The sequence below is a fragment of the Centroberyx affinis genome, unplaced genomic scaffold, assembly GCF_046629955.1.
Source record: "Centroberyx affinis isolate AG114_WGS23_722 - 3 ecotype Tasmania unplaced genomic scaffold, CSIRO-AGI_Caff_v1 ptg000886l_1, whole genome shotgun sequence".
NCBI classification, from domain to species: Eukaryota; Metazoa; Chordata; class Actinopteri; order Beryciformes; family Berycidae; genus Centroberyx; species Centroberyx affinis.
Genome location: NW_027279475.1, coordinates 241,057 through 385,235, shown reverse-complemented (window position 1 = coordinate 385,235; position 144,179 = coordinate 241,057). Strand labels below are relative to the sequence as shown.

The following is a 144,179-nucleotide window of genomic DNA, read 5'->3' as shown; positions in this document are numbered from 1 at the left end:
CAGAGGAAGTGATGCATTTTACAGTACTGAAAGCAGCAACAGTGGAATAAACAGCAATTTGGAATAAACAGAAGAAGAACTGGGTAGTTAGCATGAGCAGCGACAGCCACCATGGCTGAATAGAAGAAAAGAGCGCCACCTACAGAAACTCAAACATCATCAACAGAAAATCCAAGGAAAAAGACGTCACAGTACTGGACACATATACAATTAAAGACATATTCAGTACACATATTGATATTCACCGGAACAGTTGGCAGTTAAGTGCCTTGCTGAGGGGCACCTTGGTGTTTTTCATTCACTTTAATTGGCTAGATTTTCCCAGACGGTCCAAGGATTTGAGCTGGCGTCCTTCCAGTCTCAAGCACACTTTCTTTAGTCTACCACCGACTGCCAGCACACAAGCTTCGAAGTTCATAAATCTCATAATTACACAAACTACAAATTCTGAGCGAGATCATAAGCATGTCTAGAGCGGTGGCACGGGACATGAGAGTCTGAAAATGAAGTGGGTCTCAGTGATGACAGCCTAACATGGCCGTGCAGCCTGTGAGGCATGCTCGGCGGAGCCTAAATGAACAACAAGGTTTGTTTACACCATGGCTTCTCGCTTTGTTATCATTCTTATTTTCCCTTTGGGGTTCATTCCTTAGATAATCCTCCCAGTTTTCAGGCAACGAGAAGAAAAGGAGGGTGGGGGGGTGGGGGAGGAGGAAGAAGTATTAGAGGGAGAAAAGGAAGACAGAGAATGAAAGAGATACAGCGTACACAGAATAATGACAGCATGGCTCAGATTTAGATGTCAGATGGGTTTGCCCCACAGGACAATCCAATAAGAGTGAGTGTAGACAGTCACACAGCAAAGTATTTTAAAGTAGTTTGTATATTTTGCTGGCAAAATACAATATACCTGACAGTATATGGGGAAGAAAAAGAGAAAGAGAAATGTATGTGACTAGAGGAGTGCTACTCTTACTTAAGTGCTTGCTCTTCTGCCTGTCATCACATTCAGGTTTGACAAGTCTGCCTGACTGTTTCACTCTCTGAGGCCAATGTGAGTTGGCTGCCAGCTGCAACCACAGTTGTAAAGCACTAGTATGACGACTTGATGTGACTTTGTTGGGCTTTCAAATCCTTAAAAAACAAACTTTTGTGCAAATTTGATATCGTTAGAGAGACTGTGCTTCCCTCCGTGATGGAATGATAATGTGGGATAATGAAAGCTATGGGCAAGATTAGATAGATAGCAAGATAGACTGCTCAGTAAGTTGTTTTAAGTTGTGTTGATGTCTTTTTTTATCTCATTTTTATTTGATGAGAATTATAAGTCATTGGTTATGGAGAATATATAGAAAAACAAATGTTGAAATTGGTATTTTTGTAAAGGAATAGGAACAAAGCAATAAAGCAATAAAGGTGGCAGCTCCCTATACTGATATAAATTATTTCTCCCAGCTTATCCCATGGTGCAATGCACACACAGCATTTGCTCTGCGTCTTCTCTGTCTGAAGTGCAAAGAGCACATTACGTAACATGGATACTTTTCACTCTGGGACAGGTATGAAAAAGGGAATGACATCAAATTAGAATTATACACCTCCTGCTCTCACACTCTCTCTCTGTCTCTCATTTGCTCTTTTTCTGTGTAGCTCTCTCTCGCTTCTCTCTCGATCTTTGAGACACACACAGCATGACATTATACATGCAGGTGGTGACTTATCTAAGGGATAACTGTATCTAATTGGCTAAAGAAACAGCTCTGGGAGACCCGCTGCTGGTATCCCGCCAAAGAAGCTCAAGGTCCTGTTACAAAAAAACAAGTGAAACCAACCGTCCTCCTTTCATGGCCTCCTTCCATCTCCCTGTTTCTCCATCATTAGTCTCTCCAGGACTCTATCTGTGTGTTTGTTCCTCCTTGACTGTTCAAACCCCAGCATCCACCCACACCCCTTGCCAAGGTCATAAGGTCCGTGGCAGGGAAAGGGAAAACAATAGCCATTTTGTTTCTCACTGTACATATTTCTCTACACTCCTAAATAGAACATGTCTCCAGATAACACAATGACTTCCTGGTTTAGTGGACACTCGTGCCCTTTGACCTCATGTAGCAAGTAAACATTGTGACAATTGGTGGCAGCTTTGTAAAAAAAAAAACGCACGGTGTCTCTGCACGGCCCTTATCAAACAATGGCACTGATATGCACAGCTTGGGATTGTACTGAATCGATGCTAAAAGGGGGATCTTGAGAGATTTAAACAAAGGAGCTAAAGTAGATTAGCATAGCCATGGTGTAGCATCACAATTGGAGTACCAAGTACAATAAAGTACAGGAATTTGTCATAATAACACCTACAAATTTCACCCTACATACCTCACACTGAGTGCAAAGGGGCAGTGCAAGACAAGCAGTGTGAGTGCTTGTCTTGCAAAAGAAAGAAAGTAGAGCAATGTAGCAAGTGACAAGTAATGCATTGGTCCAGTGAACCATGGGGTTATTATAATCAATAGAATGAGATGTATGACATGGATTATGAGAATTGGAGAGCATAAATTGCAGAAAATGAAATGTATCACAGTGTGCAAAGTCTGAAGAACATGGATGTGCAGCCGCTGATATCCTGTAAGTTGTCGGCTGAGCGGACAGGTTCCTGTAGACGTTAATCCTCATCATCATTCGTGTCAACAGGAATGATCATCGAGTGCCATAATCATCACATTCCACCAGCATGTTAGCATGACGTTGGGCCTGAATTGGTTATTGTGTTGTGTAATTACGCAAGCTTTCGAGGCCAGTAAACATGCCTTGTTTTTTGGTGAGGCAGATATGGGAGGGGCAGGGATGGGAAAGAATGCCCTGACTTGTTGTGCAATGCTTTGTGGGTATTTAGCTAGGAGGCATGATTAGGAATTGACATATTGGTGACAAAGAATTTATGATAGTCGTATAACGTGTTGAAATCATAATGCTTGTCACAGTGTGTCAAACATACCGTGTACAGTATATGACCACTCACATAGTGTAGGAGGAGTATTATGTTTTATGGTAACTCAATCCTGTGACACATGACAGCAGAATCTAATTTCCCCTCCTTCCTTCCTTCCTTCCTTCCTTCCTTCCTTCCTCTGTCTATGGATGACTGTTCATGCATGGGATGGGAGATGGGAGCGGAGGGGGCACGAAGTTACATAACAGACAGGGTGGAGTGGAGGTGAAAAAACAAAAACCTCACTGCACCGTGATTGGAGGGATATAATCAAAACATATGCAGATGAAGTCAAATTTGCACAGTCACATGAGGCTCGGGAAGACAGTCTCAGTCGTAGTTGTTGTGTTTCCAGGAAAAGGATAGATGTATAGGGAGGTAATGAAGGATAGTGTGATTTGCTGACATCTTGGATGAGGAGGGGTGGGGTTATTAGAGACGAAAAGAGAAAGGCAGATGGAGAGAATGGGGGAAGTGGGATGGTATGAAAGAGGTGAACGAAGGGAAACAGAGTCAGAGTTTTGTTTAGTTGTATTTAGTTTTTCTGTGATCTCTTTCTTTCTCCTGTCTTTTCTCTTCTTGGCCTTTCTCTCATCTTTCTATCTTATACATTCTATGTATAATGATTGCAGGGGTTTGACAAAGGCAAATGTGTGTGAGTGTGTGTGTGTGTGTGTGTGTGTGTGTGTGTGTGAGGGTGATGTGTTTGTTTGTGTGTATGTGTGTGTGTGTGTGTGTGTGTGTGTGTGCGTTTCTGTGTGTGTGAGTGGTGATGTGTACCCTCTCATTGGTGCAGTTCCCCGGAGGCACCTGACTCACTGTGCCAACACACCTGTACCAACCTCGCCTGTTGGGATTAAGGGAATCTCCATTCATCCTCTGAAGAGCCGTGAAAACACACCTGTTCAAAGCTCTAACACACACACACAAATGCATGCACATATGCACTAACGTATACAACAAAATTTGCGCAAATCTACAATACCAAGTCCACTAGATAGTATGGTTGATATATAAGTAAATGAGTAGCATCATGTCTTCTTGCAGATTTGATTGTAGTGTGTGTGTTAATTTTATTTGCGTGTTTCTGTGTGCATGTGCGTGTATTTTGAATGTGAGAGTATAGGAAAATGTAACGGTAATCTAACTGCCCTGAAGAAATGTCAAGATTTTCTAAAGCAAGTAGGTGATTGATGTAGGGTGATGATGCAATCGCAAAGAAGGCCTGCACTGTTTTCTTATGGTTGTGGGGTGTTATCGTCTGAGAGTGAAGATAATGCCCATGGAACACGTACGCACACACACACACACACACACACACACACACACACACACACACACACACACACACACACACTCGCAGATACACATAACAAGAGAGAAAGAGAGGTGGATGGGAGAGAAGCAGTATAAGATTTCACTACATATGCATGCTCATGTACGCGCGCACAGACAAACACACACACACACAGATAAACAAAGGAGTAGAGAGCGACAGATGCAAAAGAAGCAGTATAAGATATCATTACACATGGATACATACACAAACACACACACATACACACACACAGAGTAACCAGAGCCCTTCTGAGCTCTTTCAGTCGGTCGTGACACCGTCTGCCCCACCCTGATCTCCCCATTTGAATAGAGCAGGACAGTCCAGAGTGACTTACATAAGCTCTTTTGGTAACACTTTGCAGGATTTAGGGCAGGTCCAGGGAAGCAGAAATCATTGCCACAAAAGCCACATTTTTCACTCAGATAGAGGAAAATGTATCATTAAATGTATCATTCTGGCAAGCAAGCAAGAACTATTAGCTGCCTCTCAGCGTAGTTTGCAGACCCAGTCTTGATCAAACCTGCAGTTAGGGCTGGGCGATGATTCAATATTATCGTTTATCGTCTTTCAGTGGAAACATATCGTGATGATATGAAGATATTTTAATATGCTGCTGTCTAAATTGATGATGACAAGCAAATTTTACTTAAAAACTCTCATAAAATGAGGTATGGTAGGAATATTATTTGAATATTTTTGTTTTGTTTGACATCACACCTAACATTACCATTTGGTTCAATGAGATGAACATTAATTTGATTATTTAACGTGATTTTGCATACATGTACCATATTGTGATATATATATATTGATATTGAGAAAAATCCTTATGATTATCGTGATATTGATTTCAACCATATTGCCCAGCCCTACCTGCAGTTGTTGTTTTCATATATACTAAATTTAAGGCTCTATTTTTGTGATGGTGCATGGTTGATGGCGGAGCCATATTCTTTTTCTCTTACCTGCACCCATTTGGTATTTTGGTGACTTCTGCTCTTCGCCTAATATCATTGAACCATTTTCTACATTGGGCAACGGTTCTCCTAGCACCAGAGCAACACAGTAACCAAATGTGTTATCTCCTCCCAAGCTAATTTAACATCACCTGCCCTCGGCGGCTTATTTAAGTGGTATATTTGCTTGTGGTAATTCTGCACCTCCAGCACAAGGACATCAGTTATCTCTTGGGAGAAGGTTTTGTGGTGGAACTGCTCCAGTTGTCTTCCAGAGGTGATTTGATTGGTCATGACTAAAGCCAGATCTCGCCATGAATGCATCGGTGTCTCTCCGAGCCCGCAAAAATATAAGAGTACGGAAATATCGCCGGTAAATCCTGGACCTTCGTTTGGATGGTGAGCAATTCAAAGCTTATTGCAGGCTTTCAGGCTATATGACATGCAGTTCGCGTGCGGAGTTCCAAAAAGTTGAGATATTTGTATCTCAGTGCACCGCGACCGCATTGCCCTCGCGTTTGCGTGCGTCTGCCGCGCGCCCCCATTAAAGTGAATGGATTTGCCATCTGTGCCCATGGGCCCTTTGTCTCATAATCTGCCTATGCCAATGGCACGTGTCGCGCTATGAGTGACGTTAATGAAGTTATTGACAGTTTGAAAACATTTTGAGCGGCTAGAGTGGTCAGACTGAAACGCATCTGTAGAAATCCGATTTGAATCGCATTTCAAACCACATACAAATGTGGCTTAAATCTGATTTGGAAAAAGCGGTTTCCATGTGTTTTTTTGCTGTTCAGACTTGATAAAATCAATCTGACTCCAATCTGGATATGCCAAAAATCCGATTTGGGCTGGCAGACTGAACAAGGCCAAACACACACACACACACACACACACACACACACACACGCACACACACACACCGAGTTCTCAACTCCTAATGAGTGCTTGCATTGAGGGTACATTAATTACTGGAGTTCCCAAGAGATTGTGCCACCGTGTGAGGTCCAGAGACACACACACAGCACAGACCAGGGTCAAATAGTATATTTAGAAAATGTTGTTTGTTATAGCTTACTTAACAGATTGATGGGGGTTGTTACATTGGACAATACTCCAAAATTTAGACAATCACAGAAAAGTATTTGAAAATCAATTTAAGATACTTCTCTGTGATTCAGCTCTAATATGACACTGCCAGAATTGTTTTTATGTGGTAAACCACAACTATCTGGCACTCCATGCTGATTAAACCAAACATTTAAGTATTACTGGCAACAACTATTTGACTCCATGACTGAAATGCACACACACAAAGAGAGAGAGGCATAAAGTGTAGTAATATCATCCTCCTACAAGCAAGATAAACATTTCCTGGCATTTCTGCCCAGCTTCCAACATTACTGATACAACAGCAATGACCTTCACGGTTCTTGACTTTTACTTCCACTTTCCGAACACTAAAGCTACCTTCTGATTTGACACACATTTAGACCCACAATCTCTGTGGGTGCGGTGCAGTGTGGGATCAGCAGTAAAATGGGGGCAGTCACCTCATTCAGATAGAGCAGGAGGGAGTTGGGGGAGAGAGAGAACGAGCCTGAAAGGGGAGGATAACAGTTAAACCGAGGAAGGTCTAGTTGAAACTAGAGCTGGGCCCCCAGGTGCTATCTCCGTCTTTTGAGATTTGAAGCTGCTCTTTTCCATTCAAATCTTGAGTGCATTACGATTCAAAGCTTTTTGCAGGATGCTTACTTACTCCTAGTGGTTGCTAACGGTGCATAACAACGTCTTATTCACAAGCTACACTTCCCATGAAAGCAATTCCTTGACATTTTGAATTTAGGTGTTATTCATCACCAGGCACACCGTCAAGAAATATTTAGAATTGACACTTTGGTTAACTGAAAAATGGCCGGTATACTCTGTTTTCATAATGGAATCTGCCCTACTACACTCATTCAATTCAACCACACTGCATACTAATCTATACCATCTATACCATACAATCTCTGTACCATTACCAAACATGAAGCTCTGAATGCAGGGCCCTGTTCTTAAGGTTGATGATGTACCTTTGAGAACATGCTGACAGATTTACTAGCATTTACTGGGAGATACCGCATATGCTTGGCACACACCTGATCTGTGAATCATGCCTGCATGTTTTAGATCAAGGTGCTGGGTATCAGGTGTCTGGAGGGTGGTAAAAACAAGAGGGTATCTGCATGACTTTCCACTCTCTATAGCCTATCTATACATTGTGAAATCATCTTGGTGTCCATATGGGATGATGATGTGTGATGGAGGGATGTGAACTGCAGTGGATAAAGACCTGGGCAAAATAGCAGTTGCACCTAATTCTTAGTTTTCATTTTAAATTCAGGTGCCAGATGGGCTGAGTTCACTGTATCAGGACAATGCAGAAAGTGACACATAAATTGTATAAGTAGAAATGTAAAATAAACTGTCAAAAGTATTAGCAAACGCTATTTGACCCAGGAGGGAGGGACGCCGTGACTGCTGTGGATGCATAATAATAGGTTTATGACACTGATATTATTTGCCTTGACACTGTCATGCATGCATATTGATAAATGGAATTTTTGATTGCACTCTTTTGATCAATAATCAGTGGAGTCATTCACTTTGCAGATGAATTGCTGATGGGTGTTTTCATTCAGTTCACTGATCACAGTCTCAGACGCTTTGGCCCTTTTTTTCCAACATCGGCAGGAAATAAATCATCCACTACTGTCTCAGGTGTCACATCAAATGCAAGACCCACTTCGTCAAAATGCTTCGGTGTGTCAGAATGAATCAGAATTGGTTGAAGTTGCCATTGGCTGACTGATTGCAGGCAAAATGTTACTGTCCTCTTCAGGAAGTATTCTGCATTGGTGGTGAGTGAATAATGGACAGGAGGGCAGGGCTTTTCCAAACCATCTGGTTGGTCCAGTCCTTAAGTATGTGTTAATGACAGCCCATGTAAGACACATTACACAGTTCTCCAGAAACGTGTGGCATCCTGTTGCTTTAAGCATTCTTACAAAGTGCTCGAGCTGCCATGCATTCTGTGAAACGCACTCATGCTTTGATGCAAACTCACTCTTGCACACATATTGCACCGAAACAAATGCATGGTTACACAGAGAGCTGCACACGCAGTCACACATACTACTACAGGTATAAAAACATGTGTCATTCCCATATATATTGAGGATGACACTTTACGAGTGTAGTGTGTCTAGTAAATACGTGTGTGTCTAGTTTGGGACCACACATATCTCTGTTACTTTTAACCAAAATAAGAACAACATATTTTGGGTCAATATGTGTTGATATTAACATAGTATGAGGTTAGTGATACAAATGTGTGTTGTCACAAGTTATACACGTGAACGTGTTGAATATGACACAACGGTGATCCCATATAGTTTGAATTATGGATTTTAGCACATACATTCAATGCGCACATTTTCAAAGGTAAACATTAAGTAATGAAACCACAAATATACAGTCAGCAGTTCAGTATTTAGTTGGAGTAACTCCTTTATCAGCGTAACAAGGTTCAGTCTTTTTGAGATAGGAAGGAAGCATTGAGATTTCCTTCTAGTTCTTGCCTGTACTTTATTTGACACATAAATTAAACACATCATAAATGTTGAAGTCACTGCTCCGCACTCTTTAGATAAAGTATAGTATAGCGGTAACCTTTTCAGTTCAGACATACAGGCATGTTTCCTCAGTCTTCTCTTATCTGTACTGACTCACACACACATACAGTATATACATACAAGCTGTGTATGTCCTTTTGTGTTTGCGGCAGTGTACAAACTCTGAACTTACTAGTGTAAACCCTCAACTAAATCCTCAAAATCTCCCCCCATAGCCCTCTATATTATACTTCTTATCATGCTAGTGGACTGTGATCCTCGTCCATTCAGAAAATTACAAAAATATTCAATACTGTGAATTGTGTAGTCGAGTTATGCCTCAATCGAGTTATGCTTTCCTTGATTTGATTTGTTTTATTTGGGAAGAACGTTTATATGTTAAATATCCATATACATGCACATTTTGGGCCCAGACATTAAAGTGTGCTGTATAAGGGTAAATCAAGACCAAGTATGCAAGTATGGCTCATACTTTAAATCAAAACTGATGTTTAAGGAAGGATTTGTGTATAAGCGTTTCATATGGAACTTTATACAACAGTTAGTTCCGGTCGAGCAATTTGATTGGACAAGAGGCATTCCATGAGTGCTGATATACAGTATAACAGCACTGGGGCGCTGTACTGTATGTATCACTCCGCTTAACAGTATGTCAAACACTGCAGCTTTACCCTCACTATTCACTCACTAAGTTAGGCTGGGTGAGAAAGGAAGGGAAGGGGGAGGGAGGAATAGGAACTCATAAATCCCCAAAATGGAAAAGTGTGTGTGTGTGTGTGTGTGTGTGTGTGTGTGTGTGTGTGTGTGTTTGTGTGTGTGTGTGTGTGTGTGTGTGCATGATTTTGCACAGATGGGTAGACAGCAAGAGCAAGGAAGGAAGGAGCGAGGAGAAAGGCAAACAAATTGAAATTTGCACTCCGGATATTCAACTCATATCTCTCTCACTCTCTATATGGGCATGAATGTGTTCGTGGGTGGAGGGATGAAGGCAGAGAGAGAAATAAAAAGCAGGGAAAACTGAGGGGAGCGTGTGACTCCTGCAGAGAAACAGGTGGAATTCCTCAGATGTCTTGAGGAGAAGACCAGGGAGACATGTGGAGACTGGTTTCCTTCTCAACTCAACATGTCAGAATCTATTGCACATGAACACTGACATCCATTTACACTGGCCAAAGCATGCCACAGAAGTATATATTTACGTGTTTATGGGGAATGTGTGTTTGGAAGTACACCCGAAATATCTTGACTTTGATCATAATGGTCTAAGCATCCCTTAGAAGTCATTCGGACTTGTAAAGTTGCCTCCTCTTAAAGGCAAACACTGTCCTTAATCAATTCAAAGACAACGCTGGAACTGTAATGCGTACTACAATCTGCAGTAAAGCATAGTCAGTAAACCTGTCTTATGCTCCAATGCTCCATATTTCTTGTTGACCTGCAGTAAAGCTTGGTTCAAGTGATCACGCTTTCCCACATGACTGATCCATATGACCGCCCTCTTCACCCTCTTAACCCACCACTTTCTGTCCTTCTGTTTCCCCACAGGAAGACAATGAGATCCCCACCAGCGTCTTGGTCAAGGACTCCCTCAAGACCCCACAGCCCAGCCAGTTGGATGCAGAAGCCTCCCAGCCTACTGCTTCTGTTATGGGCTCTGTTGATGGCATCCGCTGCCCGGAAGAGGGTCTCCAGACTATCAGCCTGTCCTCAGACGAGGACGACGATGTTGCAGTGCACCGTGAGGAGGAAGAGATCCTGGAGGGCGAGGTCTTTGTGGGCTTGGGCGCCACTCGCTCCACTGAGAGATCCCGAGCGGAGAAGCTGAAGCGCTCTAGCCTGAAGAAGGTGGATAGCCTTAAGAAGGCCTTCTCGCGCCAGAGCATTGAGAAGAAGATGAACCAGATCAGCACCAAGATCGTGCCACCTGAGCGGCGTGAGAAAATCAAGAAGAGCCTCACCCCTAACCATCCCAAGAGTCCAACCGCCAAGTCCTCCTCCTTCAAGGTGTCTCCCATGACCTTCAATGTCAAGAAGGTCCGAGACGGGGAGGCCCCCGCGCCAGACGTTGCCTTGACTGGGGAAGCAGTCCATGTGGAGATTCCTCCACTGGGCAGCTTGGATGGAGAGCTCCCCTTGGCAGAGGTGCACTCCCAGGAAGGCCTAGTGGAGGAGGTACAGGAGCTGCTGAGTCCCTCCACTCCAGAGAGCATGAAGGCAGAGCTGGAAATCAACGGAGAAGCAGCAAGTATTGAGTGTGACCTGAATGGCGATCGTCCTGCTGGCCTGGCAGTCCCAGAGCACGATGAAGACGATGGGGAGGATGAAGAAGAGGAGGAAGAGGAAGAACACCACAAAAGCCCTATCGAGATGGCGGCAGATGCCCAGATTCCCTCAGCAGCGATTACTGTGGAGCAAGTGTCTTAATCTGATTTGATTTTGTTGAGCATAAATTCCCGTTTCCCTTTCCTTTTTTCTCCTCAGTTTTTCTGTTTATTAAACTCCCAGCAGCACAAATTGTCCTTCCTTTCCAAACAGTCTCTGTAAAGCTCCTCTTTTTGTCTTCACACACACACACACACACTCACACACACACATACACCAGCAAAGTACTCTGCAATCAAACTCAATCAAAGCTTTCTAAGGCATTCCATCCTTGGACCACTCCTGCATCAGTACTTATGATTGTCACCCCTGCAAATGACTGCTATCTAAATAACCTAGGTATACTGCAAGTAGTTTACCAATTAAACCCCACTAGAAGCCCAGATAGAAGTGCCTATGATCCAGTGCAGGTGCTCCCTAAACCCTCTAGTGGGGCTGTCCAAGGAAAGCAACATTGCACCATAATTCACACTGATCAGCTGGAGCGCACCACTTCAATAGCAGCACATCTCCGGGGCGCTGGGCCAACAATCTCCTCCCTCCTCTGTTTGTCTGTCTCTGGACCTCTCTGTCTCACTGACAAATAGCCTCTTTGTTCTTTGTGTTTTTGTGAAAAATGGTAAATCTTTGGCAAAGGTGGTACTGCCCACAGCTTGTGGAGGCAGTGCGTTGCCAGGTTGTGTGAGAGTTGGAATGGGGAGTTTCTTCAGTTTTCAGTAAAAAGGCCCTGGGCTATTTTTTGGAGTAGAGTGCCTAGACGTTGTTTACAGAATTCCTGTAGCCCTTTGCTGCATTAGCCCTGATCTTAGTTAGCAGGTGGATATATTTTAATACTCCAAGCTGCTCTATCTTGTGTCTTTTCCTTCATCTGCACTTCAAAGTGTATGTTTATTCCAAAATAGGTTCAAATTGGTTAAAAAAAAGTTGTCAATCACAGAAACGAAAGATAGTCAAAATTTGTTGACTAATTGCACCTATCTGACACTCTGAGACCAAGAATACTTTGCAAAGACTATTTGAAATAGGTCTGAGTTCATTCACATTGATGCAAATGAAGGACATTAACGGCACGACAGGATGGAAGCTGCTGTAGACAGAGAGAAAAATATGTTAGTGATGCAAAGGACCATACAGGTTTAAATACTGACATAACTTTCCTTTCTCCAGCCACTCTTTTACAGGGCAACCTTGTATGTTTATGTACAGGAATTACTTTATGTATTTTTATATGGGGAGCACACTACTCACTAGGTTTTTACAACATCATAAAATACTAACTTCATTGATAACTGCCTTGAGTATGTGTACTTTTATAAATGTTGTATCAATGTGAATTTATTTTTTGAGTTACTATATAATAGCTGGGTGTTTATTAGTTTTCCTTTTCTTTCAGGCATACATAACGTGCATGGTGAAATGTTTACTTGACTGCATGTGTTTAAGATGTAAACACTCAAACTCACCCACCACAAAAGCCTCCCCCATCATACACACACATGCACACTACTACATGCACCAACACCTTTAACTCACACAAGCTGGTGTGAGTAATTGCAGTCCTGAAGGGATGGATTCCTGTGCGTTTTGCCGATAAGAGTGATAGTAAAAGATGCCTGTAATTTCTTCCCTCCTCAGAATCTCGTAGCTATCACTGGGTGAGGAGTAGTGCTCGTCCTAGCCATGCACCAGACTCATGAGAGTTAACTCTTGCGACTGTTTTATAAGCTCTGATACCAACCAGATGGAAAGCGTGAAGTTTCAGCTTCAGGGAGGAACAAATACTTTATTTAGACTCCACTTCAGATTTGGAAGACGTGCCTGAAAGTTTTTATAAAGTGACCTCCGGCTTGTTTATGAGTCTTAATGCTCCACTAGCCTTAGATGCCATGTGAAATGTCATGACTCAAAATAAAATTATTTAGCAAGTGATACCAGGTGCCGAGGATCCACATACAAGAGAGAGGTGAGAGAAATGGAGAAAGGGAGAGGGCAGCATTCCTAGGTTTGACGGATGACTCTTGCGCAGCCCATTTTTCATGCTCTTGGCCTCCTTGTTGAGACGCTACAAGGAGAAGAGGAGGCTCTCTGGAGCCACAGGTGTTCTGGCCCTGTAGAGACTCCTGGGCATGAGGCTGCAGGGGAGGGAGGGGTGGGTGGTGTGGGTATTGGGAGGGAGGAAGTGTGGGAGGATGATAAAGTTGCTTTGGGGGGTGGGGCTTAAGATACTGTATGTGTAGCAAGGCAAGGGTTTAAAATATCTGAAAACACATTAGAAGATGGGAACTGAAGTTTTTTGGGGTTAGGGATGCGAAATAGCTGGCACTGCTGTATGGGTAACCTCCATGTTATTTTTGGCTAAACCCTATCATGTCCATTATTCTGATTCCAGATAAGCGTTGTGAAATTCCACTTTTGATCCTCCGCTGCTTAAATAACCTAATAATATTTTTATAATGTCAAAACTATGCAAGGGAAGTACTGATAGACATTATGGAAGTCCAGTAATTAAAGGAAGAATACAATGCATGTGATAAAGCGGAAATATTTTCGATTGTGCTTGACATTAGTGTCTGTAGGCCTTTCTAGCGATAAGCTACAGTGTTTTTGTTTTTTTTAAGACAAAAGTTAACCAGTCAATGGAATCTATAGGGAGAAAATAAACAAATAGTGCAAAGGAGGGTTATAAATGATTTATATTCTTTCTAAAATGACAAGGTTGTTATCTGTTGTATGGTATATGCTTAGTCATGCAGAGGGATTTTTTTTCTTACATGGATAAATCACAGTACTGAAAACATTATATGTACATTCTATGTACTATAGAGGTTAAATGTGACTGGTTTTGAGGTATTTTCTCTCTGTTATTCATGGAAATGTTTTACTTCGGTGAGATTTATTTTTGCTGATATGGAAAATTACACTTCTGGACATGGGTATATGTCTCAAAGTCTTATTTTATTGTTTTGAAATCAGACTGCTCAATCTGGATCATGTGTGGAAACTATTTTTTGCCAGAATGTTCAAATCCCCACATATCTTCAACATGGTCAGGTAGTAATGATCTTATGTGTAATACCATGTTTGTTCATATTGAGTTCTTACTTTGTATCCTATTTAGCACAGTAAATCACTTAAGCCAAAGAAGTTTTCTCCATAGCAGAAGACTCCTTGCCACTGTAGTGTTTACTTTAATGTATTCCAGACACTTGATTCTAGCATCTTGTAAACATGCTGGCCTTTCCTTTCAGAATTTAGCATTGTAATACACCAATAAAGATTTTATAACTGTTTCACATTGTATTTGTATTCTTCATTTGTAGACCTGCAGGTGACAGGAGACCAGTAAATGTCTTGGATTAACCCACAGCTTCACTACATGAATGTTATCAGGGGTCTAGTCACCCAGATAGGTGTAAGGCACCAGGGCAGATGAGAAAATACTACGCTGTATTTCTAGCTTTCCACAGAACATGTAGTTAATGTTCTGTATGTTTCATCCATATTGTGATCCCGATCACTCAAATTAATAATCTAACAGAATATAATGTTGAACATCTGCGATGGAAGGTGCTTGATAACCCCAATGACATACCAGCTCACCGTTTTCCTCTAACATAAGATAGGTTACTAAATATAGGGGATCTCCTAAAGAACATAAAGGGATACTTCTATCATAGCCTGTGCATTGGTGCTGTAAATACATTATTAAGTAGCCACAACATTGTAGGCTCACTTGACATTTCAATAGACTAATACAATGCCAGGCAAGCAATACTTTTAAGTAAATATAGAAATGACACTGACAAATAGTGTGAATAATAAGACAGAAAAAATGTCTTTATCATTTTGTAGCATTTATGGATCTAATTCTTGTATGCAATGCAAACCTCAGGCATGACCTTTGACCTTAAAAATACATAGAAAGAAGTTGTCTGCCTTTGCAGGATAGAATAGCTAGCTCTCTGGTAAAAGATGAACAATTCTACACAAATAAAGGTATTGGAGTAAATGGACTTAAGAGTAAACGTTCAATATGACGGTTTTGCATGTTGTACTTTGTAGAAGAAATCTGGTGACTTTATGCATGATCTGATCCAAATCTCCAAAATGGCTGCAGATAAAAACAAGTGTGGGATTAAAGCACAATGTTTCATAACATGAAAATCAAAATAATCAAGTAAAGTATGAGTGCCTCAAAACAGCAGTGTAGAGTAAAAAAAAGTAAAAGTGCATAATTCTATCCACCCCTGTAGACAAGCCGAGGAGGCCATAACTTTTGATGGTGTTTGTCTCCCTCCAGTGTCTACACTCAAACCTACACCCTCTAATTCTTTCCCTAGATTATCCCTTGTTGATAACATAATCATTAACAACCTAGCCGTGATCCTAAAATACAGGAGTTTCATTTAAGTAATTGATCATATTTGTTATCATTGATAACATTACTATATTTATGTCTATTGTTAAGTTCACTTTTGTTCCCGCCATGCACATGTACAGTCACGGTGGCCGAGAGGTTAAGGCGTTGGACTCGAAATCCAATGGGGTTTCCCCGCACAGGTTCGAATCCTGTTCGTGACGGTAAATTTTCAATCATCTTAGTTCCAACAAATTGACAACTTTGGGTAAACCATTGCATGTAACAGTACTATTCGTGGTTGCTACACATTGCAATATTATACGTAATGATATATTTTGCGGAATTGCCAGGTTTTGGGCTACAATCGATGTGGATAAGTTGTCTGTGGTCACAAGTAATTGAATTTGATATCAAAGTGACTAAAAGTAACATGTTGCGATTATTAGACGTTATTATATAAAATCCATGAGTAAATGTGACAAATTAGGTCAAATTTGAAACGGCTTCACCATGACATTCACATTGATTTCTCACATGTGCTATTTTGCTCTCGCGTGGCTTGCTGATGAAGAAGCCCATTTGGTACAAACCGAGTTGGTTACTATTTTCGTTACAGCATTTTGGTGTCTGTTGATCACCGGAAGATAAGTAATTGTGTATTTTTACAAGTACAGTAAGAAACCTGGAAACGTTGGTCATTATCAGCCGCCCCGTCTATATAACAGAGCACACAAAGAAATATCCACCCGTACTCCCCTTTCCCATGTGGAATAATGGAATCGACCGAGGTATATAAAAATGACCGGCGGCAGATACTGACGTAGTTTTGGGGGCATTGTTAAAGCAGGGGAAGCGTGTCAAAGCTTGTGTAGATTTTATATAGCGTAATGGGGCTTTAGCGTTGTTTAGGTATAACAATCAGGTTCACTTAACATAACATTTTTTTCTAGCAACTGCAGGGGCCACACTTAGCAATAGACACACTAGTCTTGTAAGCAGTTGGCCAGACTTCGCGCTAGCAAAGCTAACAGCTCCTTTTGCTCAAGAAGCACACAAAAGAAAGGCGATCGTTTGGTCTGATAGCATTAACTAAAGTACAGTTGTCTTGTCAATCGAAGGAGATACATCTCAAAGTAGCTGGTGATAAAGACGACAACTTCTCCTGTGTGCAGCCACACGGAGTCAGACAGTGGAACGGTCTTTGCTGAAAAAAACAAACATTTAACTGGCGACTCCGAATTTCAACCTAGTATCACAAATTTTCTGGCTAAATAGGTCAGTCGTTGATAATAACTACCACCGTAGGTAACGTTATGTGAAGAAGGAAGTAGCCATTATGGCGAGAACCGTGAAAAAGACACCAAGAGATGCATATCCTTCGGAAATGAAGCGAAGGTAGCTAGCTAACACTTAGTGAATAACTGCTTAGCAAAGCTAACTAACGTTAGTTTAGTTACCCTGCTAGTGTTAGCTTGTTTGCAGAGGGCAATTGCCTTTTAACTTTGTTCAAACATCATAAGTGTATGGTGTTTGACTGGATGTAGGTGGTTATTTAACTGAGCCATTGTGCTGTTTATGAACAATTACGAGATTGCTAACTTAACGTTACAGAGGTTGAACAAAGGCTTGGCTAGCTAGCAGTCTATTTAGCTACGCTATATACCTAAACATTAACAGTCACTGCTAGTAGCAGGTATACGTGACAGGAAGGGAGCTAGCGATAGCTATTTTGCTTTGACCCACTCTAACGATGGCAAACCCCACAACCGAGGCCTTGTTCTTGATAAAGGACGTGAAGCCTGGCTCGAAAAATTTGAATATCGTATTCATCGTTTTGGAAATAGGTAAGTTGTTGGAACATGAGGATGTGATGTGTGTCGTCTCATGCCGCTCGTTTCCGTTTTCTTAAAGGGGCCAGTGGTAACGTTACATATTTATTTGGCTACAGTTATACCTCCCGCTGGAATAGGCTTCGTTTTAATTTGTGCTCACAACATGACATACACATATGGATAGGTTGCCCTCAGTGGCTAGACTTGGGGTGTATGAAGTGAATTGTCTTTTAAGTCAAACTTAACCTTGTTTTGGTTCTGTCAGGGCGAGTGACCAAAACGAAGGATGGCCATGAGGTGCGATCCTGCAAGGTGGCAGACAAGAGCGGGAGCATTGCCATCTCTGTTTGGGACGAGCTTGGCAGTCTTATTCAGCCAGGGGACATTATCCGGCTGACCAGAGGGTAGGATTATTCTCACACTTGGGCACATGTAATTCACAGAACTTGCCCCATAATTAACATTTGATTTTTACAAGTGTCTACCAGATCTTTGCTTTCCCCAAGGTCCTTTTCAGTTATTGTGGAAGAATACAAATACAAGCATCTGACACGTAGTTGTGTATAAAATGGTTTCATGTTGCCAGTGTTGTGCCAAAGTCCTCTGAAACTGTTTCCCCTGGCGGTGTCTTCACTTCAGTTTCATACCAGAGAAGAGAATCCAATATTGTACATTTTTGCGGGTTGTTTTCCTCACGTTTGCTTTTCAAACAGTAAAACACTTCAGAAACATTTCACAGGATTACAAAGAATTAACGCAGCCTATGGAAGTAGAACTCTCATGAGTGGAGATCACGCTTATTTGCGATCTTATCTCAAACCACAAGCGTCTGTTGAGTACACAAGGAAATTGTCAGACTATGAGTTTATGTATTCAAGTACATGTCCCTCATAATTTCCTTTTGCAGTTGCAAAACAACACACAACCCCCAAGGGAAATACATTTTTTTGGGGGAATAAAAATTTTGACACAACACTGTTGACTGAACAAATGATTTTTTTGGTTTGAGAAATTTTACATGTGCCTCTGTTTTTTTTGTTGGCTTGATAGATATGCGTCCATTTGGAAGGGCTGCCTGACTCTGTACACTGGGAGGGGAGGAGACCTTCAGAAGATTGGAGAGTGAGTAGCCAGCCACAATCTATTTATACTTAAAGGAAGTCCTTGTCCCCACTGGAATTCTGCTTGTCATATCTACCCTACTCTCCATCAGAACTATGCACTCACTAGGCCAGGGCATCTTGGGAAAATTGTCAACAACATGCTGGTACTGATTTTTTGTTTAATACAAACCTTAATACACTACTTTTTTCTCAAATTAGAGTAAAATTTTAACATTCATGACACTTAAGGTTCTTTTCTAAATGGTCAGACCATAGTCATTTTATCCTCAATAAAAATGCCTTAAATGACCTAAGACCCAACTGTAAGAATATTTTTTAAAGCCTTTTCAGTACCATAAAATTCATACTAAAATTGTTTTAGATATCTATAGGTATTTCTGTTCATTTCAAGCCCAAACCCTTACCCTTGAACTACACCGGCTTGGTGTGGCTTCAAACTTGGGCAAGGGTGTACTTCTACCCTTTTTTCTGAAACTCGCCTCTGTGCTGAATAGAAAAATAAAAGGTACATTACTCCCACACCTATGCTTGTAAATGTTAAAGTGGCTGATGTGGTTTTCTGAGCCATAATGAACAGGAAGCTCTATGTACTCATGCTATATTATTCTAACAGTGATATTGAAAATTACCAAAATTGACACTATACAGGTAGTTTAATTTAAAAAAAACAAAAAAAAAACAACACTTCACATCGATGTTTCTTAAGCAACAGATGAGGTGTTGATGCACTTAACTTTCATATTATATTCAAATCCTTATTCCAAACATTGGGTTTTGGTTGTCAGAATGTTATTTTGAAAGATTTTAATTTTGTCTCCCAGGTTCTGCATGGTGTATTCAGAAGTGCCCAACTTCAGTGAACCAAACCCAGAGCTGCTAACCCAGACCAACCAGCAAAACAAGTCTGTGAGTAGTGATATGTGGACTGTCCGTAATGCTGTGTAATGCACCTATGGACCTTTTTAGTTTTGAAAACCTCACCTCAAGATCATACTTCAAACTACTACTGACATTCTCTTCCTAATATCTTACTAACAGGGTAAACCAGACCAGAATCAGCGGGGAAACTCTCCGCCCAATCAGAATTCAGGTACACCTGCACCACCAGGTATGTTTAAGTGTATTTTCCATTATGTCAATAGCTACCATGCTACCAATTGCTTTTAGGAAGCATAAATCCATGTTGGCCATATTCTAGGAAATTGTACTCATTGATGATGATAATAGAAAATCAACATAGATTGTTGGTCTACTAGTGTATCAACACTGCAAAAGTTTATATCTTGACAATTTAATCTTGAATTTGTTTTTTGTTTTTTTTTATATAAAACAATAGTTGGGCTTGTTTCAACACATCAGTTTGTTTAAGAAATTTTCAAGAAACAACTGACACTATGTCAAATGCAGATTACTTCACCTATGAACATGTTGGTAGTAGTAAAATTCTTCAAACATGGGGAATTGCGTTGAAATGAGTGAAATTCTCACCTACTGATATATTTTCACTTATATCAATAGGATATTAAAGCTACAGTCCGTGATTTGTGCTTCTGTGCACCCTCTCCAAATGTAAATAGAAAGGTTAACTTTTGCTAAAAAGTGTCTAGCAAGCATGCTGACACCTGGGGCAGTTCCAGGGAGGGGCTGGGGGAAATTGCGTTGCATAAACGACACCTTTTGGGTGATGGACCGACTTGATTTTGAGGGCTAGGGTCATCTGTTCTTCTCTATCACTTTGTGGAGCTGCCATGAGTTGAGTGTAGTTGCAGAACGAGTGCTCTGTTAATGAAAAGTTAATTTTAATAAAGATGTATTTGTAGTTTGATATGCTAATTTTTGAAAACCATTGGCAAATTGTTAATGTGACTTTCAGTTGCTTCAGCCAACATTATGTAGAGGCTTAACTACATTATCCGTCTTAATCAAACAACGGTCAATGCGATCGATAGTGCCCCTCCTGTCACAGGGATAAAAATGCAAACATAACAAGGAAGACAGATCTGGGGAAAGAGGAAGATCTGGAGAAACAGACAGGTCAAGATGATTCAGAGCAAGAGAGAAGTGTGGAGATAACAAGATCTGGAGAGACGGAGCAAGAAGGGAGGAATTCAGACACAGAGACCAGTCTGGAGAGCGAGGCAAAACTGAGACACATACAGACTAAAGAGGTAGAGTGAGGCACAGAGAGAGACAGAGGAGCCATGTATACCCACCAGCAGACCACCAGGTTTGTCAGTTTACACAGATGCCGATAGATAAGTGCATGTGGTCAGTTCCCCAATTTTGTAACCTATTATCAGATTATATCATTGAGTATAATGTATCATTGATTAACATACCTCAAATCAATTAAATTATATTAAGATGGAGGAAATTTTTTGTTTGATTCCTTCATGGTCAGTGATAAACAAAACCTGTAGTACAATCGCGGATTGTAGTTTTAAGGCATGGTACAAAATGAAGTTTGGTAAGATGGAGATTTTTTTCTTCTTTTCTTTCTTTTGTTTGCTGTGAGGGCTGATGTGTGTTTTACCCCCACAGGTAATGGTGCCATGCAACCATTTGCCAACAACAACCCACCACCTGGCGCACCCCGTGATCCTGCATTTGGGAGCGTCGGGCGACCCAACGGCCGGTCACCTGGCAACGGAGCACCTCCAGTTACTGTTGCTGGACCCCCAACAGCCACTAAACCCTCGGTTGCCATTAGCAACGGCAGGGACCCACGGCGTGCCAAAAGATGAAATTGGGGATGGGGGGGGGATCATGTGGGGAACCTACTTCCCCATTTTCCCCCTTCCCCTTTTTAACCCCTCTGCTCTTCCTCCTTTCGCAGCCTACATTGGCTTTCACAACAAGGAAATAAATTATAGGCTACTAGTATAATTTTTATACAGGCTAACCTAGTCAAATGTGTCATTTGTTGAGTATAGTGCAAGTAGTGCTCTGTTAGCAGCACAGTGTGTGATTGTGATCTACCACTTGATGCACTAGCAGGACTTATTGAACTGTCAAGCTTTGGTGCTTGACTTTTAGTCAGCTGTGTCACGCCCTTGCCCTCTAAGTCTCTCTGCAAATCGCCAGTTCTGTGCCAGTGTTACCTCCCCACACCACCCTAATTCCCTTCCCCATTTTGTTCTTTGAAACTATACACCCTACTTGAACACTTGATGCACTTTCTTCTCTTAATTTATAGCGGAAAATCTCGCTGTCATTTAATTCAGGAAATCACTTTCTGCTTTTCAGTGGAAAAAAGGCCTTAAGTTGGTGAAAATGAGTTCTTGGACTGAATGCACAAGCGAAACTCTTCAAAGGGTCTTCCCTCTCTTAACCAAATCGTATCAGAAGTGACTCTGTGAAAGGAAAGGTGATAGTTTTGAATTTTTAACGAGTAGAGTAGAATTGGATCCGATCGGTTTTCATGAGACTTTTTTTTTTTTTCTTTTCCATCAGTTGTACCTTCATGAAGGTGGGACCACTTAAATACTGGCAAAGGGGTTCACAAAATAAATTTTACAATAATTCTGCTGCCATATGGGCATTTCTGTAGTCTTTTTGATAGTCAATTTACACTTGGAAGCCATTGTTCAAGCATCCTATTCCACCAGAAGGTCATGAAACCTTGACAATTATCAACGCACTGGTCACGCACTGTTCCGGAGCCAAAGTTCATTTCCCTTTTTAAGCTATTGGAGGCACACAAAAACAATACTGTGTTAGTGTCAATAAAATCTGTGTGGTGATGTCAAGTTAGTTATGCAGCACTTAAAGTATCACAAAGTGCCTTACAGTGTAATGGGGTTTTAATGCAGATCAGTGAAGTGTAGGCAAGCTGGCAATCTTTAAGCCTTTCCTGGCAATAGGCACCACAATACTAATAGACCTTTCTAATATTTTGAAGCACAAGCCCCAAGACTTTCTTGCCATAAGTATTGACGGTACTGTAGTTCAACCTCTCAAAGAAAAAATCTCCATCAATTATGTGATATTTGATTACATAGCACCACCTAGTGCCGACTAATATGAACTACAGTTGCATTACTTTTGTAGGTACCTCAGTTAAGTACAAACAATATAGGATGGTCACGCACATCCTGGAACCATTGAAGGCAGGTGCTGGACCCGCAAGTAGTGCTATATCTAGCAAGGAACGTCTGCACACTGTAGCTCCCTTTTGTTGCTTAATTGGCATCACACTGAAGAAGTCTGAAGGAGAGCAGTGTGCTCGAAACATCGCTTTGTGGTGCCAATAAAGCAGCAAAAGGGAGCTGCAGTGTGCAGATTTTCCTTGCTAGATACAGTACCTCAGTTAAATTTGAGCAGTGTGTTATGGGTAGGTTTTGGCATGTTGCTTGAGTTGACGTGTGGTCATTAGGCTTGCTTTGTTAAACCAGATTGTTTTGGCAGGTCTTCACTCAAACACCGATACTCACTGTGCCTCAACAGAGAAGTGAAAGAACCTGTAGAAATGCATGTCTTTCAAATCCACCCAGCTATCTTTCTCATATTTTATCAGAAATCAACATAATGACGCATTTATACTTTCCCTGTGTTGAAAGAAGAATTTTGTTTGCGTCTGGTATCCCCATTTTGAAACGATGCATTGCAAACAACAAAAGCCCATATTGCTCCATATCCTTTGTTGCACCAAGCACCTAGACATTATGACTTTATAGTGGGTGTATTCATGGGTCTTCATGTTGCCCCATTTCAATTTTGACGCATTAGCCCCTGCTTCTGGTAACTGTGTCCAAGAGGGTAAGAAGTATGCAAATTAACTGAGATTAGTACCATGTTTATGGGTGTCAAAGGAGTAGATGTAATCTAGATATCAGCTCTATCTGCTCTTGGGAAATAAAAGGGTGCAATAATTTTCTCTGATTTTGAGATGGCGAGAGGTAAAGAGATTTGGCCCCGTTCAGGTCTTAAACATAAGTTGAAAAGTGCTGTGTCATATGGGTGTAACAGTAGGACAATGTAGAGAAACCATCTGTCATATTGTTTCCTATGTACAATTCACTGAGTGATGCACCACCACTGCTATATAAAATCTACAATTAAAATAATAGTTGGGCAAATTTCCATCTAAACCTCCAAGAAGCATAGTCCTGTTTAGAGATGCTGCTCTGTTGGTTACAATTAGTACAGCAGTATTCACAAGCACCTTGAAATTACCCCAATCATCACTCCTACAGTACATGAGATTTCAGTGGAAGCCCTGTATTTTATCATTTAATCGCTCAGTCCTACAGGACAAGTTTTCATCACTATGTTCATGCTAACTGCTCATATAACCCTGCTGACCTTTATGGTGAAGGCACTACTTGTGACACTGGAGGTTGGAACATAAGAGAAGTGTGGCAGGAAGTGTGATGCTTGATCCTCGTGTGTCAACAGATGTGCATGTCATGAGCCGGGAACTTCCTCAACAACACTGGTTTAACTAACAGTTTTTTCAATCAGAAATTCAGGACCATTCAGATCATACAGCTTATTGTCTTTCACTACATCAAGGCATGAGGCCTAGAGGCCCAGACATTTCAGCCTGTTGCCATCTTCAGCTGATGTGTATTGTGATATGAGGTATTCAACTTCAAAAATTGTTTAGTTTGTAAATTTTGTAGTTCAAAAATGAATGGAAGCATCAAATGATGGGAATTATTTATTTAGTTCTTATAAGGTATATAAACCAGAGCAGGTTAAAATGATTAAGACGGGGGGGGGGGGGGGATGTGAGGGATTTGCAAAGCTGGACAGCAGGGGCAAAGTGTAGACGACATTGTATATCTGTTGATTAGTTAGAACTCCAGCGCTGATTTTTTGTACCAATATACCAGTGGTTTCAGTTTCTTTTGCTGTTTGTGTGACAGCACTGCCACATCTTATGACACTGATGTTTCAAGTAATGTGGCTTTGGTAATTTATAAGGAAGCGTTGTGGTGTACAATTCTGTACTACAAAACAAAACAGTGGCATAGCCAAAATTGCAATTATACACACACTTAAAATTGTCTAAGAATAGAAATGTGGAGTTTCTCGACAGTTTAAAGATAAAAGTTTAAGATAGTTTAAGATAAAATATTAAAAATGGTCAAATATAAAAATATTATTAAAGATAGTTACCCGAGAGGTAAGAAAACAGTATCACCCTCTACAGAAATCCAAAGCATGGTATTGGAAATCTAAACTTGACCTTGATACAAGGATTCAGTGTATGACAGCTGCAAATGAAAAATATTACCAAAACAGGTTTAAAGATACAAAATTATTGTAAAATAATACATCCAAAACATGGAATTGGCGACCCCAAAAGGCTAAGACTCTTGATACAAAGATTGTAAAGATTGATTTTGAAGCTGTAATAAATTTGCTTAAAATGTGTGTGAAGTTTGGAATAAAATACCCTTCCTTTTCAAATTTTTCTAGTACTAATCTTCAACAGTCTATAGCCAATACATCTTTGCCAATAACATATAGGCATACCTATAGCAAGTCAGACCCATAATTAATGTTAACATCCCTAAAACATCCTGGATTCAGGTTTAAACTGCATACTAGGCAAACAGGAAAGTATGGTTAGGGTGAGGGGAGGGGTGTAGAGAAATATAATGTTCGTTCCTTGTGTCCTTGTGACATACTTAGTGCCTCCTGCGAGACAAGACACCAAAATGACTGGTGAGTTTTTTCATTCTCAGAGCTATGTTATGTTTATTTATTTATCTAATTTTAATTTATTCATACTAGACTGGTAATTTAACTATTCGTAGTCCTTAACATAATCAATCATACTTTATTGAAAAGTGTATTATACATTCTGATAATTGAGTAAACAGGACATTTGATGTGTTTAAAAAAGTAATATTTATTGTGATGAAATATGGTATGAAACATGTAAAGAAATGTAGTTAATCTTATGTTGTCAAATATTTTTTCTTTGAAAATAGTTAAAATGAAAGATATCGGTTAATTATAAAGCAAACACAAATATTTCCCATGAGCAATATGTTTGTCATGTATCTTGAGAAAACAAAAATTGACTTTACATATGATACATATGATAAAAGGAGTGCAAATGAAGCCACAGTCACAACTGGAAATAAAACAGTAGCTCCTAGTATTCTTGATGGGCCATGGAGTAGAGAAAGCTATCCAATGATACATATACTGTTGTATTACACATTCAGTGTGTGAAAAAAAGTGAACCCTCACCTTAAAAATGCCATACTCTGATTTCAAGCTACAGCAGTTCTATCATACTTGGCTGCTGTTCTGTTGAAACAAATAGCACGCTGTACACACTTGAAACAGACGAGTCATTCTCAGCTCACATTTGTGTTACTATTCAACATAGCATAGTTAATAACACATTGACACAATTTTGTTGTGTTGAAAAATACATTTGTGCTGTGCCAAAGTTGACATACAGATTTCCTTTTCAATGTATCAAATCTAACCACTGTTAATAAATACATTTTGCAATTAAACCTGAATAAGCGATGTGTGCTACGTGGAGATTTCCGTGAGATGTAATGATATAAACAATTAGCCACACATGCGGGCCAGCTGTGTTTTTGTTTTCACCTCTTTCCTAAAGCTTGTTGTCAAATTCGGCCCGAGTCGTAGCTTCTCCTTTTTTTTTAAAACTAGCTCGTCTCCTCGCTCGCAGTTTGAAAGCGGAGCTCTCCTCCTCCCCTCCCTGAAAAAAATTCTGATAATGGCGGAACCCATGAAGCGAGCAAGTAAACGATTTCAACTAGTAAACTTGCTACCTACCTCTTCACTTGTCATTGTGGGACATGAAACCTTCAGCGAGATGACGTTCCGGCGACATTTCTCCATAGGTACATTTATTTTAGCCATTAGCCTTTATGCACGGTTTGTCCTTAAGGGCTACAGTCGCCCAGTAGTTTTGCTGTGTGTGTTTACAAAATGTGTTGCGGTTGCTGTCACCCTCTAGTGGTCGAAAAAAATCGTTAAGTGTAGCTTTAATCAATGTAATATAAACAGATTTATAGTCTTTCCATCCATTTTCCTTTGTATGACTAAAATTTTCTTTCAACTTTCTTTTTCAGATCCAAACACCTCTGCTTTTATCTTTGATAACTTTGGGGATATTTATGATGAGCTCAACTTCACTTATAATGACTCAGAGTTCATCTATGACCCCACAACGCAGCCCTGTAACACCTTGTCCATCTCAGATGTAGTGACAGTTGCTGTCTCTATGTTTTATGTCCTCATCTTTCTGCTGGCGATCCCCGGAAACCTAGTAGTGGGGCTAGTGATCGGCTTTACCAGGCAGGCACTGTCGCCCTCTGACCTCTACCTTCTCCACCTGGCAGTGGCTGACATCTTGCTCGCAATTACCCTCCCTTTCTGGGCCACCTCTGTTACGCTGGGCTGGGTGTTCGGAGACAGCATGTGTAAAATAGTCAGCATCCTGCAAGAGCTTAGCTTCTACGCTAGCATTCTCTTTCTGACTTGCATCAGCGTGGACCGCTACCTGGTGATCGTGCGCGCAATGGAGGCACGCAAGGCTAACCGACGGCTAGTCAGCTGGGGAGTTTGTGGTGCTGTTTGGTTTGCTGGAGGACTTCTGTCTCTGCCAGGGCTGTTCAATTCTTCCCTCCCTTCTAGCAAACCTAATCAGAGTGTGTGTGTCGAGCAGTACGATCCCAGCAGCGCTGACGAGTGGCGACTGGCTACCAGAGTTCTTCGCCACACCCTTGGCTTTGTTATCCCCTTGGTCATCATGCTGACCTGTTATGGAGTGACCATCAAACGCCTTCTCCACACCCGTGGGGGGTTCCAGCGGCAACGAGCCATGAGAGTGATTGTGGCCGTGGTCATTGCCTTCCTGCTTTGTTGGACGCCATACCACCTGGCAGTGATGGCAGATACATTCTTCAGAGCGAAGATAGTGCTGTACAAGTGCCCGGCGAGAAATGCAGTGGATCAGGCCATGTTTGCCACCCAGAGTCTGGGCTTGCTCCACAGTTGTGTCAACCCGGTGCTGTATGCCTTCGTGGGGGAGAAGTTCAGGAGGAGTTTGGCGCAGGTGCTGAGGAAGGCGGGCATTCTCGAGAGAACATCAGTGACAAGAGCAAGCAGGTCGTCATTGTCATCGGAAATCACATCCACGTTCATGTGAGATCACCGAAGGGACATAAGTGTGTTTGTGTGTGTGTGTGTGCGTGTGTGTGTGTGTGCGCGTATGTGTGTATTTCAATCAGGAGATACTAGGATGAATGCTCGAATGAAAAACTTTATTCATGACATGAAAAGATGAGATGTAAACGACAAGACAAGATGTAAACTTTGTTGTGAGCTCTATGGAGGAACTCCTCCCATTCGTGAAGTTAGGAGTACATCCGGGATAAACGAAGGAATTAGGATGTCCCCCTGGGGAGTTCTTCTGGAGCCTGGACATTGGTGGTGATGGGGTGGTGGAGGGACGAAAATAAGCACAGCGATTGGAATGACAGCAGCATACGGCATAGATCTGAGAGAAGGGCAATAGCATAGAAGGTGACGTGTATATACTCCTGTCACTTAGACAATTGGCTCTTTGAAAAAGAGAGGGAAGTGACGGCTAACTCTGATTGGATCTCTGGAAAAAGAGGGAAAATGTTCACAGACTCTGATTGGGTAAAGGGAAAGCATGAATGAATGAATGATAAGTAGCCTTCCTGATTGAAATTGCGTAATACTTCACTCAGGTGTGTGATTGAGTTCATTATAATCTGTTTGCACCTGTTATTTTTGTAAAATATCATGTCCTGCCACTAACTCAGATACAATAATAATCAAACCTCTACTGTTTAAGTAATTTGTAATTCTTCATGAAACCTACCTTGTACTGTATACTCTTTAAGATTTGTAAATACTTATTTGTACATAGTTGAACAGGTTAGCCCAAATTGCTGATTATTTCACACAGAAAATAGGAAAAGCGAAAGACAGCATTGTTGTCACAGGAGTAAATGGCTGCACTCTTTTAAGTTTTAATCATTTGGACAAAAACACTGACCACCGTTTCTCGAAGCATTCATAGGACCTTGTGCTTCATCAAAAGCATTGTATATTTAGCCAAAGAAAAGGTTTAACTGGGAAGACTACCTCTTTTACACACACCCTTCTTTGGTTCATTATGCTATTAAATGTTTTGCTTATCAGGATAAGTTGACATTCTCATACTTTCTCAGGAACCAATCATCATGTTTGTATATGCAGTGGCTGCTTCTGCCTTTTGCTGTTAGTTGTTGTGCATTGCTGCACTAGTTGAATCATTGTGATGTTGGATGTGATATGCTCTAGGACAACTTGCATTTTCTTTAAAGAGGAATAATGCAATAGTCAAAACAAACATTAAAAAAACACACAAAGAACAGGACTCAAACCTTTGATTTCATGAAGATGCTCCTCATGAAGGTTTAGGAACAGTGAATCTGGAGAACAGGATCCTGGTCATTAAAAATTCTCTAAGATGTAAAAGTTTACACTTACAGACAACTCCTTTGACAACAGTGATGACTCCTCACTTTTCTAGTGCAGAAACTAAGTAGGTTTGTATAGCAAAGAAAATGCATTTGTTGTAATCCCCAAAATTGCCTTTAGTAAAATATGCAAGCTAACTAAATTTTATTTCAGACTTGAATATTGCTAAACGTAGTTGAATACATTTTTATGTTAATTTAAGCAGTACAATTCAGAAACAAAATAGTAACATAAGTTTGCCTGGATCTGACTGTCTGAAATGCTGATTTTTGTTTTCATTCAGTTTGGGGGTCTGGTTCAACTTTGGGTCTGCTTTCCTGATGTCAGCAAAATAAAATAATGTTATGTAAATGAAATTCATCAGTGATTGAATCCCTCAACCAATTCTCTGAACCAATTCAGATTCCAGTGTGGATCGTTCCTGTGCAATACTACTAGAAAAAGTTGACCGCTGCTTCACTCATAAGAGCCTTGGAGCGTTGGCATCTTAGTATAGGCCACAATCCAGCCCACATATTGTGAGTCAAATCAAAATGGTCAGTGGCTGTAAACTCATCAGAGGAAATCTTGGCCAGGTCCCTAAAGCACAAAACTAAAAACTATAGATATGGTGACAAGCAGGTTGAATGAAAACAAAAATGAGTAATACAGTGGTCTGGATCCAGGCAAAAGATAAGTTGGCTCTATTAACATAGTGCTTAAATGAAGAAGGTTGATGAGAAATTGAACTAGTGTATTTTTACTTTCATAAACACACTACCAGTCAAAAGTTTTGACACAATTGACTGAATGTACTATGTTTCGCGTGATCTTAAAGCCATTTTGATCTAAAGGCTTATGCTTAAACGCTTGGAATTTGTTTCTTAGACAAATATAAATAGTGAAGTTGATGCCTATGTATGAATTTCTCTCCAAAGCCTTTGCCTTTCCATCAAGGCAAAGGGCAGCTACTTTAAAAAATCTAAAATATAAGATTGGACTTGTTTAACACTTTTGTGGTCACTGCATAATTCCATTTGTGTTATTTAATAGTTTTGATGTCATTACTATTATTCTAAAATGTGGAAAACAGTAAAAAATTAAAAAAAACGTGGTGTGTTGAAACTTTTGACGACAGGATTATCAAAAACATTTTCTATGATTCACATTTCAGACCAATCTAAATATGCTCCTTTGAAATAGCATTTACTGCCATCTTGTGTTGTACTGCATGAACAACCTGTGTAGCTACATATACATTTTAAGTGCAGCCATTAACAAAGATCTATATAACTCCATGTAAGTTTTGAGAGGAGTGATGTTTTCAAATCTCATTAAAGTGCGACTATATTTTCATATAAATAGATGTCTGCTACTCTCTATCACTGACTGATATAACACAATAGTGATTCAACCCATACTGAGTTCAAGAAACCTTTTACATTTGCTGCTCTAAATATCCGGTGTAGGTCTTTCCCAGGAAAAATCCTCTGGTGCACAGGAAGTGATGTATTTTACATTTCCAGGCTTGGTCCGTGTTGATCTGAGCATGTCTGAAATGTCTGTGGTAGTAACCTTATAAACCAGCTGATGTCCTACAAGTTACTGTTCCTGTTGCAGCTGTTTTTCACTTCAGTTGCACATTGGAAGATTGCCTTTTTTACTTCCCTTTTCTCTACAATTCAAATGCTGTGGTGTTTTTGTGGTGTGGTGTGTTTACAATGCAAAAACACCACAGCAATGGGCAAGTGGGCCTTGCTATGTGTTTGTAAAATTAGCTAGTAACATTAACTTTTAAGTTGTAGTAGTGAGCTATTATGGGTGATTTTATCTTATTTTACGTTGTTATATTTTCATTTGCCAAGACACTCATAGCTGGCAAACATGACTAGTGCTAACCTAGTCTTCATTTGTTCTTGGTCTTCTTTTACACAGGCTTTTTCATTCCCAAGGACCAAAGCACCAAGGCACATAACATACAGTATAGTGCACATGCAAATCCTTCATATATTGTCTGTTAGTACTGTAAATACTTATAGCCTATTTATACAACTTTATAAATACATGCATGCAATATACAATAATTTTAAGGATCAAGGCCAAAAAGCGGACAGTGATGACACTGTGAAGGTATTGAGCCACCTCAATACATTTGGGACCCCAACGTCAGCCTCTACATTTGACCTACAAATTAAATATCTGTCCCAAAACCCCACCCCCTCCTCTATGCCAAGTGTTGCACCATCCCACATGTTCTACTGACCACAGGTTGGCTAAAAGTGACAAGGGGGCGGGAGCATAGCGGCGACTGGGCAGACAAATCACCATGCAGCTGTCATTGTAAGGCTTGCTGGGCCGTGTCTGTCATTTCCCCCTTAGGACTGACTGGCAGAGGTAGGGGGAGATCATGAGTGGGGAAGCTTAGCTCATGGGACAAGGAGGGGGGGGCACTGTGCAATCTGCGTGACGGGACCTGATGCATGTATTCAATCCATGCAAGAGCAAATTTCAAGGGCACTGGGAGTAACGAGGAAAGCCACTGAAGATTCACAGGTCTTGTTCTTTGGAGAAGTAATAGTACTGGAAAACGCGTACGAAAGGTTGAGAAGTCAGAGACCATCGGGAAAAGGAGGGGGAAAAGCAAAGGCTGTCACTTCCAAGAGACAAGTCCAGGGAGCTGTTAATGCAACATGATCCAGTGGGTCTTGCCCTAAAAATACCTCTGGGCAGGAGAGTGGGAGCCATCTCAATCTGCTTAATTACTTGGTAATAAACAATTTATTTTTCTTACTTGGTAAGAAGTTAGCACTGTAAGAATTGTTACCAAATTGTCAAATTTGGCTTAGCTCCTAAAAGAAAATTCTGGAATATTTTATATTCAAAAATGTAAGAACCATGTTAATTGTTATCTACAATATATAAAGTCTAGGTGGCAGATAGTTCTTTAATTTGCTCATAGATCACTCCAATGCCCTTACTGGATGTTAAAGACTGCTTGGGGCACAGAATATTGAGAGAGGGCTTAGTCACTGTTGTAGGTACATAGTTGCGGAAGCCATAAGAGAATCTACCTAATCAGTGCAACCATGAGAAAAGCCGAGGTGCAAATGACCCTTAAGAAAGGGGCAGACGAAGGGTTAGTACATGGGGCAGCACCCCCGAGCCCCATCATCCCCCCAAAACGGTCCAAGGTGAGCTCAGACCAGGTGGTCCCGGACCCTCGAGGGTCCGTTTATCCCACCCCAGCTCCGCCCGTGTTTGTACGCAAAATGAGGAACGCTGCCGTAGGAACTGGCTGTGACATCCGTCTCAAGGTGACCGTGGCTGGAGACCCCCAGCCCTCCCTGTACTGGTATCACAACGATGACCTCCTCAACATGGATAACCAGGAATATGGAGGGCTCTGGATTAGGGATTGTAAACCCAGTGATGCTGGCCTCTACACCTGCATCGCCAACAATCACCTGGGGGAGGCACGGAGCAGCGCTGTACTAGCTGTGTTGGATCTGGGTGAAGGTAATATCAATGAATAAATAGAGTTCACACTATTGTATGTTGTCTGCTATAGGCATCTTGATTATATATTTTTACACCAAGCCCCACCCCCTGAGAAACTTGCTATTTCTAGATAGATTTGCAGCATATAACTTCCACTTGGTGTCGACATATAGTGTAAAAACAGTCGACTAAGTTTTCAGAAAGCCAATTAAGCAAATAAACTTTCATTTATTTGAAGGGGTACAAAACTTCCTAGCCACACCATTATGACACATACTATGGCGTTGATATCGCAACATAATTCAATCATTGCAGAATGAATCATTACATGTAACTTGGAATAACATTTATTACCTTTGACAGTGTCAAGCAGTCTGTAACAATGAGGTTTTACCCACACATTTATCACAAGTTCTATGAAAATTACCGAGCATGCCACAAACAATAGTAGGCCATATGGCCAAGCCCCCTTACAAGCAAGAACGCTGTGTAACTAGTAAGAACATCTAACTGCTTGGCCGATTCATTGTTATATAAAATGATTATTCCAAATAAGACCTCAACCAGGACTTGAGCTGTTATCTAGAATACTTTGTGCATGTAAACACTCTCATTGCAAGATTTCACTTTCACCCAACCTAAATGAGTGATGGGATGGGGCTAAGGGCTTCTGTGACCATCTTGTTCATGACCACCCAGTGCAGTTGATTTCTAAAAGACTTGCATGCTGACTTACAAAACCATTACAAAACCAGACTTTATATGCTTTAGTGATCTCCAGTGCTGATCTAAATTCAGTTCACCTGAATGCTTTGACCATTTCAGCTGCTCTGAAAAATGACATTACCAGCACCTCAAACATGCACCTCATATATCAATTCAAGCACTTTGTCATTGTACTGCTGACATCAGTTCTCAGCATGACTGTGCAATGGAAACTCGCTCTTCAATTTAGTAATACCTTTCCTGCTGACAGAGTATCGGTGGAATGCATTTACATGCACAAAGATGTCAAGATTGATTACTATTGAATATAATTCAACCATCAAAAATTGGTTTAACAAATATAGGTTTGGCAAATGATTGCATTATTTAAAGCTGTAGAAGAAGGATGTCTACACAAAGACCCCTACTGCTTTTAAGCAAAACATGATGTGTTGTGCAAGCAGAGGATGAAAAAGTGTAGTAAAAGGGTGAAAACCTTCCCACAGAGCAGACAACCTGTTGACAAGGATTAATTTAAATGTGTGTGGTAAGGTAAGCAAGAAAAGGCATTGGATTATATGGCTATTATAAAGGAAGCCTGCAAGAGGCTGCAAAAGTGATAGACCATCAAAATGTGAGCCTGCTTTCCTGCTTTAGACGAGTCATGTTTATATCAGAATGTCTGCTGTCCTGATTTCCTCTTAGAAAAGGAATCATACTTTTCTCTTTTTATTTTACTTGTTCTTTTTTTTTTTTACTTTTTTCCACTACTTAAAATAATTCAGTATGGCTGATTTTGTTATGAATGTAGTCATCCATGACAGTGACGTAAATAAGAAACCTTTGATTGATGCATCTAAGTATGCCATCAGTTGCTTTCAGTGAATGCTTACTGATGGGTTAGCATCGATTATGGGTTTCATTAACAATTAGTGTGAGTGAAAAGGCTTTAATTGATTCTATCACAGAGATCCAAATCTAGATTTCAGTGGTTTTAGCCAGATTATCTCCTCTGAAAACTTGTTGCTTTCGGTTTTTAGAGTTCTCCCAGTGTACAGAGCAAGACCCCATAATGTAATGCAGGCTAGTTCTCTGCTCACTTGTGGTATAATAGCATATGCTTGTGCAGATCCCTATAGACATCAGAAAAAGAGCAGACAACACAATGAATAATCTTCTAGATTCAAAACCACTAGGCTCTGTTTCAAGTATTATCAATCTATCGGTTTTGAAGCTTTTGGAAGAACATTAGCATTGTTAACATTCACAGTTGATCAGAATTACACTAGCAGTGATGTTGACTTATGCTTCTTTGTCGCCAGTGGGCTCCATTTAAGTCACTGACACTGATTTTTTTGTCTTGTGGGGCAATCAAAATTATGTTGGATTTATAATAGATGATTCTGTTGTGATTTTATGGACATGGGTGAGTCAGCCAGCCATTTAATATCTGAAACAGTGTGGGCTCCTTAATATCAACCCCAACCCCTGTGTTTACTATACTACAACAATGGTTGAAGCATCTTGGTTTAAGAAATTTTGCTTTGACTCCATTTTTACCTCCGGTTTTATTCAACTTCTCTGCTTCTCTGCCCTGTGTTGCATTGCAGATTGAACTGCGTAGTCTACAGCTGTCCCATCACTCAATGCTAGTGCCTAAACCATCTCTCTCCCTCTGTGAATATGTCTCTCTCTCTCCCGTCCCCCTCGTCCACCAACTCTCCTTAGTTATTTATACAGTGGAATGTGCCAGGCCTTAGATTTTTGTGATGTTAATAGGCCACAGTCTCTCCTGTTACACAGGAAGACATCACTGCTAATTTTAGCCCGACCCTGTATGAGCCCCCCCCCCCCCCTCCCCTCCCTTCCCCCCTTCCCCCCTCCCCTCCCTTCCCCCCTTCCCCCCTTCCCTCCTTCCCTCCTTCCCTGAATGATCAGAGAAAGAGCCACATTTGAATCCACAACATCTCTTAAATGCCCGTGAGCATAAAGATGTCTGCCACTTGGTGTGATGTCATGCAGTTTTCCTGACCCGTTTTACAGCTACTCATTAAAGTATCCACTCTCCTTTTGATACTTGTTGCAAAAGGATTTCAAATTTCAAATGCGGTCGAGGTTACTTTTTTAAGTGAGTGAATGTAGCTTCAAATGTCCAATGTCCATTCATATTATTTTGATTTCATCCAAATGTTGACTTTATTGTTACATTGTCACTGAATGCAGCATTTTTCATGCTGACAAGTTACACTAGCTAGCAGATTCTGTTGCATGTGTTCATGCACTGCAACATTGCAGAATGGATCAGTCTTCAAGTACCCATTTAGGCCAAACCAGGCAGCAGACTTGCTCCTGGTCCACTGCAACTCAAACCACTTTCAAGAGACTATTTTTGTTTGGTGATTGTGATGATGATATCCACTCTCTCTGCCCAGTGAGATGTAGCTTATGTTGTGACGTTTCAGAAAGTAGTCGGAAAGTATTATGTTCTGCCAAGGGCACAACACTTGTCATGCAGTCATGAGGCTTATAGCAGCAGTTGAAAAAACATGTTTCCCAACATTGCTACCAAGCCTCCACCCTTGCTTAGTATACTAGATCGGAACTATATTTAGGTGTTGGTCTAGTCAATGTTAGTTTTGCGATGGCGTCATTCTGCATAATAATTAGCGATGTGCTTCAGTTTGTTTGACAAACGATGGAAGATTTAGTGTGAACAATGGACAGATAAAGAAAGATAAATTTGCCTCAAAGTAGATTCATTTCATTATAATTATTATTTGGATAATAATATATTTTATTATATTATAATATTATAGTTAACCTAATTTGTCTGACCTCACGGTCGGATATTTACTCTAACAATCCTTCTTTTTTTAATTTATTTTATTTTTTTTGTTCCTGCGACAACTGACCAATGAAAACTTGGTCGACTGAGACTCTTCTCATCAACTAACCTTTGGTCGACTATTTGGGGGCAGCCCTAAATAATACTAATATGTGCATAATAATACTAATACTACTACTACTTCTACTACTACTACTACTACTAATAATAATAATAATAATAATAATATCCTGGGTTTCAATGGAGGTTTAGTGTCACATGGTCTCAATGTTGTTTTAGAGGCTTTTCCACCCTGCTAAGAATACAATTCTGGGAGAAGCACAGAATACTTTTTGGTTGTAAAGTTGTTAGTATGAAAATTGTCAAACTAAACAATACTGAATATCAGCACAAAATGTCATATATCAGCAGCTCCAATCCAAAAATATTAGTATCAGCCTTCAAAAATCCATATTAGTTTAACCCTTTTGGACATTGTTTGTTTTGACAAATACATTTTTCAACTTTATAATTACAATGTTGACTACAAAGGACCACAATTATCTTTGTGGCTGTGGGCTTTAGAAAATGTGATTCCTTAAGTATTCCTGTACATTGGTCCATGCCTTTTCTACCAGGAATACATTTAGAAGCTATCCATTGGGGAATGTTTCCAAATAACAATGCAGAAAACATCTCACCTGTAGCTGTAGGAGTCTCAGCATGCTTGGAGCTGCTGCTGTTTTTGTTGATCCTTGCTATGTAACTTGATGGATCAAACAGTGTACAGGTAGGTTACTGACTGACATACAAACTGGCACACTGCTTGAATATAGAAGGAACAGTACAGCCAAATCAGACAAAAATAAGTAGCAACAAAAGCACACAACATGGACTGTATCCAATGATGCTAATACAATAAAATTAGACATACTGTAAAAACACCATGCAAACAGCTGTCTAGACTGAATGCACAAACTGCATATCCTCATTGTGATGAATGCCATATTGGTTAGATTACAGAGCTGATTGACAGTGATGTTATTATTTTGAAAGCTCTATTGCCTGTTTCAGTCTTGCGGAGTATCTGTACTCCTTTGAGAGATCTAATACTTGGAACTCTAGATGTTGCTGCTGAGCGTGACTGTGGCCCCTTTCCAATACATTTGGATATTTTCCTCGCCATGTCCTCTTCCTCTAGGACCATGGATCTGAGAGAACAGGTGGAGCTAGAATTACACTGTGGAAAGCCCCTACATCGCCATTTTGCTTGACAACTAAAACAACAAATTCATGTTTGTTAATGGACAGGAAATCTAAAGTTAGGGATAATTAATCAGTGTTGACATGTTGCCAGGGACCATTAGTAGGATAAAGCCTTTCTCACCCCCTTCTTTTAAATTTATTGAACCTGGTGAACTAATTCGGTTAGGGGTTTTGTCAGTCTATCAGTATTCAGGAGTATTCACACTTGGGGTACCTAGTGGGTATTACTTTGGCTGTGTAGGCTATACTGTGTATATATACTGTATGGCATAAATATATATATATAGCTGGACACGTGTTTCAAGTTAAGTAAAACTGCCAAGCTGCTGCGTCAGGGCTCACTTTTGCACATGAGCTGCGTCTTATCGGGAATAGCAGGGTCTTCTGGACAAGATCAAAGGACCTATTTTTATCTCCGCCAATGGAGTTAGGTTTTCACCCCATTCCATCTATTTGTCTGTTAGCAGGATATCTCAAAAAGTTATAAAGGAATTTGCACAAAACCTTGTGGAAAGGTTGGTCACGGGGTAAGGTAGAACCGACTAACTTTTCATAACAGTTGGCCAAAGGGGGGTGTGGCAATATCATGACAATTGTATAGTTGGCACTCAGTATAGTGCAATCTAGTTTCACTAGCAGGCAACACACCAAGTGTGACAAAGAGTTTTGCATCATTATAGGAAGTCCCACTCTGTAGTAAAGATAACATTAAATTAAATATAAACAATATATCTGAATATTTGCATTAAGTTGATCATACATTAAATCATTGACAGTAACAAAAAATTCATATTTCTACATATTATATTTATCCACAGATACACAGATAAGCCATATAGGGTGGAAAAGCACTTTGATTTTACAATCGTTTGTACCCTTTTACCTATGTGAGTTCCCTTTAACGTTCGAAGCTGTAATTAATGATTTTGCAAAACTTATCTTGCTGACAGGTCTGCACTCATACATGTTTTGTAATCTAACCCAGAGACCTAAGAATTTTGTATTATTTCCATTCATTCGCTATTCATATTCAAAAAGTCATGAGCTTTTATGGTGTTCGAAGAACTGCAAGTGTTAGTGCTGCACATACAGAGGTGTAGAGTTATGGGGAGACACAGAGAGATAGTTCTCCCTCACTGTTGGGAGGTTCACCCCATTAAATATTTCTACCAATTTATGATTCAAGTAAAACATGTGGAAATATGATGCAGTTGGTGAAAAAAATCCATCCATTTAAATGCTGTTTTATCATTATTTATACCTTGACCATAGAGAAAACAGTTAAATTATAGATATTGCTACTTTCACAATAGATCAGAATGTGCAGGTAAAGCCTGAGCAAAGATGGGGGTTATTAGATGTTAATTATTTTATCCCTCCTTAGAAATCTCTGAATGTTGTAGTGAAAGGAAACTATTTGTATGTGTTCATGTTCAGTATCAGGGCAATGCAGACAGGCCCTGTGCACAAGACACAGAATAGCAGAGTCATTCTAAGTTGGGCCTTGGATTGTATGGGGGATTTCTAGTTCACTGCTCACATTCCCCTGAACATAATATGGAAGGAGTAATAGTTCATAAGAAATAGAGGGAGACAGTCATGAGCAAAAGTGTTTGGCAAACTGAAGATTGTCCCAGGCCTTCATTTATCAAGCCTCTCAGAGATCAGTAGCCATCTTGTTCAGTATAATTTAAAGTGAAACCGATCCCACAGGTCAGCACTCTGAGACTGATGAATATGGCTCTTGCAATATTAACATCTCTTCTTATTTTGGGAAATTGGGTATTCATGTTTAGTTAGGAAGCCTACACCCGCTGATTTTTGTTTTTGTGTGTAGCACAGCACAGGCTGATGGACATTATATAGACAGTATATATATATATATATATATATACAAATTGAGTTGTTTGATTACATCCAGACTGTGATATATATATATATATATCACAGTCTGGATGTAATCAAACAACTCAATTTGTAAGATAACACAATAAATAAATATATAAATAATAAGGGTCAGGGTATCTCTTTTTTCACTCGTTTTAAGAAAAATAAAGTTTTTCAAGAAGATTTACAGCCTCACCGGCCTTTACGCTGCATTTTAAATTGTGTGCCGCTGTGTTGGATTTTGTGGGAAATCTGCCTGATTGCTTTACTGCACAAAACAGGAAGATGGCACTGTTCTTCCAGTGTAAACAGAGATATCCACTTTGCAAGATATCTTAAAGGAATAGTTCACCCAAAAATGAAAATTGAGTCATTATCTACTCACCCCCATGCCAGTAGAAACTCTGGTAAAGATTTTTAGGCAATACAAGTTTCCCTTGGGTTTCCAGGTGAAGTAAGTTGCAGATTTCTCCAAAACAACTGACGTTGCTCGGGACCGTTTCTGGCTTCAGGTCTTCAGGCTGCAAAAAGTGGAAAATAACCATAAAATGACTCCATACCTCTCATCCAGCATAATCCAAGTCTCTTGAAGCCAACTGATCACAAACTGACTTGAAAAGACCGAGATTTACACCATTATTTAGCTGAAACCGCCACTTGTTTTCAAAAAATGTCACATGCGCACGCACCCTGGAAACTCCATAGGTAACACTTCTGCGAATGACCAGAAACAAGACTTCCAGTTTTGCCAAATAAAAGCGCAAGAATTTTAAATAGGTAGAAATACTGTTTTAAACCAATTACTTTGTATTTAATTGTCAAATTCAATAAGTGAGCACCCATATTAATGTTTGACAGAACAGAGACTAAGTGGTAGTATTTTCTGCACAGTGTAATACATGCAGCATTATAGTTAAAATGGCACATTATGGTATTTTTAATTATTATTATGACATCAAACATTAATATGGGTGTTCAGGACAGGAAGTCTTGTTTCTGGTCATTCGCAGTAGTGTTACTTACAACACAGTGGTGAGTTCAGCTAAATAATGGTGTAAATGTCAGTCTTTTCAAGTCAGTTTGGGATTGGTTGGCTGGATGAGCAGTATGGAGCCATTTTATGGTTATTTTCCATAATTTTTTGAAGCCTGAAGACCTGGAGTCTGACTATTCCTTTAAAGTTGGAATCCAGGACTATACTGTAATCCAGTAATAACTACCTATTTTATCCATGTGGACCATGGAGTCAGGTTACACAATACCAATTGACAGTATTACTATGGTTGGAGACTAACCGTGTAGGACAAAAGTCTGCTAACTATCCAACTAACGTTAGCCAATACAGGTTACCTGTGCTGGGTAGTCGAGTGCCACTAGCTAGTTTGCATACTAGCCAACCCAAAGAGCTTACATTGAAAATAATTTTTGGCCAACCTGATTGATATGCTAACAGCACACTGTACGTGACTATCAAGTTGCAATATTTACACCATCATAAGTGATGTTATTGCCTTACAAAGGTTACAATCACCTGGTTCGGGAAGCCATTTTTATTAGGGTGGGAACTGTTTACTGGTGAACTGACAGCACACGAACAACACTGGCTGCTACACCTTCTTTGACACTATAACTGATAATATAATACTTCCGTGGTTGTTTGGTTGGAGTCCAAACATCATTTCAAATACTCACCACCAATATTCACCACCAGAGGGGGAGATCGGGGAAATCTGGGAAATCACAGATTTCAGCTTTAATTTTGAGAAAACTAGCATTATACCACTTGTGTGAAATAGAGGCTGCCAATTGTCTTGAATGAGACCATGGTCTCATTTGTTTACAGTAATTACACCAATCACAATCGCAATTAATTTGACAATGATATTGATGTTTGAAAATGGCGCACATTTAAATGACTTGAAGTTATCTTAGATTGGACACATTATTATCTGACAAAATAATTAAAATTTTATGCATTTACAATGTGAAAGTGGTATCACTATGTTTACTGCACCATCAGAAATTGTGGCTGTAACCTTCAAATATTCAATATGCATTATTATATGATCTCCTAATTGAAGTTGTAGGCATTCACAATGTGAAACTGATCACTATATTGACAACCTCAGATTGTAGCTATACCTTCAAATATTCCTCATGTATATTGCTGTAAAGTTAGGTTCTTTAGTACCTGAATTGAGCTTTGTTTTACAATGTAAATTTACTTCAGTGTGTGAGCAAACTCTCAGCATGCTCACAATCTATGGTGTCCTGAGTACAGCATGATGCTATTTTAATTGATGTTCTTTTTAAGCTTAGCTGGTTCAATGTATTGATTTATGTGGGCAAAGAAAGAGCAAGAGCTTGGACTAGGTGGTGAAATGAAATGTGTTTGCAGCCATGAGGTTTCCTTTCCCTCATGGGCAGGAATTCCTCACTTCTTGAATTATTCAAAATACAGCATGCTTTGTAATTTACAGAACAGTTAAACACAAACATACATTGAACACAAAATGTATGAAAAACTAGCAGCAGCAACTGATTTGTGATAATCAAAAAATAGTACAATAGCTATATTATCCCCTGTGAGTAATCAGTAAGTATAGCAATTAAATCCATTATATCCTTTGAAAATAGAAGATTGCTAAGTGTAACCAGGCTCTGCACCCAGTAACACATTTGCTGTCAGTGAATATTGTACCAGTGTTGCGGAGGAGTGAGGAGGTTCCTTTCGCTGTTGCAGTGATTCTCCCCCCTTCTGCCGACCACAAACAACAGCGGCTCATTACACCAGTTGAGGAATAAGACACAGACACTTGGGGAGGAAGGGAAAAATGAAAAATGTCAACCTATGCTGTAGAACACTGATCTCAAGAGGGCTGATTCACTCCCACTGGTTTCTCTGCCTATCGTTGTGCTCTGCCTGTGGCGTGGAACACAGCGGGGGAAGATGCTTACTCTGTTGCTGGCTATTGTGTGGACAAGGGGCTCCCCCAGAGTGGATGATATTATGCTTTCATCAGATTTGTACACCTGCCGATGGAGCATCTATGCTTTTCAGAATTGGATTCCCTCAGAAGAACCAGATTGCTGAGACTCTGACATGCAACTTGTTATATAATGGATGAAAGTGCCTTCATTTCTTTTTTAAGCTCTGCATTTCATTTGACGCTTTTACCTGCATGTTAAATAGATCACATTTGGAGCAACTTACACCATAGCAAGTTGATTCTTTTACATCCAAGTGAGGCATCACTTGCTGATGTCTCCATAGAAATTTCCTTGATTGATAGGTTATTAGTTATGGCTCGGCACCACCATTGTGGCTGGGGGAATACCCTGCTCCTCAATGCAACTCAAGACAAAAAATACCCAAGACAATGGTCGAGGATATACCGACAGTGGCCATGAAGAAATCCAGACCAAAGAAAAAAGCAGGTAAGAGCCATTTCATGTTATCTTTTTCATTTATAAATCTTTCTTTTGAATCTGTACTGATTTAACCATTAACTGTATAATGTGTACCATACAGTGTATGGTACACATGGTACACATGGTACAGTGTACTGTATTTAATTTGAAATGTTGGCAGAAGCGATATTAGAAGTCCCACCCCACAATTAGCCCAACAGATGTTTTGACAGCTGTCAGGTTCAGATGCCATGAAGATGATGAAAGATGAGGCTGCTCCGTACACCCATACTTGCAAAGGAAACTACATTTGACCACTGTGACTGTTTGAAGATGGAGTATATTTCCCTTGGCCATGTAAAACAAGAGTTAGAACTCTGATTAGAAAGTGAATCACCAAGCAAAGGCAGCAGGTGTACTTTGAACTTGCTTCAAAGAATTGCAGGAGACTTTGAGAGTTACACTAAAATGCTCACATGCTCCTCACACTGATGTTTCTCAGGCTGATTTTATTCATGTGAAGGCAGACATTTCTTGAGAGCTTCCCATCATGATCATGTGGTTTTTCAATATGAGATACGTATATCCTGAAAGAATTAATCCTATACCAACATGTAAACATTTTACAGACAGTAATTTAGTGAATTGGTTTAGCATCAGCCTGATTTTTCTATGATGTTGTGAGGTCTAGCAACTGAAAATTAGTCTGTCTCACAAAAAAAGGTTATTTTGAAAAGAATGTAAAATAATAATAAAAACAAAAAGCCTAAAAATTGCACAATATAATGCATAATCTAGAGGATGATCCAAAGATGACATTTATTCAGTTTCCTTTCCCCTGTTAAAGACTTCATGAGAAGACAAAGAGGGCAAGCCAAGAATTTTAAGTGGTAGTCAACAATGTCTGAATCTCATTTTGGAAAATGTAACTGGAGCGTGGTGGTTTCCTGCAGGGGTGGAGGGTAGGATGGGGGTGGGGTGAGGGGGCATGATCTACACTTTCCTGGAGGACAGAGTGGGTGTGACATATCCCATGCCATCGCTCACATGCTAACACTGTTGTCATTCCCCTGACATGCTAATCGAGCTGTGTGAATGTTTAGGTGTTTCTTTGAATTCCTAAAACACAGTGTGTTACAGAACATTCACAATAACTCGATAGCATTTTAACTCAGTACCACATGAAAAAACTTATTGTGTGATTGGAACCAAAGTTTGTTTCAAACTTTAATCAAACACTTTTGTTTCAACGTTTGATAAATTTGGCCCTTTAATAATCTCATCTCTACTTCTTTTTTTTTTCTCCTGCCGGAAAATTGAAGTCTCCACAAACCATTTGGATTGTCAACCCATCGTGTATCTGGATGTAAGAACAACAGTTTAATAAATAGATTTTTTTTTTTACTATTCTGATATTGAACATTGTATGTAAGTACATTTGTGTCTTTTTGAGCATGTGGATACTGCTTCAATAAAATATTGTAGATTCCAACTAAATCTTGTGGATGTTCTGCTGATATTTATGAATGTTTTGTGGAACACTCTCTTTGTCAAGATCTTATATACTATGTGCATAACAGACTCATGATGACATTTAGGACACAATCATGAATAATCCATCTGCATCTCTAACAGCTTTTTAAGACGTTTCTGTACCATTCTTGGAACATGATTACATATCACTGGTCCAAGCGAGTTTTATTTTGAAATCTGCTATCCAATCAGAAGGGCATAAATATTGCGTAAATGTGTAACAAAGCTGATATGAATTGACTTCATGCCTTCATAACTGTCAGGAATCATGTCATGAGCTTCTAACACATGCCATGTAAACCACTTAGAGAGTTCCCTTGTTTTGTTTATTTACTGAAAAAAAAAACGGGATTCACATTGAAGATCAGTTATGAAAAAAATGTAGTTCACGCACACATTTACCTCTCTACCATCTTCATTATCCTCAACATTATCCTCACCTTCCCTCATCATCTGAACTTTATGAGAGTAATTGCTAACCAATTGTGTTCTTTTACTGTAAGTGGACAACAGATCAGCCTCAGTTTTTGATTCAGTCTCAACTAGCAAGCTTTAAGTAATTCCTCCTACTGTGAGGCAAACACCTCATGAGAGCTGCTGGGATACCGATGACTCAAAAGTGCTTTCTATTCTGAGCTCTACCAATGACTAAATTTTCTCTCAGTTTGAGAAAAATAGTTGCATCCTTCAGATGGTACAGTTGGAACATTTTTTTAGTTATATCAGGGATAAAAAAGGCGACTCTCTTCTGAAAATATTTTTAAAACCCTTTATTTTGCTTCCATATATTCCATTATCTTCCATATATTACCTTGCTGATGTTAATGGGATAACATAAATGATAAAGGACTCAGTAATAATTCAGCTCAAGTGAATACATTGTAAATTTAGCAATGCCAGTAATCCAGAGCCAGATAGAAATATCAAAGGGTTAGTAATATAATGATATATTCAGCTGTCATGTGACAATGATAATAAAATAGTGATAATAAATGGTCAAATGCCAAATACTTTCTCAGTAGTCCATATGAAATGTACCACATTCAACATCACAAATTGTAGTGGGAATTTTACTATTGCCTTTCATCCAATCACAATACACCAGCAGCAACTCGATTGAAAAGGATGGGGTATTCTATTGGTTCCTATAGTAACAGTGTGTTCTCTCTGCTTCTTGTGCTGCCACTATGGAAACATCCTTTTCCACTAGTGCAGGAAGATCAAAAATGGTAATAATCTGTCACTTCATTACCTATTCTTCCTGTGGACACTTTTATTCCAATGCTAAGTGCTATTCCAACTCAGACCATTTTTCTTGCCCTTTTTGTTCCTCCAACAATTTTCTAGTTGAAATTTAATTTAGCAAAAATAACAAAACATGTTTATATCTTTTATGCTTAATATGTTTTGGTTTTTTTAATAACCTTTTTTCAGACTCTGAGAATACAGAGGATGAAGGTGGAGACCAGTATGAGACCAAAGAGGATAGTGGGGATCTTGAGGACCAGGCTGTGCATACAGGTATTCACTGTGTTTCTAGCCCACATTCTTCCTTAAAACATATTTTTGGATATTCTTTTAATTGTGCTTGATTGTTGAGATTTCCTTCAATGCTATAGTATTAAAAACATTTCAACTGTATATTAGCCTGTAATGGGAATTCTAAAAAAAAAACGTGAATGTGTGTTTCTATTTTCACTTAACTTTGGGTTTAATATGCCAGTCTATTTCCTGCTTTGAAATTTTTACTGATCCAAACTATCTCAACTCCCAAAGGGGTCCAAATTAGTGAGATTTTAGTGTCATTGCAGTTATTAAGTTATAAATTAAGCCTTGTCGTATACCGAAATGCAAACACCTAATTGTTTACCTGTTTGTGTCATATCTCCTCTTTTACATGAGATGCAGTGATGGACAAATGTGCAGATGATGACAATACAGCATATGGACATGAGGATCACTCTAAGACAATCAGGCAAGCACGCAACAGGCAAACAACATGTAGCAGAGTTTTAAAAACCTCAGTATGCTGATTGGATTATATTAAACCCATACTAAAATGCAAGACTGTAGATTGTGAAGTAATAACAATGACTAACTAATTCCAACAGACTCCGTGCTTCAAATCTTCTATTTCAGGAACCCGTCAGATGATTTTTCAAGAGAATCTCCCCCACAAGTCCTCCCACCCCCGTCCCCAAGACTCATCAAACGACCCTCCACCTCTCCGATGCCAAGTCGCTCTGGTTCAACCACACCACTCAGCTTGCGCAAGAAAGTTGTCGTTCCAACTGACTACCAAGACACAGTACCTGGGGAGTTTGAGGAAAAGGTTAAGCAGCCAAAATCCATTACCATGTCCCAAAGCAGCACCCAGGACTCCCGACCGCAGACTCCACTGAGTGAGTACTCCCGGAAAGAATTTACACACAGGCCATCCCCAAAGCTTACCAGGGCAAGCTCTAAGGTTTTTGAGAAGGTTCGCGGCTTAGAAGAGCGGAGGCGAAGCCTTGAAATTCCAGAAGGTTCCATCTCTGGAAGATCCTGGGCAGGGTTCAATCGTGCTGCATCTGTTGATTCAGATGACGGGGGAAGCCATTTGGGCATCTCTCGGGAAAGTTCAAGAGAAGATCTAAGGGAGGCTCTGAAAGAAGATGCTGCTGAACGGAGATCCATGTTCAGACAGAGGGCTGCTTCACTGGAGGAGAAGCCTCGCTATTCCCAGAAAGTTCAGGACATTGAGAACAAGTTCACTGAGGAGCTCCAACGCATTAAGAAACTTGTTGGAAAACCTCATCTGAAGAAGTCTTTCTCAACTGAACAGCTCACTCTGAAAGGCAAGCAGCGTCAGCCTTTCAGGAAAATTGAGCCCATTCCTCCACAAGTCCTCCAAAAGCTCCAAGAAAGGGAACGTACCCAATGGGCAAAGGAACAGGGAGAAATAGAACAACCTCAAGAGAGTTCTCCAACAACTGCACAGCAATTTGTAAGTCAGCAGCTAATGCAGCAACAACAGCAAACACGGCAGGAACAGCATAAATCCCAACCCTATCAGACTGCATGCACTGCTACAACAAATGTAATGGTCAGTAGATTAGGAGAGGTTGCAGGCACCCCAGAGTCAATGCAGTTGTCTGACTTGCCAGGACAACGATCAGTGAGAGAAATAAGCCGAGCCAGTCCAGTTACAGAAATCATTCAGAGATCATCATCACCAGCAACGACTCATCAACAAAGGGAAGAGTCACCAAGCAGAAACATTGTCGAGATGACATTACGCAAGGTTGAACGAAGGCCACCAAGTCCACTTGTTCAAAGGGTATCTCGAATGCAAGAATCCCCACACATTCAAGAATCTCCTGTGAAAACATCACAGAAGGACGAGGCTTCAGGGAGAAAGACACCAATAGAAGTAGTGTTACGGAAAATAGAAAACAGACCTGAAAGTCCACTGGTACAAAGAAAGCCTGCCATTGTACAAGAGCTTCCTACTCAACCTCCACCAAAACCCCCAAGGGTGATACCAGGCACTCTATTGGAGGAAACGATGGAAGTGGAGCTATCCAAGCCAGCCTCTAAGCTAAGCATCCCCACAATTATTGTCGAAGATGAACTGATGGAAGAGGATGTTCCCGTAAAGACAAGTGAGCCGCAACAGATTACAAGTGCCAAAGGGGGACAACCACAGAAGACCAAAGGAAAGAATCGGCGCACGCGGCCTTTGTCTCCAGAGTTAGGTTAGATTTGTTATGTTTCTCTCATTAACTGTAGTAGCACAAAGCTTCAGCCCGCTTGTTTTCGCATCTCTGATAAACCAATGACTTACGCCTTACTATTAAGGTTTTTTCTTGTAATTTCATCATGAAAAAAATTTACTTCAATCTTGTCTTTTGTGAAACTGTGCAGATTCTTCAGATGATTCTTATGTGTCTGCCGGGGAGGACCCTCTGGAGGCCCCTATGTTTGAATTTCCCCTCCAGGACACTGTAGCATCTACTGGTACAGAAGTACTACTGAAGTGTATCATTGCTGGCACCCCTCTTCCTGAAGGTACACATGTTGTACTTTGTGTTTCAATAATAAATACTTCTTTTAAGGTTATTTTGAATTCATACATTCAACCACAGAAGCTATTTGTCCATGTATATACATCTTAGTGTTTTTACAGTTATTGTTTGATGACTTAATTTGTCTTTCATGTTTCTCTGTTCAAGTTACCTGGAAGAAAGACAATGCTGAAATCACTGGCCGTGCAAACTATGTGGTTAAAGTGGAGGGTGAGCGTCATACTTTGCTTATCAAATCGGCCAAACTAAGTGATGGTGGAAAATACTGTGTGACCGCTGTCAATGAGGTGGGCAAAGTGTCTAGCAACGCCACCCTCATAATTAAAGCAGGTAAGTTTCATTAGTAGCTAAAAATGGTCTTTGTAGAAAGGTATCTTGATATATTCTGAATTCAAAACCTCATATTCAATTATTAGATCAGAATTGTATGAGTAAGGTATGGTCATTAATTGTTTGGGTTGTAAGAATGACTCTGTAGTGCAGGTTTACAATGTATGACCATAAAACCAACATGATGCAAATTAACATGATAGGGAATATGCTGTTATGAACAACATCATGGCTACGTATATGGTCAAGTGCCAAGTCATGTAGAGTGAAAGATCTCACTTCCTATTCAACTGAAGACAGTTAGGCTATTAATATCAGCTGAGTACTGTTATAATAGTCTGACAATATTGTTACAGGAAACCTATTATTTCCCAGGGATCGTTTTTAAAGTACATATCCACCCACAACCAAAATAAAAAAAAATTAACTTGTGGGTTTGATTTGAAAATCTCTTATTGTCCATCTTAAAAATACATTCTTGTGGTCTCTCCATATTGGCATTGTGTTCAGCTGATTTCTCTCCCTCTCCCTTTTCATTATCTCTCTCAGCAAAATGTGTGTGCCATATATTCCAGCTGAACAACCTCACTTATAGTTACCATAGCAACTCAGAGGCGAAATTGAACCTATAAATTGCCCACTGAGGCACACTGGCTCCACTCAATGTGAATCCACCATTGTTTGGATTTCACATTTGACGTCTCAGATTATAATTACAATAGATTTAAGGTGTGACTTTGTTTGTTTTAAATATGTAATCTCAATTCATTTAACTCCAGCTTCCTTGGACAGAGAATGAGGTTTACAGAGGCAGAATGAAGGGTGTAGGGATGAAGGACTTGCTTGTAAACAGGGTTGTATCAATATATAATTCGAGGAAGATTACTGATTACCTGCTTAAAACTGTGATCAAGGATGTAATACACAGGAATATTCAAAATCAGTGATGTAATGCCATTATTTTCAGTTACTTTTGACAACAAAATGTATAGAATTTTGTTACTACACATCTAGACAACAAGATATAAGACATAGAAAATGACCAGAAAATATATCTACCACATCTAATATTATGCAATAATGTTGGTTTGAAAGAGTCCGTGCAGGAGCCAAGGGGGAACCTGGGTGTGCCCATGGATATCAGCAGCCCTATCACATCTGACGAGGAATATCTCAGTCCGCTGGAGGAAGGCATGGATTTTGGAGGGCCAGAGCTGAGGAGGACTGACATACGATTCAAGGAGCCCCCTGCATTCCTGGTGAGACTGTGTGTAGAGCTGGAGATTTCAAATAGTTCTTCTTGTACCTAAGTTGACTCTACCTTAGGAAATTTGTATCTTTAGCATTGAAAACTTACTCAACTGCATTTTTGACTGGGTTACTGCAAAATATTGCATGATGATGTGTTATGTATGCTACTGATTCTCTCAGTATTAATTTTCCTGTATATAACCATTATCACTGCGTGGGTTCGCTCATCCCATCAACACATCTATCAAATTTACGAGTAAAATGCATCTCTCAGCTTCTAACTCGCATTACATTTCAAACAGGTAACTATGAGTGATCAAGCTGTCATTGAAGGACAGGAAGTCACCATGTCTGTCCGAATAAGTGGACAACCCAAACCCATGCTCTATTGGTAGGTTTTCCTCACGTCATCAAACCCCTCAAACTCATTGATGTGTGTTATTATATGCACCCAAACACTTGCATGGGACACAGAAAGGACTTTCACAGTGTCAGAAACCTTAGGTAAGATTGCTTGGCTGTGTAGTTTGTTTTGGAGCATGCTGCTTTGTTGCATCCGTCAAGGGAGGTGGTAGCACAACACTTAGAGAGCCCCGCTTGTGACTGGAAGGGATCTGGTCTGAATCTCTAGGCTGGTGAGGGAAATCTGAACAGGGAAAGTGAATAAGTAACACTTTCCTTCCCTCAACAATTACCATGGAGCTGCTCACTGCCCAACAGTGCAAAAGTCTGGTTGTACTGATCAGCTTCTAGGTGTGAATGTGTAACCATGGAAGTGTGTATCACAACAGTGCTGAAAAAGTGTGTTCTTGGTCATCCTTCCCTGCATAAGTAAAATAAAAAAAGGCTCTGAGCAGGATATTGGAGATTTTTCTTGATGTTTTGCATACATATCAAACATTCTACCCTTAACTTCACTCTTTTTTAGGCTGAGGGACAGAGTTACAGTAAAAACGGGCCCACGTCACATTGTGCGTGAGACGGAGGACGGCACTTTTGAAATGACCATCAAGTCGGCAGTGAGATCAGATTCTGGGATTTACACCTGTAAGGTCATTAATGAGTATGGGACAAAGCAGTGTGAAGGAAAGCTGGAGGTAAAAGGTACGTTTCCTCTCAGATGACCTGTGCTTGTTCACACATTCCAGATGGTACAAAATTATAAAGGACAAATCCACATTCAAATCAATTTCTTCAGTTGATAATGGATCTGATTTTAGATTGGGATCTAATTTTTGTTAGATTTTGTTAGGTTTGCTATTTGCTGCATGAGTCGAATTGACTCTCAAATTACTTTACCCTTGGTTAGTCAACAAATTCTTAACTTTGATATCATAACTTCAAGGAATAAAAACTCATTGTGACTAGTGACTAGTTCACAACATTGCAGTTTGGGTATCACTTAACAGGGATCCTCACAATTTGTCCTTGAATTATGCCCAGCACTACCAGTTGAGCCAGGCCTGGCTGTCATCCGCCCAGTCAAGGACATCACAGCCAAGGCTGGAGAGACCGTTTTGTTCGAGTGTCATGTCATTGGACCAAAGGACACTGATGTGGATTGGCTGGCGGATGGGAAACTGATCCAACCGGCATTGCTCAACTGTAAGATGCACTTTGATGGAAGGAAGTGCCGGCTGCTGCTCAACTCCGTACACGAGGATGACAGTGGGACGTACATGTGCAAGCTAAGCACAGCTAAAGGTATGTCAAGCTCATGCTGTGCCTCAGCTGGTTTGCGGTGAATCGTACACACAAAAATGTACAATGAATAACGTTGTCAGACCAAAACCACAATATGAGAAATTTTGAATTAACATGGAATTTATTCATTTAGTTGTCCGTCCATCTCTTCTTCTATCTATCAATTTTATTTTTTGTGTTTTAGAGGAACTAACCTCATGTGGCAAGCTCAAAGTCGTCCCCTCGGTTGAACCGCTCTTCACCCGCCAGCTGGATGTCCTGGAAGTGATTGAAGGGCGTAACGCTCGCTTTGACTGCAAAGTCAGTGGGACTCCACCTCCTCGGGTCACCTGGAGCCATTTTGGTAGGTTTATCTTTAATAGTTTTAGTAGAATCTCCGTTAGCTGTCTCAGGTCCAAAAGCACAAAGCAAAACACAAAACATACAGTGCAAATTTGAATAAGCACAGAAACAAAATTGAATAATAAATTATTTCATAAATATAAAATAAGCACACTATCCTAGAAATCTGGACCAAGTTTTCCCATAGTAGGGGTGCTCATGTAGGAACAATGGTTAGTTCCCCTAGAGCTTTACACGTACAGTTTTACTATTTACAATTATACTAGCTAATTCTGTATCATCTTTTAAATCACTTCTTAAAACCCATTTTTATAAACGTCATTTTATGTAATGATGTTTTATTGTTTTTGACCTCCTTTTTATGAATCTTGCCTTGCTTTTATATTTCTTACCTCTTTTGCTTTTGCTGTTGATTTTAACTGTTTTTTTTAATCCTTTGTAAAGCACTTTGTAACAGTTTTTTTGAAAAGTGCTATATATAAAGATTATCTTCTCTCTCTTTAGACCACCCGCTAATGGAAAGTGAGGATATTCGTATTCTTCAGGAGGGAGGCCGCCACTCTCTGATCATTTCTCACGTGACCAATGAGGATGAGGGTTTCTACACAGTCACAGCCCGTAACGGTCACGGCGAGGCAGAGAGCTCCGCTGAGCTCTATGTACAAGAACCACGGCCAGCCATCTCCTCACAAATGTAGGAACATACAGTATGATCCTTGGATGTTGTGCTGTATCTCATCTATGTTTCATGAGCCATTGAAAATGCATTGTATAAATCTCAGTGGACCAGACGTTTTCCTCAATTCCTATGAGGTTTATCACTTGGATATATCGTGTAAGGCTTTTGCAGGACATCAACAATTCAAGTAATCATGATTTGTCATTATAATAATTTTGCCGCAGCATCCAAAGTCTTTCAATGTAATGTTTAAGTACTTATTGCCATTTTTAATGCCTTCACTGACAGTGAATCACAATATTGCATTTCCCATGCTGCATTACATCTGAAAAGTTTTGTTTAAAATTAGATATGCACCATTTGACAAGTGACACCTACTGACACAGCACAAAATGAAGACATATTATGGTACTTTTTGAAGGATAGTATCTAACCTAATTGGTTGACAAAATGTTAGAACATTTACAGAATGGGTCCTTTATATTCTAGAGATATTGAATGATGAACTTCTAGTAATTCTTTTTTTTCCAAAATGCATATGTAACGTTTTGGAAATGAACTCTTCATCTCTTCCTCTCCTCCCTGTTGCTCATCACCTTGTCTTGACTTCCTCTGTCCTTCCCTCCCCCCATCTCTCCCCATCTACTACCTCCATTCCCTGTCTTCCCTTTCTTTTAGGGCTAAGTTGGAGAAGATGCCGTCCATCCCAGAAGAGCCAGAGGTCCCAGAGAACGAGGTGGAGCGTTTCACCATGCCTGACTTCATCAAACCCCTCTACGACCTGGATGTGATCGAGGGAAAGGAGGCTGTGCTCAAATGCAAGGTGGCTGGTTTGCCATACCCCACCATCGTCTGGTTCCACAACGGCAAGAGGATTGACAGCACTGAAGACCGGAAGATGACACAGTGTAAGTGGGTCTAAATGGATCATCACTTACAATATTCAGTCCTATTTAAAGTATTCAGGCCTTTACAAAGGAGTTGAGCCCTGGGCTCTTCTAAATGTACATTTATATACAAAGATAAATTAAAATGTTTGCTTTAATCAAGCAGAGAATGAACTAATTAACTATAACTATGATATGGAAAAAGGGAATAGGAGAGTTTTGTTTTTTTTCCAATTTGATGTTTTTGTCTTTGAATGTGAGATCCCCATTAGTAACAAATATTAATAAATGTGGTGCACCTTTGAAAAACTAGCAATAATCTGCCTCAGTTCTCAGCAAACAAGAATGCAATGAGTTCCAACCTAGAAGCAACCTGTGAAGCAAATTATAATTTAGAAAAAAAATGTTTATATACAGTGGCTATAGCATGGCACTAACACTGAGTAGTTAGAGGTAAAATGTATGCATCATGGTACTGTAAAATGCTTTGGTAAGTGTGTCCACCAAATGGCAAATTATATGAACATAGTTGTTGTCATGCTGAATGCAGTAAGCTAAGTTACAGAGAAAAGGGAAAAGACTTCACTGTACCTCACATCCTTTCACCTTGTTTTTCTGCAGTTCGGGATGTCCATAGCCTGGTGATCCGCTCTGTGTGCCATGCCCATGGTGGAGTCTACAAGAGTGTCATCTCTAACAAAGTAGGCAAGGCCACCTGCTATGCTCATCTCTATGTTACAGGTAAGTTTCATCACTTTTTACTGTGCATTTCAACAATATTAACCTAGAATATAATACATTAATAATAATGCATTATTAATAATACATTTTATGTAGATTTTTTATAAAGATATAGCTTTTTAAGAGCTCCTTTTTCCATTTGCACATGCAGTATGTTCATTGTTTAAATAATATAACTGCATTTTATCATTGATTGTTATATTCTACTTGCATGTGTATTAGAAGGCTGAAGCTACAAAGAAAGAGTAAAAACAACTTCATGGAAAAAGGGAAGGATGTCAAGATGAGCAAAAATCATTGTGATTTAATCACAGAAAAGGTGCTCAATGTTCTAAAAAAAAAAAAAGAAAGCACATTTTGTTTACATGGTCATTACAAATGTGAACCTAGCATGCTGTGCTAGCCCCACTCCATGACAGTGTTACAAGGGCTTAGGCATTGTGAAAGTTGCGTGTAGAAAGTTGCGGACCTCTAATTCCCCTGTTTTCATTTTCAGACGTCCTTCCTGACCCACCAGATGGGACTCCAGTGGTAGAAGCAATCACTGGTAAAACCATCACCTTAAGCTGGAGGAAACCAAGGAGGCTGGACCCTTCCATCGGTACACATGAATCACAATCAGTATCACTTTATTCACTTTATTAATTTGAAGGGATTTGTCTTGGTGACATTGATGCAACCACATTTCAAGAACTTACATAGTAACACAATGCAGTCAGTCCAAGATCTCTCATACAGTAAAAAAGAACAGTGCAAGACATACCAGACAGTAGCATTTCACCGTATAGTATACATTAATCATTCAATTAGAAATCATTAAATCAATATTGGTTCGACTGATATCAGTTTTTGAAGGCCAATACAGATGCTGATGTTTTTAGAAGGAAGTCACCAATTGCATTTAGACCATAATGTGATGCTAAAACTCTCCACTGCATTTAACTCTGGGATTCAATGGGCCTTTAAATTAAGACATAATTTACAAAAACATAATTGAACAATTGAATGACTACATAAAATGTGCAAAGAATGTAAAATTTCATTGCTTTAGAGTGTTTTTATCAGGGAGGAACCTCAATAATATCGGCAGTGAATGACATGACCAGCCAGTATCTGATATTTAATAAAAGGCCAATATCAGTCCCAACATAAAACCAATTGCATTATTTTCATTTGGCAACATTTAGTAAATGAGTTTCATTCCAAAATGTGAAATCCACCATTTGAAAAAGTGACACATGCTATGACAGAACTGAGGTGCAGCATTTTGGGTTTAAACCTTTTTATTTCAGAGCCTGGCTCCTTGATGTATGCCATCCAACAACAAGCCCTGGGCTCCATCCAGTGGACCATTATAGCCTCCAGTCTGAGGGAGACCACCTACACCATCACCACGCTCTCCAAAGGTGTCCGCTACGCTTTCAGGATCCTGACCATCACCTCCAAGGCCTTCAGCAAGCCCTCGGCTGCCACCGACCCAGTGCAGCTCCTGGACAGAGGTAGATGCACATTAATGCCGGTTTCTCATTTACACACATTTACATACACTCATACAGTATATTTTCCTTTCGATGTGTTGGGGTAAAGTACTGTGACTATGTGTCTGTGTGTCTGTGTGTCTGTGTGTGTGTGTGTGTGTGTGTCTGCATGCAACATAACATACAATCCCTATGTCCACTATGTGCATTCAGGCAGCATGGGAAACAGTTTGGTGCGAGATAAATGAATGATTTTGGTACATTTTGTCTGTCCTCAAGGTCCCTATCTTCAGGAGGCTCCAGTGATTGTTGATAAGCCAGACATTGTGTATGTGATGGAAAACCAGTCAGTTACCATCACTGTCACACTCAATCACGTTAACGCTGCCGTCATCTGGAAGAGGTACGTCTCATTTCTCATTTTTCCATTAACATCTCTAAAGCATGAACGTATTACAAGCCAAGCCGTTCTCCGTGGAAAGCATCTTGCATTAACTAATTTATATTGGCTGCCATATATATTGCAAAGCCCTTTGTAACTTCGCTTTGGAAAACTGCAATTAATAATTCTGTTTTTATTTTATTTTTTCCTCACTGACTGAATTGAAAGCAGCATATTGATCCTGTGCTGCCGTACTTCTCCACAGGAGGGGGATGGTCCTGTCCAGCAAGCCTGGCCTGTATGAGATGACAATGCCAGATGACGATCAGCACACGCTGAAGCTGCTGAAAGTGAAGAGTGCTGACGTTGGTGAGATGCTGTGTGTGGCCTCCAACAAGTATGGCAGTGACACCTGCACCTTCAATGTTGAGATGGCAGGTGAGTTAACTGACAAACTTTGTGCAGAAGCCACTACATGCAGATTGCACTGACAGTCAGCAATATTATCAGGCTGCATGGTTGTGTAATGATTAGAGAGACGTCCCTTCAATCTTCTAAGTATTGTAACTTTCTTTTGCCTCTCTCCACAGCCCCACCAACATTTGAAACTATCATGGAGGACTTGGACGTTGGTGTGGGGGAGACGCCTCGCTTTGCTGTGGTCGTGGAGGGCAAGCCCATCCCTGACATCCTCTGGTTCAAGGTTTTTATCTCAGCGCTAGAGTAATTTATTTTAAGGAAGGGTTAGGATATTTAGAAGCCTTTGTTTTCTCACAAACAAAAGACTCTAGCATGAAAGCTTTTTGAATGTTCTCTGAGGGGCTTAATTAGTGATCAACAAGATAGACTTCTAAAAGTCCTGAACTATGCTCTACCAGTTAAGCCACACATGATCACAATGATAACCATGGTTAGAGAGTAACCATAAGTAAGGATTACAGTAAGCTAAACTTTTTGAAAAATGGTAAATGTAATCCATGAGATTTACCGAAAAACATGATCACAGATTCTTTTGAAAAAGGTTCTAGGGCCCATTGCTGAAACTTCCCACTCTCTTTCAGAATGACACCCTGCTGTCGGAGAGCAGTCATTACACATTTGTGTACGATGATAACGAGTGTTCCCTGGTGGTCCTAAACACTCGTCCAGAAGACTCGGGGGTGTACACCTGCACTGCCAGGAACTTGGCAGGATCGGTGTCCTGTAAAGCCGAACTCACCGTTCACGCAGGTAAGGGATCCTGAAACTTAGTGAAATCAATTGAAACCTTTACTGCAGGCCTGACAAGCTAAACTGAAGAAGCTGAATTGATTGTGGAGTTATGGTTGGTATAGTGAAAATAACACATTGTACCAACTGCACATGTATAGAATTGCTGAAGCTTCACTGTGAAGCTTCACTGAAATGCTTTTTTCTGTTAAAGTAATAATCCATGACATTTTCATATAAATAAATGTCCATTTTGCTGCTCTCTATTGCTGATTGATATAACACAATAGTGATTTGGTAGGACTTGGTAGGTCTTTCCAAGGAAAATCCTCTGGCATACAGGAAGTGATGCGTTCTATGCTTCCGGCAGCAGCAACAGCTGTTTGTTTGGAAAAAATAGAAGAACTGGATAGTTAGCATGAGCCTTTGGCGCCACCTACAGAAACTCAAACCTCACCAACAGAAAATCAGAAAAAGTCACAGTACTGGAGACATTGTGTGATTACCAAGTGATCTGTGGGACGTGCTGTGCAAAAACACCACAGCAATGAGCGCTTAGCACCAAAGATGTCCCAAAAATAGAAAAAAGAAGAATCTCAGAGATTACCATTTTAAGATTGTTCTGTTCCACGATGATATCCAGTGAATAGCTGGAAATGGCACTACTCACAGTCACCGTGTACATCTGTTTGTGACATTATTCTAAAAGGGCTCCCACTCTCAGTATTATGCACCCTCCAGCATTGCACATTGCCTCCCTCCACACAGACACATGCATGCCATAGCTTTGTTCCCAACTTAAATCTTAAATCAAAAAGAAATTTTCACATCCACGCCCATACTTACAAAATATTCTGAAAAGCATTTTTAATGCACAGCAGCAGTCAGTGTCCATGAGTTTGTACTATGTCCATAATTCAGCACCTGATCTGCCTTTAAATTATTTGGAGTTGGCTGTACTTGTTCTTTGATCTAATTTGAATGTTGCCCATTAGCTAAAAGTAAACAGGATCCAATGGATGATGAGGAGACTATTCTAAGGAAGATGCGTAGACTGACAGAATACTATGACATCCACAAGGAAATTGGAAGGTAAGGCATATGCCAAACTCACATTTGACATAATCTAGCTATAATAGAACAATAAAATCTCATACTTCTAGTACTGATGTACTAGAGAAGAACTCTCTCTTGAAACTGTTTTCGACAAATTGCCAAAATTAGGTTGTATTTCTTCATGTGTTTTTTTTTATTATTTTGGACTTGAGTAATGATAGAGCTAACTTCATATATGTATATTTCTTTCCAGAGGTGCATTTTGCTATGTGAAGCGTGTGACCCAGAAGGTAGGCAAAATGGAGTATGCTGCAAAGTTCATCTCTGCCCGGGCCAAGAAGAAGGCCTCTGCTGTGAGAGAAATGAACCTGCTTTCCAAGCTGGATCATGAGAGAGTCCTTTATTTCCATGATGCCTTTGAGAAAAAGAACGCAGTCATCATCATCACAGAAATGTATCCTTGTTAGATTTCACACTCAGTTAATACACACTGTTTCTGACATAGATCATACAATGTGCCTTGACAAGTTTGAAAAACATGCTGATATGATACATACACATACAGTAAAAATTGGTAAGTGTTTGTTTTTAGCTGTAAGTCTTTCATTGCTCTGAAAAGCACTTTGTAGACAATTCTGTCTTGGTAAAAGCATTAAATAAATAAACTGACCTCACACACACACACACACACACACACACACACACACACACACACACACATAAATATAACAAATATACTGAGTATCTTCTTAATCAATGTGTAAAGATGCCATGAGGAGCTTCTTGAGAGATTTACCAAGAAATCCACAGTGATGGAGTCTGATGTGAGTCATCTTCTATGTGTTTTGTGAATCTCACCTCAATTTTTTTTCAGATTTAAATCTATTTAATTAATTTGATGATCGTATGTTGGTGATAATTAACAGTGATAGTGGTAAATTTATGTTTCCGTTCCTCCAGGTGCGTTCATGTATAAGACAACTGCTTGAGGGAGTGGACTACCTTCACCATCTAAACATCATACACCTGGATGTCAAGGTAGATCATTTCATTGTTTTGGCCAATTTCCATCTTTTAATATATCTCCCATTTTCTTCCCAATCCTCCCACCCTTTCAAAATCTTAGTTTATATCAGATGTAAAGATTTAATATCAATAATAAATAAAATAGTGGCCTGGAACCTAAGGTTGTTGTTTTTTTTATTTTACTTGGTAAGTCATCTCATGAGACATGAGATGACTCATGAGATGACCGAGTTAAGTAAGTCCTCTCATGACAGAGCATGATGAGGAATTATAGTATGGCATTCTTGTGTTTGTCCTCAGCCTGATAACATCCTAATGGCAGACCCCCATGGGGATCAGATTCGAATCTGTGACTTCGGCAACGCAGTAGAGATCACACCCGATGAGGCTCAGTACTGCAAATATGGCACACCGGAATTTGTTGCACCAGAAATTGTCAATCAGACTCCTGTGTCAAAAGCAACGGACATCTGGTAAAGTATCTGCTGTCTGTACAATAAAAATACAGCTGGAGAGGCAGAAAATTTCTACCATATCCCAAGCACAACCCCTTTCTTCTTCTAATATTCTTCTTTCCTTTCCTAGGCCAATTGGAGTCATTGCATATCTGTGGTAAGTTAAATTGATTCATTTTCATTATTAAATAAGCAGTAATGAGTTTGATTTGTGAATGACAATGTCAACGAATTAAATCATTTTGTTTGGATGTCAGTTATTTGTCAAATGTCCTTGATTATTAAATGAGCCTTAATAATTTAATAGGTATAATTTGATGAATGGTGGTGCAGAGGTCAGAGAAAGAGAGGCCATGAAACTGCATTTAAGTTTTACATGCCGTATGCCTCAGTTTGTGACATACATTTGCCTATTCATAATCACTGCTCCTGAGCTTATAATTAGTGGGAGTGTTAAATATGTGTTTCTGCTTTCAGTCTGACAGGAGTTTCTCCATTCGCTGGGGAGAATGACCGCAGCTCCGTAATGAACATCAGGAACTATAATGTGGCCTTCGAGGAGAGCATGTTTGCTGACCTTTGCCGAGAGGCTAAGGGTTTCATCATAAAACTGCTGGTAGCAGACAGACTGTGAGTGGAAATATTAATATAAACAAGGCTATTGAGATCATTGTTGACGAAATTGCCTTGTATATTTCATTCTATTTTCTTTACTAACAGCTCTGGAAAATGTATCACCATCAATACAATTAGTTGCCACCCTGCCATATTTTATTCCCTCAGTGAAATTTGTTTCTAATCAAACTAATCGAAACACAAATTTGCTCATATTAATGATATATTTTTTACATCAGGTGCTTTCTGTCCTTTCCTACTTGTTTATCTTCCATCCTTCTCTAATCTTCTACCCCTCTCCTTTTAAGTTAAATAACAGAAAACAATTGTTTATGCTACATAACAGAAACAAGTTTTTATGTATAAATACAACTGGGACAGAACTGAAACATCCCATGAAATATAATCTTCTTCTTTTAGGAGACCTGATACTCAGGAATGTCTCCGACACCCCTGGTTCAAGGTGAGACAAAGCCAGTGGCTGTGTTTAAAGCCATCATCAGCAAGAAACTCTTTCTACAATTATTTGCACATTGAGCAAGGTCCCATTGCTCTTTTAATCTTAGTGCCTTTATTTTTGTTTATTGTATAGACACTTAGCAAGGGGAAGGCTATAAGTACAGAGGCCCTGAAGAAGTTTGTATCTCGCAGAAAATGGCAGGTAAGGGGTTTTTAAATTCTTATTTTGTCTTTCTACATTGCTCAACCTCCAGAATGCCAATAGGTGCTTCAAAAACACTTATTTATCTCATCTCCTGTCATCTTTACATTTTCATATGATTTCAACTGTGGTGCTCATCAATGTTACTGTGTCATGTTTACCCTTTTTTTAGCGATCTCTAATCAGCTACAAATCAAAAATGGTCATGAGGTCCATACCCGAGTTGCTGAACGATTCTTCCAGCCATATCTCCATCGCAGTTCCCAGACACCTCAAAGAGGGTTCACCATTGCCATCATCATCCTCAGACTCTGATGAAGACATTGCTGAACTGCCCTTCATTCCTATGCCACTTAACATGGAATTCTCTGGATCGAGAATGTCGCTGAATGATATCCAGAGCAATGAGCAGGAAACAGGGAAACAGAATGGAACCACTGCTGTTCAAGCCCAGGAGGCAATGGAGTGTGAACCTAAAGGAACGGATAAAGAAGCGGTCGAATTTGCAGGTAAGGGCCGCCTGCGGAAGAGGCCAATGCAAGAAAATGACAAGGGTTCCTCAGATGAAGAACCACCTGCTGAATTACCACAAAAGTCAGAGATGTCTAGAAAGCCCTTGCGAAGGGGTTCTAGCATGGAGTCAGACAAACCAGAGGGTGGACGACGAAGAGGAGAGCTAAGACGTGGGGGCTCAGCTGACAGTGCATTGTTGCTCCGCATTACACCTGAGGAAAGTACTGGAGAAGGAAACCCAGAGGAAGGCAGGAGAGTTCTCAAAAAAGCTGTGTCTATGGAACTACCAAGGAGGAGCGCCAGCCCAGGAGCTGCCAAGATGAGTCAAGAAGACTACGCTCTGAAACTGGAGCTCATGAGACAGCGACTGCTTCGTGGAGGCTCTGTGGACAACAAGATGAGTGGACTTCGAGGCCCTTTGTTGGAGACATTAGGAATGGGAGATGAAAAACGTGCATCATCCTCAGAGCGCTACTCTCGTGCCACTCGTTTGGGCCCACCCCCATTAACCAGAGCTGCATCCAGCGAATCCCCAAGGGATGATGTTCCTAAACCAAAAGTTCTTCGCAAAAGTGCTTCTTTCAGTCAAGGTGATTCGGAACCTATACCTTTACACCGACGCTCAGGGGCCCCCTTGGAGATTCCCCTGGCACAGATAGAGGAGCGAAGGCTGAAGGAGGCTATATCAATGTCGTCTCTCACTGAACAAATCAAACTGGACTCCCGTCCTGTGACTCCCAGAGAGCCTTCGCCCAAACCACCAACTCCAGAGTCTGTTGTGCAGGAGAGTCCAACCAAAATGGAAAGTGAGGAATCATTAATGGAGAAAGAGACAAAGCCTGATGAGACTATGAGTGAAAAGATGGATGGTGTGATCACAGACAGTAATTTTGATGAGAGATCAAGTACAAGTGGTTTCTCAGAGAAGGACATGAGCATATCAGAAGAACCAATGATTGAATCAGAGTATACGGGCCAGAGAGAGTCTACTCCTCCTCTTGTGGCCCAAAGCTCTACGATAGAAGAGACAATGGAGGAAGAAAAAGAAGAGATGATGGAGGAAGTAGAGAAGAAGACTGTCAGTGTTGCTGAGACAGAAGCCAAAGAGAAGGAAGAAGTAGAAGAAAAGGTGGAAGAAAAGGTAGAAGAGGAAGTAAATATGCCTGTTAAATCTGAGATGATGATCACCACAAGCTCAGTCATAGTGACACCTACACAAGAATATCCCCACCCCCAAGCAAATGTTGTGTCAAGTTATGTACCACCCTCACTTCCTGCTCGTGTTGTTCTTCCAGATGGTCGGACTTCAGCATATGCTAGCATTATGCAGACCATAATGGTCCCCTCACTACAGCCACTAACTGAACAACCTTTAGGCCCCTCTACACCCATAGCTGTTCCAGCCTCCTCACCATCCTCAACTGAAACATTTGTACCCACATCTGGACCTGCCCCTGCCAACATGTCCTCTGCCTTCCCTGGTCCATCAAAGCCAGTTGTCGTGTCAACCACTGAGCACCCTGCTGTCTATTCAAGGGTGGCATCACCCGAAATGATAACAAAAGAGCCCAGTCCACCAAAGACTCTCACACATTCCTCTCCCCAGCGAGAGCTTTCAGCAGGAGGTGAGTTTCAGGACATTACCTCTGAGGAGGTCTTTGAAGCTCGCTTCAAAAAGCGCGAGTCTTCCCTCACAAGAAGCCTCAAATTTCTGTCCAGGTCAAAGAATGAGGACAAATCACAAGCAGCTTCATCAGACTCTACAGAATCAGGCGAAGAGATGTACCGACCTAGGCCAATTGGTGCGCCATTGGAATTTGCACCAAGGAGACTTGAGGAAAAGTCAAAGTCAGTCCAGGACCTTCGTGAAGCTCAAAAAGACCAAGGCTTTATGAGGAGGCTCTCTATGCGCCTGAAGAGAACACCATCAGCCGAGCGCAAAGAAGAAAAGACCAAAGATGAAGATTCAGTTGCTTCAAGGCGTAGGCTTTCTTGGACTCTTGGCCGAAGAGGGTCACAGGAGAAGAAGGAAGTAGAGATGACGCGAATGGATGGTGGAGCCGATACTCTGCCGGAACAAGATGAAAAGGAGCTTAAGAAACCTAACGAATCACCTGTCTTGGCAATGCGCAGGAAGATTGAATCGACAGTGGCCGGGATCTCTACCAGGATTCGCAGCTACTCAGAGGAAAGGAAAGCATCAGAAGATAAGGAACAAAAGAGGACACCCATTCTTTCTATGCTTCGTCGTTCAACATCAGAGAGTCGTGCTATGAAGAGTATTAGTATTCCTCAGAACCAGCTGGTGTCTCAGGCCAGTAATGGTGCCTCATCAGAGTCTCTGGACTCCATGTCCAGCCTCAAATCAGAAACACCAAAGGGTATGAGGCAATTCCTTCTTCATCTTATTGAAATTTTGGTTCAATTAAACTTGCATGGTAGACAGAAAATATATATTTTTTAAATAATTTCTGACATTTTCATATTGAGTGCAGCTTTGATCAAGTTTAACAACAACATTATCACTTACACTTTCTTAAATGCATGATGCATGTAGGGAACTGTTCCATACCCTAAACATTCCCCCTTTTCATTCCTAGTTTTTGTTTATTTCAGTTGGAGTTTTTTTTTTTTTCCTGACAGGTGTGGAGGCTGAACGCAGGTCCCGCTGGGATCGATGGGGCCTGACCAGAGGGAAGCGAGACAAGACAGTATCACAGCCTGACATCCCCACTGCAATCACCAGAGAAAACAGTTCCCTACGTTCACGCCAGTACTCCAAGCTGGCTTCTGGTAAGTCCCTCATGAGACATACATTAAGAGAGTGCAATGTGTCATCAGTAAGATTATGGGTGCTTAAGTTACTGGCTTAAATACTGTATGCTGCATGGTTTACCAAATCACAATACTTAACACAACTTGTATGTCAACAGAACAAGTCCTAAGTTTCCATCACTGACAAAATAGCATTTTGTTGCTTCATAAATCTACATTTTATTGCTTTATATAGCTGTGGATGTCTCACACCTTTAATTCCTATTCTCCTTAGCATTTTCATTCATTGAGACAATAGGGAAGTTGAGAGGGACAAGTATCCACAAGCTAAAAGGTTCTACCTGATCCTAGGCCAGCAGTTGTACATATGGTTCCGGTGATGGTAGTCTTAACCAGTAACATATCGCTGGGTACAATAAATCATACGTTTTAAGTTGACCCTTACAATTTGTTTTAATGGTCTAATGCCTCTGGCTCCTAGACTTCCCTCCTGTGTTCCATATCAAGCTGAGAGACCATGTCCTGCTGGAAGGGGATCCAGTCACTCTCAGCTGTCTGCCAGCAGGCAGCCCCCACCCCCACATCACCTGGATGAAAGGTAAGATCTCCATTTTAAATAAGACAGTGTTACCTAGCTGCTGGTATCACAGATATATAATCAGAATCACCTCATTTGCTAATAATGATAAATGTACAGAAATCAGTATTGGGTGCATGGGTGCAGAGACATATTGACCACTTACATTGTATTACACTACATACTGACATGCAGTGTAAGGATAAAATAACCTTACATACAATGCAAATGGACAGTGCAATAAACAGTACACTATCCACAACCAACATTTAGTAGCTATGCACATTCAAGCAGTGTGGTAAACAGTATGGTTGCAGCTGTATTGGAGAGTAAGCATGTATGTGAAGTGAGTCATTATCACTAACTTGTAAGCTTTCCAAAACAGAAGAGCATTGTATCAAAAATTATGGCTGTAAAACAGGGGTAGAAAATGTTTACACCAGGATTTATGTGTGCGGTTTACTTCTAATAACGTCTAATACTTTTTATCTGTCTGTTGTTCTCTGAAAGAGAACAGTCAACTCAACACTCTTTTTCTACATTATTTGTCATAAACAATATAAAGCAAAAATATGATGTCATTATCTTGTCTCTGAGCAAAAGATCGTTTTTTCAGGGGAAGTTTTTTTTTCACTTGTGTTTCCTCAGATAAGAAGCCCCTGGAGATTGATGCCAGGATGAACATGATCTCCTGCCCCGATGGCCGGCAGCTACTGATGATCATGCAAACCACCAAAAAAGACGCAGGGCTCTATGAATGTGTGGCCACAAACCCCCTGGCTGCTATCACCAGCTCCTGCACAATCTCTCTTGCTCGTAAGCAGACCTGGGTCAAACAGTATTTGCTAATAATTCCTAGCTTTTGTGTTAATCTATGAGGAGCAGCAAACCATATCAGGACAATTCAGATACTGTCAGTTGTGCATCACCGAAAATGATTCTAAACTGACTTTTAAATACACTCATGTGAGTGGCTAAACTAGCTATCAGTGTATTGTCATACTGTATGTAGCATACTCCACCAATCCTGTCCTCATAGACAAGAAAAAGGAGGAGAGAGAGAGGGGGGGGGGGGAGAAAGACGGAAAAAGATTGAGAGAGAGAGAGAGAGAGAGAGATGAAAGAGAGGTGGAAGAGGACAGAAATGAGGAGCAGAGAGCAAACTAAAGGGCAAGTAGAACAGATGATGGACATAGTTAGTGTATTAGTGATTAGATACGATAGCGTGCGTTAATACTGTTAACACCTCTTTACTGTCACAGGTCTGCCCAATCGTCCTGGGACCCCTGAGATTCCTCAGAAGTATAACAACACAGCTCTGGTGCTGTGGAGGCCCTCAGACACCATGGCCCCCTGCACATACTCTCTGGAGAGGAGAGCAGAGGGTCAGTTCACTAACAATGATTCATTTTTTATTGTTTATTTTAGTAAGGACAAATTACACTTTTGTCAGGTGTCCACAGCTGTTTGTTTCAGATTTCAGTCCCCTATGGATCATATTTTACTTGGGGTTTTGAATGGGTAACATTGACCCAAAGGTAATGAATGTCAACTAAAGGAGCATGTAAACTTTCAGTGATGACCTATGTAGCCTATGTTATAACATGGACACACTGGCCCTTTTTTCCTCCCTAGGTGAGAATAACTGGTTAATCGTGGCGACAGGAGTGGCAGACTGTTATTACAATGTGGTCGACTTGCCAGCAGGGGGCTCCTTCAGGTTCAGGGTGGCATGCGTCAATAAAGCCGGCCAAGGCCCCTACAGTAACCTCTCAGAGATAGTATGCCTGGATGCTTCAGGTATGTATCATCAAAAGGAAATCTACTGGAACTATATATTTATTTCAGCTGAGTCAAATATACATTAAGGTATTTTCAGTTTACTTGTCACCACACTGATGCATGTCCTTGAAAGTTGTTCATAAGATTGATAAAGTTTTACAGTTTCTACACCCAAACTGTTCAGCACCACTGGGCAACATGTTGAAAATGATACATCTGTTTTAAGAGTGTAGCATAACTGCAGATCTGTATGATGTTCCATGTATTGACTTCTTCATTTTATCAAGTCCATGAGATGTATCCTCCTTCTCCTTGTCCCTCAATAGAACCAGCAAAATCCAGTGCTCCTGTGGTGGTCAAGACTGTCCCTGCTGCTGCTCCTGCTCCCCCTGTGGTGATGATGTCATCCATGACCGTGCCCCCCATTAAACCCGTTCCTAGTAAAATACCCGCATCGTCATCTGCCCAACCTGTTCCTCCCACCACCTCAGCTTCCCCTCCCCCTGTATCGGTGGCTAAATCTGTTTCTCCAACACCCATCAAACCCACTGTGCAAACTGTTGCTAGCCCTCCTGTTGCCCCTGTGCCTGTCAGCACAGCCCCCTCCCACCAAGCTCCTGTCCAGCCCACCGCAGCAGTCCAAGCCGCGCCAGCCAAAGCCAAGACCACCCTTAACATCAGCGTTGGTAAACCCCAAACCAAGCTGGCACCTCCCCCTGTTGTCCTGCCTAAACCTCAGAGTCCTGTCAATATTGTCCCCCCCATGACCAAGACTCCCCCTTCGCCTGCAGCGCCACCTGCCCCCGTCATCGGGAAACCTATTTCATCTGTGCCGATGTACATTCCGGCCGCGTCAACTCGTGTCACACCCCCTTCCCCAGCTTCCCCCACCCCGGCAACCAGCGCCCCCCCTACCACTCCTGTTGTCTCCCCGCCCGTGGTGCTGGTGTCTAGCTTGACACCAGTGGTGCAGGGAGGGGACAGCCGCGGTACCCATCCGGACGGGTCACCCCATCAGGGCGGGCCACACCTTCGGGACGCAGAACACCCTTGGGGAAGCCCGGAGAGGGATCTCTGCGCCAGGGAGTTCCACAGAAACCTTACACCTTCATGGATGAGAAAGCCAGGTAATGATTGCCAATGGAATAGTAGTAAAATATATATAATTCATAGAAGCAAAACTGAAATGTGAAGTACTTTGCAACTACGTAGCTTGAAAACAAGTAAAGCATTTAAAGGCTTCTAAAGAGTTATGGTACTTTTTTGAAAGCATAGCAGGTAACTTACGTCCTTGGTTGACAAAATGAATTTATAACATCAGAAAGGAAAGCAAATCAATGGCACTCTTCATGAATAAATTAAAAAGCCTTGAATCTATGAGAGCATGGAATTGTTTGATACTCTGAATGTTCTGCTGTGCTTTTTGATGAAGAACAAGGCTAAAATGAATTTTGTAAGTTTCTAACCCTGTTCATTGAACACTCCACTGGATTACAGGCTTTTAAGTTTCCTCTCTGATGTATTGACCCCGCACCAAAGAGCACCCTCTACTTTAGATTTTCCAAAGTAGATATATCAAAATATAGCACTCTCCACCCTGTTTCCCATTTATTGGATTTACAGCATTTTGTAAAGGAGCCCTTCACTTATTCCTCATCACACAGGGGTCGGTTTGGCGTGATCCGGGAGTGCCGGGAGAACGCCACAGGCAACCTGTTCATGGCTAAGATCGTACCATACGAGGGGGACAACAAGCAGTCGGTGCTGCAGGAGTACGATATCCTCAAGTCGCTTCACCATGAGAAGATCATGGCTCTGCATGAGGCCTACGTCACACCACGTTACCTGGTGCTCATCTCTGAGTGCTGCAGTGGGAAGGAGCTGCTCTACAGCCTCATAGACAGGTAGAGGCAAACAACCATACTTTCTGTAAGAAATTGGTGCTTACCTGATGTGACTACATTACCTGGTTTCCTGTTATAGTGAATGAGAGGATAAAGGAAAATACCTTTTTTTGGTGTTTCGGTGTTTTTGCACTGCACTTCCCAGAGATCACTTGGCAGTCAAACAGTGTAGCCAGTACTGTGACATATTTTTCCTTTAGATTTTCTTTTAATGAAGTTTCTGTAGGTAGTTTCTGAGTTTTTCTTTGTCTGTTCAGTTATAGTGGGTATTGGAGGTTATGCTAACTACTGAGTTCTTCTATTAATTCCAAACAAATCATTGTTGCTGCTGCAGGAAATGTAAAACCATTTCCTGAGCTACAACCTACCCAACACTGGGTGTTTAGAACATTAAAAATGTATTTCATGAACTAGGTATAGGTTGAATCACTATTGTGTTATATCAATTGGCGATAGAGAGTAGCAAAATAGACATTTACTTGAGTGAAAATGTCACAGATTTACTTTATGTTTTTGTCAAGTTTCAATGTATAAAAAATTTAATCTCAAGCTGTTGTCTCAGTATACTGGTTTCATCTTATCCGTCAGCAAAGAATGACGGTAGATGAAGTGAAAAGATTAAATTTGCCACTGTATAGATGGACACAAGAGATCATTCATTTTTACAATATCCATATGAGTAAATGCCTTTAAAATATTCTGTCTAGGATCCTTTAACAAACACAACCTACTCTTCTCTGGTGTCGCTCAGATTCCGCTACTCGGAGGATGACGTGGTGGCCTACATTGTCCAGATCCTCCAGGGGCTGGACTACCTCCACACCCGACGCATCCTCCACCTGGACATCAAGCCAGAGAACATCATTGTCACCTACATGAATGTCATCAAGATCATTGACTTTGGCAGCGCCCAGAACTTCAACCCTCTCTTCCTCAAGCAGTTCAGCCCTCCTATTGGAACACTGGAGTACATGTGTAAGAGTCCTGATTTTCACAACCTGTTGGGAATCATAGAGATTAAGACGTCCAGTTCAATCCGAGTCCTATTCTGTGAAGAAATTCTGATCTTCAGGATAGCCAGTAAAAGCATTAACACACTGGAATTTACACTGGAAGCAATTTAGACAACAAACTGCACTCTGAAGTCACATTTTCACAGTACAGACAAGTAAGCTAGCTAATTAAAACAGGGATCCAACAGAGAGATCTAGTGAAGAGGTAATATATCACAATGCAAAATATTGTACAGGGGAAGGAGGGTTGGGGGTGGACAGGGGAGCTCCAAACCAGACTGCGGTTCTGAAAGTGAGTTTTAAAAGTGACTTTTGAAAGCCAGAAACTCAGCACCTGGCAAAGTAATCGTTGAGTTGTTGGTAATGATCAAGAACCCTATCAAACCCCTGCAGATATGTTATAGTCATTTTGTGCTATGGGAAAGTAAAACTCTTATTCAGAGAAGCAGACAGAAGTAACAATTGGTGCTCTTGTGGATTAAGAAAAAATAGTCAAGTCTGTTAGTTTACAGGTGCTTATTGAAACAGGAATCAAACCTGTAGAAAACTGAGATACTAGCTCTAAGACTGACAACCTCCAGTGAGGAAAAAGTAAACTGTAGACTGTAAAAAAAATAAAAAAATAAAAACTGTAAAAGCTGTATACACAAAGTCAAAGGCACTCTAAATCCAATAAGGAGGGAAGAGACTAAAAACTTTAAATTCAAAAGCCTTTATTTTCATGGCTGAGAGCCAATGCATTTTGATTGTAAGGTCTTCATCAGGACAAGAATCTTATTGCCTTGGACACTGAGTACAGGGATTCAGTTTACTTTTTAGATTCGAAGCAACTCATAGACGTGCAAAGTAACTCACTCACTGACATCTACACAGTTAGCCTATCTGACCCCTAGTGGCCGTTAGGAGGCATGGCAATGTCTACAGACAACACACTGAACCAGGATTCTTCACTCGCCTCCTGTCAATACTGTATAGACTGCTTTGCATCTATGACACTATGTGTCCTTGTTTCTCACTGAAGGTTTTCAATCTTAGAGTTTGCATCTCAGTTTTCAACTATAACTCTTACTTATTGCACCTTTAAATATGCGTTATATGTGAAAATGTGAAATAATTATTGAGGCAACCCATTAAGATAGAGATCTATTTTACAAGTGAGACATGAGCACACAGAAACATTTCAAAATCAAAGAGAATATAAATAAAATAAATTCTTCTTTATTGATCTTTGCTTTTGTTGACCCTCTGTAATTATTGTCAAACTGTTGCTGTTTGTTGGATCGCTTTTGTAACTATTTTGTTAATGGGTGTGGAACTGTGTTATGTTTACTGTGTGCACTGGCTGTGAAAAAGAATGTCCTCTTGAGGACAATAAACTAAACTAACTAAAACTGTTCATTCACACATTTTAGAAAGCATTTCAAACAGCAACACGTAATGACACATGTCAAATGCAGTTAAGTCATAAACTATCGGTTGTCTAGTGCTAAAGACTATCTCCGGACATAATTATAGTTCTGCGAGGGATGAATAGAGATTGTGCGTTGTGCGTTGACGTGTCATTCATCTTCCTGTCTTCTCCTTCTAGCTCCGGAGATGTTGAAAGGGGATGTGGTGGGCCCTCCAGCTGACATCTGGAGCATAGGCGTATTGACTTTCATCATGTGAGTACTGTAGCTTTCACAGTTTCCACCCAGTAAGTCCTCTTTAAATAGAAATCTTACAGTATTTTTTACGTAAAGTAAGAAGATTGAAGAATTGTGAGCTGCATTTGCATGGATGCCTTTTTATATCATATAGGAAATGTAGTGCTCTTCAGTTTTTTGATGTTGACATCAGGCTTACTGCTGTTGTCATTAGAAATGTTTATTATTATTCCAAAAAATACTGTTCTAATTTCATGAACCAGCCTAGACGCATGTCTTTTATGTGATCAAATTATTATTGTGTATTTATTTTAGTGTGCATTACGCATATGGTTCAAAAAATCTACATCGTTGACATTTTTGGGATCATATTTCTAAATTCTCCCTGATATTCCAGGTTGAGCGGGAGGTCGCCTTTCCTGGAGAACGATCCTCAGGAGACTGAAGCCAGGATCCATGCAGCAAAGTTCGACCTCTCTAAACTCTACCAGAATGTGTCCCAAAGTGCCTCTCTGTTCCTCAAGAAGATCCTCTGTAGCTACCCTTGGTAAGATGAACATGAGTCTGAACATGAGTCTTGTTCAATGTGTAATGTCCATATAACACTCAATCTCTGGCTTGGATTGCCATGTTTTAAACAATGAGATTATTTGTCTGTATATATTTGCATGTTTTGATCATTTTTATATTTGCTGGTTGATCATCTATCATTAACTTAGAACTGGAGACCTGATTTTACAACCACAGAAAATGTTTACTTGATACAAACTTCCTACTGTCCTACCTGTTGTTTCCTACTGTCCTACCTGTTGTCTGTCCTATATGTATGGTGGCACTCACTTTCCCCCCTGGGGGATTAATAAAGTATTTTGTATCGTATCGTATCATAACTGATCAATTGCCTAGATGGCCGATAGAGTGTTAAAATAAGTACTGGAGCTTCAGCCTTGAGGACAAAGGCCAGCTATTCAAAAGACGAAAACTCTCCTAGGTCAACCTTTGTACAGGTAAACTGATCTGAGTAGATTGCGGCTATTCCACCCCCTCGTCTGCCCTGTCTAACTGACTGATAGAAGTTGTAATTTGGAGGACATGCTTCAATAAGTGTAGCATTGCTATTTTCATCTAACCAAGTTTCCGTTAAAAACATGAAATCAAGTATAAAATTAACAATAATAATTAAAAATGATTTGTTTGTTAGTGACCTAGCATTTAGTTAAGCTAATGCCGCTTTTCCACCGCATGGTACCGGCTCGACTCGACTCGCCTTTTTTGGTTTTCCACTGGGCAAGTACCAGGTACCAGGTACCATATTACCTGGTACCTGGTACTTTTTTTCGTAGCACCTCCGTCGAGGTTCTGAGGCGAGCTGAGGCGATACCAAAAGGTGACGTGAAAACACTGCAGACTACTGATTGGTCGGAGAGAATCGCCATCGCGACACGGGACATATGCTAACGTTAGCTACCAGACTAGCTTACCCCTTGAGCAACCAGAGAGCAGTCTGTTGTCTCGCTGCCTTCAGCCTCTTCTGAAATAAAATCTGTTTCCTTGCTGTGACTAACAGCCATATACCGAGAAGCAACCCTTCGATATCCTCCATTGTTGCTGTGTGTGTCGCGTTTCATGCAGCGTCGTAGCGTCGCTATGACGACCAGCTGTGGGGGGGTGGGGCACATTGAGGGGGTACTCTCTGCAGTGGAAAGCCTTACTACCAAAAGCGAGTCGAGGCGAGGCGAGTTGAGCCGGTACCATGCGGTGGAAAAGCGGCATAATTTTGAAGTTTTGACAGGGCCTGAACCCAATTTTGAGTGATGAGGGACACATATCCAATTGTCAAGTTGTTTCACACTTATCAAATTTGATAAGTTTGCAGCATGGAGAGGGTACGTCTTGCTTATTCTACTGCTAGTCCAAACAGGAATGGGGAAAGTTACAGGTACTGACGTAAAAACTCTTGGTGGTGGTTGTGATCCAGCAATAGGTGTATTGGGTCCCAGCTTGATATGGGAAATTTCATGAGTACCAGCTACACTGTAGCAGGGACCCCAAGGCCATCAGTTGTTTGCTTCTCCGGTGTTGATATCATCAACGTAGGTGTGACACAGTGCGCTTGGCGCCTCCAGGATGGATGAAGGTCGAGGGGGGCAGGGAGGGGGAGGACGTCTGGGAGTTGAAGAGGCGGGGCATGAGTGAGGGGGCTTTGGGGGTGGTGGAGCCTGTGGGCTGGCTAGGATGGTGTGGGGAAGGGGTCAAGGGGTGAGTTTAAGTCCGGCATTCACCAGTTCTTCCATCTTATCTGTGAATCCTAATAGAGGGGAGGCGAGGGAGAGGGAGGGGGAGGGTGAGGGTGATCTGGAGGAACAGACAGCTCTAAGCTGATTCTGGGACTGGGGCTGCGGTGAGAGTGACAGGTCATCTATGGGTTGCTGTTGAAGTTGGGACTGAAGTGTGTCAGAGTTGAACGCATCCGGGAGGGGGGCAGATGGGTGATGAATGGAGTAGAGGAGATTGTCCGTTAGTAGTTTCACTCTGGACCCATTAAGAAAGGTCTCTACGCCCCCAGAACAGGTTAAAGTTATCAATGAAGTTCAGGCCTTTTAAATTGCAGGTTTTGGACAGCCATGTATTCAATCCAAGTAGCCTGCTAAGTTTATTGATTCCTCTGTCAGCTGTTGGTTAACGGCCCACTGATAAAGGACTGAATCTCTAGTTTGCCAAGTCTGTTAAAAAGTTCAATGAAATCCAGCTTCAGCAGTTCCGACTGCTCTTTGCGAATATCATTTGTCCCCACATGTGCAATGATTTGATTCATTTCTGGGTGGTCAGCCAGTACTTCGGGAATTGTTTCACTGATATCACAGACCATTGCACTTGGAAAACAACATGTTTTGATCATCTTACCACTTATGTTTCTGATAGCGAAGTCTCCAACAATGAGAATGTCCGGCACAGGTGTCTGCTCTACTGGGGGGCCAGGCTTCCTGTCCGTCTAAGCCTTTGACTTTAACCCTTTATCTGTGCGCACCTTAGTCCGTCATCGTTCTTCCTTGTGCAAATGATCAATAGTGGTCGGCATTTCTGATTCACACAGATTCAATAGTGGTTCAAATCTATTTTCCAGACGTAGTGTCGGGGATGACTGCAGTCTCTTATTTGCATTAGTCTGCTGTCTATTTGTGTGTTTATTTTTGGGCTTTGCACCCAGTGTATACCAGTGGGTAGCAGACTCAGTCTGTTCAGTTAGTTTCTTTGGTACTGGTTCAGGTTTACCAAGTTTTGGGAAGGTTATGGTATCATTCAAATCTGGCACTTCATTAGCATTCTGAGCCTGAGATCTAGGCTGTTTTAACTCACTGACTGAAGACATTGGAAGTGTGTCATGCAGTTCTCTGTCATTTTCCAGTGCAAAAATTCTGGTTTCTAGCAGAGCAATCTTCTGTAGCAGTTTATGGCAGTCCAGAGTGTGAGGAGGCATTGTGTATTCCTGAATGGTGAAAAAGTTTTAAAAATAGGTGATCACGACCTCTGATCACTTTAACCTGAACTCCCACTCATATTTTTGCGCATTGCAGCCGGAAAAACAGGAAAATATTGCCGAAAAACAGATAAGCAGGCAGGAGCAAAGCAGAGAGTGTCTGTAGTGCTGGAGAGGCGGAAGCAAAAAAAAAATATATATATATATATCTACTGTATATACTGATGATAGAACTGTATAGGGCGTATGTGCATGTAGAAGAAGTGAAAGGGGAAGCTACTGTAATCATTGCCTGAAAATATTTGTGTCTTTACATTGTGCTCTTCCCCAGGGCCCGTCCATCCATCAAGGATTGCTTCAATAACTCCTGGCTCCAAGATGCCTACCTGATGCGCCTTCGTAGGCAGACTCTCACCTTCACCACAACCCGTCTCAAGGAATTCCTGGCCGACCAGCAGCACAGGCGAGAGGAGGTGGCCACCAAGCACAAAGTTCTCCTACGGTCCTACCAGAGCTCGCCACAAACCCCCACAAGCCCCATCACGCCAAATATGCCAACCTTCCCCACCACACCTGTCACCCATTGAAAACAGGCTCCTAAACACAAGTTGGCAGGACCTTAAGGGGGGGCATGGGCTCAGAGGGAGACGAGACTTTGGGCCGTCCCCTTCAGGTGTGAGTTGTTGGTCTTGGTTGGTAGAGGACACAAAAACACAAGAAACCAGCATTGGCTCTGATCTACAAAGACCTCACTTCTTTGGTTTTTTTGAAAGGCCATACTGGTTTTATAAGAAAATCTGAAAGAAAGCTTTCAAGCCTGAGGGAAATGTTGCAATGTTACCAAAGCTTGATTGCATTTCTTTATATGGTGGACCTTGTTCATATAAGGCAGAATGTTGTCTCAAAGTTAGTACCTCAATGTTTGTATCTTTGCATACACTTTGGATAAATGAATTACTTTCTTTCTTACTGTCATCTCTAAACTGAATGACGAGGACACATGCTGGTATATTGTGGTAACCCACCATCAATAGGCCTAAAATGGCTGTTATTGAATTCTGATGTTGTCAAGAAAATTGTTTCATGTGAGAAAAAATGCATCAAAGCCATAGATGGCTGTAATGCATTAAGACTCCAAAACAAGGACTGCTCAACACAATTCTCATTAAATTTTAAGACAAATGATGCCTTTGCCATTGTAACACATCTACAATCTGAATCTCATTATCAAAAGCTCCATGGTTCCCAAAGAGTACCAGCCAAATGACCATCAGTAATGTTAATTGAGTATGGAAGTCCATTCTATGATGTCTAATTTTGTGCAAGTTCATGATCAAGGACTACAACCTAGAATGCTAAATATTTTTCAATATAAACAGAAATCTACAACCTTAGAGCAGTGTAAATTGTGCTACCTGAGTTTTTATATTGTCATAGCACCTCAAACAATTCAAAATTGTAGCGGTTCCGGAATGGGCTTTAAAAAAAAAAAAAATCTATATATTTGAGTGTAAAGATATAATGGTGAATTCTCTACAAGGGCTATTAGAATAGGACACTTGATCAATGCAAAATGTTTTGCTCTAATGTTCCCAAATGGGAGGGTAATTTTCAAAGGCAGATTTTTTTCTTTTTTTTGACTTTGTATCATCGGATCATCGTCTTCAGAGAGTTTCTCCATTCGAAATGCGTTTGCTCAAAGTGACGATGAGGACAGCGTCAGTGGCTGCATATGAGACTGTCGGGGTGTTGGCACTTGGCAGGCACTTTCAAGGAGTTGCCTTCACCACAAAACCACGCCAACAACCGACACATTAGCTTCCAACTCATCTTAGAAAGTCCTATTATCATCCACCCAGCCCAGTGTAAAGGTGCCAGTTTGATTAGCCATGCAGGGATATTTACACTCATCTCTGAGTTTACTGCACGGAGTCAAGTTGCATGGGGCATTTACACAAGTAAGATGTGAGATCATTTAGGGTTTCCACGGTAAAGTAAATCACTCTAGAAACCCACTGGTGAAATTTGGGTGCCTCACAAGTGCCCTTAGAGTTAGCATTAGTTAGCATTAAAAAAACAGCCTACTCTACCATCAAGTCAGAGAGGATGTTGATCTGTCACAGCTACTGCTTTGGAGAAGAGTTTGTATTACCTATTTGATTTTTAGATAGAACAAAGAACAAAGTTTGTTAAATTGCAGATAGTTTGACAAATAAAAGAGGTAAAAATGTAATTGTTTAGCATGGTATTATACATTACATTGGCTATTATACATTACATTACAATGATACATTGGTCATTTGTTACATCCAGTATTAACTCAGTATTTAAGGGAAGTTGATAGTGTAGATAAGTTGTATTGTTGCTTTTATATAGCTTTGCCAGCCAAGGGCAAATCCAATTTTAAGATCGGCATGTGAAACATTTGCACAAATTTCAGATTTTTGATAATTTTGGTGTTAGATGTATCGATTTCAAGTCGGGATTTACAAACATAACGCATAAGTTGTAATTTCTCTGATTCTCCTCACAGCTGTGGATTTAATTTTGAAGCAACTGTCAAGACATGACACTGATCTGTCTGCTTGAGTGATATCCCATAAAGCTACATTATGCATAAAATCATGAGTTGTTTTAATCCTTGTATTAATGGATAGGAGTTGTTGGTAATTCAATGAAATTATTTTACTAATTCTATATATTCTAATGCTATTGTTGCATAATCACTGCCATTGATTTCTGCAGAGTTATTTGTCTTTCTTGGCTCAATCATTGTCCTTTGCAGAATGGAAGCTAATCAAAAAGGAGATTAAACCTGAATGAGAACAGGCGAGATAAGCATGAGAATACAATGTTGCATAACAACGCTAAATGCCTCTGCAATGTATTAATTCTGTTCTTTAATCACATTAACTTTTATTGCACCTATTTGTAAACTGACAGCAGGGTTTTTAATGCAAAAGATGACAAAAGCTCCACATTTTGTATCAAAATCCTATACAATATTTTGTGGAATGTATTGCAGTGCCTCATGTGATGGATATTAGACCCAAAAAGAAAATAGTTTGTTAAATTAATGACTAGTTCTTTATTTTGATTATATGAATTTGATTGCTTTTTGTGTGTTTGCATTTGTTTATTTATTGAGTGATTGTATTTGTTGCAGCTTCTGCTATTTTGTTCTGTGAAACCTCTGAATCTGGCATGGAATAGGCATGACAGCTGTTAAGGCTATGAATAATAAAGGAAATATGACATAAAAATACGAATATGATGTTTTGTTCTTGGATGAAACCCGAGTATGAAAAGTTGACTTGCAAATTAAGCCCAATCTGTATCACATGACTTCACCATGTCTTTTTATTGCAGAAATTACATTTTTATATTACCTAAACTTGTATTTGTTATGAATGTAAAGTTACGAATCATTATTTGCTCTCTGCTGCTAGTAGCTGATGGAACAACGGCATGACTTAATGTTTCCACTCAAATTGAGGATCACAATTGGTCCATGACTTCATGCTACAGTCACGGAGCCTGGTCAATTTGGGCTGTGACCCCTCCCTGAGCGAGTCCCTTTAGACAACCACCTGTGTGTGTGTGTGTGTGTGTGTGTGTGTGTGTGTGTGTGTGTGTGTGTGCGTGTGTGTGCATTTCCACCCGGGACCACTCACATTTCAATCTTTTCCAACTGGCATTTAAACAACCACTAACAAAACTATTAACTGCTCTAAGCATTCTCGGGAGTATTTGATGCGAAGGCTATATAAGGACAGGCAAACATCTCTGTCTGTAGCATTTGCTGCGCATCTTCAATCAGCCTGGTCATGCTGAGTATTTCCTAATACGAAGGTCCAAAGAAGGAGAAGGAATGTGGGGGGTGATGCCTCTTCTGCCTTGGGTCCTTGAGGACCAAGAAGGCTCCTCCTGACCTCGAGATATAAAGCCTGAAGTGTCTCAAGCCTGCTGACTCTGGTGTGGATCTGAAGTGGAGTGGATCTCCAGGAGGATCTTCAGGGTAAGATATGTGACATTAAGTTAAGACTGGACAAAATTAGTACAGTAAGTAAGGTATTGTATGAGTTGATCTACATAACTTTTGTCCATGTTCCTCATAACTGGAGACCTCCTGACTTGCAGTGGTCACTTTGTACAGCGTATTACGGCCATTGTAGGATAATGTGGGGTTTTTTTTTACCGCAGCTGGGGGGAGGGGGGTAATACTCTGAGAACAAACACAGAATTTCTGAGATTAAAGTCAGTCATTTTCCCTGATCTTATTTTCCTTGTAACTGGTAACATCCTGCTCTGACCACTGCAGATGTCCAAAGTTAAGGCTGCACCCCCTCCTGGGTGCACTCTGAACATCAACGATCCTCAGGTCCAGGAGGCTGCTATTCGCATCCAGGCTTCATATCGGGGCCACAGGTACCTTAGAGAATGTTCAATCTCTGCTGACGTCAATTCAAATGCAGTTTGAACACAAAATATGTTAAGAATTGCTGTAGAAAAGCAAATAAATCAGATGGTGAACATTCAGTGCAGGTTTACCAGTCATGTATGAAATATTTGTGGCCTGTATTGCTTTCATTATTGTGTTTGCCTCATAGATCGCGTAAAGAGCTGCGGGAGAAAGGCCCTCCCAAGATCCTGCAGGAGCTCAAAGATGTGGTTCTCCTGGAGGGCAGCGCTGCAAAGCTGGAGTGCAGGGTCAGCGCTTTCCCGGATCCCTTCATCGTCTGGTCCAAGGACGGCAAAGAGCTGAAGGACGGTCCCAAGTACCGCTATGTTTTTGAAGACCCAGATTTTGTGGCACTCGTGGTCCGCGATGGGGTGCTGGCTGACCTGGGGAAATACACTGTTACCATCAAGAACCCATTTGGACAGACAGCTGGATCTGCTTGTATTCTAGTGGAGGGTGTGTACAGACTGTTACTTGTGGGTATAGATTGCTTGATACTTTCTTTCTTTAAACTCATGTTTGTCAGTTGGCCGTGGGGGCTGGTGGATTCAGATTTTCACCAGCCACTTTAATTTCTTGGTAGATGAAGAAGAACAGAAAAGACTAAGTGGATACAGGGTGGCCAGTAGAAAAGACAGAAAAAACAGCTACAAAATTCCCCCGCATTTGGCTGGTGGCTAGTGCTAATGTTTGCTAATGTTTGCCAGTGTTAGAAATCTCATCAGAACTGTCCCGACATCTAGTGCCAAATCTTACTTCTATTGTGTTTCTCTAGTGCTGAGCAGTGTCTCCCCAAGAAATGCTTCTTTGTGGGGTGCAAGGGTCCCTGAAACAGCATTTAGACCATGGGACCTGAAAACTCTCCACCAAAAACAATACAGACAAAATAAATTAAGGTGGAGTGGCAGCTCCTTTAAGCAGGTTGAGTCACCTTGTTGCTTTAGTCAACCTTAGTGAACCTTTACATCATAGAAATTTCTACATGAGTAAGGATGGCTTAGGAAGTGACAAGAGAAGACATACATGCATCTCCATAAGAACAACTTAGCAGCTATCAGTGTAGTTACTCATGGAGGATAAAATGAGGAATGTCCCATTCTTCTTCCAATGCTCCCATCATATACTAAACAGCTTCAATTTTAGGTCATCAATAATACCTGACAAAGACCTAAAGTCGAAACATATGCTGTTCGAAACACGATGGCAGCATTGGATGCAGTGTGTAGAGTTCTCCATCCTCTCCTCCATCATATGGCTAACAGAGAGATTTTGCCTCATGTTCTCCTAGTCCCTGCTAAGGTTTCCAAAGGCCCAGACAACATCAAGGTCAAGAGAGGGACAACAGTGGTGCTCAAGGCTGAGATAAGTGGAGAGCCTCCTCCAGATGTTGGCTGGCTCAAAGATGGCGATGACATTGAGGAGGATAACAGGTAAGGCTGTTTCAAATGCAGACAGAAAACAGCTGCATTCATCTCTTGCACTGAGTGTGTTGGGGATTCAGATGATCTAATATATGGTAATTTTCTTCCAGGGTATTCTACGACATCGGAGACACCAACACAATCTTGACCATCAAAAATGCAAAGCTTTCCGATGCGGGCAAGTACGAGGTGTTTGTGGAGAACAACCTGGGCACAGACCAGTCCTTTGCCCGTGTTGACATCCTCTGATGCAGCTTCTCACGTCCACCACTGCTAAGGCGTCAAGCCAATGTCCTTTTGTATGTGCCTGTTTTTGCTCTTATCGCAATGCAATGAAAAATATGTTGATGCTGTGTTCAAAGATGTACATAACTTAAACTTTGCTCTCAATAAAAAGTAAAGAAAACGTTTGCTAAGCACTTGTTTTAGAGTGGCTTTTCTGAAATTATGCGCTATTGGTGACAATATAAAGTAGGTGTAATGTGAGACTATACTGCACATTGACATAGAATTTTCTTCAACATTAGTACATATTTTACATTTGCATTCATATATACCTTTACATTTTAGACTTCTGGCTGTCTCATACCCAGAGTTACATGAATCACCAACTTTACAAGCAACATATGGTAAAGAGTGCAAAGGTCAAAGCACAGTAAGCAGACTGATAATATTATGTCCGCTAGAATGATTGTTTATGACAGAGAAGTGTTAGGTTAAGAAATAAGAGCCAGGGAGAAAAGGTAGAAACATTTTTTTCTTTTATAAATAACACACAAGCGTGTCAGCACGAGAAATTTAAATGTTCTTCTTATTGGTTGATGTAAAAATGAACTGTTTACCCTCCTGAGGTGCTTCATCTTCATTTAGATATTACATACAATGAAAGGGTTACTAGGAGGGATACATGTGAGAGAGTGGACTCTAGGCTGTTGGTGTTTCGTATGATATAGATGGAAGACATAGTGCGCTACAGTCTCATCTAGACAGATCACAGAACATCACACCAGTTGTAAAATTACTAGCCATCCACTGAACGCACGTTTAATTAAAGTCTATAGCCTTCTGTGCTCACAACTTAATTATAACTCAAGGCTCTTCTGAGATAAATACTAGCCAAACAGTCACTCTACTTAAGTGGGCATGGTTAAAAATATAGGGATCTGATCACATCAAATAAATCTATCTATCTATCTATCTGTCTATAAGCTGGCGTTTTTCAACAGTTTCATTATTGATTAATTGAACAGAAAATAACCTCTGTACAGTAGGCCTACCCAATTATAATTCAATACCCCACCCTGGGCTTCATGAACATCGTTTGAAAGAGCTGGGAACGTCTGGAAAGAGAGTTTGGACTTTCAACTTCAGTGTGGGCACTTTGAAGACTGTCCCTAACTTCCTCTTTTGCCCGGTCGGTTTCAAGGCTTCCCCCGTCACCCGTCAAAGTTGGATCAAACTTTAAAACGCGCAACGTCTTAGTTGCAGGCTGCTATTTTAAACAAACGTGAGAGACGTCAGATATCATTTCCCCCAATATGTAATTAAATGAAATTAATAACCATCTGTAGGGCTTGATGCATTGATTCAAGACATATGATGTGCAGAAATAACACGCAAATTAAATTGGTGTTTAAAAACGAGAAACTTGTCGCCACTGATTTCACAGCTTACAATATTACATAAGAAATAAACGGTTTACTGCAATACTTCGGACCTATATTTTGCGAAAAGAGGAGCTTCACATCCTGCATTGTGGCTTTAAGAATGGGGCTTCCTTGAAACCGTCAAGTTCCATGTTAGTATGGTCAAATTGATGAAGTTGTTGAACGTAAGCCCATTTAGAAACAAAATAACTATTTTTTACTCGTTTTAGCCATTGCATTTTTTAAATTAGTTCGGACCGAGATGCTCGACTGCGTATGCTTTGCTGCTGTTTAGAGCGTTTCTTTATTTTTACGCACAGTATGCGCGTATGTAGACAGGGAGTGGCAAAATATAAATAATTTTTTGCCATAACTCCTCGAACTATTTTGTATAGAGTATTAACGTCTGTGTCTTTGAGTGACGGATCTAATGGACCATTCGTCGTCGATAATCACGCAAGTAACAAGAGATGAGGAGGAAAATGCGACTTGTCGTGAGGAAGGTGAGTTTGGAAAAAGTTTTTGAACTATTCTGCTGCGCATGACAATGTCAGCGGGGCACAAGACAGCGGCGTTTTTAGGGCTCCACGGCATTAGAAATGTTAAATGTAGCTCTCATAACAAGCTTAGACACTGTTTTTACCTTCTGGAAAGTATGTATGTAGCCGTATGAGACGGTTTCTAAACTTTTTGAGTAGCCCACAGCAACTTTTAAGTCAGTTCAGCCGGGGTAGGCCTTGAGCCACGGGGAGCAGCTTAAGACTTTATAAGCATAAAGGAAGACTTGGCTGGATTTAAACATACTTCCATGTATGTAGAAAAGCCATATGTGGTGTTACACAAAGACTTTATGAAGTATGCAGAATTTAAGCAAGACATCAAAAATTGTGGGTCTTTATAAAAAGGGGGCGGGGTCCAAACTGTACGTAGGCTTTTTGACAGTTCACTGTTATTGTTTTGGACTTTGAAATTGAGTTGCTTTAACTCATTTCTTATCTCTGTAAGTTAGTCAAGAGGAGGCAAATTTAACAAGATGAGCATACAATGAGCCTGAAAGTAGGCATTCTGTGGCTTTATCTGGATAGATGACTTATTACCTTATTTCAAATGGCCAGTATTTAATAAAAAGTCACTGTACTATTCCTATGAGGACTTTATACTGTGTCTGTGGCGAATTTAGTGAGTTACAGTAGTGACCTTATTGTACATTAAGGTATTTTTTACTCTCCTATGGTATCACTATAATATTCCTGTAAGAAACATGAGTTTTGCAGTTTAATGTGCCTACATATTATCCTTCAAATTATGAATCCTGTAAATACAGAGAACACTCTTGGTTTCATACCATTGCTCTTATGTTTTATCTTCAATAAAGCACAGTACCTCTCAATTTAGAAATTCACACATGAGTGTGTTATTCCTAAAGTCTAGGACGATCCAATCAATATTTGTGGGAATTAACTACTTTCTCCCAAAGCCAGGCATTAGAGAACTGAGACTCAAACCTGTGATGTAATCAAGGCGCAAAATCTGGTGCTGCTCCATAGACAATGAATGAGATTTTGTGAACCACAGAGTAGGGCTGGACGATAATTCAATATTATCGTTTATCGTCTTTCAGTGGGATTATATTGTGATGATATGGTGATTTTGGGATATCGAGACACACAATTCTGCTGTCTGAACTGATGAGAACAAGCTAATTTTATATAGAAACTCAGACAAAATGAAGTATGGTAGGAATATTATGTGAAAATTTCAGTTTAGTTTGACATCACACCAAACATTACCATTCGGTTCAATATGATGAACATTAATTTGATTATTTAACGTGATTTTGCTTATGTGAGCCATATCGTAATATATATCGATATCGAAAAAAATCCTTATGATTATCGTGATATTGATTTCAACCATATCGTCCAGCCCTACCACAGAGTGTTTGAGTGTTTATACCCAGTTGAGCTTTAGTTGTGGTAGCGTTATAAGGTATGAGCAAAACCGATACACCCTTAACCCCAGAAAAATTCCCAGGGTCCTCTGACAGTCGCCTTTACCATCTTTCCCAATTCAGTCTCTATGGAGCAGCTTTACTTGCATCTTACATGTTTGAGTATTAGCCTATTTCTTTGGTGTCTGCTTTGGGAAAGCCAGAACATGTGAACAAGTATTGATTTATTGATTATAGGTTGTCCTATACTGTTGAAATACAATATACAGAGTTCTCCTTGGCTTGTAGCGAGGCATAGGTGGTAGTAGCATTGTTAGTGTGCCTGTACGCTGTTTGCACTCACTGAAAAAAAACATGAAAGGAAAGATACAAAATCTCTAGCATGACATCTTTAGGTTCAAATTTTCCTTTAGTCCATCAGAAAAAGACGGTATTTAATAATAGTATATATGCAGTGGAAACCCTGATTCACAACTTCTCACACAGTGATATTCCTCTCTAAAGAGATTGATATGAATCAGTAAAATCACCTGGATTCCTGAGAGCTAGTTACTTCTCAGGTAGCATCTCTGCTACCTGGTTCCTGTCTGAGCTTGCAAATGGCATTACAGATTCCATGAATTTCATTGACGCTATTTAAATCATTCCATCTCATGGATTAATGACTAAAGATGTTGAGTACCCTTAAGACACAGGATATAAACATTTTATAAAAGTTCCTAGTAAATCACTAGGTTGACAACAACAACTTTCTAATCTGAATTCTTAAAAGTAGCACTATCATATTTTTATATAGCATAGATGTCCTTTTAATTGGTTCAGACTCATGGAATTGGAAAAAAAGAAAGCCATCTTACAGACAGAGAGGTGTTATTTTCAAATTGGAACTGGATCCCTAATCTAGATGAGTATTTCACTATAACCTATACAAGCCCAGAATGTTAGCTCTGTTCCATTCTTCAGATTAATTTGCTAGTCAAAATGATGAAACAGAGTTATGCAATGGAGTTGGTCTGCAGACCAGACAGCAGGTTGCACAGAGGCACAGGTCCTGTGTAACATAACGGTGATAGCCTAAAGCGTAGGAAAGCAGACTTGTGAACAGAAGGTTGCTGGTTAAAATCCCTGGACTGACTGGAAATGTTGTACAGGGGAAGTGAGTGAGTGATGCTTTCCCCTGACTCAACTATCATCAAGGTGCCTTTGAGCATGGCACTTAACCAACAACTGCTTTATTAAAGCTGCTCAGTGGCACAGTGGCAGACTGTGGTTGTACTGGGGTGAATGTGTACAGCTGAATGACATTAAAGAAGGGCAATGCTTAAAGAGAAAGTATCCTCTGTTGACTGTTGAGCCCTGGTAAAATAAAGGATAACAAAAGAAAAAGAAATATCCTTGCATGGGGTGCCTAGTTATTATTCTATCCTTATAACTAATAAAACAAAGAGCTTAAAATGAAAATATTTAGAACTACGTCAACAATAGTTCACATTTAGAACTATTTCAAGAATATTAAGTGCTAGTTAAGTTTCTATGCATTTATGGCAAATGCAATTTAACATGGTGTAAAAAAAAGGCAATTTTGATCGCTGTTTGTTTTCTCTCTACCATTCATTTCCAAAAGCAGTCACTTTAGGTTTTAGAGCAGGTTTGGTGATTGGATGAGAGACGATGTAAGATGAACTGTTAAAGTAGCCTACTGAGCTTTGACACCAAAGGTTGTAACATATTTCGGTAATTGTCGGTAGCGCCAACGTGATTCAGTACCGAGCCCTAGTGGTATGGCATTGCTTTCATGGGCAGAATCTAATTAAGCCTGTATTTATTTGGTATGCATGGGTCATTCATTGATCTGCGACCTATTCCTACCTAAATAGTACTATAATAGGCTGCATGGGGGAGGTAGCAGGATGAAGAAATCCAACCAGTGTTGAGCTCAACGCCACATAAACTCCTGAGCTGCAGTATTGTTGTCACTACCTGCTGTAGTGCTGAGTGTAGACAGAAGGTGGCAGTACCATCCAGGTGACTGGTGCAGGCCGAGTCCAGCCTGCTCCTGGACTACTTCCTCTTGGCCAAGAGGTCATGAGCCCAAAACATGGCTGCATTCCAGCAGCGAGGGGCCGGAGAGAAGGAAAAGGGGGGAGCTGTGTTCGGCCCTTCTTTTACTTCACTGGATTGCTGCAGCAAAATGGAGAGCATTACAAAATCAGACACTTCTCGAAACTTGCTTTCGAATGTCTTGGAAAGTTTTGCAAAGTTTCTGTACACATTTCATGTGATGCTTGATGACATAATCAGCTAAGAACATGTTACTTCTGAAACTGTAATTCTGTACTATACTGTATAATGTGCTGCTTTATTGCAATGACAATACTGCTCAAAATATTGCACATTTCATAGTTTCTATCAGCACCAACCGCCAAGTCATGGTTCATGCAACCTCTCTCAGCGATTTTGAGTAGTTTTTTATCATAGGAATTCAGTTGTATTGACAGTAAGAAGATTATAAATGTCTCATCAAGATGCAAAAATGTTTAAACCTAAGTCTGACCCCACCTCACTCAGTCTCCGCCACCATGAACCTGCCATACCACTTGCTCTGGAGGGTGTGAAGCAAGTTGTCAGATTGTAACAGAATATCAAGTGTCAAAGTGGCAGAAAGTCGGCTGTGGGAGGCCTCATTCTTTCTGCGTCTGGATAGGAATAGCAGCAGCCTAGTAAAGAGGCATGCCTAACCAGAGAGGGACCCAGATAAGACCGCTTTCAACTGAGGCTGAAACATGCTGATGTGGCGCAAGGCTGTCGCTGTCCCTTGGAAAAGCTGTAACCTCATTATCAGTGTCTTAGCCTCTTGGAGGAAGAGGTGTGAGCGATGTGAGGAAGGGCTGAAGTATCGTTCACTTCTTGGCAAATTTTCCTGTATAATTATACAGACCTGATTAAACAAAGAAATGAGGAGCGATCAAGGTGCAATTAAGGAATCTAGCTAATCACAATAGTGCCAGGTGTACTGCTGGGAGACTAGCAGGAAATGTGAATGATGCACTGTGAGCTTTCTGTTTTCATTTGAGCAGAGCACAAAAATTCAGTGACAGATATGACACATGTTAATTAAAAAAAATCAAAAACCAGCTACATGTGTGAGTTAGTTAACCCTCTGTCTTGCGTTTCATTTAAAAGCTCTGGCAAGTTGTGGTGTGAAAGAGAGTCACGATCACTTTTACAGAATGGCAGCTTGCTTGCTAGTAATCTTAGCTGTTTAAGCCTGGTAACATTTGACTTGGCTAAATTGATCTATGTTCTCTCCCTCTACATTCTCGCTCTCTCCACTTACGGTTCTGGTTGCTGCCAGGGTATGACCTGGCCAATTTACAGTACCCTGGGGATGGTTTGTAGGATGAGCATTATGAACAAGACTCTGATACAGGATTTACTGAGTTCTGTGTTAATGAGTAAACATGGTTTTAGTCTTTGCTATGGAAGTTGTTGAATGCCAGTTTTGGAGCAGTAACTGCACCAGCGGAGTGTAGACTGGCAACATAAAATAAGTGCAGTACCTGAGTGGACTTCATTACAGATGCAATGACAGCTGCCATTGTTGTTAGAGTGATAAGACTTATTTAAACTCAGATTATTTAAATCCACATACTGTATAGTTATAGGAAAATTGTTAATTTTCCACAATATTCTACATAGTTCTTTGGTGTGAGCAAAAACCAAGAAGCAGGTAAACTGGAATGTGTAGTTTGGTTCCCCGGACCTAGAGCTAGTAATATCAGAAAATTTCAGCCCAGCTTATTCGACATGATTTGTCATAGGGCCAAAAAAATGTTTCAAATTTTGGAAAGATTTTCCCATTTAGTTCCAATTTAGCTGACCCTTTACACTCGTTAAGCTTCGGAGGTGACCAAATTTTGTTATTTGTGTGGTATTAACCAAAAACCAAACCATCCAGTTTCACCTGGTTCATAGACTATTCTCAGGCAAAATACTCATCTGTATATTATTAAATGAACAGAAATTAACGATACAATTTTATTGATGATCCACATGGAAACTAAACATTGCATTGTCTCAGCGAAATTTTGAATCAGTGCTCTTGATTCCTTGTAACATGTTAGAAAGCATAAGTGAAAACAGAATTCAAATGGCTTCTGGTGTGTTCTTAGTGACCCCTCTTAATTTGGACCCTTCCTCATAGTATATGGAGCCAATGCTGTCTGGGCATCCTGGCCTTATGTTTTTGTTGACAGTTGCAACGAAGACATGATCTCTCTCAAGTGTGAGGAATGACGTCATCTTGCTGAGAGTACAGCTTCAGCGTTTTAATTTCATTTATTTTTTGATGCATGCACTTCAGCACTCGTGTGCACCAGATAAACACGCGGCTTAGCCATTTCCTACTGTGGGTTGTAAGGTGTACACAAAAAGGTTTTGTTTGTGACTCCGTTTATGGCCTTGTGTGAGTATGCGCGGCTATATATACATGGAGTCCCATCATTAACCGCTGTCAGCAGCTGCTCTGGCAGGCTATTTTAAGCACTCTGATGTGTAATATCAGAAGAGCTAATGCAGCGGGCAGCGTGATGTTTTTTAACACTACAAGCTTCACCTGCCCTGTTCCTTCACACGTGTTTGCACACAAACCTTTCAACTTGGGACCAAGGAAAGTATGCCCCGACAAACATGTCCTGGCTATACAACTACTCTCCAGTGGCTTAGTCCACTTTCAACACCAATTGAAAGAAGGAGTCAACAGGCCCAACCCATTGAGAATTATGGTTTAAAGTGGGTCAGATTTGCTCGGGGAGGAAGCTGAAACCTCTCTGAGCTGAAGAGAAAGGTTAAAAAAGGGGTCATTTTTATTTTTTGTTTTGATATTTTGATTTAAGATAAATGACTCTATTATTACACTGCTAAGTAAGCATCATCACCAAAGAAAAATCAGAATCAGGGCAGAACAAAGACAGAGTGCAATTTTCTTTTCTTTGATAAATATTGAATTAAATTTGATCACATGCTGTATAAGTGTATCTGCAAAAAAATTGTCTCGCACAATCTACACTTAAAATATCAGACATAAAGAAAGAGGAGAAGAGGCAACAATAAGCTTTATTAAAGCCAAAGGTTGACACATCCAGGCATATGTACACATATTATACACATATAGCTTCCCACACAGCCTCACTCTCCTTTCACAATCACATTACAGTTGAAGTTTAATCTGACTTTTTTAATGTCACAAATGGCCTCAAAAACCAAATATGTAACAATCAAAATTTACAATACATCCAGTATCCATCACTCGAGCGCACATTTAAGTAGAGCAAAGTTAGTTTGTATCCATTACTCCCTACCCCAAATATTATGTTCAACAAGGTATACATTGCTCATAGATATCTTTGTAATCATCGTACATTTACACCACAAAAGCAGGTTGACAGGTCCATGATATGCCCCATGCTGAGGCAACAGATTTAGTCATGTCTGAGCGGCATGCTAATCTCTTACGCTGACAGCTCTGACCGGCCATCTAGGCTCAGCTAATTTGTCAGAGACGGTTCTTTTTTTTTTTTTGTAAAGACCAGCTCTCATCACTCAACCATCAGTTGATGGGGTGTTTTCTCCCACATGTGTGTGCCAAAGAACTGCTGTTACTTGGATTATATTGATCTTGAGCGCTACGTTATATGACGCTAGCTGGACATTTCCGATATAATAATCCATATTATCTGATTAGTGCAGCCAAAGATGCTGAAGTATGTATTCTTTACATCTTTGCATTTAAGCAAATCATTCATTTGTTTGTCTGTCTGCTCTCTGTGTATTTTGCAGAAACACAAAACTTCCAGTCCAGATCATATATTCATTTTTAAAAATTAATTGTTCCCTGAAATTCATCATTTCAAAAATACAGATGATCCTATTCTCAACAACATTGCTATTTTAGATTTAAGCAAATATGTTAAGCTGACATATAACTTTTAATTTTCTTTCAGGTAGCTATCATTTTGTCAATTCTTTCAAATGGTTGATATCCCCTTTTGCAATGAAGCAATGTGTCCTGGTGACAGCAGATCAGGCTAACTGTACTTACATGTATTTGTAACATTATGAGTTGGAACCTTTGCTGCATGGCATTCCCCCTTCTCTCTTTAATTCAATTCTCCATGGTATACAGTTTAATAAAGCAGAAATACCAGTCTTTAAAAACAGTATTAACAATAACAGTAACAATATTATTATGCTGTTATTCTGCCAACATATGAAATTGCACTGGGAATTAGAAAGGAATTTGTGAGATCTAGCTGTCTTGCAAGGTTATTGCAAAACCAATACAAAAGAGTTCTTAACATCAACAGAAATGCTTGTGAAAATCATGTTGCTAATGTATTTATTAATTACACAGTCCGGTACACAAGCCAGCATGTGTTTAAATGATTAAATGAACGTGCATTGCATATGAAACTGGTCCAAAAGCACTGTATGTTTTCTTAATTTCCCCTCTTTGGCTCAACTATTTTTGACTGAAATGTACACCTATACTTTGTTATGCAACATCCTTCAACTCCTTGCTGTACACCAAAAATAGTCACAGTCAGGCAATATGAGGACAACACAATTAATACAGGTATGAGCATGCACCTCTTCATGTTGCTTCCTCTCGTCTGTGTCTCCCCGTCTCTCTTTCAGGTGCCAATGCAGTGTCCCCAGCAAAGAAACCTCGCAGCAGAGGCATTTTCCACAGTCTCTTCTGCTGTCTCTGTCACAAAGAAACAGAGCCACCTCCAGTAAACAACAATGCCCCCCTATTGGTAGAAGAAAACGGGACTCTGTCAAAAGTAAGTAGCGCTAATCTCTCAGCATCCCTCTCTCACTCTTGCCCTTTCCTGTGATATCAACTATCTCTCGCTCTCGCTCTCGCACTCCCTCTCCGTGGTCTCTGCACAGCATGTGGTCAGCATGATTGATAGCCACATGATCGGCAACACATGTTTTCTTTGCACTAGTTCTTTGATGTTTACAAGAACATCTCTCCTAGTCAGGAAACTATTGCATTGCACTGTTGAAAAGTACTCAGTGTCCAGACATCAATCAAGATGACTATAATTCACAAGAAGGGTGGAAATAGCCTAACGGTTACAGGAGTGGATGTCTGACTGGACGGTCGCAGGTTTGGGAAAATCCAGGTGGCGAAAAAGAGCGAGACATGTTATCCCCTTTCTCAGCAAATATAGTTGAGGTGCCTTTGAGCAAGGCACTTAACCCCATTTGCTCCAGTGTAGCTGCCCTGTGGTTAACAGTAGAAGACTAGTTGTACTGGGCAGGTGAAAGAGCTTGTGCCCCCGGTAAACCTTCCCTGGATTAATAATACAACATAAAGAAATACAAATAGAAAATTATTGCATAAAGCATTATTGAATTTGAAGAATAGTGTGGATGGTTTAGATATGTTAAGACATCATTGCTTGCTAAGCCAGCGACGACAGACCACTATTCCTTTATGTAACATGTTTGACTGACTGACAATGCTCCCTATAGTTTTATTGAGTACATTCTTGGAAAACAACATGGCTATTAGCAATCATGGACTGGAGATCAAGTGGTCAAGAAAGTCTCGGGTGTCAGTTTCAGATTTATGCCTTACTTCAGCTTTTTATAGAGATTTGATATTCCAGAAGTTATTTGTCACGTCGCTCCAAGCCCCCAAAATAAATTGCTCAGTCTCCCGCTGAGGGGGGCGAGTCAAGTGCTAGTGTCAGTGTTGGTTGTGACCCTCTGTCATGTCAACGTGTGCTCTGCTGCTGCTGTTACTCTCTCAGGCGGGCTGCGGTCTCAGTGACTCCCCCCACCAGCCGTGTGAAAGTCCACTCTCAACGGACCTCACAGACACCTGCCAGTCATTTGGGCTTGTACTCTGTAGGATCCCTGGAGAAGGCAAGTCCCTAACCCAATGCTTGGAGCAACTCTTGAGTGGTAAAAGTCCAACTTGAGAAACGCTTCTCCCGATGTACCTGGAAAACTCTGAGCAAAATAAAGCCTCTGGAGAAGGGGAGCCACCTGCAGAAGCCATGCTTGCTGAACAATGCCAGGCTCCTGAACTAACAGAAGCCACAGATTTAACCAAGCCTTCAAAGGGAAGTGCTGAAGCCTTTGTGGAGTATACTGAGCAGAATCTTGTCAGGGGAGAAATGGACCCTTCTGTACTTTCTGCCGAACACTGCAACATGAATAGAGATCTTGCAGATGAGACTGAATCCGGCACATATTGCAATGGACATTCTGAGAGCTTTGAGCAATATTCAGCAAGTGAGGAATCTTTTGAGCTTGACCAGATCGCTGATCGGTGTGAGACTTCAGGGTTAAGCAAACCATCTGGTGAATGCGCTCAACGCTGTGAGTGTTTTAAACCTTGCAAGTCCTCTGAGCACTGCGCTAATCATGGCTTAGCTTCCAAATGTGGCCCTTGCTGTGAACATTGCACTGAACACCTCCAATTATCTCAACAATGTAAGCCTTCTGATCAACAGTTCGAGTCCTTCGAGTTTGAGCCAGACAAATCGGCAGTGAACTGTGATTCTTTTGGGCAGTGTGAAATGTCAGATTTCATACCTGACTGCACAGAACTCCTTGAGTTATCGCACCAATGCAAGCTTTCTGATCAGCAGTTCGATTGCTTTGACTCTGAGCCAGACACATCAACAGAGGACTCTGAGACTTCCGAGCAATGTGAAATATCTAGTTTCATACCTGACATCTCTGATTCATTGGATTGTGGCACTGGACTTTGTGAGTATCATGAAACTCAAAAACAAGCCGAATACACGAGTGATAATAGTGAAAGCTATCCACGTGAACTAAAGGATGAGCAAACTGTAAATTCAGAGTATTTTGAACCCAGTGATGACCAGTCTTGCATAATATTAGAAGAGGTAAATTCTGAGTATTTGGACACACCTTTTCAAGTTGCTCCTGACGAAAGTACGCATGTCCCCATTGCTAGTGAACATGGTGAGGAAATGCTGCACTCTGAGGAAAGCTTTCATCATGCCATTACGTTAGAGCTATCCACAGAGCGCTGTGAGATGCCTGACAACAACGGTCTCTATGATGCTGTTGAAGCAAGTCAACAATATGAAACAAATCAGCAATATGAAACTTTGGAGCAATGCGACTCTGACAAGACCTTTGCTGCTCATGATGAGCTTATCAGTGAGACATTGTTGGATCATAGCTCTGAGATGTGCACCGAGGAAGATGGATCCTCAGATTGCTCTTCCACTGAAACAAAATCCTTTAAGACCTGTCCTGATGGCAGCATTCTCTCTGAACCTTGCTCTGATTCTTCGGGGGAATCCGACAAAGGAGCCCAGGAAGATTCAAGTGATGAACAGACTCAGTGGGAATCTTTTGAAGATGAAGAGGAAATAGAACAGAGTAGTAATGACGGAAGTGATAATGATCAAAACAAAACTGGTGATGTTGTCATCGAGGATTTCTTTGACTTTTTCGATCAAGGTGACTATTATGGACGTGGTTTTGTACAAAGGCGACCTTATATTTCCTGTTTTGATGGGGGAGATATCCATGAGCACCTGTATGTTAAAGAATTCAAAGCTGGGGCACAGAAACGTCGTGCCAAAAATGCGTACAGATATGAGAAAACCAATGAAGAAGTGACTGCAAGGGTAACTGATGCTTGTCATGATGCTCCTGAAGACTCTGCTTGTGAAGAGGCTTATGAGGCAGACGCACTTGAGGCCTGTGATGAGATATCATCTTACGGGTCAGAAGAGCAACCCAAAGAATTGGAAGCAGAGGATGAAGCTCAAAATGACTTTGTTGAAGAAAATGAATCTGCTTATGATGAGGCCCAAGCACTATATGCAGAGGACTGTGTAGTCAGTAAAGCAGAAAACGATAATGAAGTCTATAATGTAGATAAAGCTTTTGAAGGTGTTAAGGAGGAGAACATGTGTGCACCAAGTGCAGAAGACATTTCTGTTGAAGGTGATGCATATGAGGATGATGTTCCTGATGCTCAAAATTATGAATCTGCTGACAGAATCTCCACCATTGATCAGTTACAGCTAAGCATTACTAAAGGCAAAAAGGATGACAAACATGTTGAAGAGCAATTTGATAAATTATATGAAGAAGAAGTATTTATTGCATGTTCAGAAAGGGAGACATATTGGTCACTCATAGATAATGGAGAGATTTGTGAGCCAGGTGTTGAAGAATACTATGCATATGAAGTTAAAAGCATTCAATCATCTGCTAAACAAGCACTGAATGGCTTCATTGTGGAAGGAAGAACACACAATCAGACAATCCATGGAAATGCTGGTGGGAATGCTTCTGAGAAACAGGAAGAAGATGCTCTTTCATCCCTGACAGAGACTGAATTCCAGGATGTTAAAGTCCCTTCAGTCTGCCCAGAAGAGTGCAAAGCAGTCAAATTTGGAATTATTGAAGTTATCGAACTGAGTGGAAGTTTGGAGTCAGACGATGACTCTGGGCTAAATGAAATCTCCAGACAAATAAGGCCTCCTCTAGGTGTTATTCACAGTGTAGTTTCAGAAGATGCCAAAAGCGACACTGAACAAAGCAGAGATTCGGAAGACGAGGAGAGCGAAGATGAATCCTCTGAGCCTTGTGAATGCGAGTACTGCGTTCCACCAAAAGAGCAGGTATTATAAGGTCTTTGCACCCTAGCTGTAAAGCACTGGAGGAGATGTGAGAGCGGGCATAATTAGATTTATGTTTTCAGAACTGTGGTTTGAACTTTCCATTTGTTCCGAGAATTAGGTAAAATGTGGCCTCAATATTGTTGGCCTATTTTTACATTGTTAAGAATTTACTACCAGCCGTGGCTGCAAGTTGGCTCCGAATCAAATTTGTGGCACCGACTAAAGTGTGGGGAGGATATAACTTGGCAGATTGGCTGGTATTTGTGTCAACCTCTAAAATACATGCTCTACCATTCTCCTCACGTGGTAATTCACTCTGTGGGGACACACACATACATGAATTGCCCCGTGTTAAAGGCCGCCTATTTGGTCATGCCAACTCCTTTTAATAACAACAGAGTCAGCTCAGCAAGCGCTGAACTCTGAACACTTGTTGAGGGAAGAGACATAGTACGGTGATGTTTACATGCTCCGTCAACACAGTAGCAGCTGTAGCGTCCAAGGTTTCTCATGCCCCCTCATGGACACACTCCACCACAGCCCCATTGTGTCAGTCTCTTAAGTGGCAAGAAGTACACACACAATGTATGTCTTGGCGCTACAAATTGAGATGGTAACTTCTCAAGGCTAAAGCAAATATGTGGACTTTTTATGTTTGATATTAGAGCTTTGTCACTGTTGCTCTTGTTGCGGGCTTGAAAGTTAAATCTGTCTATAACCTTTTCCATAAATCAGCTGTTCATTGTCTTAACTCTCTTTTGTCTTTAGGTTCCAGCAAAACCGCTGCTCCCACAGATCAAATCAAAGGATGCAGGGAAGATCTGTGTGGTCATTGATTTGGATGAAACACTAGTGCATAGTTCATTCAAGGTAAGCTTGCTGGTGTGACCTACTTTCTCACCACAGTCTTGGGTAGATTGTTTTCTTACCGATGCACAATGACACCAGAAATCTCTAAAACCAAATAGTGCAGATAATCAGTGATCAACTGCTAACTAGCCTTTAGTTTGAATATACTTGTATGTCTATTCAAAAATATTCAAAATAGATTACTATGTTTGCACCCCCCCCTCCCCATCCCCCATCCCTCAAATTTAGCAAAGATGTCATTGTGTTGAATCCTACAAAGTACTCTATTCGATTCAAATGAAAAGGATATTATAAAAAAAAATACATTTAAATAATTTAGTGTTCAGCCCCTTGTTTCATTTGGACTAAATGATTGTAATTTGTATTTTTTTTTCAATATTTTACCTATTTTACCTATTACCTACAATTCATCTTGGGTTTGCAAATATACAAAAATACTTAGGATGCACTCAGTGAGTTTCTACTGTCCAATTTCTCCACTGACTGAATATACAAAGCAATAATTAAACAAAAGTTAAAAGCTGCAGTGAAAGTATACTCTATGTAATTTTGCAAAATGGCAGGAGAGACATGATTTTATTTTTAAACCCCAGGAATTGGAATCAGATGCCATCTATAAGTAGCCTAAACTATTTATTTTACGCTGTGCGCCAGTGTTTTGAAGCAAAGACCTCTCTGCACCCTAAACTCCCAGTGGGATGTACTGTGGAAAAGACCTGAGATCACATTTGCTAACAAGTAAGGAAAAAGAGTAGTAAAAAAAAAGTAAAAGAAAAACCCTGAAAAGAAAATGTTCAACTCTTAAATTACAATCTACCATGAAGTCTGAGTAACATATGATACAAAATGTTAAACAATTATTTTTGTGAGTAAATGAAAAAATGAATAAGTGCCTTTCTTGAATATTCTTTTTACAGATATAATGGAACACTTTTATAGGAAATAAAATAAATACGTTTTGAAATAAATTCAGCACAACAAAATTTGCAAACAGTATACTGTATAATCTACTAACCGCAGTACTATTATATGTGAAGATGCACTTAAAGCTTTCTGAAATGGTATTCTCTATCACATTATGTCTACAAATAACAGGTTGTCTTTTGATCAGTTTGATACCTTTTAAGGCAGCAGTTCAGTGAACAAAGTAATCAATGCCAAAAGTCAAGGCTCCTGTGTCACGACAAATTATGTAATGGATGCCATGTGCTGCTTAGTCCTTCTCGGGTCACAGACTGTCCTAAAGGATGTCACTGGATATTGCCACTAGTGTAAACAGGGTCAGACCAGTAAGCTCCACAATACAAGTTTGATAATAAAACTCTTTATTGGTTTGACACACATACTAAATATAGCGTGAAAAGCGTCATTTAAGAGTTGAAGATGCCCCCCGGATTTGGTTTTACGCAGATGTCGAGTGAAAGACGTCGTATTGCACTCTGGTAGTCGCATTTAAAGCTCAGCAAGAAGAGGCTTGATCTCTCAATAGGGAATAAATGATTGAGCAATAGACCTCACTGTTATATTGTACATGTTTTTGGTGAGTGAGTGTGTGTGTGTCAATAAATATTTGCATATTTTATACAAAACATGTTCTTTGCCTGGGTCCAGACTAGGGCTGAACGATTTTTGAAAAAATATCTAATTGTGATTATTTTGACTGATATTGCAATTGCGATATGATTTGCGATATTAGAGGGAATGATAATTTTTACATCATTATTCTCATTTTCATTGAAAAACGTATTAAAATGATTATGGTTTGATTTTGCGGGGATCTGTACCAAACAAAGATGTTTTCTTAAGTCTGTAGAATATGATGTGGAGGCCAGGACATCTCTGCAGCACGACAATATTTAATTTAAAATGGTATTTTGACACACATTTCGTCTTTAACAAATATTGCGCCTCCTGCGATTTGATGATTGCAGTAGGCCATATTGCGATTTCAATAAAATTTTGATTAATTGTTCAGCCCTAGTCCAGACCTTTGAATCCGCCCGCTCCACCGAGTTGACTGATTCTGGTCTGGCATCGTGACATGAAACAGCGGTTTCTCGGTTGAAAAATGATCGGTCCAGTGAGTGCCGGGGGGGACTAACGATTAGCCAATCAGCGCCACGGGTGAGATTAACGCCGTTGTCAAGCTATTGTCAAGCGTTGTCAAGATGTGCGCCGGAACCAAGGAGGAGTAATAACAACAATGGCGACCGCTATAGACAAGATAGACGCTGCCATCGAGGCTGTTCTAAATCGATTAAAAGTACCAATTACTTTGAAATCCGAACAGCACTCTGCTTTGAAGGCATTTATTCAAAGGGGAGATGTTTTTTTCGCATCAGTGTCGACTTAAAATGACGTTAGATTCAGGCGGATACGTTGGTCTCTAGTGATTGGTTAGGGAAAATCCAATCCCCCTCCCCCACGGAAATCGGTTAGAGTGGAGGCAATGTCAGACTGAAGATGGAAATGGAGTGTAACAAGTTGACAATTCTGTCTGATATCAGGTAAACATGTTCTTTCATATAAGCTTGAGAAGAAATTAGACTGCACTAAGCTATAGGTTATTCAATAGATTATTAGACTAGATTAAACTTTAATGATTTCTGTGGAGAAATTGGCCCTTAGCAGCAGTAAGTTGAAATAGGATGCATCAAAGAAGAATAGGATATAAATAAGAATGATGGACATATTAAGTAGAAATGCATAAATCAAAATGTGCTAAAAAGTAAGGATTCTAGCATTAAAAGGAAGTGCAAAATGGCATTAGTAGTATTTGTAGCAGCAGAACTTACTGAGACATAAAGACAATGTGAGATTTGTGCGTTAGTGGAGGTGGAGAATCATAAAATATAATATAAAAAACAAAAATATAAAAACAAAATTGTGAAAATGAAAATTGTAAAATATATCTATATATGCAATATATAACACTGAAAAGGAATATGAGGGTATGAGAAAGTCATGGCCACTTTATTGACCTATAGGTCTTTATGGCCAATCTTAATGCAACAGCCATTTTTTTTTATTTATTGTGTTGTTTTTTTTATTTGAAGATTGTAACAATAAAACAACAACTGTCTCAGACAGCAGTGTTATTTTTGGAGTACATAACATTTGATATACGTTTTCTCAGTTATTTTTAGAAACAACTTCTTGAAAAGCATTAAGATCTATATTTACTGTATATGCTGCCACATTTGATACGTGTGTATTTGGCACTGAAGCTTTTATTGCCGACACCTTCACGCCAGGGGAAATTGTTTCAGTACAAATTCAATTGTATTTTGTGTTTATCCAAACCTTAAACATTTGAACCAACAGTGAAAAAAATACATTATATTAATTGCACATAATTATTTACATTTTCTTTTAATCCATGCAGTTAAAATCATCTCAGCTGTACTGTGTGAAGTTAAGTTCCTGAGGAATGTACCCTGTTCATTAAAATCTCTCCTATTTGCCTTACCTCATATAACAACAATTCAGGTCGTGGTGTAAAGCCTTATATAGAACGTACTCGTGATGATCTCAACATTTGAGAGCCATATTTTAGATGTGAGAAGTGCCTAAATAAATCAGATATTTTATGAGCGTTGTCAGATTCTGTAGGCCCTATATTTCAGTGATGTGAGTCACAAGAGCCGGATTATTTACAGTGCGGTGTTATTTAGAAGACGCTGAGGTTGCGTCTTTGCTTCTGTGTGACACATCTTCACCTTTGATTTGTTGCCACTCTTTATCTCCAGGAGAAGGCTTTAGACTTTCTCCCCTTTTGGAGAGACTTGAAAAAACAGGTACATTCTGTGTTTTTTTAATTCTCCTGCTCTTTGTTTCCAACAGCCGGTGAACAACGCAGATTTTATCATTCCAGTGGAAATCGATGGAACAGTTCACCAGGTACGCACTTGCCATGCCTTATTGACCATTCATTGTGTTGTCTGCCTATATTGCTTCACTCACAACACCACAATGTCAAGGCATAATGAGCCATCATAGAAGTCGCACTTTCTACATGCTCACTACACTCCTGTTCCATCCCCAAAGGAGATTTACTCAGAGAATCCTGCAAGTCTAAAGCAGGATAGATGCAGTATTCTACAATCATTGTAAACTCCATATACCGATAACCAAAACATGTGGTATACAGTGTTTTACCTGTACAGTAGGATGGTGCTATGAGCTCTGGAGATCTCAAATACGAACGTAAAGGAAATAAAATTCAAAATCTGATATGGTGACTCCAGCTTGCACTAGGAACACTGCGCCGGTTACCTGACAGTGCTGTGGCCTTCTCTGTTGACGGCTCCAAGCAGCAGGAGGCTATTTCAGTGGCCTGACGAAATGAGGAAACCCTGGCTGGCTTCTCAGAAATCACCGGCCATCAATCTCAGTCTGTAGCGCATATTATGCCCCAGCTCACTGGTGCCGGGCGAATGGCAGCGACTGGCTATTCCTCAGCGGCTTTAAATGGTAACTGCAGCCTGCTGTGCCAGGAGCTCCCAGAAGACAGAAGAGCCTTGTTGTCCGAAGGGCTTGGGTCTGTTTCAAGTAATCCAGGATAGGCTTGTTAAAAAGGGGGAAAGCCTATTCGGGATGACTTGGTTCAGAAACAAGGCCGCCAGCATCTTAGTGGGAGCAGGCATAAAATCCTGTTTGGGTTTATACACAAAATATTATTGAATATTAAAAGTTGTTTTTTTTTTTGTTTTGTTTTGTTTTTTGCTTTTTTAATTACATTTATCATTGTAGATAATGTAGTAGAAAAAATAAGTTATGCTAAAGGGAATCAATGCTCACACCAGATAATAAAATCAAATATATTTAGTATTGTTTCTTTTCTTTGAGTATACGACATGTTGTTACTAATAGATCTGTGTAGAGATTAAAAAGCATAACAATAATAATAATAGCTCATTTAGATAGGTTGCCCTGTCATGTTTGAATTAGCAACTCAATGCAAGTATGTGATTTATTTATTTATTTATTTTTTTCTTAAGGATTTTAATTTTTTGGACACACAGCTCTCATTCATTTACAAAGGAAAATGACTGTTTCCCTGTGTTTTTTTTTTTTCCTGAGATTTTTTTTATTTGTATTCATGATCATATCCCTGTTGACAGTTGAAGCATGTTTCAGAAAAACTGTCGATTTCACACTGCATGCCTCGTGTGTCTCCGCCCAGGTGTACGTGTTGAAGCGACCCCACGTCGACGAGTTCCTCAAACGGATGGGCGAATTGTTCGAGTGTGTTTTATTCACCGCAAGCTTATCCAAGGTAAGAGCGCTGTCCTGAATGCCGAGTAGCTGCAGGTTAACATGTGACCGCATATCGCTGGCAGAAGGACACAAACAGTTGTTAACAAATCTTTCCCTACTGTATGTGAAAAGTGACGCTTGCTGTTTCAAAACATTATGCTTAGAATTACTGGAAGCCCGACCTCATTTTTGCTTGTGTCAGATTTACAGCTGACCTTACACATACACCCTCGCACATAAACATTATTATTATACCTGTCAGGCAATTGAATTCACTCCCTTCCTAACCTCTAACGTTTACCTTTAACCCCTTTCACCCAAACCTTGACTCAACTCTATTTCTGGAAGGTTCTTCTTTTCTTTTTTCTTTTTTTTTGGTGGGTACATTTTGGTGGGTATTTTTGTCCAAATCACGTAACAGTATCATGGGTACATACATTTTTAGTATGTGTGGCCCCAATGGGAAATGCACCCCAAACCCCAGAGGTGTTAGTATTACCAAGCTCCACTGCAGCCACTGGGCATCAGACATGACCATCAGCCATAAAGAAATGCTTCCTTTGAAATCAGTGAAAGCTACTCCACTGCCTGCGTTGCAGTCGCGTCACATTCAATGGTGTCAAGCTCAAAAGTCACTGAGGTTCAATTCTCAATAGCAATTGAGCATTCAGTTGTACATTCATGCTCAGATAGGCAAGGCAAGCCAAACTTTATTTATATAGCACATTTCATACACAAGTCAAATTCAATGTGCTGCACATAAAACACAAAGAATAGCCTACATAATTTGTCAGATAACATTATCAGGTGACATTATCAACTCATAAAATGACATTAGATGGAAAGAAAGAAAGAAAGAAAGAATGAGAGACAGAAAGAAAGAAAGAAAGAGAGACAGAAAGAAAGAAAATAAGTAAGTAAGATGAATAAATGATGAGAAATAAAGTTGATCTGGTTGTTTTCTGGAGTAATGCAATCAACATAGACCACGATGGTCAACTTAAAAAAGGCCTATGCATTATTTAAGGTAACAAGCCTAAAAAACAGATAATTGTAGCAGAGTATACTAGCATCTGGCTGCAGTTTGTGGCTGTATTGTAGTTTGTTTCAGCTCAGCTTTTCTTTACATTAAGTGCACATAAAGAATAAAGCACCAAAGCTATACTCGTGCATATTGGTGAATATGGCACAGAGGCTTTTCCCTCCTGCTGCTCTTTCAAAACACGCTATGTGGAGCAGCTAGAACGACACATTAACACAATGTTGACAGCGATGCAATGTGTGGACTGGCATTTGAGGGTCACGCTCTCGTCATACTGAAGCCCAACTCTAATCTCAATTTGTACCACTAATCCAAAAATCAGCTTCTCCCCCTTGTGAGGACTTTTGAATCTTATAATGTGAGTTTTGTTGTCATTTAGTTTCCACTATCCCGTTCAGTACTGTTTGTTTTGCGTTGCGATTTTTTTTTTTTCTTTTGAGGGGAAGTGTTTTTTCTAAACCGCTTGGGGTTCTTATCTCGCCTGCACAATCTGCATTTTTCTCACCTTTGTGTTTTAGCAGTTTTGCATGTGAACATACATTGTAAAACAGCACTCCCACACTTACTTACAGCCACACACGCACACACACGCTTATACACACACAGAAGCTGAGCCCTATTTAAAGACAGCTGTACATGTGTTTGCTTTCTCCCGCTGCTAGTATGCGGATCCTGTGTCGGACCTGTTGGACAAATGGGGGGCGTTCCGGAGTCGTCTGTTCCGGGAGTCCTGCGTCTTCCACAGGGGGAACTACGTGAAAGACCTGAGCCGGTTGGGTCGAGACCTCAACAAGGTCATCATCATCGACAACTCCCCAGCCTCCTACGTCTTCCACCCCGACAACGCGGTACACCATTTTTATTTATTCCTCTGCAACACACAAGTGACTATACACTGCAAAACAGAAAATCTCCATCTTAACAAGTCATTTAGTCTGCTTTTGAGTCCTAAAATCGTAAGTAAGTGGAAAAAAATCTGCCAATGCGGTGAGATAATTTCACTTGTTTCCGACTCAAATCATCTTGTTTTACAGTTTTTTACGATCGCTAGCAAGCGTTTTTCAATACTTATAATACTTTTTCTAAACTCTTCACACACCAACTCACCTACAACACACAGTTGGCAAAACAGTTAATTTTATGCTCAAAATCACATATTGTAAACTAAACACCAACACTAATTTTCAAAATGCAAGAATATTTTGTCAAAATACACTAACTCTACCAAAACACTGCAAACATGTCTCAAAATCAAATAATTATTTCAAAACACTAGCACATGTTTTCTTCCAACAGGAACATTTAGTCAATCATAGCAAAATGACATACAAAATACTAACGGCAGATGGTATTACAGAAAATGCATTACTTTACATGTGTCACTTCTACCCTTATACAATAGACAGTATATTGATAGTCAGTTGTTTTTCGCACTGCAGTTTCTTTTGAAGTCACTCTACATTTTTCTTTTGTTGAGTGTAGTAAATGTACGCATTTTTTTTTTCTTTTTTGCAAACATTCTATATCAAAAGTGAATGACTCATCTTTACTTTATAGAATGTACAGTATATGAAAAAGGAATAAGTGACAGAATTGCTGCAGTAAAGGCTTTATTTGCAATAGGAAATTACTGCAAGAGATCAACAAAAATCTGCAATATAGCTGCTGGTTACAGTTGTGTAAAAATAAAATATACAAACAGAAAAAGGCACAGAAGAAAAAAAAAGAAAATTACACAGTCCTTTTCTAATCTACCCGGTCTTCTGCATTTGGCCACATGTTCTCGTCCACATCACTCCTTATATTTTCTCTGGCTATGCACTTTGGGAAGTATCTTTTGGCGTGCCTTATCCACCCCTGGCAGTGTTCAGCTGTGATTGGTCTATTTGCATAACTTCAATCAGCTGTTTCTCAATAGCAAAAAAATATAGGACATATATTTGTTTCAATATACAATATGAACTGCTGTTCACTTCAACTTTAGCCTATAAGTTAGGTTTAGAACATGAGGTTATCTGTTCTGACATACAGTATGCAAGCATTTGTAAATTTGGCATTAAAAATCCATCGTTTTGGTCTTGGTTGAGCTTGTATGTAAAAGAAATTCAAGAGTTTTTAAAATGTGTTCACTGAATGCATTTTGTGTCAAAGGAACAAGAAATGTGTTAATGGTATGGCCCGCAACAGACCAGTGTTGTGCTAACTGTGTTAAGAGTTATGAAAATATGACTACAGAACTGATAAAAGGTTGCTAGCAATCGTAAAAAACTGTAAGAATTTTGTAGAATCAAGTTTCATTTTCTTGATAGCAGTGTAGTGATCTGCCTTATTTTGACTTGTTTCAAGATACTGACACTCATTTCTAGAAAATTCCTGAAAGAAGGGAAACTGCATTAGAAAGTGGCTATATCTCACCTCATTGGCAGAATTTTTCTCTTGGTTTAAGAAAAATAAGATTTGAAGGCAGAATATGAGACTAAATAACACGTTAAGATGGAAAAACTCTGTATATTCACACTGAACAAAACACAATTATTACCTGAAAATGACTTTTCAGCATCTCTAAATTATAGAGGATCCAGTTCGTAAAGGTGTTGTCATTTTTAGAGTAGATATCACTTGTTCAAAATAGTTGAACAAGTACTGTGGTATACTGAGAAACTCTTCTAATTCCACCCTCCTCTTTCAAACCCCCAGGTTCCCGTAGCCTCCTGGTTTGACGACATGGCGGACACCGAGCTCCTCGATCTCATCCCCTTCTTTGAGAGACTAAGCAAAGTGGACGACATCTATGATATTCTCAAGCAGCAGAGGACTGCAAGCTAACAGAAAGAGGAAAGCAGAATGAAAATTATCACCAGCGACTGTCATCACGGGGCCACAGAGGCTGGTGGACGCAGGCTCCACGCTGCTTCCCACTACAAGGACCACACTGCAAAAAATGTCTATCTTGATACGTTATTTAACCCTGTGTTCCAATCTTTTCTTTTCTTAAAACAGGTGAAATAAATCTTCCAGTGGGGTGAGATACTTTTGCCTTGAAAGTCCATTGGAAACAAACAATCTAATCCCACTGGCAGATTTCTCTCAGATGTTTTCAGAAGAGCAAGATTTTAAGACTGAATGTGGGATTAAATGACTTGTAAAGATATCTTTTGCCGTGCAGCTAGTGTGTTGGTGTTGGTATGCGGCAGTAAGGACAGTTAAGTGTGGCGTAAACCTGGATTGTGTGAAGAGTTGTGCCGTTCTATAAATGCAAACAAACCATATCGATCATTTCCCCCTTCAGTACAATGTAGCGTTGTAATTAACATTTGAACTAGTCCTCAAATAGAAAAATAGCAAATCATTGAATACTGTATTTTGGAAGATTATATCTTGAGGTGGACTGAATCCTGTTACTCAACCTTTTTCTTTCTTTTTATTTTGCCTAAAATGCCCAAGTGTGTATGTATGTACTAAAAGACAATCATCAGTCAAGAAGTAGTTGGATAGATTAAGTTAGATTAACTTTATAGGAATTTTTTAAATCATTTCTTTAACAGGTGATGTATTTCACTACAATATGCACATTTTGATGTGCATCGAACACTATGCACTTAACTGTATATCAGCAATCTTTGGCAAGCTATGAACAAAAAAACACCATTTGTTTGTAGTCTTTTGAAAAGGAGGAAACGGTAACAGCAATTATGGGTGATAATAAATACGCAGTAATCCACTGCAGTTAAATGTAGTCCTTATTCACTACTTTACAGTTTTTACCATAATCACTCAGTCCTAACAGTACTGGAATCAAATTATTAATGTCTAATGTCTCTCACAAAAGACCCTAACCTTGACGTCCATGTAGCTGACTACATACTTACCAAACCAACAAATCTTGGAGGAGCATTAAAAAAAAAAAAAGACTGGATATTGGCATTAAGAGAACTTCCATCTCCCTCCGGACGGACTGACTGCACGCTGATCGGACTTTTCAGCCCATATCTGATGGAGAGACTTTACGAAAGTGCCATTACGGACGTGGTGAGATTATTTTTGTACATATATCAGGATTTTAGGCAATCGTTTTTTTGATCTGTTTTTAATAATGTTATTTTACCTATGTTGAGAAAGTTGTTTTTTGCGTTTTTAGTTGGAACTGATGTTGGCAAAGGAATACAACGGGCTGTCCATCAATAATGCAAATTCTGTTTGTGTCTACAGGAGGAGGCTTTAGCGGTTTGTAATTCGCAAATACGATTGTCTTAGATGAGTTTGACATTTGATTTTAAAACACACTTTGTCGCCTCCTGTTGTTGAACTTCAATCTGACCTTTTTCATGTGTGACATTAATCAAGTCGATCAATACTGCCTTATCAGTCTGTACATTCAGTTTGGTAGGGGAGACTTGTGCCAGACATTTTCTAGCCCTGATTCACTTTGCCCCAATCTGGTGTGAGTGTGTGTGTGTGTGTCTGTGTGTGTCTGTGTGTGTGTCTGTGTGGGTGTGTGTGTGTGTGTGCGTGGGTTTCAGTGTGATTGCGTCAGTGTGAGTATTTCCATTGGTTTAAAATAAAAAAAAAAAACATACTTTGACAATACATGAAAGAAAATGTAACCTTTCTTGAAATAATGATTTAACTTTTTTACTGTATGCAACAAGAGTATTAATGTTGACACTCAAGTAAAGAAACTGGTTAAAATAAGTGTTTTGAGTTTTTAAATTGCTGCTGATAATTGTTAAGATTGAAAAAAAAAAAGACGACTAGAGATATTTGTACCTTGCATCAATAAAGCATGTTTTATTGAAAGAGGTCATATTTCACTACAGTAAATGTTTCACATAACACTAATGTTCAAGACAACATGGCAGCGGTGGAAACAAGTGAAATGGAAAAATGGAATATGGAACAGACTTCATATGAAAACACCTTTCATTCTCCATTAAGTTCAAACGTTTATACCCACCCAACAACGCATCTCAATAAAACTACTATGCCTTGATGCTCAATCGAGGTCATCAAGTAATATTTTACCTATTGCTTTCCTAAATTACCTGATTTTTGGCCCAATGTATTTACATTACAAGCCCCTTACTGCAAGACAGAACTTTCTTCATACAACCTTGAACTTCAGTTTTCATCAAAACATAAAAAACAATTTCTATACAATGGACAAATGATGAAAAATACACATGAAATTGTTAAAGGTAATGAATTAGTCATTTGTTGCTTGGCAGGTCCACTCTAAAACCCTTTGGCAAATAACCCTAATAAACTTAAAATCTAAACTTGAGATGCATAAATGGCTGTTGGAAAACAGCCACAGAAAACTAGCATGGTGTTTTTTATATGGTAATACCTGAAAGTGGTATCCTTGTTTACTATAAATAATACAAATCACAGTACTCTCACGATAGCCACACAAAACCATGCTTCGATATATGGGAGAATTACACTGAATGAAGAATTATAGTGTGTAGAGAATTGCACAATTGCATGTTTAAAGACGTATGTAAGTCAGTTCTAGTTGAGGATATATCTCGAGTGTGGTTTCTACCTTCATTCATTCTCAAACTATGCCTAATACAAGCTGACAAAAAACAAAAGTTATCAGCCATTTACTTTTCGGGCTGCAGTGAAAATCAGGAAAGTAAAAGCATTCAATTGGAATCTCTGACGAGGGCAGGGAAGTGTGAGTTCTACACGGGACCAAAATGGCTGCTTGTACACAGGAACTGAAAATCTGTATTTTAACCCTTTGATTTGATTATGCCGCGGCTGTAATCAGATCCATGTGTTCGCTCTCTGTTCAGGCAGCCGGGAGAAGATCAGATCTGTATCACAAGGGCGATTACACATTAGATTCTTTTTAAGGAGAAATCGTTGCTCTATGTCCGCACTTGGGCCTGAAAATAGCTGTCATGCATCTCCTGCAGCTGTACTTATTTAGTATCTTCGCTTGCATGTGTATAATTGCTGGATTGCATTCAAACTATACAGAAGTCAGATCTCGATGCAAGTTAAAAATCAGATTTTCTATTCTTGTATGAATCTAACCATATAGGTATTGCCGCCACTGAAATCCTTAAATCTTTACAATATCCCAATGTGAGATTCATTGGCACAATAATAGATTTGGCTAAAATCCCCCTACCAGGGTTGGGGGTCAATTCACTTTCAATTCACTCACTGCATTATATACAATGAAACTGCAATTCACGTACTGATGAGAGAGCCATTTTTAAATGTCTGTATAGACTGGATATAAGAACTTTTTTCATAAAAGAATCTTTATTTTTTCTTACTGAAAGGAAATGACTGAATTGCAAGAAAATCAATCCCAACCCTGTTTTTAACCACTTTTAAAGACATATGTAAATGTATTAGCCACTTCAATGTTACAGCTTGAAAAACGTCAATACAAAAAAACAATCAATCCATGTCAATTAGGTGATGACACTTAGAAGATGACAGGGTCAGTCACGGGTCACCTGTGAAATTTGAGCAGAGAAAAAATTAGATTGAGAACTAGAGAACATCCATCAACGTGCTTGGCCTTATTCTGTCAAAACGTAAACTTGCCTTTGCTTCAAGTGATATAAGGTTTCATGGTTTGTGTCCATTATGCAATCATCAAACGTTATGCTTTTTGTTGAATTAAAAAACTGGCATCGCAAATAACATCTTAATTAAAGGGCCGTTTCATTGAAAATTACTTTTAAGTTCTCATTTTGCAAAAACAGTCACTTATAAAAAAAAATCCCAAACCCTTTCTGTGCTTTTATGAATTTCAATTTGAGTTCCAAAGGTCAAGGAAGATGGAAATACCATAACATCATCAAATTTCAGAGGATGAGATAGTTGGGGTGAAAAAAAACAAACAAACATTGTCCAGCATTTCATTCAATGCAGTGGTAATTCCATAGGATTACACCTTTCTTAATCTGGAGAACTCATGATTAAAAACTCAAACTCAACACTGAAAACTTAAGAAAATCGGTTTTGGTGGAATTCCCCTTTAAGCCTGAGAGACCAATCCATAAAAGTAGGGGTGCAGGTTTCATTTCAGCTTGGGAGAAACACACACCTGATGTTTTATCACACCTGCAACCAAATCACCAAATTATGAGCACCACATTTTCATCATATAGTGTTTATTTTAATTTCTTTTCATTTCTAATGTATGCATGCTGGTCTGGCTGTGCTGCATGTTACCCTCAGTTGACAGCCCAATGAGTTTATGACTATGTCTCCCATCCAAGCCAGATGAATGAACCTAATACTCTTTCATTTAATAGGCAACATAATAAAACTAAATATAGTTTACTATCCTGCACCTGTAAATAGGCCTAGAAGGTTCCATGGATGTGCTCTATATCGCTTGACCTACATGCCCACGGATAGAGCAGGACCATAAACACCCAATATTATTTACAGAATGTTGCACTCTCAGAACCAACGCATGTATGTGTTGGTTGCTATGTGCATGTGTAATGCCAAGTCACGCAGCACACTTTAATACACTGGTCGAGATGATTCAGTATCAGTCTGGGAGACTAATGTGGCTTTTTGCGGTGCTTGTAGTGCAAATTTGGTGCATTTGTTAAGTTGATTTGACCTAACACTTTTTTATTCCATTACTTCAAAATGCCATCTTCCCACATACTTGTGTTGTTTGTCCATAATGATGAGCAGCAAACCTAAGACTTTATTTTTACCCCCATCTAGTGATCATTTTTTGACTTGAAAGACTGTATTTTTATCTCCATCTAGTGGTCATTTTTAGAATTACATTGAATTACATTTGAAATGCCTTGCTTCAAACTTTCCTTCTCAAAACACCAGTTGCTCAGTTGACTGTATTGATACCTTTGATGGCAATGTGGATCCTGACTTCTCCAGCCAAGACGCCTCACCTCACAATGGTGTGTTCAGGAACAGTTACAAAAATGGTAATCTTGGGGTTTATTATTTGAAACCTTTTTGCTCCATTTTATTATTAAAATTTTTACACTTTTACAGTACCATGAGCACTGTAAATTCACACATTATTGCACTGCAACATCGCAAATGACAAATTACACAAACTCCCCATGAATTCAGACTTCCACATAAGGAATGACGTTTATGAATGTTGCTTGTAGCTGTTTTAAAGCTCTTGTTCAGGTGTTATAAGTGTGTTGTAAACTGTAGTTTGTATACTGTTACCATGCGTGCTCAAGGTTTAAAAAATTAAGCAAAATTTAATTCTTGTATTTAATTATATGATTTCGGTAGCTCCTTTGAAAGGGTTTACTTAGTATATTCATAACAGGCTCGAGAAATTATTTCGACATTTGTGAATGATTTGAAATAAAGTGTTATAAATGTTCTGTGTAGACCCATTACAAAGTAAGAGTTACAATTAGGGTTAAGACTGTCACTGACAGTGTAAATAAAGCTGTTATATCAGGTAAACCACTCAGCAAGTTGACAACTAAATAAATAATGATGCAAAGTGATGAAAATGACATAATACCTTGTTTCACTTACTCAGCACCCGAAGCTGGGCGCTGCTCTTAGCTTTTCCAGAGGTGAACTCCACCAAGCCGTTCAGGTCCAGGGAGGTCTGTCTGAGCGTCAGCCTGTGGACCGTGCCCATCTTCTCCAGCCGCACCCTTGGGCCCGGCTGCAGCGGCTCCCCATTCAGGCTCCACACGGGCGCTTTGAGGACCGGCACTGAGACCTCACACTCAAAGCAGGCTTCATCGGGGGCCACGACCTCCACGTCCGCCAGCTCCTTGATCATCAGCAGAGACTGGGCTGAGATGGTGAGAGGGAAACAGAGGGAAAGCTGTTAGCAGGACTGTTCAGCTACTGTCCAGCTCTGACCACTACACAGATCATTTTCCAGTCTTAAGTGCTGATTTTACAGTGATTTTTTAAAGATTTTTTTTCACGCATACAGCTGGTATGGCTCTGGGGCAGCTGTTCAAAACTGAAAGTGCTGGGTGTGGGTAAGTGCTGGCATAAGGCTGATTATCACACTCTCAGCATTAAATTGACCCTGATGATTTTGCTGTGCAGAGACTTGGCACGGGGATAAGGGATAAACATTTCCACATTCATCCCTAAAATTGGACTTGCTAATATTGTTAGCATTGCTCACTAAAAGCAAATGGCGATTCTAGCTGCAAACGAGTTTTCACCTCTTATGTCAAGGATAGATCCCCAAACACCTCACTGATGGAAACAGATGCCGGATACTGGTCCAAAGCATGAAAATCATAATAAATATAGCCACAAGCGTCCATTAGTGGGGAGGGGAGTTGCTTGTCGTAGTGCCACCATCTGACCAGTCAGTGTAATTTTTGTGGGGGAGATTTGAAACCTATCCACCAAATTTGGTTGCTCTAGGACTTCAGTATGTGAGGTACAGATTGTTTTAGAGCAGAAGAAGAAGAAGAAGCAGAAGAAGAAGAAGAAGAATCCTAGCAAAAACAATATGATGCACAGGAAGTGATATGTTTTACGTCTCCGGCAGCAGGTTGGTTTGGAATAAACAGAAGAAGAACTGGGCAGTTAGCATGAGCAGCGACAGCCACCATTACTGAACAGACAAAGAAAAGAGTGCAACCTGCAGAAACTCAAACTGCATCAACAGAAAATCCAAGGAAAAGACGTTGCAGTACTGGACACACTTTGATTGACAGATGATCTCTGGGAAGTGCAGAAACACCACAGTAATGATCTCTTATCACCAAAGATGTTGCCAAAATAAAAACAACAAAAAAACAATTATTTCACAGATTACCACTTTGAATCTCAACAAAGCAAGAGTGAGAGTAAAATCTGCATGTGAAAAACAGTGGCAACGCTCTTTGAGAAATACCCTTGTACCACTTCCCATGACAAGTAGTAAATGTAAGTGCATTAGCATTGTTATGCCAGTAGATGGAGCTATGAGGTTATTTATGAGTTGCTCCACTGATGCACCAACCTAAGAGGGGGCCTCATCCTGTTGCCACGGTGCTGTACATGTCCCCATTACCATGGTTATTTTGCAACCCACTTTTGTTATGTCACTGAGGAATGACAACTTCGGTCCTGACTTGCTTTCACTAACTCTTTAGCACACAGCAGGGTCCGAAATGTTGAGCAGCCAATTCTTTCTTGGATACAATGGGCTATAGGACTATCAACAGCAAGAGCAGTAGTACAAAGAAACTCACAGACAAGAGTTCAGTCTGGTCTTAGATTTTTCCTGATAAACAAAATAAAAGTCAGCTTTCACACAAGTGGAGTTTCAAACAAATGTGTCTTTTGTGAGCACCACAAAATAATGCATGGAGAAACTCATATCAGTGGAATGACCCTTTAGCTCTATAAAAAGATTTTCTTATTATCCAGAAAACCTCAGATGACTTAATATTAGAATCCTATTAAGATAAGATGACTTATCCAGTCAAAGACGGAATATGATTACTCTTACAGCAGAAATGAATTGGGGCCAATAAAAGCCTTACATGCTACATTTCCTCCAGGCCTATGACACAAAGTCATCTTATGAGGTTTTCTCAAGATTTCTGGGATTCACACTATCCATTCTAGTTTTGCTAGTGAAACTGGCCCTAAAACTTTCTGTATGGAAACGTATCTAAGCTGTAAACTACACTGTGCAATTCATTCATCATAAACTCTTACCCTCCACTGTCAGCTTTGCAGAGCATGTATACTCTCCGACCTGCACACTGTATGTGCCCTCGTCGTCTAGCGCCACCTGCTGGATGACCAGCTTGCGGTAACAGCCTTCACTGCAGATCTCAAAGCGCTCTGAGGGCAAGATGACATTGCAGCCCTTGTACCAGCGGATGCTACACCTGGGGTTGGACACGGTGCAGTCGAGGATCACACGGCTCTTCTCCAGGGCCGTCTTGTCCTGCAGAGGCTTCACGATGTTGACTGGAAGCTCTGAAAAGGATAAACTCCAGTTTGTATTCATATATCATCAGGCGACACAGCTGGTGCATTTGTACAGTACCTAATTCACAATTTCATTATTTTAACTGTATTTTCTAAAACGAGTTATCAGTTATTTTTGTAATTATCTATGATAATTTCTTGATAGCTAATCTTTATAAACACATCTTTTTTTTACTGACTTATAGACACATCTCTCACTGTATCTCAACCAGTAGTATTTTTTTTTTACAAAATGCTTGTGATCTTGTGACTCTGATTACAAGAATTATTATTACATTATTTTACATTGTTAGATACATTTTAAAGTAAAATATATCATACAGTATAGTTCAAAAGTTATGTATACAAGTTTTAATAATAATAATGATGAAAAACAAAACTGTATAATTTTTGTCTTTTTGATTTAGTCATTTTAACAAAATAATTCAACATTCAATAAATAATCCTGTAAATAATAGTTGTACCTGGGAGCAGGAAAATATTTAATAATACAGTTATTATTATGCATATAAAAATGTATACCTCCTTTTGAAACACCCAGTATTAGATTATTGTCATACCTTCCACCTCCAGGCAGGCTACAGATTCAATGTGTCTGGCAACAAACTTGATCTCTCCAGCGTCCTCTCCTCGCACATTGCACATGAGAAGAAAATGTTTGGTCCCTGAAATAATAATGATAACAATTTATCAGGAATAAATTAAAATAAATAATTAGATGGATAATTTCAAGTGAGATTACTGGCTTGGAAAACTACAATGCATCAGCTGGAAATAATACATTTATTTCCCTTTCTGTGTAGCGTGCAATAATAATACATCATACATCGTTTCTTCGGACCCTATTCATGGATCAGATTTTTTTGTGTGTCTTCTCTTTTAGTATTATAATAAACCTACGCATATATTGTAAAATATCACAACAGCATCAACCTCTGCCTCATTTATTTTAAGCAGAATGTCATCAGCATAGATATGCAGGATGATGTGAAAAACGTGTTTGAGGTTTTGCAGCTGACCTTCGTGGCGGATCTTGACGGTGCTGGTGGCTCGTATCTGCTCCCCGTTTTTGTACCATTCTCCTGGCACATCCTCCACTGAGATCTCACAAACAAACACAGCATTCTGATCTTCCTGGATGTCCAGGTCCTCTAGGCCCTGCAGTATGAGCAGCTCACGCTCTGTCAAAAGAGTGAACATTACAGGATCTTTCATATGACAGTGGGCACCTCTTAACAAACAAAAATATCTCAAATGCTAACATGAAATTTAAAAAAACATCAACATCCCAAAACAATCTCAAAGTTTAAGAGGCAGTTCACCCTTGCATTATAATGTTCCCCATCTTAAAACGTAGGCTATTTCATTTGATTACTGCCTTTGCATGTGTTTATGTGTATGGCACTGTTGTACTTTCTATAAATTGTGTCAATTTTAACTTTTGCACAGAAGTTTGTTATGTGTTATAAATATCAGACAAAAATCCTCTGGCTTGGCAACATGGCAATGGCAAAAGTAACTTACATAGGAAGCTTTTGGAGATGTTTCATCACCTAAAGGTTACAGTGGCATAGCTCTTTATTTTCAGGTCCCTGACAGATGGCAGTCTTGCTATATTTGCAAGGCTACCAGGCCCTGGTTCAACATGCAACATCCCCTTTGGTATAAGAAAAGGAACTTAAAATAGATACATTTACTACATTTACACATCCTCATGACATAACAAAATATTTTTATAATAATACTAATAATAATACTATTTGTAGCCTACTATGTACTAGGCCCTACCAGCTACTATTACTACGACTGATAATAATTGCAGTTCCAGCTTTAGGGGTATTTGTTTTAATTATGAATAAAACGTTTGCTCTTCAATTTAATTTGCACAATTAAAACATTTATTGTCTACACTATAAATACTAGAATTGATCAATTAAAGTCAGTTTAGAACATTAGAACACACTTTTAAATTAATTCATGAAGGCAGTCTTTGGGCACCTTGTTGGTAACCTGGCAACCAGTCTGAAGACAGAGAGGGCGCACTGGGCGAGGGACTTGAGGAATGGACAACGAATGTTAACTTGCTAGTGTAAATATCATATCTAAACTAATTTTACACAATGGGCATACGTACATTCTTCAAAGGACCAGGCTAACTACAACAGCAGCCCCGACACAAAGAGAGACACAGCGGCGCCAGAGCAAGTTATTGCAGCTAACATGGAGGAACAACTAGCTAGCAGCTACAGTACAGAGGAGCAGCTAGCAGCTAGCAGCTAACAGAAGATGGCGCTAATCTGGCACTGTGAGTGCGTGAGTGTGCGGTATGTGCTTTCTATTTCTTTAAAAGTGCAACAAGTTAAAGGTTTATTGCCCCGTAGCACAAAATGACCCTAATATACCTGCTGGGCTTTCAAAACGTACAGCCCAGACTGTTCCCTACTCAGCCCAGAAATCTTACCACCTCATGGATCTCTGCTATAATTTGTCAATTTACTTATTCGTCTCTGCTGTGAAACTGTGACTTTATTATGTCAATTACAGGCAAGGTAACTTGTGCTAGAGACCTATCCATGTTGCCAATCCTTGGTTGAGGTTGAAAGATTACTATATAGGCTAGCAAACGCATTCATACACTGTTGATATGAAATGGGGCAACAACACCTCAGTCAATAACTTATTCATTTTTTTGGCAAACATTTGGGTAAGTAGGGTCTACATAAATTGTAGCCCACATATTTATATCTTGGCTATGTGAGTTGCTGGAAATGCTGCTCCCTTGTAGTTTTCCAGTGCCTGTCCTACAAATAGGCTCTGGCACTGATGCTTAATAATGGCATGTTCACACAAATCTGCTTTTTTCAAATTGCCACCGGTTTTTATACTGTAATTAGCAAAGGGGGTGGCTGTAAAGCGGATGAAAATGTGGCTGCCTTGCGCTCAGTTTGCCCGAAGGCTGCCAATCTGCACGCCTGTTTCTGCAATGAGCCAATCCAAAGTGATAAGCACACTACACCACATAATAGTCCTGTTAGACCTAGTAGCTAAACCTTTAGTAAAGTGCTGAAAATTGATTATCTCTTTTTAAAAATAGTTATTGATGTATCACTATAGTGAATGTACATAAGAATGTACACTTAAATGATATTCTGTCACTAAGAATTCACAGTTCATTAACCCATAACCAATTGCCCCACCGGGGACAAATAAAGTTATTGAATTTGAACTTGAACTTGAACTAAAGTCGCATTGGCCTGCCAGACTGCATTTCACAAGTGATTCTTCTTAGGCAGCAGGTACAAAGTCATACTAACTACATGCTGCTAAACAATAAGAAGGCTCTTAGGCAGCAGAATGACACCTTAAGCCTCCTAGAAGGCCAAGCAAGAGTAGGTAGCTGCCAGGCAGCCTAAAGAATGCTAGACAATGCCAGATGCCTGACAGGATGCAAAGCAATATGGCAATACAAGGCATTGTTGCCTACAAAGCTGTGTCTTAAAAGAAGATACTATATTGTATAGTCACTATAGACTTTACCATAGACCTCCACAGTACAGGATGTAGTAGCATCTCCAGCGTCACAGGTGTATGTGCCGGAATCACTGACATGACATTTCATGATCTGAAGAAAGCGTTTCCTTCCCATCGCATAAATGCGTAAGTCCTTGCCTGGCTTCACCTCAGCCCCATTCTGAAAATGAATAGAGTACACATTTTCATTTTAACAGAAATCAATTCTTTCCATACAAATCAAACTGTCCTTGATTATCTTAGATTATCTTATCTTGCATTATTGTTCTTTATTGTTCCAGTTGGAAAATTTGTTGTGGAGACTAATAAAAGAACATTAGTGAACATACAGTTGACAAAAAACATCTGTGTAGAAATGTGTTTTTACTGTAGACTTGATTTGAACTAAACTGGTCCACAATCCTGTTTTCAAATGCCGGGTGGTCATGACTGGAGTCCTTTGATCAACATTACATGGTTGTGGGAATAAAGGTTTTACTGGTTTTGGCTGTTAAGGGGGGTTCTAAGTTTGCATTATGCTAAGATTGCATTGGCTCTATTTACTAGGCCTATTTTTTGTAGATATCATACACATTGTAGGTGATTTAGAGAAACAAAAATGGAATACTTGCCTTCATCCATTTCACATCCATGTTGTGTCTTGACAGCTCGCACTCAATAGATACAATTGCCCCTTCAGGGAATTTCTGGTCCTCCAGTTTTCTAAAAATTGTTACAGGGGGCTCTGGTGGAGAAAAAGCATGTTTTAGTTATGCAAGCTAAAATACTAATTGAACAGGTTGATATATGTAGAAAATAACACAAATACATTAGATACAAACATTTTTGGCCTATGTTTCAAATAAAATGTAAAAACTAAAATGCACTAAGCATATGCTCGCTGCTCAAACGGTAGCCTATATTTAAGCTGTGGGGACTCTAATTTACCGTGATGACATTTTCATCCGATTGTCATCCACAGTGTTTCAACCCCGAGCTCAAAGGGATGAGGCGTACTGAATGACTCGGCATGGAGCGGATTATCTTACAGCATGAGGTTAAACTACCGTCTGACAGAAAAGACTGAACAGAGCTACCTCTTTTCATGGGGTCGTGCTAGGCTATTTTGTATTTGTAATGTGAGCCTGGATAGAGGCAACAGTAGCAGAGCTGTCACTCCATTCTGTTATCATGCCTCCACAGTTTGGCATTCGATTTACTGTGGACGCCTTTAGCCACCAGTTTGAGGTCACAATGAAAGTGGTATGGTAAAATTATGTTGTGGTAGTATTGCACTGCGCAATTACTGTAAGTTGAATGTCTTTTACCACAGGTGCCCCGTTTGTAAGCTCTGGGTAAAAAAAAAATTGGAAATTGAAATTGGTAAATTTGCTTCAAAGTCCCTTTTACATTGACTATGGTCAAATAATGGCCTCTGCCACCTTGATATGTTGGCAAAATTAGATTTTTTTTTTTAATTACCTACCCTTCACAGCAAGCCTGGCAGATGTCTTCAAATTCTCTACACAGAACATAAAGGTGCCAGTGTCTTCTACTGATAGGTTGGAAATAGTGAGGCTGTGGACTTGTCCTTTGGCACTCATACGGAAGTGATTTGTTGGCTTAAGCTGGTTTCCATTTTTCATCCAGGTGCCTGTGACATTGCCATGGGACAGTTCCACCTCGAAAGATGCCGTTTCTCTCTCCGTGGTTCTTATGTCAGTCAGGCCTCGCTTTATTGTGATTTTTCGTGCTGTGAGGAGAATTGCAAAATAGTAAAATTGACTTTGAGGGTTCTTCAGTCAAACATGAACCATCGGTTCCTAGTACTTTTAGCTATCTACTTTTACTTTGTAGGTAATAGTACTTCTCAATACAATGTAAACTGAACAATGGTAACACAATGTTTGTTTCAGATACTGACCCAAATATAATGTGTTTTCTGTAACTCTGAACAGACATGGAGTCCGTCTTATATTACTGAATAGGCTTGCCATTTGTGTGCGGCAGACTGATATTTAACTACGGTATATATATATATACCGATATTTTTGTCATTTGAACACAGGACTTGACACAAAACCTGCTTTGAAACTGCCATCATTTTTCACTTATTCTAACAGAGACGAGCATTCCCTGTGGAAAAAGAAGTGTTTATTTTGGAGACCTGATGACAACAACCTTAGTTTTGAAGGCCAGGGAGTAAATTTAGATGCAATGAGAGGAGATCCAAATTCATAGGAGGTGCCAACAGCAGCCTGAAGTCCAGACTTTCCCCTTCCCACCCACACTAGTGTTGAAAGGACAGCCCCTAACTCACCCACGGGCCTGCAGATCACAGAGCTAAGACACCTAAGAAGCATGCACAAAGAAAAACACACACAAGTACGTCTTAATCACTACATGATGCCGATACTAACAAGTCTTGATAGTGTGTAGCTGCTCCTGAGGAAATTATGGGGTGCTTGTTTGTACAGAAATTGTACTTTTTTGTAAAGGTAGTCTAATTCTAGCCATTGCACAATAGCATCTCAACAGCCAGGTAAAAGCAGCCTTAAATTGTTATTCAACAAGCACTTCCTTTATAACCCTAATCAGATTTGCCATTGACATGCATAATGAAATTATCAGGGCTCCAGTGATCCTGTGTCAATACAGAAAGTCAGTTTGGGCTGTTGGGCAATCACCTGTTGGTAGCTGTCATGTTCAAGTACAACAAGTGCCACCCCAGACCCCCGTCACTCAAATTACTCTTACTCAGTTAATTGAGTTTGCCTTCAAAAGCAACAACTACTGAGAGTGTGCAAGAGGTGGGGTCATCGGCAACGGCGGTAAACAAACAACAACAGTGCATAGTGAGAACACGTGCACACTCACGTTCCACAGTGAGCTGGGCTTGCGTGCGGTCATGGAGGGTTTCACAGCTGTAGGTGCCCCGGTCAGACATGGCAAGTTTATGGATGGTGAGGCCGTGTTTCCGGCCCTTGTGTTTCAGTGTATACTTGGCTCCAGGGTGGATCAGCACCCCTTGCCTCATCCACTGCACCTCTCCGGAATCCAGACTCACCTCCACCTCTAGAATTGCCTCGCTGAACTCTTCGGCTACGACGGGTGCCATGTTTTTGGTGAACACCACCTGTTGTTCTGAATATGAATACAAAGAATTACTGGACAGCAGTATTTATCACATCGACTCTTCTCTTCTGTGTGTTTGCAGTGTATGTTTGAGCGCTTTGTTAATTCTGTGTAATTCTACAGTACACTGGTCAGCAATGTGGCAAGCTAAACATTGGCGGAAGGAGTGAAATACAAGTATTTTTCACCAAACAAAATCAGCAATGTTACAATTGTTGTGTTACAAGTGTAATGTTGCAAGTTCAAGTACAGAGAGAGTGCAGTAACCTCTCAGTAGCCCTGCCTCCTGCAGTGTCACACACCCCCAAGCTGCTGAGCCACTTGTCTCTGTCAGTTACCAGAGGAATTCTAACAGGAGAAGCCGCTAAGCGCTAGCCGTCAAAGGCGCCTCATCAACAGTTTCAACTTGTCTGAAGGGGTCATTATTTATCACATATATGCTGATGTGGAACTAATGGTACACAGGCATTTAGACTCCCTTACTTTCATGCTCACTTTCATTCCAGTGTTTCTGGAAATAGTATTACAGTCATACTTAACAGGGGAGATATGAGATGATTGAGTCGCAAATGATTTTTGAAAGTGCAGACAGTATGGACATACAGAATTCCAGCTCAATGGGATACTGCAAGCAAATATGACTGATCAAACTTCATAGTGGTAATGGATTGGGCAACAACTCACCTTGAACCTGGAGGTTTGCCTCAGACACCAACCCCTCTGCATCTGCTGTCACTCTGGCGCTATCTGAAACCTGGCAGTTGTGGATGCAGAGCATGTGGCATAGTCCGTTGCTTGAAATGACAAACCGCTCATTCTGAGCTACTTGCTTGCCATTTAGGCGCCACACCAGTTGAGTGTCCTCTGGTGAAACCACACATTTAAATACTGCATCTTCCCCTTCACAGACTGTGATGTTATGAAGCTCTGCGATGAACTCGACAATACGGGGGGCTGAAGGCAAAAATATAAACCGCATTAGATTCATGGCACTCCAAATTTGAACTTGGCACAATGAGAATATTTTTTAATGCATTTTTGTTTTTTGCTCCTTCTGACCTACTGTGACAGAAGTTCACAGTAGGTGCTAAAAGGTCTAAATATACTTACTTTCGACACTGACAGTGGCTGAGGTCCTGTCATCAGTGGATTCGCAGGTATATTCTCCAGCATCTTCATCCACTAGTTGGTGGATGGTGAAGCTTCGCTCTCGACCTTGTGCCCTTATAGTATGTCGACGGTTTGGAGAGATATCCTGGCCATCTTTTAGCCATTGGACATCTCCTTTGGGCTTGTTGATCTCACATCGTAATGTAAGGCTGCTGCCCTTCAGAGCCGCAGCATTCTCCAGAGGTCTGATGAATTTCACTTTCATTTCTGATGAGTAGAATAAAGAAATATGACAATTGCAGAGATATTTATTCTGTAACAATTATTTTGTGAGTCAAATATGTGCAAGGGAATAGGTATCTATTATTTTGACATGATTTGGAGTGCCCAATTTCTTACCTTTGACTAAAAGACTGAAATACATCTCATCTGTGTTTACGTCACAGACATATTCTCCAGCATCTGACAGCTGCAGGGGATTAATGGTGAGCTTGTGGGTATTACCCTCACTGGAGATGTGAATGTTGTCCTCGTTCAATAATTGGCCATCTTTCAGCCACCGGACATTAGCTCTCTCTTGGCTCACAACAGCACACAATGTAACACTCTCATTTTCATAGGCAGAGAGGTTATTATTTGCGTATTTATTCACAAACTTGACTGGTGACTCTGAGAGAAAAGAGATTTAAAGGAACAATCAGTAATATTTTCCTGGCTGGTTGCACAAAATGACCATAATATATCAGCGGGGATTCGCAAGTGTTGTTGATCAAAGCCTGCAATGACAAATCCCGCCCAAAACCCGAGTGAACATTACTGCAACATTTCAAAGTTGGAGGTAGGACTATTTGTCACTTTGATCATAAAGGTGCGTCTTGGCTACGTTGATTAAAAAAATACATCTTTTGCATTTTCAGCTGCAATGCCGCAACTGAATGATTATAGAAACACTATAGAAAACACAGTAGAAATGATTTAGCCTACCTTGGCGGCCCGTCACAGGGGCTAATTCATAAAACTTCCCTGATTCATAAATTTATCACACCCGTGAATACCGTGACGGAGCCACATTACTGCTGTGTTATCCTCAGCTGTAGCCCAGGTGACGGCCAATCAACATGTTAATTAAGCTTTACATTATGTAACACCTGTCTGCCTGTGTGTCAATGGGCAGCAAAGACGTGTTAGAACGGCAGATAAACCTCTTCCTCCTCATACAGTCCTACTGTTGTAATTGCAATGTTGGCCATGATAAACCGAATGTTTATGATGTCAGTTGCTGAAAATATAAATTGATCGGTGGTGATCGTTGTAAGATACATAAATCGGAGCATTGGCAGCAATGTACAGCGTTCTCTTTCTTAAACACTTTAGCTCTACTTCACTCCAGCAGCTGCTAAAACGTTTATGGGACGTGCGTAGATGGTCATCTTGTCTCTTTTATCATGATAAACTGAATCAAATCAGATGGAAACTGGCGTTTACAACCGCAATCAGAGGTGGTAATTAATAATTGCATTTTAAAGCCAGTGTGCTGTGCATTAAACATTTTCCAGTGATAATTAATGCCCTAGGACACAATGTTATTGTTAACATATTTGTTTTAAGTAGTTAAAGTTTGTTTCTACAATATACCGTCGGACAAGAACAGATGTTATTTTTTGCGGCGCGGTGTGCTTTTATGAATCGCTTTCACAAATTGCTTTCACAATATGTAAATGATCAAATGGGGTGGAAGTACAGAGAAAGCGGTAACGCTAATAACGTCCCGATATTTCAGGTTTATGAATGAGAAAACACCCTACCATGATGGTATCTGCCCCTAACGTCACGCTAAACCTGCCGGTAACTTTTTCGAATGAGCCCCACAATACAATGCACTGTATATAGGGGAAACACTGGTTAGCTTGGTACGGCTTCGCTGTGCATACATAAATATCTGTCAAGCAATATTCTCACAAACAACCTGTTGCTAGTAAGTGGCTAAAGGTTACTGGGACACGGTTGCTGATGTTATAGTTCTGTGGCTGCTGTTAGATGTTGCTAAAGAGCCCATATTACTGATTGTTCCTTTAAAAAGAAATATACCTGAGGAATTCCATGTCCATACATGAAACATAATGCTGCTCAAACAAAAACCATAGAAACAATGAAAACTGACACTGAAACATGTTCAGAAATTATTTCAACCTTACCTTGGACTTCAACAAATGTTATCATTTTGTCATCAGTGGCATCACATATGTATTCTCCAGAGTCTGATGGCTGAAGTTCAGAGAGAACTAGCTTCCTCACAAAGTCATAGCTGTCAATTTTGATACGAGTGTCTGGTTTCAGTAACTTGTCATTCCATAACCACTGAACAGTGCCGTTTGGCCGAGACACCTCGCACTCTAAAATTAGGTCATCTCCTGCTACCAGGATATGGTGCTCCGGGTTGCCAGAGTTGCCAATGATCTTTACTGGAGGCTCTGAAGATAAAATACACAATGCAATTTATTGTCCTGAGGGATTAAGTTTGCAAAGCCAATTCAGATGACATGATTAATGCATTAATACAGAATACTGGACACTATGTTTCGAGTAAGAAGTGAATACTAACATCTGTGTCCAAGATGGCAAACATTTGAATGCATTGCTTAGTAAGATAGGTTACCTTTGACAGTGATATAGAATACCATATTATCATCCACTGCATCACAGGTGTACTCTCCAGAATCTTCTAGCCCAGCATTTAGGACAACCAATGACCGGAAAACTCCTTGCTCTTCACTACAGTACCGCTCATTGTCATCAATTAGCTGGTTATCTTTGTACCAGTTGATTGAGGCGTTGGATCTCGAGAGTTCACACACTAAAATGATGTCATCTGATACCAAGAACTGCTTTTCTGTTTTTGCATCAGTTTTTCCTAGAATTTTCACTGGCAACTCTGAAAATGAGCAGGAAATTGTTTATATGAGTGGATTCATCCCAAAACCTATGCACCTGTTATGGACCAAAAAATCTTACCTGATGTTCATTGTTTGGGATTTAAAAACATGAAGGCCATAATGCTATTATTTTGCAAGCAAAGCGCTCAAGACAGCTAAAACTTAAGTATCATCAGTGAGTTTAACTCTTAATGCCATCATTTTGTCAGAGACGGCATTCACTTTCCAAATGTTGGATATCTCATTTTGGAGGTAGACACTTTGTATATGATTATTTACCTTTCACTTTTACATGGAAATCCATCACATCATCCTTTGCATCACAGACATATTGGCCAGCATCTTCTACTGTCAGTGAGTGAATGGTTAATTGCCGCATGACACCATCCTCAAGGATGGTGACATTTCTGGAATCTTCTACTTCTTCCCCATTCTTCTTCCAGGTGACCTCAGCATTTGATCTGGAAACCTCACAGTCAAGGACCAAAGCCTCCCCAACAAACTTTTCTACTCCACTTGCCATCTTCCTTGGACGTACAAAGCGAACAGGAGGCTCTGTGCATGAATAAAATTAGTATTAGTATCAAAAATGGTCATATGTAGTAATGCATGCATCAAAGATAATTTGTTCTGTGAAGTTTACACAAAAAATCAGAACAGGCAACACTTTGTAGAGGACCTACTTTTATCATAATGTAGTTTTCTTTACCTGCTATGTTTACAAAAAACGTCATGGAGTCATCAGCAGTATCGCACACATATTCGGCTGAATCTTTAACAGTGGTCTCAGGTATAATAAGTCTCCTGTAGACACCATCCACCTCTAGAATGAGGTTGTCATTCTCCTCTACTTCGAGTCCATCTCGATACCAGCGCACCACTGCATTGGGCCGTGAGATCTCACAGCTCAGTACCATCCTTTCAGAAGTCTGCTGACACAGTTCCATTTGAGACTGGCTTGGAGATACAATCCGCACTGGAGGTTCTGAAAAAGGATTATAATCCAATTTAGCTAGTCATTGTTAATTACTTTAATAATAAATGTTGCAAGAAATTTGCACTGTTGTCTTGGAGGTGCTTGTTACATATTAGTCCAAATCATAGGCCAATCAATGAACCCCGAACTTTGGCAATGTTAGTTCCATGGACTACCCATTGGGCTACACAGCATCACAAATTCTAGATACCTACACAGTATCTACACAATATCCAGCAATTTTACCTGTAATACTAAGGTGAAAGAATATTGAATCATCAGCTGTATCACAGACATATTCTCCAGAATCTTCGACACCGCTGCAAAGAATCTTCAGTCTTCGATAAGGGCCTTCAATCTTGAGCTTGATGTTTTCACTCTCCTGCAGCTTTTGACCGTCCTTGTACCAGCTGACAACGCCATTTGGACGAGACAGTTCACAGCTCAGGATGATTTCCTCAGGGACGTGGCGGTCAAGATGGACATCCTCCTTGGGGTAGACTATTGTCACCGGAGGTTCTTCAGAGAAAGAGTGCATGAAATGAACACACGCTACTTTACATATTAACAAAGGTCATTCATATGTATTTCAGTGCAGTTTTCAGGTCATACTGTTTGTTAGTTCATGAAGAGTCATAAATTTTACTCCTGACATTTTGTTTGTTACCTCGTATGTTAACCTTGAACATTAAAGCGCTGTCTCCTGCACGACATGTGTATGTGCCTGTGTCTGACAGCTGAGCTGAATGGATAGTCAGGATTCTTGTGGTGCCATCTTCTTCTATTGTAATGTTGTTGCTTGATTGCATTTCAACTCCATCCATGTACCACTGGACAATGGCCTCAGCCCTTGACACTTCGCATGACAGAACAAGCTGGTCTTGTTCCACAACACTCTTGAAAAGGTCCTCCTCTGGGATATTGGCAAATGTTACCGGTGGCGCTGCAGAAAACAGTATACAAAAGAAATTAGTTGTTTGTAGAAAGGAGGATTCATTAATATGCTCAAACACACTATTTGTAAAGCCAGGTTTTCACAGGTTAGACATGCTGACCTCAAGGCCTGGTGATTGTCTATAACTAGTGTTTATAGGACGGTTCATCCACTGTTGAAGCAAAGTGAAAAAGTTAATAAAAGCTGTGCAAGGATGGAGTGCAGTAGGCCTGTGGAAAGAACTTGAGGGTCATCATAGTACATGCCTTTTTTCTTCTAATGACCTCAAATGAGAAGCATTTAAATGAACAGCATCTAAATGTTTGATGAAAATATGACATTTAGGATGGAAAAGATCAGTTATGATGAATATGACAGTTTTATGGACAAGAATGCCTCCCTTTTGCATATTAGAAGAATGGATTGGCAGCTCCTAATGGCAAAGTAAAATGAGCATGTCCATGGCTCAAAAATCGCATAATCTGGCCAAGAAAGGTTATTAGTTGCATCTCAAAGTTTGCATCTATGGAAAAGCTTTGCATGTCACCTTTCACCTCCACATAGAAATCGTTGAAATCTGAATCACCAGTTTTACAACTGTACACCCCAGAGCATGAAGACGTGGCCGATTGGATAACCAGTGTTCTCTTACTGCCCTCTGATTGGATGTTTATTCCAAATTTTGGCAGGAGCTTTATTCCATCCTTATACCAGCAGGTCTGGCTTGCGGGGTCTGAGATGTCACATTGCAGTATGATGGGGTTGCCTGGTTCAACAGACTTGCTTCTCTCAGCCTCTGGAACAGCTGAGAACCAAACTGGTGCTATAGGTATTTCATTTCATTTAACATCAAATATTCAGATTTGATATAGTAACATCAACATGCCACAGTTTGGTTACAAAATTGGGTGAATTATGCATCTACAGGCTACAGAGTATGAATTGACTGTTGGCTCCAGACTGAACAGAGGGTAGCCTATATACAAATTTTGAAGTTTGTGAAAACCAAGGGTGATAATGAGGCCACTCTGTTACTTAAAGCTCAAGAACTCAAAACGCTCAAGCTATTAGTTGGCTTACTTTCAGTATAGTGGTACTTGGACATTCAGACTTCAATTGAGTTGCTTTTACACGAGCAATCTTTTTATTATTAAAAGCGTAATTTCTAATGTACATGCATTTTACTGCAGGACAGTTCCAGTGTTTTGGAAATGCAAATGTTTTGGAGTCATGTTTTATTCCTGATAGGATTTCAAACCTTGGTTCAGGATCTTTTCCTCTTTGTTTTTGAGCTATTTGCCAGTTAGCCTATTTGTTGCAGATGTATCACTGTTATAGACTTACAGTGTTTATACAGATGTATTTTAAACACATCAAAAATGCAGGAAAATCACCAGATTTCTTGAAAATTCCATTTTAACTTCTATGGTGTCAAAATTAGAAATACAGAACAGTGTCTCAAAGTGCAGTCTGAGGTATTCTCTCCTATAAAGGCAAGAATGAGATAGGACCCGCATGTCACTGGTGTTATGTTTTTAAACTATCTTAGATCCCTTATGTACTAATCCACGATCACTTTTAAGTGCAAATGACCACAATGTGAAATATTCTATCAGGTCCTACTATATTCACCAGAATCAAGTAAGTAAGTACTTAGTAGTAAGTGTCAAGTAAGTAAATGGCTACAAGTATACATTAGGAATAATATGAAAGAAAATATATAGCTCATAGCTTGCTCCAATAGCCAAGCATTAATTGAAAGAAGTTAGTGATTTTGACAAAACTCAAAATACTTATATCACCTGCAACATCCACCTTGAATTCTATATGGTCATCTGCAGCGTCACAGCTGTACACCCCAGAGTGTCTGACTTCTGCTGATTTAATCACCACTGCCCTCAGTTTTCCTTCTGCTTGGATGTCAAGTTCGCTCTGTGGGAGTAGCTCTACTCCATCCTTGTGCCAATAGACTTGGGCAGTAGACTCTGAAACTTCACACTGCAGCATAATCGGGGAGCCTGCTTCAACAAATTTGTTTCTTGCGACTTCTGGAAGTGTTGAAAACCTCACAGGAGTGGCTGGAGGGGTTTCTAAAAGATTTAAAGAGCACTGTTTTTAAGATGTCAGAACATCATTTAACATTGTTGTGCACATCATCTAATTTTGGTTTGGTTATTTTTAGTACATATGGGGAGTTCCACGTATTTACATACAGTGTTACAAAAATAAACTGTGTCTCAGCTTTAAAGGTCCCATATCGTGTAAAACAGGATTTCCCTTGCCTCTTTTATTATAAAGGAGTTGGATGTGCTATGTAAACATTGTGAAATTATCAAAACGCACGGTTGCCAACTAAATCCACACAATCCACATTAGAAAACCTCTAAACGAGCCGTTTGGACTTACGTAACTTTGTGGCGTCACAAAGATACGCTCATTATCATTGTTGTAAGAAATAATAGTTTAACAAAATGTTTTTTGCCGGAGAGTTTTCCCTGCCTCTTGCTGTCTGCAGCTGCCGGCTCTGTGGTGTCTCACGTTACACTCTTGAAACGGTAAGCCAATCAGAACAGAGGGGTCGTTAATGAGCCTTAAAGGCACAGCAACAGAAACAACAACAACAACAACAGAGATGCTGGAAAATGAACGTGTAAAAATGGATTGAGAGTGTTTTTGGTACATGACACCATACAAACAGCTTTGAATGGACCTCAAGACATACAGAAAATAAAACACTGGAAAGTGTAGAATATGGGACCTTTAAGTCAGAGGTTTTCAAGAGTTATTTTGCAAAGAGGTGCAGGGTGAGGGAAAATGTAGTTTTAGTTTTAATTTAGTTTAATTTAAAGGTAACTTGTTGGCTAAACTTGTAAGGCTAAAATTATGTTCATACCACACCTAGACGATTATTGATAAGAGCAATAAACACAAAAAATCACCTTGGACCTCCACCTGGAATGTCACAACATCATCAGCAAGACTACAGCTGTAGAGGCCAGAGTCAGAGACCTTAGCGAAATGAATCATTAGCTTCCTGAAGCTGCCATCTCTTTTCATATCAAGGCCAGTTTTGGAAAAAAGCTCCACCTCATCTTTAAACCAGGAAACCTGGGCAATGGGGTCTGGGAGCTCACACTGGAGAATTATTGGAGAACCAATTGCAATGGACTTGTATCTTTCTGATGTAGGGATTGGCATGATCTTTGGCGATCGGTCTAAAAAGTATTGGGATGTAGAGGAAGGTTTGGAATAAGAGAATTAGTCAAAATTGGTCAAAACACTGTGTTCAGTCAGTCATATCATGTACCCATGAACATTCAAAAGGAAATAGGCTACATTTTGTTAATCTCCATTCACACCATAGAACAAGATGGATCAAACATTCTTCAGCAAATTTGAGAAGGACAAAATTTGTGTAGTAAGGGTTAGTGGTAAATCATATGGTTTACTTGTGAAAGTGATACTCAAGCTTGTGGTAGGCTATATATAGTAGTAAGATAGTACAAGATAGAAATAAATCACCTTTGATGTCCACTTTAAACGTGATGGTGTCATCTTCTGTTGAACATTCATAGGTGCCACCATATGTGCTGTCAGCTGAATGGATGAATAGCGTCCTTGTTAGACCATCTGACTGTATTTCTACGTCACTTTGTAGTAGGAGTTCAATCCCATCCTTGTACCAGCTGACATGAGTAGTAGGATCATGAGAGAGTTCACAGTAGAGAACAATAGGGGAGCCTTCTCGGATGGACTTGTTCCTCTCAGTCTCTGGAAGCTCTGAGAACTTCGCAGGTAGAGCTATAGGTTTTAGTGATCGCAAAAATAATGTTTTAATAAAAGTAATTCTCTGTACTGATTTCAAATAACTAACTTCTATTCAACTGCAAAGAAGTTCAAGACAGCAAATAAAATGTACCCAATGCAGCAAAAAGAGAGAAAAGTCCCTCAGAACAAAGTAGACTTGACAGAACAACATAAACACAATAAACCTGACTCAACAAAGACATAAAGAAAAACAATAATTCAACCAAAGAGCAGGAAGTGCAAGAATCAAATTGTGCAAATTCAAAGTGTTCCACAATTTTGATACACCGACATGAAAAGCCCAGTTGGCAAGATACAAGCAGGAAGTTATGAAGAAATGCTTGCATTAGGGTTAAGGCAGCTGTGTTCAATGCACAGACATTAGTGTCCTTAATGAAAAAGATTAAGACAGACCAACTGTTAGTCTTCTTAAGACATTTTACATGCATAATAAGTAGCTGCAAGTTGGTATATTTTGAAGTTAAGATGTGTTTTTAGTCATTAAATCTAAAAGTATAATCAAAATGGGCATAATGATTGGTTGTTATTGGGGGTCGTTAAGTGTTGGTATACTGTATTCATACCATGTATGACTTACCCTAACTCTATTCTGCATAGTATAACTTACTGACTTTAAATACAAGATCATGTCTTCAAGTTAACTATTTTTGTCTTTGTTTTATCCACTTGGATCAGTTAAATTGGTCAAACTATTACTATATGGGAAGCTGGTGCTTTACATCTTTAGAAATGTTGGTGTACACATTAGGGAAGCAGAAAAATGAAATCTTCTGTTAGGTGATCAGCCAAACATGAATAAACCACCAGCTGTCATAGTTAGTTGCCAGTGCAAGACAGATTAGGTATTGGAGAGTTTCTGAGTGTCACCTTTTACTTCCACAGTGAATTGGATGTCATCATCCTTTGTCTCACAATGGTATACTCCAGAGTGAGCCTGCTCTGCTGACTGGACAACTAGACTCCTCAAATTTCCGTCTGATCTGATGTCTACTTCATTTTGAGGTAGGAGCTTTGTTCCATCCTTGTACCAATAGGCTTGTCCAATGGGGTCTGAGAGCTCACATTGTAGAACAATGGGACAGCCTGCCATGACCGTCTTTTTCTGGTCAGCTTCAGATATAGCTGAAAACTTCAGAAGTTGAGCTACAGGATTGAATATAAAAAATATAATTGGTTAATGAAACAGTATTGTTATTATGCCAAATTTAGCAAAGCACAATCCCCTAAAACTGAAGCTTTGATAGCAGCATATTACACTGTCATTTTACAAATCTTGTATCCTCACCCAAGATTGTGAACCAGTGTTTATGGAAGAAGGTACAGTTTTTTAACTGTACCTTGTGCAGTTAATAAACGTGAAAAAGATCTTAAACTTGGACTAATAAAGATAACTGAATGCCACAGACAACAAATGGTCACTTGTAAATGAAGATTCAAGCCCAAATAAAATTTACAGTTACAATTAAAAAACATTTTTTACGTTTTTTAAATAGTAAAAGTTTGGACCCAATTTTAAGTTTGTTAATGAAGCAGAAGCTGGTGGTTCTATGTATTTTATTTAATGATGTGGGAGCAAAGCCTTTGTACTTTGACCCCATCTATGGTATTCATAGAGCCCCACATCTACTTTGCATTAGCTCTAAGAGAGCAGAATGAATGTTGAGATTTTATGGTCTCAATTCTATAACAGTCAAAAAAGTTCATTTTGAAATGTAGAATGCATTTTTTTTTCAGGTTGATTTTTCTTTATGCCAAGGAATATTTTTTTCCATGTCCTGAATTGAAAACTTACATCCCTTTGTTTTCATTTGCTGAGCAAAAGCACATTGGATGCACTTATCTACCTTCACCAATATATAAGCACAAAACAGAAGAAAACAACTTGTATCACCTTTAACATCCACATGAAACTGCATTGCATCATCTGTTGTCTTGCAGCTGTAAACCCCTGCATGAGACAGCATCGCTGATTGGAAAGCCAATATTCTTACGGAACCTTCTGACCGCATGTCTTGCCCGATTGCTTCAAGTAGCTCTATGCCATCCTTGTACCAAGTAACTTGAGCGTGAGGATCTGATATCTCACATTGCAGAACTATGGGATCACCAACTTCAACGGACTTGTTCCTCTCAGCCTCACACGGTGTTGTAATTCTCACAGGTGGAGCTGGGAATGTTTGAGGTGACATCAAGAGAGAATTGCATCACTGTTATTAGCTACAACACAAATTATGCCTCCAACAGAAGAGCAAATTCTCACAACCGAGATTAGTCATGCCAATACCTATCAAGAGTCAAATTAATTAGCACTAATTAGCCTAAGTCCTTAAAATAGATATATCTTGATGCACAGATATGTGATATTAGTGTTTTAACAGGAGGAATTTTTGGTTAGATTTGAGATAGCTAGGCATTCAAGTTAGGATTTGGAGCTAATATATTTACTCTTTTCACTAGCTATCAAAAAGGCACAGACCACCCAAGCTCAAAATTTCACATTGACTACTTTAAGTTGTTTTAGTAATAAATTGAGTAAGTAAATGCAGAAATTGTCAAAATGTCAAGGATTGCAATAAACAATCTCTTGATTTTACACAATATCAACATTGTGCCCATCCATTTTCTTGTTTGATAATGCTAACCATTTAAATCACCTTCGACAGCCACCTTAATTGCAATGACATCATCACCCCAGTGACTGTCACATGTCCTTGATAGATAGATATCTTCTGATTGGACAGTGGATGTCTGCTTGACATAATATGGCTCTGATGACAGGGTAGATGATCTTTGCTCAGAGTTAATTGTGCTGTCTTCTTGGTCCTCTGTTGTCTCCATAGTGTGATAAAAGTCCTCTGCTTGGACTGTTGTTTCCTGCATGGAGTGATACTGCATCTCTGATTGGATAGGTACTGTTTGCCCTGTGTGATAGAGGTAATCCGATTTGACAGCTGTAGACTGCAGCAAGTTATCGAACTCCCCTGATTGGACAGTTGCTGCCTGCTGAGATAAATCCTTTGACTGAAGGGATGCTGTCTCAAGGGAGTTACAGAGCTCCTCTGATTGGACAGTTGCAGTCTGTAAGCAGTTATGGACCTCCTCTGACTGGACAGCTGAAGTTTGCATGGAGTTATAGAGCTCCTCTGATTGGACATTTGCAATCCATAAGGAGTTACAGGGGTCCTCTGATTGGACAGTTGCAGTCTGTAAGCAATTACAGAGCTCCTCTGATTGGACAGTTGCAGTCTCTAAGTGGTTACAGAGTTCCTCTGACTGGGCAGTTGCAGTATGTAAGGGTTTACAGAGCTCCTCTGATTGGACAGTTGCAGTCTCTAAGTGGTTACAGAGTTCCTCTGACTGGGCAGTTGCAGTATGAAAGGGTTTACAGAGCTCCTCTGAGTGGACAGTTGCAGTCTGTTTGGAGCTATGTAGCTCCTTTGATTTTGCAGTTCTTGTGTTGCTGGACTTGGAGTACTCCTCTGGTTGGACAATTGCAGTTTGCAGAAAATTACAAAACTCCTCTGACTGAACAGTTGCTGTCTGTAGGGAATTTTCAAGCTCTTCCAATGGGTCTATTGCATGCTGTATGTAGTAAATGAATTCTTCAGTGTGTTCTTCTGTAGGCTGTACAGAGCGATGGTGCATGTCAGATTGGACTATTGTTGGCTGTATAGAGTTACAATACTCCACAGAATGGACATTTACTGTTTGTTGATTGTCGGAGAGCTCCTCTGAATGGACAATTGTAGTCTGTTCAGTGTTATACTGACATGTTGACTGAAGGGTTGGCTTTTGCCTGGAATGTTCTTCATATGTCTGAGGTTCTCCTCTCTTGCTGCAGAAGATCTCTGAATTTGGGTCTGAGGACCTGCAGTCATCTTCAACAGGGTAAGCCTCCTCAATGGACTTGTTCTTCTCTTGGTCAGATGAGAGCCCTGGCGGTGTAGCTATAGGCATTGTGATGTACACAGAGAAAGGTTTTCAGTGGTTGTTGGCCTCAATAGTTCCTCTCAAAATAGAACTCAACATCACTGTGGGTTAGCATGAAGGAGTTATGGGATAATCCATTGCAAAGACAAACACTTAAGAAGGGCGACCAGGTTTGGTCTGGGATTGAGGACAATCAGTACTATTTTACCACTACAGTAGACTCCCAATATTTTAATACCATGAATCTGTGCACTAACACTTACTAATTCCATTGAGAAAATATCCATTAAGTACATAAATTTTCTCCTTTTTTGTCATTGCAACGGGGAGAGGTTCAGGGCAGCAACGTGAATGAGAGGATCTGGTGATGAATAAGACATAAGATGGGCTTCAAGAGTTGAAAGCTGCTTGTTACAAGCATACAAAGATGATTGTTACAATGAAGAATGAGGTCACAAACACAACATATATGTTAGTATGAAGAGCAGCTCAGAAAACACCCATGTTTAAGAGCCAAAAACAGCAGGAAATGATATGAGATCAGGGATGACAATATGACTTAAAGCATTTTTGAAAAGGAAAATATATATTTTATAGATGCCTCAGGAGAATATACTAACAATAAAATACACCACTATTGTTAGTGGCATGTATGTGCTGGGTTAAAATGGATGACTAATGTTGAAATATATCAAATCACCTTTGACATCCACAGTGTATTGGGAAGATGCGTCAGCTATCTCACCACTCTCATCACCAGAGTGACACTGTTCTGCTGTGCCAAAGAGAAAACAATGAGCTGGGTGATAGCTTCAGATATAGCTAAATATTTTTGAATGATTCTTAATTGTGCAGATACAATGTATGTGGAACACCACCTTTCATGTCCACATTAAACTGCGCATCACCAGTTCTTTCACAGCCAAACCTCCCATCACAGGATAAGCCATCTGACTGGAGGAGCAAAGTTGGCCTGCTGCTCTCTGATTCACCATCAAGTTCTCTTTTTGGGTAGATCTGGGTTCCATCTTTGTACCAACAGGCTTTGGCAATGGGATCTGAAATCTCAAATTGCCGAACAATTGGGCACCGTGCTTCTATGGACTCTGCCTTCTCCAATTCAGGACCAAGCAGATATGTTTCAGGTGGCGCTACAGATGATCATTTTGGGGGATAATTGTAGTGTAAGTCATTCTGAATACTGTCAAATGGCTAAAAAATTGTCACAGATATTAGCTCCGTATGGTAAGAACAGGTAAGAGGCCAATCCAACAGTTACAGAAAGAGAGTTAGTTACAACTGAAATAGAAAACACAACATTTAACAAAAAATCACCTTGATTTTGTACAATTAACTGTGCAACATCATCCGCTGTTGCACAATAGTATGCCCCAGAGTTGGAAGGGTGAGTTGGTTCAATAACAAGGGTCTTCTTGACGTCTCCCATTTCAAAGTCAGGCTCACTTTTAGCCTCATGTTCTTCATCGTCCTGCCACGACACCTGGGCAGCAGGGTCTGAGATTTCACAGGGCAGTTCAATGGGGCAGGTTGCTTCAAGTGACTGGCTCTTCACAATCTCCAGTGAGGGTGATGATGGCAATGTTGGAGCTAAAGATGAGTATTCATATTATAATTGTGGACTTTACAGTGCATAGCTACATTTGATTAAGAGAAGAGCTATAGGTTCAGCTTCCCCAAATGGACTAATCTGTAATTTCTCAGACCAGCTTCAAAGAGGTGAACTCATATAGCATTACAAAGTAGTTTCATATTCTCAGTCAAGAAATTATGTATTTCAAGGTTAATTGTTCTATGATTTAAGAAACAGATGCAACTTCACACAAAACAGCACTTTAACACAGACAGACAGATATGCATACCGTAACTGTTAGTTGCATCTAGTCTCCAGAAAACTCTAGGGATTACTCTAAGATTCAACAAATAAAAAAAATCACCTTTGATATCCACAGTGAAATGGATAGTGTCATCAGAGGTTTCACAGCTGTACAGCCCTGAGTGAAAGAACTCAGCGGATGGGATAGTGAGTCTCCTCAAAGTGCCATTACAATACATATCCCACCCATTCTGCGGGAAGAGCTTTACCCCATCTTTGTACCAGCCGACATGCGTAGTGGGGTCTGCAACCTCACATTCCAGTTCAAAAGGTCTGCCCGCCTCAAGTGACTTGGCTCTCTCAACTTCAAAGATAGCTGAGAACTTCACTGGTATAGCTAGCATTGGGAATTCAGGACAGACTAAATAAAATCAAGGCTGTGGAAATGGATAACTTGCAAAAACTGGTCTGGTGAGTAGAAGATGGAAAGGACTTTGGAGAATTTTCAAGTACATTCATGGAGAGCCACAGCAATCACAAAACAAATGATGCCAGATAGTAATAACCTAATGTGTTAACAGTTCTTTGGGACTATGTGCATGAAGGACTCTCTCAAAACACATACAGTAGAAAGCAGGGATTATTAGTGGCATCTAGAAAGAGGAGTTGGGGTTACATTATTCTCGCACAAGAGAAAAAGTGTAAAGTCACCTTTGATTTCCACTTGAAACTCCATGGTATCATCCTCTGTGGTGCAACTGTACACACCCGAATGGGACAGTTCTGCTGACTGAACAACTAAGGTCCTTGTGTTGCCCTCTGAGTGGATTTCTAATCCAGAGTTTGGAATGAGCTGCATCCCACCCTTGTACCAGCAAACGTGCACCTCGGGGTCCGAGACCACACACTGGAGTACAATGGGACAGCCTGCTTCGATGGACTTGGTCCTCATTTCCTCTGCAGTTGCTGAGAACTTCACAGGTGGAGCTATAGATATGTTTAGATCTTAGATCAACCTTAGGTCAACCTTACATGCCAGTCCTCAACATTAATCATAATTTCATGACCTAAATTTAATGAATTCAGTTGAGGTTTCACTGGCGTAAGACAAATGGACAACAACATGCTCTATTGTAAGAAAAGGTGACAATATAGCTACACTTTTAAAAGGTGGCAAGAAGAAGGGCAACAGACAGCATACAAGAGTGTCATCACAGTTAGTAGCTTTGCTGAGAAGGAGCTTGTTAATCTGATATTGCTTAAAGTAAAACTTCAAATCACCTTTGATGTCCACACTGAACATGATGGTGTCACCCTTTGTCTTGCAGCTGTATAACCCAGAGTGGAAAGATTCTGCAGACTGGACAATCAATGTCCTCGCCAAGCCGTCCGTTAGAATATCTACTCCAGTTTGAGGAAGGAGCTTTGACCCATCCTTGTACCAGTGCACCTGGGCAGAGGGATCTGAGAGCTCACATTGTAAAACAATGGGGCAGCCTGCTTGGATAGTCTTGTTCTTCTCAGCATCTGGAATTGCTGAAAACCTCACAGGTGGGGCTATAGATGTTAAGATATTATGATTGTTTGTTAGGTCTGCATGGTCTTAAGTGTTATTTACTGTTTGTTTTGATATGTCAGACTTTATAAGGGAAGATTAAATGCATTTTTGCATAAAAAAAGATCACAAAAAGTTTAAAAGGTCACAATAAAGAATGTTAGTCACTGTGACAGAAATTACAGAAATTACTTTTGCAAGAAGCATTTGCCACTCACCCTCTACTTCCACATTGAATCTGATGACATCATCAATGGCATCACAGCAGTACACTCCCGAATGTGAGAACTCTGCTGATTGGATGACGATTCTTCTCATGGTGCCCTCTGATTGGATATGAAGACCTTCCACTGTTTGTAATTCCACCCCATTCTTGTACCAATGCACTGGAGCTGCAGGGTCTGACAGCTCACAGTAGAGCACAATGGGGTTCCCAACTTCTATAAATTTATTACGATCCATTTCTGACAGTGGTGAAAACTTCACAAGAGGAGCTGCAAATTTTGGAAAAACTATGAGAAATCACTGATTATGCCTTGTCAGAGTGAATAATGATATTGAGTTATAAGTTAATCTTGTCTTATGGTGTTAGAGCCATCATTTCTGTTTTTTTTGTAATGCAATTTTAATTAGTTTGGCAAATAGCTGGCTGCCTATTGTCTGACAGACTATGGGATACCTGATTAACTATGCATACTGTCAACCAATCAGAGCATTCATTCAAACCTTGGTGTAGGTGGCATCATTTACACCAGGAAGTAGTTTGGAATTTTAAATCTGTTTGATTCGGTTGACAACAAGAGGGAGAGTTTTTCAAAGTTCGTTAATCAAATTTCCACAATGTTGACAATTAGCCTATAATAATTTGGGAAACTTTACATTAATAGGTCCTTTGTTAAATTCTACCATGAAATTGAGCAATGCAGTTCTCATTGCACTGGACCTTTAAGTTTCAGAAAGGCTTGAGTTGCCACAACCAATTTTGGAATCCCAAAAAGATGCTTACACATGCAAGTTATAAAAGTTACTAATACATACCTTGAATGTATAATGCTGCAGAATCCCGAATACCATAGGCAATGAATGTAATCTCGGCTCCATTGTCTGTGTCGCGTACTCCTCGAATGCGAAGAGATTGGTGTGTTCGTGACCGACGCATGGAATAACGTTCATCCTCCTGAAGCTGAGTACCGTTTAAGAACCATGTCCCAATGACTGAAGCAGAGAGCTCAATAGAGAAGCAGGCATCTTGACCCTCTGGCACCAAGGCATCCTGTAGAGGGGCTTGTATTCTGGCCACTGGGACTGGAAGACAAAATCAGTTTTATTCATTATTTAGCAAGCAATATTTTTCATAATTCAATTATTCCTGGAATCCAAATAAAAAAAACATACACCATAATGATTTTAGTATAACTGAGCTTGATTTACCTAAGTGAACTGCTCTTGGGAACTCAACATTGTTGCTCTTGCCATATTTGTTCACACTGCAAATGCGAAATCGATAATCGGCTTCACATGGAACGCTGTCACCAAGGATCTCCACAGAGGTGGCAGAGTCAGTGGTCAGGCACTGTAGCCACTCCTGCGAGCCAGTGCCCACTTCCTGTCTCTCAAGCACATATCCAGATGGAGGGTTCTTTCGTGAGTCCTGAGCAGGAACCCAGGAGAGAAGAGCGGCATTAGCACGCTCTGTGTTGATCTGCACACCCACTGGACAACTGGGAGGACAATGTCTGGCCGCTGAAACAAAAGAGAAAACGATTACGCTTGTAGGTGTAACAGAGTTTTCTTGTTGATTCCACCCTGCCAGGATATTAACCAGTCACATTTAAGTTGTCTATGTTTTGTGGATTCTCATTGGTCGGCGGGCCTCTCCTCGGCATAGAAATTCCGGTTGTGACGTCAGCTCTGTGCCAGTATGACAGGACTGTGCCCATGGTAGGTTGTACGGAGCACATCACTATGTTATATCTGTCAAAACACGTAATTTAATGACACAGCTATCATGGTATTATGTTGGATTGGATGACAGAATGTGGCGATCGCATTGCACTTACTTGAATGTGCTAAATTGGTTTTTTGTCAAAGTATTTATAATTAGCCTCATTAGCTTGTAGGCTAAGCTAACATTTGCAAATTTTTCTGTAGAGCTGTGCCTAGAGATTGCTGTGCCCACATGAATGACCAATGGGTTTCCATGCGTGTTGAACAGGTACATATATTTGTTCATATATGCTGTACATCTATTATTATTGCTCTGGCCAGTACGAGAGGATTGTGCCCACGAGCTGTGCCTAGAGATTGCTGTGCCCACTTGAATGACCAATGGGTTTCCATGTGTGTTGAACAGGCAACAAAAGTCCACACAGAAATTGAAGAGAGTGACGGCCCTTGTCTCACACAACGCAGACTGAGGGAGAGTTTCAGTGGTTACATAGGCATATTCACCTTTTGGATAGAAATGATTGATAGTACAATTCCAAAAGTAGCTGGAAGAATTTAATTAAGGCAGTTTTGTCAATGTTACATTTGTGATGCCATAAAATACAAAATAAGGACCCTACCTTTCACCCTTAGCTGAGAGGAGGTCTTGGATCTGCCTACAAAGAAGGTCACAAGGCCAGAGTCCTGGGGCATTGTGTTGACGAAAACCAGGATGTGAGTTCGACCAAAAGATTTCAGGATGGTCTGGTGTGTTTCCCGCAGCTCTACGCCATCTTTGTACCAGTGTATGTCCATCTCTTCTTCTTCCACTTCAACACAAAAAGCAGCATTTTCTCCTTCTAAGACATCCACTTTTCTTGGAAGCTTCCGCACTATTGTGCCTGCAAGAAGACACATTGAAAATGAAATCAGCGAAGGCTATCAAATCAATCTTCAGCACAATTTTGATAGTTCACAACACAACAATTCTTGGTGAAAGAGGACAACAACATAGTGGTGCCTAAGCTGTTTTTAAGTTGGATTTGAACTCCCATATTGTAAATGAAAGGCAGAATATGCAGAAAAATACTACCATATCATGGAACTAGGACAATGATCATGTCATGGACCATCGGACCAAAAAGTGCAATGATGTCTGAATATCCGTAAAGATTTTAAACTCAGTATTGTTTTCCTACAGGCAGTGGTAGAAAACCCATTTTTGACACCACACTAAGTGTGCTTTCACAGAGCAAGTTGACATCCAAAATTTAGACGTTAGTGTTAGTGTTACATTGATGCTGTTGCAGTGTCCAAAAGAGATATCATGTACAATCTGTGAACAGCAGATGAGAGACAAAATAGGCAAAAAAAAAATTGGCGTCTGTCTTGATGATGAGGTGAAAGGATCCAACACAGAGTACCTTTTGATACCAGTGATAACAAAGTGAGGCAACTGTGCGCTAGTTAAATTTGCTTTTGATGTTGTGATTGATAATTGCTGTTTAGGTAGAATGGCAGTGCCAACTGCTGCAATTGCACTGTGGCGTGTTTCAAAATAATAAAGAGGGAAAACAGCCAAACCTAAGGGTTTAACTCAGAGGCACAATTTGAGTTGAGATCAAGTCATGATTCATCCAAAAGCATGTTGTTTTTTCTGTCGTCCATGTACAACAACAACAGCAGAATACCTTGCAACTCAGATCAGCAGCCAAAACATAAAACACATCCATCACATAAAAAATGAATCTTTGGATACAAAAATATTTGTTGTATACGTACATAATATGTAACCAAAGCTATGGTACATTCATTGAGGTGAGTTTTAATATTGTGCAGGTTTCCCTTGATGTACTCACTAGCATCCTTTTCTGAACTGTAAACACCTTTTATCAAGAAGGGCTGAATTTGGATGAAACTGTCTATCCTGCTGTTCAAAATCAATACTTCAAACTGATATGATCATGAAATAATATCAATTCCACTCTGTATCATAATTTGACATGAAAATACAGTGGAGGTACCACATAGTCTACTGACTATTGTATATCTTGTCCTGTCCCCTTGCACTATATGTGAAGTCCTGTTGTTCCTGTACCATGTGGGTTAGTATTGTGCCACTATGCAAGTAGTCTATATGTCTTCTCACCAATGCCACCAAGATACATTCTTGTATTTGTGCTGTAGTTAGCAAATTAAGTGATTTTATTTTCTGCTTCTGATTTACCTTTCACAGCTACCTCTGCAATGCTCCTCCCCCCATCGGGCATCTCGCAGAGGTAAATCCCATCGTCATCGACTCCGATGTCACGGATGGTTAGTCGCCGTTTTGTTCCCCACTCCTCCATCCCATATTTGGCCCCTGGCTGCAGTCGTCTGTCCTCCAGATACCACGTGATGGGAACAGAGTCCTCTGGAACCTCACACTCAAGAACAGCCAAGTCCCGTTCCCATACCTCTAGATCAATGAGAGGCTGCTTGAACCGCACAGGCGGCTCTGGCATTAAGGAGGAGGAAGAATACCAGTATGATTAAAGCAATATGACATATTTTAGTGTAGGAGGAAGTCAACCTAAGGATACCTTAGGAAGTCAGTTTAGAAAGTTAGAAAATTTTGAAAATGTTTATTGAGCATAAAAAGTTAAAGTAATCTTTCACTTTAGCATAACCTTTAGTATACTTTAGTATGCATTCAGTGTGCATTCCTTATACCTATGTAGTACAGTATTTAGTGTAACATGCTGTCTAACATTTTAACTTTTCAATATACTTGTCCCATGGTATTTGGTTGACTACCAACCTCTTACCACATTATGTCCCTCCTGGAGTGTTCACCAGCAGCATGTTTTTTTTTTTCTTCCAGATTTTTTCTTTATTAAAAATTGCAAATAAGCAAACTTAATTGATTATGTGATCCCAAAATGCAGAGAAATAATTTGATTATTTCAGAAGATCTTTAATATACAGGCAGTGGTCATTGACTCCTCAATAACTCCTATGGGAAATAACTACTGAAAAAACATTAAACCAAAGTGAGATATAATTCATTCATATTTATTCCCATCTATCAAATGATATTGATACCACTATATCAATTGCCTTTATCTACATAAATCCCTTACAAAATGCTAAATTGAAATACATTTGGTAGTGAATACCAGTGAAGCAAACAAGATAAGCAAAATCATGAGACAAGTGGCTCATTTAGTTGAGGAATGGAAAGATCATTAACACATTGGGGTGTTGGATAGGAAATAAACTGTCTGTAACTGACACCATCAGACAGGACCAGACAGTTGTAAACAAAAGAATGTGGACTGTATTTAGTAGTCTGTGTGTAAAGCTCTCCATTTCCTGATCTTACCAATGTTTCAATGAGTCCAATTAAACACAGACAACTGATGAAACACGCTCATCATTATCTAATTTCAATCACTTTTGAAATTGCCCCGACACTCTTTTCTAGCAACTGAGCATTAATCTAATCTTGCACAGGGTTATTTTCTCTACCTCTGACTGATACAATGCTCTCTATTGGTGCCATAAGTTTGGACTTCCCTGGGCCATGTGAGAAATCTGATCCCCTCCCCACAGACTTCCATCACATGGACGGCCCCTAGACCTTTCACAAGCTAAGTGACTTTGCAGACATTGGTACTGCTATTGGAGTCCATCTCAAGCTGATGAACTTGGCCTGGTTAGTTGGATATCTCTCGAGTCAAATTTCAGATAATTAAGACGTTTGATTAATCCTCCAGTGGACCCAAGATTGAATTGCTTTTAAAGTAGCAGGTGTCAAATAATTTGATTACCGATTATATTTACAGGTAATTGGCTTGTTAATCTGCCCTTTTATGAATGCTATTGATTGATGATGCAAAGCTATTTTTACCTGTTTTTACCCCTTCATTTGGCATTTGTAAGCGGGAACATCCATTATCGTATGACTTTGGTTGATGGATTAGTTATCAAAGTAGGGGTTATTGGAGAATGCACATTTTTTAAACATTTGATAACAAGTCTTACCATGACTAGATTATATTAGATCTTTTACCTTGTGTTGTAATTGACGAACAAATTGTGTGGACAAATTCATCTTCAACCGCAGGTAGATCTCTCCTAAAACATAAAAATTCTAAAGCCATTGAAAATCATCTTGACTTACCCTTTACAGACAGGTGTACAGCACTGAGGGTTTGTCCCGCAGTATTAGATGCAGCACAAACATAAACTCCATTATCCTTCTGCTTACAGTACAGCACTTTTAGTGTGAAGTATCCCTCCCTGTCCTCATACAACAAATAACGCCTTCCAGACAATATCAGCCTGCCATCTTTCCTCCAGATTATTTCTGGTTTGGGTTTCCCAGTCACAAAGCAGCGGAATTTGGCATGTTTGCCCTCTGTCACTGCAAACATTTTCACTTTAGTTGACTTGGTCACCGTGTCATCTTTGAGCCGATTTGACACCTGCCTGCCACTCCTCTGTTTGCCCTGGTGGGCTTTCCAGTGACCATTTGTGTAACCATTACGATTTCCATCGTCCTCGTGTCCTGGGCCTGCATCGACTAGCAACACAGCTCCTGCCAACCCCTCCCCGAACTCGTTCCTGGCTTTGCATGTATATACACCACCATCTGGTGCACGGGTCTTAAAGATCTTGAGCTGGAACCATCCGCCATCCTGGTAGCCCACACTAAAATGTGTGCTTTCAAAGATTTCATTGAGTTTCCTGCCATCCTTTTCCCATACAACCTCCGGCCGTGGGTTTCCCCACAGCTTACAAGAGAAGACGGCATCTTCCCCACGACCGACACGAGTGGACAGGGGTTTGATGAGGAACCGTGGCTTATTTTCCTCTCGTAGCTCCATCTCTTGTGCCTCACCTTCCACCTTTAATGTGGCTGCGGCATATGTTTCCCCAATGCTGTTCTTTGCTTTGCATATGTACTGGCCACTATCCTCTGTGGTTACAGCCGAAATTATGAGATTGTAAACATTTCCATCCTCGAAGACCCTGTATTGTCCCTGTGGGTCAATCTTTTCATTGTTTCTCTCCCAGATAACTGCAGGCCTTGGATCGCCACCAATCTGACACTTGAGGACTGCATCAGTCCCGCTTTGTACCACCACAGGCCTTGGATAGGCCAAGAAACGTGGTGCCCCCCCAAACACATCCATTTCTGCTTCTTTGTCAGCCTCACCTCACCTTAAGCAGGCAAGGAGAGCAATAAGTCGCTCTTACTCACTGGGGCAAGACTCTCCAACTTCTGCACCGTGCAAGTTTCTAAACAAAGAAAATAATAAAAGAAACAACATTAATATCAAACAGCTTTGTTTAATAACCTGAAAAAAGAAAAGGGTTTTTAAGTGTAAAAAGTGTT

General features: G+C 40.2%; 7 protein-coding genes and 1 non-coding gene across 16 annotated transcripts in view; 7 read left to right on the top strand and 1 right to left on the bottom strand.

Annotated features, from left to right (window-relative positions):
* The window catches only part of cavin2a (caveolae associated protein 2a), a 20,135-nt gene extending 6,654 nt beyond the window's left edge, over nt 1-13,481 (top strand). Inside the window, exon 2 of the mRNA XM_071521395.1 lies at nt 10,504-13,481. Coding sequence (XP_071377496.1) covers nt 10,504-11,382 — 879 coding nt within the window. The 3' untranslated portion in view covers nt 11,383-13,481. The remainder of the gene's footprint in view (nt 1-10,503) is intronic.
* Nucleotides 13,482-15,839: 2,358 nt separating this feature from the next.
* On the top strand, nt 15,840-15,921 carry trnas-cga (transfer RNA serine (anticodon CGA)). Its single transcript has one exon. It is a non-coding gene; the product is annotated as a tRNA-Ser (tRNA).
* A 618-nt stretch (nt 15,922-16,539) lies between these two features.
* nabp1a (nucleic acid binding protein 1a) lies at nt 16,540-24,299 on the top strand. Its single transcript, XM_071521394.1, has 6 exons — nt 16,540-17,544; nt 17,798-17,936; nt 18,583-18,654; nt 19,478-19,562; nt 19,695-19,764; nt 21,198-24,299. The coding sequence occupies exons 1-6, from the start codon at nt 17,451-17,453 to the stop codon at nt 21,398-21,400; spliced, it is 663 nt and encodes a 220-aa protein (XP_071377495.1). The 5' UTR covers nt 16,540-17,450; the 3' UTR covers nt 21,401-24,299.
* Nucleotides 24,300-26,469: 2,170 nt separating this feature from the next.
* LOC139645614 (C-X-C chemokine receptor type 2-like) lies at nt 26,470-28,050 on the top strand. Its single transcript, XM_071521383.1, has 2 exons — nt 26,470-26,497; nt 26,729-28,050. Exons 1-2 carry the CDS (start codon nt 26,470-26,472, stop codon nt 27,805-27,807), a joined length of 1,107 nt encoding a protein of 368 aa, XP_071377484.1. The 3' UTR covers nt 27,808-28,050.
* Nucleotides 28,051-32,218: 4,168 nt separating this feature from the next.
* On the top strand, nt 32,219-75,414 carry LOC139645613 (striated muscle preferentially expressed protein kinase-like). The gene is given in 43 exon segments (XM_071521382.1): nt 32,219-32,648; nt 45,691-45,777; nt 46,165-46,231; nt 46,396-47,993; nt 48,163-48,306; nt 48,471-48,653; nt 49,749-49,912; nt 50,207-50,295; nt 50,833-51,008; nt 51,348-51,608; nt 51,793-51,951; nt 52,455-52,644; nt 53,308-53,537; nt 54,138-54,257; nt 54,754-54,858; nt 55,550-55,756; nt 56,015-56,138; nt 56,383-56,555; nt 56,708-56,820; nt 57,179-57,347; nt 58,322-58,418; nt 58,636-58,836; nt 59,149-59,206; nt 59,343-59,420; nt 59,709-59,881; nt 59,994-60,020; nt 60,341-60,493; nt 60,899-60,941; nt 61,071-61,139; nt 61,312-64,033; nt 64,296-64,445; nt 64,909-65,025; nt 65,653-65,820; nt 66,267-66,389; nt 66,640-66,804; nt 67,113-67,226; nt 67,278-67,775; nt 67,778-67,913; nt 68,451-68,690; nt 69,442-69,665; nt 71,292-71,367; nt 71,747-71,896; nt 75,159-75,414. Coding segments are annotated over 43 exon segments (10,827 nt in total).
* Nucleotides 75,415-79,148: 3,734 nt separating this feature from the next.
* LOC139645607 (SPEG neighbor protein-like) lies at nt 79,149-80,959 on the top strand. Its single transcript, XM_071521375.1, has 4 exons — nt 79,149-79,255; nt 79,438-79,745; nt 80,578-80,719; nt 80,821-80,959. The coding sequence occupies exons 1-4, from the start codon at nt 79,149-79,151 to the stop codon at nt 80,957-80,959; spliced, it is 696 nt and encodes a 231-aa protein (XP_071377476.1).
* Nucleotides 80,960-82,507: 1,548 nt separating this feature from the next.
* On the top strand, nt 82,508-106,919 carry ctdsp1 (CTD (carboxy-terminal domain, RNA polymerase II, polypeptide A) small phosphatase 1). Of its 9 annotated transcripts, XM_071521390.1 has the most exons (10): nt 82,508-82,850; nt 86,421-86,456; nt 91,025-91,152; nt 92,618-92,620; nt 95,773-95,874; nt 99,718-99,778; nt 100,293-100,300; nt 101,048-101,152; nt 102,838-103,023; nt 104,873-106,919. In XM_071521390.1, exons 1-10 carry the CDS (start codon nt 82,787-82,789, stop codon nt 104,999-105,001), a joined length of 822 nt encoding a protein of 273 aa, XP_071377491.1. In that variant the 5' UTR covers nt 82,508-82,786; the 3' UTR covers nt 105,002-106,919. The 9 variants fall into 9 exon arrangements, with proteins under 9 accessions (XP_071377491.1, XP_071377490.1, XP_071377488.1 ...); XM_071521389.1 differs by lacking the exon at nt 100,293-100,300 and having other exon boundaries at nt 99,718-99,774; nt 101,060-101,152; XM_071521387.1 differs by lacking the exons at nt 92,618-92,620; nt 100,293-100,300 and having other exon boundaries at nt 99,718-99,774; nt 101,060-101,152.
* Nucleotides 106,920-110,687: 3,768 nt separating this feature from the next.
* LOC139645611 (obscurin-like protein 1) lies at nt 110,688-143,976 on the bottom strand. The gene is made up of 21 exons (XM_071521381.1): nt 142,962-143,976; nt 141,024-141,293; nt 139,438-139,698; nt 138,302-138,613; nt 137,909-138,175; nt 137,089-137,364; nt 125,457-125,732; nt 125,036-125,308; nt 124,523-124,798; nt 124,093-124,368; nt 123,537-123,812; nt 123,076-123,351; nt 120,455-120,724; nt 119,513-119,779; nt 118,122-118,388; nt 117,268-117,380; nt 116,663-116,816; nt 114,145-114,306; nt 113,686-113,790; nt 112,847-113,113; nt 110,688-110,965 (listed from the first exon to the last, which is right to left on the bottom strand). The coding sequence occupies exons 1-21, from the start codon at nt 143,974-143,976 to the stop codon at nt 110,688-110,690; spliced, it is 5,937 nt and encodes a 1,978-aa protein (XP_071377482.1).
* Nucleotides 143,977-144,179: the final 203 nt, after the last annotated feature.

Excerpts from the sequence above, each read along its gene's own strand:
- LOC139645611 (XM_071521381.1), bottom strand. The coding sequence starts at position 143,976 with ATGGATGTGTTTGGGGGGGCACCACGTTTCTTGGCCTATCCAAGGCCT. Across the intron at positions 125,733-137,088 it reads ATTCAATGTGGAAGTAGAGG|CGCCACCGGTAACATTTGCC; the intron begins GTGAGTGGCAAA and ends TGTTTTCTGCAG. Across the intron at positions 110,966-112,846 it reads TGCAAAGCTGACAGTGGAGG|CCCAGTCTCTGCTGATGATC; the intron begins GTAAGAGTTTAT and ends TCACCATCTCAG.
- nabp1a (XM_071521394.1), top strand. The coding sequence starts at position 17,451 with ATGGCAAACCCCACAACCGAGGCCTTGTTCTTGATAAAGGACGTGAAG. Across the intron at positions 18,655-19,477 it reads GACCTTCAGAAGATTGGAGA|GTTCTGCATGGTGTATTCAG; the intron begins GTGAGTAGCCAG and ends TTTGTCTCCCAG. Across the intron at positions 19,765-21,197 it reads AGGTACACCTGCACCACCAG|GTAATGGTGCCATGCAACCA; the intron begins GTATGTTTAAGT and ends TTACCCCCACAG.
- LOC139645607 (XM_071521375.1), top strand. The coding sequence starts at position 79,149 with ATGTCCAAAGTTAAGGCTGCACCCCCTCCTGGGTGCACTCTGAACATC. Across the intron at positions 79,256-79,437 it reads GCTTCATATCGGGGCCACAG|ATCGCGTAAAGAGCTGCGGG; the intron begins GTACCTTAGAGA and ends TTTGCCTCATAG. Across the intron at positions 80,720-80,820 it reads GACATTGAGGAGGATAACAG|GGTATTCTACGACATCGGAG; the intron begins GTAAGGCTGTTT and ends ATTTTCTTCCAG.
- LOC139645614 (XM_071521383.1), top strand. The coding sequence starts at position 26,470 with ATGACGTTCCGGCGACATTTCTCCATAG. Across the intron at positions 26,498-26,728 it reads CCGGCGACATTTCTCCATAG|ATCCAAACACCTCTGCTTTT; the intron begins GTACATTTATTT and ends TTTCTTTTTCAG.
- ctdsp1 (XM_071521390.1), top strand. The coding sequence starts at position 82,787 with ATGGACCATTCGTCGTCGATAATCACGCAAGTAACAAGAGATGAGGAG. Across the intron at positions 86,457-91,024 it reads AGAAGGAAAAGGGGGGAGCT|CAAAGAAACCTCGCAGCAGA; the intron begins GTGTTCGGCCCT and ends CAGTGTCCCCAG. Across the intron at positions 95,875-99,717 it reads TAGTGCATAGTTCATTCAAG|CCGGTGAACAACGCAGATTT; the intron begins GTAAGCTTGCTG and ends TGTTTCCAACAG.